Here is a 111,208-nt window from a genome sequence, read left to right on the forward strand (position 1 = left end):
GGATTGGCACAAGGCAGCCACACAATCGGCCAATGAGTGGTCGAGTGATCGGCAAGCATTTGGGGTGCTTGGCCGAGAAAAGCAAGGATCGGCTTGATTCAAGTGGGAACGGTGATCGATATTTACTTGTGGCTGGCACGGGCGTTGCTCGGCAGCAAAGTCGGACAAGCGTGGGCAGTAATCGGCATGCGGCCGATAATGTGGGCAAACGAACGTTCGAGGGAAATCGACCACGACTTGACAAGTGTGGGAAAAATTGGCAAGGCAAGCAAGGCAGCCCGATGAGCGGGCGTGCCGATGACCGTGTGGGCAAAGACTGGCAAGTAATCGGTAAAGGAAGGCAAACGTGCGGAAAAGGCAAGGCAGATGGGCTGCCTAGCAACCGACCGGGCTGTTTGGGCCGTTTGGCGCGCGTTCGCGGGCTCGATCAAGTTGGGCTTCGGAAATCAGCCTTGGGGGCGGATTTGAGGAAGTTACGGAGCGGTTGAGGCCTGAAAATGCAAGAAAACTGCCCCTTTATACTTGTAATAGTTGGCCAAGTGTCATGTTTGTATGCTGCCATGTGTCCTTAGGTAGTTTTGTGTGAAAACTACCTTTTCCTTGTATTTATTTGGCTATGAGTGCACAAATCCGAGGTATCTAGCATATGAGAGTTCAGATTGCAATTGTTGGGCAATTCTGAGTGAGGATTTTGTGTGTGCACCTTAGTCTCCTTTGTATTCGTTGTGGGAATTAATATAAAGGTTGGGCATTGCCCGTAAACGTGCTTGTGTGTTTGTTTTCCGCTGCATACTCTTGTATTCGTTTACGTGGCTGAAAAGACTTGTGTTTGTGCGTGTTTGTGCGAAGAAAATCGTGTGGAAGGCTGACTGGTTTGGTGGGCAAATCAGGCCGTACAAGGGAAAATTTCGGTGATAAATTAACCCCTGTAACACTAACCATGGTGCATTGGGTAAACCGACTTTCGTATAATAATTTCCAAATCATACTGAGGATGTAAACCGCAGTAGACTAACCATGTTTGACAAGCTTGACATAACGACCATTCACAAGGAAATTTAAACTTGAATTATTTGTGACAAACTCCCTTGCGAGACTCATTCAATTTAACATGTATTTTGGGGATAAAAATGATAATTTCTTGACACACGTGATAAATGAAGTTATTTTGATATTTTTTTATTTATCTATTATAATTATTAGTAATAGTCAATAGATAAAATTAAAATAAATTCTTATCAACCATTTTTGAAATAAATTAAAATAATTGAACTCATCCTTGAACTTTAAACAAATATATTCATCCGCTTTTCACCAATTAGAATATATATATTATTATTTGGTGGAATATATTTATGTATATGACACACATATATATTTATAGATACACACATCATAATATTCGATCTATTTTAATTAACATTGAACATAATAACTCTTTTTTTATAATATTAATATTATTACGTATTTTGTAACTGAAAAATTCAAATTTCGACTTTTACCAATTTCGATCAGAAATTTTCAGATTTTTTTCAATTATTTTTCAATTTCATATTTTCAAAAAATGTTAATTTCAATAGATTTCGTTTGATTTATGGCCATTTAATTTAATATATCTAATACTTTATTTATTTATTTAAAGAATAAAACATCCTTTCACCAACTCAATTGAGTCGAATGCAAGCAAAGCATAACTGAGTAATACCACGTGCCCTCCACGCTGGCGATCCAGACTTCCGCCCCCAGCTCCTGGGGCCTACAGCACACGTGTCAACACCGGGTGTTGACTTACACCTTAGGAACAATATTTCAATATTAAGGAAAAAAGAATAATTGTTTTCGAGAGATATTTGGGAAATTAATAGAATATTGTCCAAATATCCTGATTCAAAAATTAATAAACAAAAAAAGGAAATTTATTTAATTAATCAATTTTGAGAAAATAATATAATATATATAAATACGTCCCTCCTCCCTTAAGAATGGGAAAGACCAAAATAAAACGCATGCAGTGTTCTAGAGAGAGAGAGAAAGAGATAATTCTAGAGAGAGAAAGTGTGAGAGCGAGATTTTGAATCCGTAGTACAGAGAAAGAAAATGGAGTGTCCGACGTACAACGACGACGAATACCAGAAGCTTGTCACTCGAATGTCTACTCCGAGGTCGATTTCTCCTTCACTGTGTGTTTTCTGTGTGTGATTTTTTTTTTCTTTTCTGAAATTAACCTTTTTTTTCTGCTGTTCTTCCGTTTCAATTTTTCGATTTGGGGATTTGAGATTTGTTGAATGATTTTTGTTGTTGTTGCAAATTTTGAAATAATTTGATCTTTAATTTGGGGGAAATTAGTGAATTTTAACCTTTGATCGGATTTAATTAACTGATTGATCTCGCCGATTTCTTTCCTTTCAAGTTACGCTTGACTCTGTTTTTCCATCTTCTTCTTCTTCGTCTAGTCTTCCCCCAAAAAATAAATTAAAAAATAAATTAATTAATTAATAGAAAAAGACTTTCGTACGACTTGTGTAGAAAAATCTTTTGTGAATTTACGATATTGCCCTCTGACTGTTTCTCTTTCTACTTCTCGCAGGGTCCTGATCGACAACACGGGTTGTTCCAACGCGACCCGGCTCATGGTAACACCACCTTCCCGGATCCTTAATTCTTGACCCGTTCCTGAAAATACGGAACCGCTTAATTTAATTTAATTTAATTTAATTATTTTTTTATTTGCAGATTGATAGTGCGAGGAAACAAGGGATTCTTCTGGAAGCGATTCAAGTTTTGACTGATTTGAATCTTTCAATAAAAAAGGCCTACATTTGCTCCGACGGGCGGTGGTTCATGGACGGTGCGTAGCTCACACGCGCCGCCGTTTTTAATTTTTTTGTTTTTTTTTGCCGTTTCAATTAAAAAATTAACTCCTGCCGTTTCGTTTTTCCCATTTAAACAATTTGCAGTATTTCATGTGACCGACTTAAACGGAAACAAATTAACTGATGACAGCGCTGCTTTGGGCTACATTGAGAAGGTAATAAATATAATCAATTATACCTACATTAAATTTTATCATAAATAATTAATTCAAATAAATCACATTTTTTTCAAGATTTTTTTCTTTTAATAGTATTGGTATTTGAATTATGATACAAATTGCAGGCACTTGAGAAAGTTCATTACGGCAAACCGAAAACCGAAGAGGGCCCCACGGTTTTGGAACTCACCGGCACAGACAGAGTCGGCCTTCTATCTGAGGTTTTTGCGGTGCTGTCCGATTTAAACTGCAATGTGGTCAACTCAAAGGTGTGGACTCACAATGGAAGAATCGCATCACTAATCTATCTTAACGACAATAAATCGGACGCTCCGATTAAAGATATTCGAAAATTAGAAAAAATCGAGGCGATGTTGAGGAACGTGTTGAAGGGGGACAACGATATTCGAAGTGCTAAAACATCGATCGCTGAGGTCAGCACTCACACGGAGAGAAGGCTTCACCAGATGATGTTTGCCGACAGGGATTACGATCGAAAACCGATTATTGATATATTTGGCGAATCGCCAGTTGTTTTGGTGCAGAGTTATTTGGAGAAGGATTATTCGGTTGTGAATATTCATTGCAAGGATCGGAATAAGCTTCTGTTCGATGTTGTCTGCACTTTGACGGACATGCAGTACCTCATTTTTCATGCCACCGTTGACACGTCAGCAGACAGAGCATCCTTGGTATTTAAATATCCTTGCAACTATTTTTTTTTTTTTCTTTTTTTTTTTTATTTGGGATTGTGATTTTTGCTTAAGTCCTTGTTTGGATTATCCATGAAAAGATTATTAATCTCATGAGACGAAACCCCTAGAGCCCTTTTTTCCATAATTGTGGGACCAGTCTGAAAAAGTTATAAACATCAAATAAGGTCCGATTATTTAACTAATCTTGGCTAATCTTTTCTACGAAACGAGCCCTTAAGTTATTTCTATACATTATTTGATTTAGGAATTCTTCATTCGGCACATGGATGGAACACCGTTGAGTTCGGAAGCTGAAAAGGAGCGTGTGATTCTTTGTTTACGAGCTGCCATCGAAAGAAGGGCATCTCAGGTGTTTGTCCTTTTTCTTTTTTTTTTTTTAATAAAACTTTTTAGGACTATGTTAAAGAATCTTTTTTTCAACAAATGTAAATTTTATGAAATGTAATGAAATTTTTTCTTGTCTGAAAAACAGGGTGTAAGGCTTGAGCTATGTGCGGCGGACAGAAAAGGGTTATTAGCGGATGTAACGAGAACCTTCCGTGAAAACGGGCTAAACGTGACGAGGGCAGAGATAGCAACATTAGAGAATAAATCCCGAAATATATTCTATGTGACGGATTCGATCGGGAATCCGGCCGACCCAAAGATTATTCAGTCGGTTCGGGAGAAGATCGGTTTGAGTACTTTAAGGATTAAGGAATTACCGATTGTGTATCAAGAAAAGGTCGAAAGGGACGAGTCGAAAGGTGGGGCCATGCTTTTATCATTTGGAAGTATGATGAGGAGGAATCTATACAATTTGGGATTGATCAAATCTAATTCTTGATTTTATGAGCTTAGTCATAAAGTGCATTTGTGTTTGGTTGGCAATATTCTTTGCTTTGTGGATTTGTACATAGTAAATGGAATTTTACAGACATGGATTTGGTGAAAGGTAGTTGACTTTAGTTGGAGGGGCTTGGTTGTCTGGATGGTATAGGGGGGCCACCACCCCCACCCCCTACCGTTTGAAATTAAGAGAGGGAGATTAGGTGCTAGTAGTTAGAATAGGGAAATGGTTTCACATGGGATGTAGGTTTGTACATATTTCTTTTCACTATTTTATATATATATAACTATTTCCCATTTATAATGTTTTTTTAATTTGAGTTGATTCTTTTTTCACCATTGTTCTTTGACTTTCTCGTTGACTTGTGACCTTAGATTTGATACATTCAATGCTTGCACATTTACATAGGTCCACAATCTTTCTTTCTTTATTATTATTATTTTTTTCTTCTTATTTATTGAATTTGCAGTTGAATTTTTGTTGTAAAAAGTTGACACTTTCCAACAATCTTTAAGGTTGCCTGTGTTAGAGTTTATTGACTAATAAGTTTGAAAGTGACATTGTAGGAATTTAGGTGTTTTCATATGAAATGTTTGGAAAGAGAATCATTTCGAAATTGACCACATAACTTTTGTAATATTACCAAAAATACACCCTTCATTGAAACACATCATCAAATTAGGAAACAGTGGAGCTTTGAATCAGGAATTTGGTCATGTAAATATTCATTATTATAAGGACCAAAAAGTAAAAATGAAAAAAGAGTTGAATGCAAATTGGGTTAATAGTATTTGTTTTAGAAAAAATAGCAACTCATAATATAATTACATTTTATCACAACCAACCCTATAAAAATTGGTGGAAATCGGAATGGAATTTCCAAACTCCGTCAATTTCTATCCGAAAATATTCAATTTGGAACTGTAATTTTCATTCCGATTTCCGAATTTTTGATTTTGAAGTTCCGATTTCTTTCGAATTTATTTGGAACAGAATCGGAATGGTATATAAAATTTAAAGGAACTTCCGATTTTCGATCCGAATATTTCTATGATTTTTCGAAATATATAAAATAATTTTATGATATATTAATTTGTAATTCCATAATAGAACCTATGATATATTTTATATGAAAAATATAAATACCGAAGGGTCAATTAAATTAAAACCTTAGAAGATGTTAATTGGTATCATAAACTTTATATTACATTTTTTCTTATAAGAAAATCTATGTTTCAATTTGTTATTCTTACATGTGTTTTTACTTATCGCGTTTTGTCGAAGTCTCTTTTGAATTTTCTTGCATTTTTCTAAAAAATCTCACAAAAGATAGAAAAATGTTGTGAAATTTTTTCATATCCGAATTCGGAACAAAATATTATAAACTAATATAATTTCCGAAACTTTCGAAATTCCACCGATTCTAATGCATTCTAAAAGTGGAATGAATCTTGCATTCCGATTTGTTTGGAACATAATTTGAAACCAATTTTTTATTTTCGGAAAATTTTCCGAAAAAACTATTTTCGATCTATTTCATCTGATTTCCACCCTAGGTTAAAGTATCCCAATTTTATAATTTTTGAATTTTTCGCCCCATCGAAAAAGAAAAAAGAGAGAAAAATAAATAAAAATTGGTCTCTTGCGTTAATTACAGTTAAACCTCTATAAATTAATACAGTTGGGACCATCAAGATTTCATTAATTTAGCGAAATATTAACTTATCGATAAATTAATAATTATTAATTTATACATTAATTAATAACTTATTAATTTATGAAATTACTTTTATTATTATTTTCAATAAATACATTTTTTTTTTAAATTTTACGTATATATTATTCATTGTACCATTCGTTCAATGCACTATAGAGCCCGTTTCACGAATGGAAGCTCTTAAAACAGTAATGTTATAGAACGATTTATGTTGAGTTAAAAGAAAATTATACCGAAAGTTCTAACCATGTTAAGAAAAGTGAGGGACGAGATTGATGGTAATGTGAACTTCTACAAGAAACTAGTGAGAATTAAATTATATTATATTAAGTCTTCATAAATCTATAAAATATGCACTGTACCATGTAATTTAAGAATTTTTTTTTATGCATTATTAATTTATATATTATATGGGGCTTCTTAAAATTTTCGAATGTGTATTATCTTATAAATTTAGCGAATTATTAATTTAGCACGTTGTCCCCGAGTCGGGACCGGGAAAATTTATTATTTAAGCGAGGTTATTAATTTATCGGGTATTAATTTATCGAGGTTCTACTGTATTAAGATATTTTGTCTTATCGAATGTTCCACCTCCTAACCTTTCCATTCATAGACAAATTAACCTACACTTAATTATTTCATTCAATTAACAAATCGTTAATTACATACTTAAGGAAGGTCAAAGTTAGATTAGGCGGCTAATTGTTTTAATCGAGGAACGAATGTCGATAAGTTTAAAAACTAATTTTTGGTGCTGCTGCTGCTGCTTCGGTCCTTGGATTTATCGAACTATTTTTTAAAACAGTTTTTTTTTTTGGGTTTTATTAATTAATGAAATACTTAACTAATATAATTAAAATGATTAGTATATTATGTAGGATATAATTAAGTAATCTCTGACCAGAGATTTATCTCCATGCGATGTAGGCCTGCGTAATTATATTAATAAACGATTATTTTTTTAGTTTGAATTTGCAAGTTAAATATTTAGTGTTAATTATTTAGAAATAATAATCATTGATTTATAATTCTAATTTGAATTATGTAAAATTAAGGCTTTGTACTTGAACTACCTACGTTATAATAGGATAAATTATAAGTAATATTTTAGGTATGCTTAAATAACAAATATTTCCTCTTGACTAAAAAATGTAACTTGATATTATCTTAAAATATTATAATTAACTCCCTAACAAAATAAAAATATTATAAAAACACCATTGACTACTTTTATCGAAGAAAGATTGAAATAGTCGGATTAGTTTGGATCATATGAGAATTACATAATTTTTTACTGACTAACTAATTAATTATTTAGTTACGAACATGTTCGGTTCGTTACAGTAGTTCTCGTGTCAGATTAGTTAAATTCTGATATTATTGTGAATTTATCCATAAAATCTCTTACTTGTTAAAATAAATTATGATTTTAAGGATAAAACTGTTTTTTTTTCTTGTTTAGTCACCCCTTACAAAATTAATCGCATGGGAGATAGGTGCTACTAAATTAATGAAATAGTAGCATGCAGTAGCGGACTCTAGTTTTTGTTTGAGTTTTGAATAAGAACGAATCTTATCAACCGAACATGTTATTAGCCTACTATTTAGTCAGTAGTACCTAATAATGATAATCTAAACGAGCCCTTAATATTCTTATAGAATCGATATATATACTATGTTACTTTTGAATAATCTTTGATGTTGTAAGGAGAGATTGTTTGGCGGTGAGATAATTCAGGGGTTAAGGATAATTTTACAAACAAATGAAAGATAAGTTCAGAATCTCAGTAAATTAATACTCGATCGATGGATTAGAGAAGAAACACATAGACTGGAAATGCATGTGCATGGCCCGGAATAGCACCTCGTGGGATTTAGTACAAACTGAGCAACGTGGGCCGGCCGACAATCACGGCGGTCGAGGTGGGTTGCTGAGCTGGCTCCGCCGTGTGTGCTCACAAGATCAGTCAAACAAATAAATAATGTATAAGTTCAACTAGCTAGTGTCCAAATGGTAATATTCCAATGCACTTGTGCTCTTATTGTAATAATGTATATTGAAATATGGGGGTGAATAAATTATATTTAAATAAACTTAATAATAGCTATCATATAGTCAATATTCATTGAAATTAAATGTATCACTTATTGAATAAATACACAATTATTGGAATGAATGCTCTAGAGCCGAGCCCCGGCTATAGCCTTGTCTTTTAGTAATTTATAACGGGCTTTCTATAAATCATGAATGTATATTAAGTTCGGCCGTAGCCAGTATACAAACCTTTTCATTCTATTTAATTGGTAATCGTACGTGTCTGTTTTCAATTGGGGCTTCTATCAATTAATTGCATAATCGTATATGAAAATTAAAAACCTTTTTCACTACGTAGGGCATTTTTTTTCAAAACTCGTTTAGAGCTTAGAAATTTCAGGATCGACCGTGCTCCTCAAGAGGTTGTTGGATTAATTCAAATATTACAATCCAACGTTCTTAATGATGATTAATGTGCTTCATAAAATAATATTGAGAAGCCTATTAAGAGGTATCAAATAGTGTTTAATTAGATTAAGACTATGTTTGGTAGAATTAAGCGCTGAACACTGAATGCTGAATACATATATGAATGATTAAGACCAATATTTAAATACTGAATGGATTAATGTTTAAGACTGTTTGATAACTTAAAGCATTTTTACATCTAGATGTTATAATTTTACTATATTAGCCCTTGGAATTGTTATAACAAATGACTTTATGTACTAATTAATTATCAATAATATAATGTCTAAATAAAAAAAATGCTATGACTTTTTAATTGTTAATAATATACTTTTAATTAAAAAAAATGCAGCTTAGGTGATTCTTGTTCCATGTATTTGACATACACATATAAAACTATTATTATTTCAAAAAATTGAACCATGGAAAAGAAAAATTCAAATTTCAATTCACTTTAAATAATTATAGTGACAAACTTACATTCTCACATCCAAAACATATACAAATAGGTGAATAATCAAACTTAATATTATTTTAGTTTATATGACACTACATATGTAAATGTAAATGTGAGAATTTTAAAACTAATTAAAAACTGCACTATATAAAGTAAATTAATATATAATTCAACAAATTGCACGAAGATAGTTGGAATACCCAATTTATAAAATGAGAGATTTGTCACAATTTCGTTCAGGAGACTCTGACCGAATAAGTTCAACTTTTTGAACTGAATCGGTAAGAGGCAATTGAAGCTATTCAGATTGTCATACCAAATGCATGAATATCGGAAGATCTGACCGAATAAGAAATGGGTCTTATTAAAAGGTTATTAAGCACTATCAAGAGAAAAAATGGGGAAATTAAGATGGGGAAAATACCAATGTAACAAATAACTGGAAAATAATAAAATATAGTAGCTTGCCATAATTTAGATGATATGATGGTAAAATGAATATAGCTTGTAAGAAATAACTTAAGAAAAATACATTATAGGCTGCGGCTATATGCAAGACTAATTCCACTTGTGCAAGACCAAATTAAAATTTTTAATGTATAAATACTATAATACCCTTACTTATTAAAAAAAATAGAAAATTCCAAATGTGCAAGACCAAAAATTCAAAAACACAAAAAACCCTATCACAAGACCACAAAACCACAAGACAAACTCTCATCTTCTCCATCTTCCAAAACCCACAAGACCTTTCTCCTTCCTCCTCCATAAACCCACAAACCCTTGATATTCAAATCATCAAAACTCAACAAATCTTACAAAGATGACAAGTATGGAGTCAGAAGATATCAAAATAGAAGATTCTACGATAGAAGAACTCAAGAAGCTATGCATTTATCGGTTTTTTAGCTAGAATATCGATTTTCCAAAAAAAAATCCCGCGCAAACGAATTCGACATGTACAGGTCGAATTTTACAGGTAAAAATCGACATTTAGATGTCGATTATGAGGTATAAAATTCGATATTTGAATTTGTACTATAAATACGACATGTCAATGTCGATTTTTACCTATGCAATTCGACGCTTAAGTGCCGATTTGTAGCATAGTTTTTCGACACCTTGGTGTCGATTTTTACCAGTTTCAAATTTAATTTGTTTTTTCTCTTTTTTTGGGCAGATTTAGGTCACTCATGATTGTGCGTGGCGGGGCTTGCGGCGGCGGCGATCGGCGATGGAGCTTGGGCGGCGGAGCTTGAGCAGCGGAGAAGGTGGCCGTACGTAAGGTTGGGGGGGGGGGGGGGGGGGGGCTGTTTGTTTGTTTTTTTAATTCACGCTTCTATGTTTTCTTTTTTTGTTTTTTTCCTCATTATTTGTATTTGGTCTTGCATAAGAAAAAAAAAGCCAATTTAATTTATGGGCATATTTGTCATTCCATCTTAATAAAATAGAATCTTTTGGAATCTTTCTTTAATTTGGTCTTGCACAAGTGGAATGAGTATTGCATATAGCCGCAGCCTACATTATAATCCTCATGTAGTATTTGAATAAATACTTGACAGCCATCCGTGCAATGGAGAACCTAGAGTATAGGTTCAGAGGGGGTCATGATGGCCCCCAACAATTCTCGAATTTCTATGTTTTATGTAAAGATTAAAAATCGTGTATAATTAGCATTATCGACCCCGTCGTAATTTTTTTAATACATTCGAACCCGACAAACTTAAAATACTTCCGCTAGTGCACCTGTGGACGTAGGAGTTTAGTTCTCCGAACCACGTAAGTCTCGTGCCTCGTTTGGTTTCATATTTGTGTGTGTGTGTGCAGTGGCGAATCCAGGATTTTTGCCAAGGGTGTTCGGAATTAAAGTTAGTAAAAAATATAATGGTTGGGTAAAAGTTTACGGGGGTTCGGGGGCAGCGCCCCGATTTTTTTTAATACTATACACATTAAATAATAAAAATATGTAATATTTTCAAATTTAAAGGGATTATTTTACAAATTTTGGGCTAATTTATGAAATATTTAGACATAAAATTGGTGAAAATATTAAATGAGTGGTAAACATATTAAAGTTGCAAGTGACAAAATGTGTATTTCATTAGCATATTCTGAGTTTTCAAAATATAAAAAAAATACTCACAGACGTAAATTTAGAAAACAATTGAAATAATTTATATATATATATATATATATATATATATATATATATATATATATATATATATATATATATATATATATATATATATATATATATATATATATATATATATATATATATATATAACATTCAAAATTTTGGAATAATTTAGATAATATAAAATATTAAAGGAATTGTAAATAAATTAGAGTTGCAAATAGCAAAAAATACGTTTTATTAGGAGATTTTGATTTTTTGAAATATGAAAAAATACCCTCATGCATACTCAAAAAAATTGAAAACAATTGAAATATTGTATGTAATGGAAATTAAATCTTGCACGGGTAAAAAATTTCTACCAACAAACTACAAACCAATTTTGAAAGTTAAATTTTAAATAATATACAGAAAAATTAGAATTTAAAAAGAAATATATACAGAAAACTCAGAAATAAAAAAACAACTAAATAGAGTAATATACAGAAAATTTAGAAATAAAGAAAAATTAGAAATAAAGAAAAATGAGAAATAAAGAAAAATTAGAAAAAAAAAAAATAGAAATAAAAAAACAACTAAATGGGAGGAGACTGTCACCAGAAGGACTCGAACTCCGGACCCCCTTGGAATTGAAGGAAGAACTCTACCAACTCAGCTACAGCTTAACATATTCAAATTACAGATTTACAGTTATATAAAGGTACATATATAGGAAATATTTTTTTTTTAAAATCAAGGGTGTGCAGCTGCACACCCTTGGACCACACTAGATACGCCACTGTGTGTGTGTGTGTGTGAATTCTCGTTTTTGTTTTCGCTTCCGCATTGCGGAACTTTATCCAACTCTACAATTTAACAATTGAAATCGGATAACTATTTCTGAAAACATATTATATAAGGCTATAAGCCTTTTTTTCTCTTGGAAGTATTAATTATATTTTATCCTTTATATAAGCACAAAAGTAGACTACATGCAGATAGTAATTTGAAACAAAAATATGTAGAAAGTAGTTATCTAGTTGTATAGAGATTTTCAAGAACTCACTAGAAAACGATCCATTAATTGTGATTAGTTTTCTAGAATGCACTAATAACGTTCATGGGATTACTCTTACCAGATGTAGGATTAAATCAATTTTCACCATCCATTGCAAAATAGAGTTTTATTAATAGGAGTACCCAGATTCATCATTTTCAAATTAGTTAATGTGCAATGTAAATAAAATAAAATAAATTAAAGTAATCAATAAAATATTTATTTAATCATATATTCATTTATTTATCTAATAGTAAATCGTGTTGGACAGAATCTGGCCAACAAGAAAAAATGAATTTACTAATATATCCTTCAATTATAATTTGACATTTCAATTTGAATTTATTAATTTGGCAAAATGAGTTTTTTAGTCCTGTATGTTTAGGGATTGAGAGATTTAGTCCACCATGTTTTAAATTCAGAATTTTAGTCCTATAAGTTACAAAATCTGAGAATTTTAGTCCTTTAACCTCCTATAATAGGTACTTCAATAATTTCTTAAATGACTTGGCATTTTATTTATAAAAATAAATAAATTAAATATAAAGTAGATGATGTGGATGATGAGTTGGATAATTTTGAAGCCAAATGCAATTCTAAATTTCAAAATGGGAGAAAATTAACATTTTCATTTATATATCTATTTTATGTTTAAACTTTTTCTTTCTTAACCCATTCAAGACCCCATCACAAACCCTGGTTCGTAACCCCTTCACCCCCCGTTCACATTTTTTATTTCACAATATTGATTGAATTTTGAATACTAAATTTTCCCATATTTCTTATACAGAATCTAAATGTGTTATCCACTTCAATAATCCAAACATTGTACTGCTTGGGTAGAAGCAAGCAAGGTTCACTATATCTGTCTCTGAAAATGAACTAATAATAATTAACAAATTTGTTACTAAGCAAATGCTTATTTCCTTTATACAATAAAAATAAAATTGTTCGTATATTTTATTTTATGGAACGTTAATTTTCCCGAGATTTTCTTAATTTTCCCCCTTTTTGACATGTAGAATTGAATTTGCCTCCAAAATTATTCAACTCATCATCCACATCATCTACTTTATATTTAATTTATTTATTTTTATAAATTAAATGCCAAGTCATTGAATCAACTACTGAATTACATGCTATAGCATGTCAGAGGACTAAAATCCTCATAGTTTGTAAGTTAAAGGATTAAAATTCTGAATTTAAAACATGAAGGACTAAATATCTCGACTGCTAAATTTACAGGACTAAAAAATTCATTTTGCCTATTAATTTTCACTTTTTACAGCCCGATCACATTTTATGTAATCTATAAAATTAATATGTTTAGGGGATTGAGGAGCCACCCTATTATTTCCACGTAGAAGCAACCAAAATTCAATTGTGGTCATAGAAAAGTACCGAAAGTTAAAACTACACATGATGTTTATTTATAAGAAAAAAAAAAAGAAAAAGATTATAACTCATTTCAATTAATTTGAAATGACTAACCTCAATTATTGGTAAGAACATAGTAAAATTATTGATTATTTTATTATAGAATAATTATTGATAAAATCATATTAATATTCAAATTATTAATTTTTTTATTATAGGACAATTATTGACAAAAACATATTTATAAATAAAAAATATAGATGATGTTTATTTTAACAACAATGAAGATTATAACTCATTCGAATTAATTTTCGTACTTTAAAATAAAATATAGATTATGAGTAGAATCAAAATATTATATTGTGATTTTCTTTTAATACTTGGTTTAATAGTATTTTAAAGGGAGATATTATAGACAAGAACATATTAACCGAATTGACTATTTATGATTAAATTATAATATCTTTTTAATTCAATTTTATCATAAAAATAATAAAATATAATTCGTTAAAATCATAAGAATAAATATGTTAATCGTAAAATTTGCATCGGTTAAGATCAAGTTCTTTCAATTCGTAAGCTTTATTCAAAGATTTAAATTAATTATGCTCAACTATTGATAATGACGTATAAATCAAATTAACTATATTTAATAATAATGAATATGCTGATTAATAATCCATTTAACATTATTTATTACAATCATTTTACACGGTTAGTTCTGTTATATGAAAGTCTTGCTAGTGATATAACGAAGATTTGTTGTGTCTCAGTCGTTGGGGTAACACTTTGTTTTCGAGCAATCTGAGTTCGACCCCCAACCACAACTTATTTAAGATTAAAAATTAGAAATCCGCCCCTTACCCTGACCGAACCCATCAGGGCCCGCCCCCGCCCGGATTCACCTCCCCGCGGATCGATTTCGGGCCCCCAAAAACTCGGTCCCGCCATTAAATTTGGAACCAACATCATTTCAGAATTTGTTTCAGATTAGAGAATTACAATTATTATGTTATATCCAATTGTCACAATCAAGTCTTATTTCTGATATGTAATGAATAATGCATTTTTTTAGCTCGAACCCCTAAAGGTTTTATCTATCCTACACCCGGTGAAGGTTACACCGGGTGATTTTTTACCGTTGATCTACACATACGAATGTGGATGTGTGTGTGTTTGTGTGTATATGAATGGTAAAGATCCACCCGGTGTATTTCACCCGGTGTAGGATCTCAAAAGCCAATCCCTAAATGATGAGTTTTGAAGGGGACATTATTAAAACAAATGCGAAAATTTTCAGCTTATATAGCATATGAGTTTTTTTTCAACAATTAGTCTAAAAATGTAGGTGTTAAATTAATGTAATAAATCCAATTTTGAAATTAATGTAATAAATCCAAAATGACAATAAACATTCTTGAGTTTAATTTTCTTTCGTATCAGGACATTTCTATTTTTCTATTGCTTACCGTCATTTTAGTCAAATTAAATGGAGAGCTTAAACTGAAATATGACATTTTAGACGGAAAACTTAGATTGACAACTCTTCAACATAATCATTAATGTAAGATATCCGTCCAAACAGCTTATTTCCAGTCTATGCTATTTATTTTCGGTAAATTGTCCGAAGATTTAAACAAATTCAAAATATCTGTCAATACTTTATTTAAGCTATAGAAAATATTTTGATTTTTATTTCAAAATTATCAATACACGTTACGATGGTAGTAGAATAGTAATTTTATTTGGTATTAAATATATAAAAAAATAAAAAAGTGTCTTCTTCTTTTTTTTTTTTTTTTTTTTTGAGCAAATATATATTTTATATAAAAAAGTGTATTTTTATTTCCCATATACGTATTTGATTATATATCATTCTATGGGCCGTTTTGATTACCCGATTTCTTATCCACATTTTATTTGATTATGTGTTCAGCCCATTTAGGTAAGATCCTATAACCCGACAACCCATTGTTGAAACTCTTTTTTCTTTTTTTTGTTAATCCACGCTAATATCATGGGTGAATTGCGGTTTGCACCCCATAATTAACAGTAATTGGCTTTTTGTGCCTTAACATTTTAAAATTGACAAAATGTTAATATAATCAAGGGTAAATAGTACATAAACCCCTTGTGGTTACCAACTTTTACAAATGACCCCCTTGTGCTCGTAATATCAGCACATAACCCGCTTGTAGTTTATGAGGGGAAGTTTCCGTTAGTTTTTCCGTCAAACTTAACCGCGTGTGTCAAACTTCAAGGCGGTCATCGGCAAAAATGAAAGGGAAAAAAAAGCACAAGAGGGTCATCAGCAAAAAAACGACTTTGCTGTTTGACACATGCGATTAAGTTTGACGGGAAAACTAACGGAAGCTACTCCGACAACCACAATGGGGTTATGTGCTGATATTACAAACAAAAGAAAGTCATTTGTAAAAGTATGTAACTACATGGGGTTAAGTGCTATTTACACTATAATCAAATACTTCATATAAAATAGGAAAAAAAAATTCCTTCATTTTTAAAATAGGAAAAACCTTTTTCATTTTTTTCTTTTGAATACTTTGGTTGCCACTCTAGTATAATACTTTGGATTAATAAAGAATAAAATCGATAAATGAAAGGCTGTCATTGATTTATTATGAAGCTTCATAATAGTATTATTAATTGTAAAAGAAGGCCTTGTTCTTATCTAAAACCTACTATATTTATTATATGTTTATTTAATATTATATATATATATATATATATATATATATATATATATATATATTTTTTTTTTTCTTTTTCTTTTTGTGTTTTTGATGGTAACTTTATGTTTAAGAATAATAATTATTTCTATATGTGTCAGCATATTCATGGACTTGCATATGGGTTGCATTTGGTTTGTGTTATTAGTCAATGCTTCTGGTCCACATGCAAAAAAATATTAATTTTAATTAAATAATCTTTGCTTTGTAGGGTTTTTTCTATTTTTTAATCATAAATTTCACAAAATTCCACATATATATATTTTTTGCTGAATTCTTCTTTGTCTTGTTTGGTGGGAAAAGTATATATGTTAAAAAATAAATAATAATAATAATAATAATAATAATAATAATAAATAAATAAATAATAGAAAATAAAATAAATAAATGGAGATAACCAAATATTTACAATAAGAGCAGCATGCCCTAGGAAAGCATGACTGAGATCTCGAGGACAATAAAGGGGTTCAAAATATATTATATTACATTTATTTATATATTACATATTATATACAATTATAAGAGCAAATAGGAGGAAAAATAATATTTTGATATTCAATTTGAAATACATAATTAAACTTTATTTGAATTATGTTCTTGACAAAATAGATGAAACTTGAATGCAATTTTACTTTGGAAAAATTCAAAACTCGGAGTTGAGCTCTATTGTACGATATATAAATCGAAAAATATATGTTTTAATAGAAATTTAAGTTACTTGTACTCGCTTTGTGTTTAATTAAAGTCGAAATCTCGATCACTCTCAATAAGCCGTAGCTAAAATATTAATTATTTGTGTTTAGTATTCATTAGTTAAATTTAGAATGTTTTTAATTCGAGATATTTGTATATTCATTTCAAAATAACTTGTATGGATAATTCTTGTGTAGATTACTACCATTCTTTTTTAAAATTTCAAATGTTCATTACCAATTTTGAGAAGTTTATTGCAAATTTTCAAATGTCTACTATCTTATTTTGTTAAAAATACACAATTTCAGAAGTTCAACTTCAATTTCTTGTCAATTTACAAAAAAATATTGTCAATTTTTATAAGTTCACTCCGAAATTCAGTATTTCACTATTCAACTTTAGGAGGTCGCTGCCAATTTTTATAATCAAATTAATAACTTTTTATAAGTTCAATATTATATCGTTTGGTGAAATATGAAAAAAGAAAAGAAAAACTGGAAATTTAATCCTAGGTAAAACTGTATGGTCTAACAAAATCGAAACACACTAGACAAAAAAAATACATCAATGATAAATTCTAGTTGAACTTCGACCTTTGACTGACTGTTGACCATTGTTGATCGATGTTGATCGACAGAAAAATTATATATTTTTATTTATCTTAAACTTAGTATTGAACCGACGGTAATATTACATATTTTTACTACTTATTATGTTTCGACCATAACTCATGGATTTGAACTCCTGTTGTACTAATTCAAGTTACAAGAACGACAAATTCTACAACTTTCATAGTTTGTGTTTTCTTAGTTTTATATGAACCGTGGTATAAAAAATTGCATTTAATCTTGTCGTCTTAGTCTTACACCGACAGTAAAAAATGCATTTAGTGGATAGTTATTTATGTAGATCAAACAGTTTAAAATCAAACAGTTTAAAATCACATGATGTATTTACATTATATAAGTATAGTGTAAATGTTTAACTTATTTCCTTTTGCAATATAGTCTATTATATTTATTTATTAAAAGAATATGTAATATTTTTGTTTTTCTATTTATATGTGAAGGTGAAAAGTCTGTGGATCAGAAGACATTAATTACTATGAGACAAATTTATTAACTAACAATAACTTCTTTAGCCTAGATCACAATTATGAAAAGAAAAATGATTTTTTAATTTTTTATATTGGTACATTAAAAAATTGTGTATTATTGTTCCCATAAATTGTACGAGCTTATGTTGACAAGTAAATGGAGTTAATTACACACACACCAATCACCCCCTCCCCCCACCCCCCCCACACACACACACACGTTAAATTACCAAAATATCTCTGGTTTGAATAATTACAATCGTTCTCTCAATTACGAATTTTCTTACATGTCTGTCTTATGGTGTTAAATTCAACATATTTTTCTAGTTTTTGTAGAATGTTTTATACTTTATACTCGTTTTGTATAAAAATATAATTTCTGATGGGATAAAAGAGTAAAAACTAAAGAATATTCTACAAAATTTAAAAAATTCCACTAAATTTGACACCGCAACGATAAATATATAAGAAGATTCATAATTGAATGGTGGTTGTAATTAATAATTATCCAAATAAAAAGAATTTTTTCATAATTTGAATTTACCTAGCACTTTAATTTACCCTAATATATATATATATGAGATAATTTCACTTTTCCCAACTACATTATTGTCTTTTAAGTAAAAATGTACATTGTCTGGTTACTGTTTTCTCCTCCGGATTCCAACCATTTCTATTAACCAAAATACATAAAATTTCTTGTTTTGAAATGATTAACAATTAATTAATTAATCTATAATTAAATATTTTCTGAAGACATTTAAATCTCTATAATTAAATATAGATTTAATAAATCTATATTTAAATTTCTCTCTCTTCCTCATACTTTCTGATTAAAATATTCATTTTATTTGCCAAAAAGAAAAATAAAGAAAAATAAAGGAGGAGAAAATGAACAGCCCCATTTTCCTCTCACTTTGATCTTATTACAGTACTTTTTTTTTTTTTCTTTTTTTTTTCAGCTCTGTCAAAACTAAAAATTGGATCTTGTTAACTTCTTGCAACTGGGTTTTTGATTTTGTGGTTTTAGAAAAAAAAAAAAAAAAAAAGAAATTAAAATTAGAAAAGCAAATTTTAATTTGGTTTTCTTGAAATTTGAAGTATGGAAGGTACTAATAATAATACCTTGAGTACAATTAGTGGAGTAACAGTGGTGGGATCAGATGCTCCGTCGGACTACCATATGGCTCCTAGGACCGCCGTCGAGAACCCACCTCCGATCACCGTACCGCCGTCGTTAGCTCTGACTGTAACTCCGGCGCCGTCGGATATAGCCGGATTTGGTGGGGCCGCCGCCGCCGTGGTCAAGAAGAAAAGGGGAAGGCCGAGGAAGTACGGCCCTGATGGCCCGGTGGCTAGGGCTCTGTCACCTAAGCCGATTTCCTCCGCCGCCCCACCTCCGGTCATCGACTTCTCCGCCGTCGGAAAGAAGGGAAAAGTCCGGTCGGTCGGCTCTTCCGCCAAGCTGCAGCACCAGAACCACCAGAATCAGCATAAGCAGCTCCGAACGGACAATGAGGGTTTGGGTAACTAATTCTGCTCTTTCTTTTTTCAAATTTTTATGTTTTATGTTTTATGTGTGTGCGTGTGTGTGTGTGTGTGTGTGTGTGTGTGTGCATTCCGATGATGTTTTGCATCTGTCTTATGTTGTATGAAAAGTATGAAGAAATATGATGTTTGAAGAGAAGTGGGACCTGGGAATAGATTTGGCAATCGCAAGATCTAACAGAACTCCGGTTTCGAGAATCTTGAAATTATGGACCTCATTCAGTACCCTTTCCTTTTCAATACACGGGTCGGGTCGGGTTATGTCGGGTCGGGGGTGGGTTGCATTCTTGTAATGGTGTCACTTTCTTGGGAAAGTGACTTAAGGTTCTTGTTGAGCTATGACTTTTGTCAGTTCAATCGACAAACGTTTCCATTCTTGATTAGTTTGATTCTTGAAATACCTCGATAAAGTGTGATTATGAGTATTTTGTTACTGATTTGATCTAACCAGAAAAAGTCCGAATGACTATAATTCGTCTATAGTTTTTTGCCCGTCTCGCGGAATGTGTTTCCCATTTTCAGTTGAAGTAATTCATCTTTAAGCTTTTATGCATCAAAACTTATTTTATACATATTTTTTTTTGGCAGGTGACTCGGTTTCGTGTTCCGCTGGCGCAAGTTTTACACCACATATAATCACAGTCAATGCTGGAGAGGTGAATTATCGATAAGTTTTTCGAATTTTCTGATACATAGATTACTAGTGTATCTCCTACTTTGCTCTTCACTTAAGTTAATTCCGATAAAGTTCCGTTTTTTTTTTCTTTTTTGATAAATAATCCCGATAAAGTTCTCGGATGAAGACACTATCTAGTATCTGCGGTTGGCTTGTATTTCATTTGTTCTTACATTTTAATTAGGAAGTGATCTTATTTATTTATTTAATTAATTAATTAATTTTATTTTATTTAGGATGTGACGATGAAGGTTATATCTTTCTCTCAACAAGGCCCGCGAGCAATATGCATTCTCTCAGCAAACGGTGTAGTATCAAGTGTAACACTCCGTCAACCTGATTCGTCTGGTGGTACATTGACATACGAGGTTTTTTTTTTTTTTTTTTTTTTTTTTTAAATTTAATTTCTCCTTTTACCGATTCAACTAATGCCATCGTATCTCTCTATTTATTTGTCCACCTTATTGATTTAATTAAATATTATTTGAAAATTATTTAATTAGGGTCGGTTTGAGATACTGTCGTTGACCGGGTCGTTTATGCCGAGTGATACGGGTGGAATGAGAAATAGGACAGGTGGCATGAGCGTTTCATTGGCTAGTCCAGATGGTCGTGTTGTCGGTGGTGGAGTTGCAGGTTTGTTAGTAGCTGCAAGTCCGGTGCAGGTAATCGTTTCCCGCTTTTATTCTTAATAATCAATTTTTTTTATACAGATATGATTGGGAAAATTACGGCCACCCCCTGAGTTATGGTCAAATTACGAAAACAACCCTCATGTTTGGGTAACTACAACCACCCCGTCAACTATTTATTATCCTACGAAAAGACCCCTCCAGAGGTGGTAAATTTAGGGATGTTAATTCGGTAAAACCGAACCGAAATTTTGGTTCGCCAACATTTCATACCGTTTACCGAACGCGATTTAGTTCGGTAAATAACCGAATTACATAAATTTTATGTAAAAATATTTACAAGGAGGGGTGGCCGTAATTACCCAAACAAGAGGGGGTTTTTCGTAATTTGGCCATGCTCAGGGTGGCCATAATTTGCCCAATATGATTTGACTATATATATATATATATATAGACACACACACACACATACATATATTTGATTTCTTCAACATGTTAATGTGTTTTCTTGTGAACTACTAGATTGTGGTGGGAAGTTTTCTAGCGGGTAACCAACACGAGCAAAAAACGAAGAAACACAAATCCGATTTAGTGACAGCTGTACAAGCGGCTTCGATCCCGATTTCCAATGCTGCGATGGAAGATAATAATAATAATAACAATACATATCATACTTCGTCTTCTTTCCGTGGAGATAGCTGGTCTCCGATGCCACTCGATATGAGGAATAATAACAAGTCCAATAATGACATTAATTTAACTTTACCTTGATAGTGAGAGAATCCGATTTTTCGGAAACTTCTAGAAAACCTATTTTCTAGGAAATTTACGTCTTTGTGTTCATTGCCTGTAAACCCGAGTAGCCAATTGCAGGTGAAAATCGTGTAGTAATTTAGTTCATTATGTCGCCTTTTTTTCTTTTTAAATTATTTTTTTCCGCCTCTTCGTTATGATAGTAGAATGATTTAATTAGATGTGTAATATGTACTATTGAAGTTCGAATTTGAATATCAGTTTTCGATTTGTAATTTTGTCGATGTAGAATTTTTTTTCGAGAGGTTGATTGAAGAATTTGCATTTGCTGTTTATAGATGAATATAGTTTTGATATACATATGGTTAGAGTTGAATGATTGTGTTTGGTTCAATTTGAGTATTTCATAGTGATATGAGTTTAATTTGTAATGGTTACTCTTTGTAATTATTAGAAAATTAAATTCATTCATTGGTGAAGTGTGTTGATATAGTCACATTCAATTTTAAGGGTGGAAATTGAATGAAAATTTTGAATTATGTCGATTTAGATTAGGCAATTTTCGATTTTGGTGCAAATGAATCTAGCCGAATGCATAGTTGTTCAAACTTGTATCATTTTTTTTTCAATTGTAAAGTTTGGTTTGATAAATAACCGGACCAGTTCGACTTTGACCGTGACCTGGCGATAAGGTGGTCCAATCTGACCTTTAAAAACGAAAACATTGAAAACTGGGGTCAAATAACAAAAATCTGGTTCGACTGGATAAAACCCGAGAACCACGAACCGGTCAAGGAACCTAGTTTTCGGTCAAAACAACTCAAACCACTTGAAATTGGTTATTTGAGGCTAGATTTAAGTGAACCTTCACGAACTTAGTTGTGGGTGGCCAGATCTAGTCATGGGTGGTCGAAGAGGTGTCGCGGATTGCCACATATGGTCATGCGTGATCAAATATGGGTGGCCGATTGCCGGATTCGGAGAATAAATAACGGGAAAATATAAAGTGTAAGCAAAAGAAATACCCTAAAAAAATAGAGTGAGGTAGATAAAAGTCAAATAATAGGTGGGGGAATAAAAAGGGTAAATTACAACCACCCATGAGATATGGTCAAATTACGAAAAATCCTCTCTTGTTTGGATAACATCTACCCCTCAACTATGAATCTTCTTACACCTCCACCCTTATGGTTTCAAATTTAACATAATCATCAAGATTTCGTGGAATGTGTTCTACTTTGTACTCGTTTTCTCTAAAAATACAGTTTCTGATGCACCACAATCTGCTATATACAAACCAAAATACACATCTTATAATCATCTTGCTTCAAAATATGGAGCTCGAATGGGATAAAATTGGTACAAAAGTGATAATATTCCATATAATCAAGAAGATTCCACTAAATTTGAAACCGCAAGGGTGGACATGTAAGAAAATTTATAGTTGAGGGGTTGTTGTAATTACCCAAACATGAGGGGATTTTCGTAATTTTATTATACCTCAGGGGTAGTTGTAATTTACCCTAAAAAATATAAAGAAAATAGTATTTTTAAAATATTAAAATGAATAAAATGATAAAAAAGAAAATAAAAAAATTCGAAAAACCGGGTTGAACCGATTCAACCCTATAGAAGAACTATGACCCAAACGGTTGTCCAATTCCATAGCCGGTCCGGTTCTGATAACAGACTTGTTCATCTGATTACTTAAACATTTTGAAGAGGCTAAAAAAGTAAAAAACATTTATTCTGGTTTAAAGGATTTATCTAAATTAAATCTCAAGGTTTATGTAATATTTGGAGAATTAGAGGGTTAAGTGTAATTAGACATATCTTAGGTGAGTTATGTGTAATTTATTCAAAACTTTAAACTCTTCTCTATAAATAGCGCAAAGCCCCATCGGTTTACCGGCCACCGTCGTAGCAACCGAAAGAAGCCCAACTCAATTTCTCTCTCTGACATCTCGATACAAACATCAATCACTGCGCAGGTTGATCAATTTTTTATTTTTATTTTTTATATTTAATTTGTTGTATTCGTTTTTTCAATTGAATTTGAGATCTTCACGAGTTCTAGTTGTGGAAAGATTGATGAATATTAATTTAATAAATTTCCGGCGGGGATTCCGTGGCGGTTCTTTTAGGGTTTTGATCGGAACCGTCGGTTACAATTCGAAAGATTAATTTCATGTGAATAAAACCCCAAATAATTCTAGGTTTACGGATTTCTAGAAGCGATTCGATGTTGTATTCTAGGTTTACCTCTAATTATTATATAATGCATAAATTGTATTTATGAATTATCTATTTGCTGTGTTTTTCGCGTGGTACTAATGTAATTTTTTTCGTTCAGAAATAGCCTTAGATTATGTTAAAACTTTTAGCTCGAATTACAATACGACGCGGATATTAATTACGTGTTCTTTGTCGGTTTAAGTGCGTGTGCACACCGAAGTTCTCTGTATTATCGGTTTTTGAATATCGGTTTTTGAATAATGGATTCGGTAATTTAAGGCCGACGCCAATTCGGTTTGGTTGCAATGGACATGAATTTTGTTCTTTGATAATCAAGGTTGTTAATGCTGAAATTGATCACGATTATCTTCCATATGGCCTGTGAAATTTTTGTCGTATGCGTAATCCATTCTCATAATTTTTTTTTCTCGAGGACAGTGGTCATGGTGTCGAATCCAGTCAAAGGATTGTACATTTCATGGTAAAATTCCGTTTTGTCTTAATAACGATAGAGTTTTGCCACATAGTTCATATATGTCGTGTAAGATAATGTCTTGTTTGGTTATGTGCAGCGACATTCCGATGACGCAGTTCATAATCAACATGAACGCATCGCTGCCTCAGTCGCAGAAGTTCATAATCCATGTATTGGATAACACCCATCTGTTTGTTCGATCGGATATGGGTGGTATGATAAAGAGTGCCATTGCAACTTTCAGAGAGGCTAACACTTACGAAAAGCCGTCTTGAATCTTGTTTTCCTATCGATGGTTGAACGGGCATATTTTATAATGTACCAAGTTTGTGTGGTTTTTTAGGGTTATCCTCTATAGATGTTATAGATCTTAAACTGGTTTCAAATTTGTCATATACACTTTGTTCGGTCAGAATCGAGTAATTGTTGCTTCAAATCGATTTTTTGGATTTTGCAAGTAACTCCGTGTTTAAAAAAAAGAAGCAATTATTTAAGCTTTATTAAGGCGAAGGCGATGTTTGCAAAGGCTTATAAAACAAATTATGAGTTTTTCTTGCTTCACAATTTAGTTTTAGAGTTTGCGAAAGTAGTTTATGTTTAGCTTAGTTTAAAGTAAATTATAACCTCGAAAGCATATCGACAACATCTTTGTTTGTGTTTTTGTTTTTGGGATTAAAGACGTGCTAGATTTTTCGACTCTTAATATTTTTTATAATCTAAAAAATTCAATTTATAACGACATTAGACATGATCCGTCCGCCAAGCACAAATGAGAGGATGATACTTCTTTTGGGAGTTCGATTGGAAAAAAGTGTTCCTCTCACTTGACCTGGAAAAGAAGAATATCTAGACTGATACCGGAGTTAGTATTCCGACGGTCAAGTCAATTGATACCTATGTACACTGGTTGAATGATTTGTGAAGAAAATGTATTGAGCATATGAGTTATGAAAAATCTTGCTCTTATTTATACTTACCTGATACCTCTTATCGTATTCCAAATCTTCCTCCAAAACTAGATTGAATTGAGTCATCACCGCTCCCGTCAACTCGCCCCACGTTGCATGGTAATTCGGGCAATCATCATCATTAGACTGGCCGGTTAGTACCCGTCACACCTGTAGGTCTGTCTTTAGGTGAAGCCTTTTGGTACGGAGTTATGGCATCTCCCGCTTTCCGCTGACGGCCACCCCACCATTAAATGCTAGTGTCAATGTAATAAATGCATTGGTCGGTTCGTTAAATGCATCCTCCAAGGTGCCGACCCCTGTACTCGACATTACTTTCCAATCTCGACGTCGGGATGAAAGGCAAGCGCTTCAGTTGGGCTTGCCGCCTCAGGCCTGATGGGTTTGGGGCCAACTATTTGAGCTTTCTATAGGTATATGATATTCTGAGTCCGAATCAAGACATTTTATATTAAATCAAAGTGAAAGTTAAAGTTAAAAGTTTATTTTTTAAATACATCAATTTATAAATTGGTCATTAAATTTTTGTTTTTTGAAATAAATAAGCATGTTAAACTTCCCTCATAATCCACCTCTACTTTTTTTTACAAACACCAAATCATCAATTTCCACTTTTACGAAAATAAATAAATTAAAACACTTCAAATCTTTACAAGAATGATTTCTGTAATTTATGTATAATTTTTCATAGTTCCCTATGGTTTTAATCATAAAAACACTGTGTAAACATTTTATTTTTTAAACTTAGAAGTTAGAACCCATTGAATAAATAATACGGGTCCGGGTCTCTGATCTTTTTTGTTCCTTGATAAATCGGGTCTGTGAATTAAACCCACCCGCTTCTCTCTCCTCCATATCCAAAAATCATCGTCTCTCTCTCTCTCTCCTCACAACAATGGCAGTCGCTCCAACCTCGTATCTACACTCTAAAATTGACTCTGCGCAGTATTCTCTCAGGTTATTTTTTTTGCTTTTCTTCTTCAATTTCTCTCGAAAATCAAAGCTATAATTTTTCTAATTCCAATTTCTCAATTATTCCTAATTGCAGCTGTGCCAGCAAAGTATTTGTGGGTTTAAGAGCTCAATCTCCAAGTACGTGTGCTCTAATCTTCACTCCTTTATTATTCAAATTCCTGTAATTTTGAATTCAATTTTTTTTTTATTTTCTGAAAATGCACAGATTGTTATGGAGTAGGAAAACCCAATTTGAATGTGGAATTCCATGCCAGAGTTCACAAGAGTATGGAGTCCAGGTAAATTTCTTTCTAGGGCACAATTTCCCATCTCGAATTTATTAATTTGAGACAGTATTTTTTGTTTCTTCGTTTTTAACTTCAGTTATATTTTATTTGCAAGTACATGATTTTCTTCAACGATTTTTACAGTTGCATTCCGTAAAATTACAGCATGGTTCACCAATCACGAGTTTATTCTCAGTGTTGACTCGTTTACTTGATCTTAAATATGTATGGAATTTCGTTTTTGAGTTAACTCGGTTTTTTTTTTTTGGCTTGCAATGTGTATGTATCATACTTGGATGAGCATACGGACCAGTTTATTCTGTGTATATAGATATATATAGTACTTTTAGGCATCGTTTGGTTGGGGAAACTAGCCGTGATTAACTAAATAATTGGAATTTTTTCGATGTTTGGTATACCCAAGAACTTCTCGGGTCGACCCGCAAATATTATGTTATCAGGGCTTATCTAACCTTGCCTTTTAGGGAGCTTCCATGATCAAATAAAGGTTTTCACTAGATTATTTAATCTTTATCTTGGCTAATCCTGTCTTGGCAACCAAACGAGGCCTTAGTATATTATAATCCTTTTGCTCACGAGCACCATCAAACCTATTTGCGGAGTTTTTTTTTTCTTGAATAAGATCATATTATACAATATCCATAACTGTGAAATTTTTTGAATTTTCTCTTTCTATTTGCTCGTTTTATCCAATTGCAGATCTAGTAATAGGAAACCAACAAGGGGCCGTGTTTCAATGATGCCTATTGGAACACCTAGAGTGCCTTATAGAAACCCCACAGAGGGAACTTGGCAGTGGGTTGATTTGTGGAATGCTCTCGTAAGTCTTTTTTTCGCTTCTTCATTGCTAAAAAATCAAATACACAACTCATCGTTATATTATGGCTTTACCTAAATTTCCTTTATTTTGTTCACCAAATTATAAATCCGAATATCAATCGACCTAGTTCATCATTTTCTTTGAAACTTGTTTGATAGAAGTTTTCTTGAATTCTTCGACACTGCAGTACCGTGAACGTGTTATTTTTATTGGGCAACACATAGATGAAGAGTTCAGTAACCAGATACTTGCAACCATGTTGTACCTTGATAGCATCGAGGATTCAAAGAAGCTTTATATGTACATTAATGGCCCAGGTGGAGATGTGAGTTCTTCAGTCTTTTAGCAGTATATTTCGGTTTTTTTTTTTCTTCATAAATTTTACGATAAATATCATTTTCAATGGCAGCTTACTCCTAGCATGGCTATTTATGATACAATGCAAAGCCTGAAAAGTGCTGTGGGTACTCACTGTGTGGGCTATGCCTATAATCTGGCAGGTTTTCTACTTGCTGCAGGCGAAAAGGTATATCTTTCTTAATAATGACAAGTGATATTAATTCGATGTAGTTATACAATTATTAAAGCAAGGTTTGGATATATTCATATGTTTTAAGTAAACATATTGTGATTTTTTGCTCTTTCTGTTGGGTTCCCAATATTATTTTTGGTGGAAATAACAAATGGGCTTTACCCTTACGCTACCGTTTGATATGATTGATTAGCCATGATATAGTTGACTATAATCAAGCAATTTGTTCGAATAGATCAAACCAAAAAAGACTTGATATGGTATGCACCATAAAGAGTGCTTCTTATGTTACAAATAGAATGACAAATGCACCCTTCTATTTGGTATCGTTAATAGTTATGCACGGACATAGTTGTGATACATGATTATTATGCATTATAGTCTCTGTTCAAGTGATGGATTGCATCCTTATCAGATTCATCGACTTAAGTTGAAATTGTTTTCATCTGGTATAGCCATGTATCTCGTTAACAATTTCTTTTTTTTTGTGAAGGGTAATCGCTTTGCAATGCCTCTTTCAAGAATTGCATTGCAGTCCCCGGCTGGAGCTGCTCGTGGCCAGGTCTCTCTCTCTCTCTCTCTCTCTCTCTCTCTCTCTCTCACACACACACACACACACACACACACACACACACAAGTTTACACTCGTCTTGTGAACCTATTTTGGCAGGCTGATGACATTCAAAACGAGGCGGATGAGCTGCTGAGGATAAGGGACTATCTATTCAAGGAATTGGCTGAGAAAACTGGCCAGCCCGTTGACAAGGTAATTAATTGCTTATTACGTAATCTTGAATTCATTTCTATGATTGTTCTCTTTGTTGTTTTGAAATTTTACGATGTCGATTATGCAGATACATAAAGACCTAGGTAGGGTGAAGCGTTTCAATGCTCAAGAAGCACTCGAATACGGTCTCATTGATCGTATCGTTAGGCCGCACCGTATAAAGGCCGATGCACCAAGAAAGGATTCCACTGCAGGTCTTGGTTAATTATTCATTCCAATTATTGTAATCAAATATGCCATTGGCTGTTATATAGTTTTACAAATAGCAATTTGTTCTGTAGTTGATTGCCGATTTCTATTTTTAGCCTTCTTTTTATCTTTCGATGCGTACTTTTGATGGAAAGCTTGAAGCTGGTTTCTTGTACTCTTTAATATATCGAAAGTTTCGATTTTACGGAGATATTCGCTAGCTAACAGTACATGCCAATTGCTTCAATCAAATCTTAGACGGTTAGACCCCTGTCTAGTGTATTAGATTGATGGCTCGTTCGGTTATTGCTATAAGGTTCTACTGATTGAATAGTAGGGGCTAGTAACGTGTTCGATTGGTTTTTAATTCAAAACGCATACTTTTAATGAATGCGTCGCTAGCCCCTAAAGATGTCCACGCATACATTCAGATTTTCTCGCATATGCTCTACTCAAGGCAGTCAAATACAACCCCGTTCACATCGACACCTAAATATGAAAATCAAAAGATTATCCGAACGAAATTTTTGAATCCCGTTGATTTAGGTATTAATATTTTTTATTTTGGAACAATATTTTTCATTCCTAATTTTTTTTTTAAATTACACTCATAATAAAAACATTATTATGTATATTATATTATAGGTGATGACAATTTCAATTCTGAATTAAGATTCAATTCGATTTTTTGGAATTTCGATTTTCGATACTTTTTGGAATGAAATTTAAAATTTATCTTTTCACTTCTGAAAAGTAATTAATTTTTTATTTTTAAATTTGCTAATTCTAATATAATATGTCTCAATTGTCTACACAATAATAAAAAATAAAGTCAATATAGAAATTTATTCAATGTAAAATAACTAATAATAATAAAAAAGAAAGAAAGTTAAATATGATGTATAAATATGATTCGATTTGATTTATTGCCAGAACCCCTGAAGAAAAATTCTCCGATTCAAACCCTAGGGTTTGGGATTTCACATCGAAATTTTTGCAAGGGCTAATCATGTACAACGGGACGGGGTTACAGACACCTCGTGGTTCCGGCACCACCGGCCACGTGCAGTCCAACAGATTCTCCGTGAGGCCGCCGGCGAACAATTCCGGCGCCGACCCGACTAAGGGCTTAGTAACCGCCGGAAAACCCAATAAGGAGATTTTGGAGCACGATCGCAAACGTCAGATTCAACTCAAGCTTCTTGTGCTGGAGGAGAAACTGATCGATCAGGGATATTCCGATGCCGAGATCGCGGCCAAGCTCGACGAGGCGAAGGAACACGAAGACTCTGCGAGTAATGCACTTCTTATTTCTGGAAAGTACGTATTCGTTCGATTTCCCCCTTTTTTCGGTTTTTAACCCTAAAAAATGTGTTTGGATTCTTGCAAGAGATAAAGTTGAATGTGCAATATCACTTTGAATTGGTTAACATTGTATAGTTTTTCAAGTGTCAGTGCTAATTGATTTGGATCGTCTCGATTTTATTTCTGTGTCTTGCTACTTTGCGATTGAAAAGAATGGAATAGAGTGTTTACGATAGTGTGTTCAGATCAAGATTAAATTCTGTTCTGTGGGGCCGGGAATTGAGAAATGCCACGAATAAGGTTGTCCGTGAATAGATAGCCGAGTTCAAAGAAGACCTTGGATAAAACAATAGTTAAGAAATAGATTCGTAGGCCTTTTGGAACATTCAATATATTTTTTTTAATTTTCACAAGATTTGATTGGAATGTACTTGAATGACATATGTATAATTTCTTGATGATGCAATCGTAAATTGACGAAAATCGATTAGACAAGTGAATTGTTGATGTATTGTGGTGCTGAATATGTGTTTGTGTACATGACCAGGTTTTCGGCCCACGAGAAAGCTGCGTTGAAGGAAAGGCAGATGGAAACACTAAAATCTGCTCTTGGAATCGCCGAGACCTCAGATACGTGTTTATGATCTTTCCTTTTACTATCGAGCAGCAGATTTTAGACAAGTGAATCTTCATATTCTGTTCAAGAAAGTAGAAGTATCAACCAAAATTCTCCGTGTAGTTAGTTTTTTTTTTGGTGATCAGCAAATTTTGCTTGTAAATTAATACAGTCGAGACTAGGGAAATTCTATTAATTTAGCGAATTGTTAAATTATCGAGTTAATAATTAAACACGTTTTCATTGAGTCGGGACCGAGAGAAACTATTATTTAATCGAGGTTATTAGTTTATCGAGGTTCTACTGTAGTAGTTTGTGTTAGACAAACTAGTTAGGATCATCCAACAAGTATTTGATGCATACCGAAACCTGAATCTGAGCCCACTTTTTTAATTTATAGTTTTAAGGAGTTTTAACTATCATTAAAAATTCAACTTACTTTGTGTCTATATCAATTTATCAGTGTTCATCTTATGTATTTTACTTGAGTGTGGAAATCAGATGAATTAGTAAACAATTTTGAATTTTGTTTCATTAAAGACCAATTTCTAACTCTAAATATTTTTTGGGAGCTTTGAAAATTCATAAGATTTCGAAAACTAATTTTATACGAACGGCTTCTAACAACTTCCTCACGGAACTGTTTTGCTTTTGCATCATCATAACAAACGAGTAACGACTACCCGGAAATTAGAAATTAAGAGAAAATAGTTGCCACTTGCGTGAGGGGGAACAATTATCATCGAAATTAGCATTTTTTGAAGAATTTTTTTCCGAAAAGTAAAAAATTAATTATATTTACATTAAAAAAAAATCCGATTGAAGACGGTAAAAATCAAATAATCCTAATTTTTTCATTCATTTGTAATATAAATAATTCCGATCCGATCAAAAACAATTTGAATTCCGATCCAAAGTGAAAATTAGTTCGAATTGCAAAAAAAAAAGAAAAATTGAAAACTAAAATCTGATTTTTCACATATATTTCAATTGCGATCCAAAATTAACAATTCGAGATAAAAAATTAACACAAAAAATTACAAGTCTTGTATATATTTTATAACTCCGATCCAAAACCATTCGAGCCACATTGAAAATATGAAACTTTTGAGAATTGAAACAAAAACATATTGCTCTAGAATCGAAATCAACACAAGTTCAGAAATTTCGTTCCAATTTTCAATCATATCCGATTTTAGTATCGTGCTTATTCATGATTCCTTGCTGGATTTCCATTTTCTCATATTTGTGATAGAAACAATTAAATTGGAATCCTACACAACAATCTTTTTCCATAAAAGTGGGTTCTATTATTTAAATATCATGAGTGCAAATCATCAATCTCTTAATTATTAAAACGAAATATTATCTATAATTCTTGCACTCAAATAATATTATCTTGATGTGGACATAAACTATACACCACTAAGAAAAATTAAGATTGTCTTAACATCCTATCATACTTCTTGTGCACAATTTCAAATACTTCAATTTGGTGCCTCTTTGATTTAGGTAAAGAAAACATTTAAAAATAAAATAAAAATTGTAACATTAATATCAATCAATGTGAAATAGAGAAGTATGAAACTAACTATATGCATAAAAAAAATACAATTCAAACAAAAATCAAGAACTTATCTCATAATACAATCATTAATGGATTGAACTTGTTGTGATCTTTTTCACTAACAACTTCTTCTTCCTCTTCCTTAGAAGAAGAGTTGGTGAATAATTTAGCCTTGTGAGATTCATCACTCCAATTAATCCTCAAAACAAACACCAAAACAATCACCAAACAAACCACAACTCCACCCAAAAACCCTAACAACAAACCCTCAATCCCCATACCTAATTTGAACCCCAAAACCACACCCAAAGGCAAAGCCAACAAATAGAACCCAATCATGTTAGCATACATCCCGACCCACGGCCTCGCCGTCCCCCTCACTATGCCGCCGCACACCGCCAGCGGAAAGTTAAAAACCTCCACCGCCGCCATCACCACCATCGCCTTCCTGACGCTCCCAACAATCCCAGCGTCACGGCTATACAACGGCCCCCACACCCCTCTCGACCCAACCATCACCGCCCCGCCCGCAAGGCCCATCAACCCGCCAAGACCGAGCGAGAAACGGGCCGACCCGGCCGCCAATTCGGGCCGGGCCGCGCCCAGCTCGTTGGACACGCGCACTGACGCGCACGTGGCCAACGACAGCATGACGGAGTAGAGCAAGTAGTCGAAGTTCAAAACGATGGCTAGGGTTCCGACGGCCCGTTTAGGGTTCCGGAGGCGGCCGGTCAGGAGGACTAGTATCTCGTAGCACCACCACTCGAGGCAAGTGGTGACACAACACGGCCCGCTTAGCTTGAGAAGATTTATCCAATCGGATCTATCTTGGGCCCACCACCCCCCTTCCTTCCAACAACCCCCTTTCCTTTTCTCCACCACTAAAACGTACAATCCGAGCACTACAACCACCGCGAAATCGGTTATCCACACGGCCATTGCAATTCCTTCGAGCCCTTTCGCCCTAGAGAGAAACAAGTTCGCCGGAATGTGTAGAGCCACCGCCATGGTGGAGGCGAACATGATCGGGAGAGTTACGTTCTGCGTGCTCAAGTAAGCTTTGAGGGGGCATAGAAACGAGGTCACAACTAAATCCGGCATGAAATAGATTAAATAATTCTTGGCCACGATCGATATATCTCTCTGTTGGCCGAAGCTTACGAGAATCTTTTCAACGTTGAGCCAGAGAAAGGCGATGGGGATCGATGCCAAGAGGAGGAGAGAGGTGGCCATAACCAGTGTTTTGTGGAGGAGCTTGTAGTTTTTGGCGCCAAATGCCTGGCCGCAGATGGGCTCCATGGCGGCGCAGAGGCCGTTGAGGACGGAGAATCCGGTGACGTTGGCGAAGGTGAAGCCGAGGGTGCCTCCGGCGAGGGGCAGCGGGCCAAGGCGGCCGAGGAAGGCGGTGGTGATGGCGAGTTTGGCGAACCACGTGAAGTTCATTGCGATTAGAGGGATTGTGATTCGCCATTGGGTTTTGAGCTCTGCGTAAAGGGGTGAGCTGTGATTGGTTGATTCCGATGATGTTTTTTCCATGGATTCTTGCAAGATTTTGGTCGGCTTTTTTTTTTTTTTTTTCTTTTTCCTCTTTTTTTCTCTCTGATTCTGATTTGTTGGGAGATAATTTTGCTTATGTAATTAGTAGAGTAGTGCAAGCTTCGTCATATATATATATATCTATATATATATATATATATATATATATATATATATATATATATATATATATATATATATATATATATATATATATATATATATATATATACATGTATGGTGCGTGATGAGAATGCAAAAGATGGACAAAGCATATAGCATATATAGTGTGATAAAAAGATACATTTGAAAAAAAAAATGTTCCAAATTCATATTCGAACAAAAAAATAAATAAAAAATCAGATTCTATCCAAAGGGAAAACTAGATTAGTTAAAAGTGATAAAACGAAATTGCCAATTAGTTAAAATACCTCATATTAACAAGGAGACACAAAATTTTCGATAAGCTAAAAGTTTCTCATACGCCATAATTTTTTTTTTTCAAAATATCGGAACATTTTTATTAGCTTAGCGTCTAGTGGAATTAAGCAAACGCTTATGTAATTAGTACGAGATGCGTTCGTGAACAGTGGAGGATGTGTCTTGCAGTACTTAAAGTGTATTGTCGGAAGTTCACTATCGGTTTTTCATAAATTCGCTACCGATATTTCTAAAATTCAAAAGTTCACTGCCGAAATTCGACCATATTTCAGAAGTTAACCGTCCATTTCTGGAAGTTAAGTGACAATTTTTTGAAGTTCACTACCAATTTTTAGTTAATTTTGGGAAGTTCATTGCCATGCTTTAGAAGAAATTATATGCCAATTGCATAAGTTTACCATCATAGTTTTTTAAATACTAAATTTTCATAAATTTATCATCATATTTTGTTAAAATACATATTTTCATTAGTTCATTGTAATATTGTTTGGCAAAAAAATAGAAGCTTAAAGTTGATCCTAATAAAAAACTAAAGTCCTATTACTAGTGAAAAAAACTACAAAAATACGAAAAATAGCCTAAATGGGAATAATATACTTAAAGCATAATTCTAATGAACTTAAAATTACTAGAAAGTAGACTAAAGAAAATTGTAGCTCTAAACGACGACGACGAATCGAAAAAACATTTTTTAGTTCCAAATTGTTTGCTAAATTAGGATTTAATCCTTTAATTTTCACTTTTCTCAATATTTGTCCTTTGAAAAAGAATTAATTAATTGAGAAATAAGTAAGGGTATTTTTATTAGTTGCTATATTTTTATTTTAATTTTAATTTTATTATAATACATGCATATTTATTGTGTTCCTAACACGCACGAAAAAATCGAAAGTGGCAAATATCTTGACAAGGGATGGAGTTAACCTATTTTTTCATCATTATTTATAGAAAACAAATTGAATAAAATTTAATATTTTTTTATTTAATTTACGAGATGAAAATTTAAATATTTAATGGGAAATTAAAATTGCTTGTTTAAACCAAACCACACATGAAAAATATTAAAAGTGAAGTGATACTTTATAGAACAAAGACAAGGAAATAAAGGAGCAAATTATCTATACCTCCAAGTGTTGATTGGTGGGGCACTTGAAAATAAAATACCTGAATAATAAATTATAAATATAAATGATTTCCCAACAAAAGATATAAAATAAAAATTGGTGGATATCTATCTGATTTTAAAAGAAAGAATGCAATAATACTTGTGGTCCTTCAATTTTAAATTTTAATATTCGATTTTGCAAAGATATTTAAAAAAAAATGAATACTACAAATAATAAAAAACTGAGAAATACAAATATATAATAATGCTTAATTTTTTTAAAATTAAATTTGATCTTTGCAAATTTGGCGGTGAGTTCGAGCTTTAAAGTTACGATTCGAGTTCTTGAACTCGTATCAATTTTCTATAGTTCGACTCATTTCGCCTCTGATTTAGTTTTAACAATATATTCATCACACTTTTTTTTTTTTATCTAGAAGGGTTCCATTAATAATCAATTTAATATTTTGAATACAAATTAAATTGATTAAGATGTGTATTGAAAATTGGATAATATTTATCATATGATCCTGGGTGAATTTGATGGATGAATGATTCTAACATCTTAATTTTTTATATATAAAATAGAAATATTTATTTATACCTTTTTTGGTTGGCTTATAAAAACTAAAATAAAATAATTTCAAACAAAAAACAATTGGTGCAAAGGCCAGACATGTCTTTTCAATTTATGTATGAAACCCAACATTTTTGTCAATTTCAAAGCATTTGAAGTTGTTTAGAAATTAAGTAACTTTTTTTATTTTAAAAAGAAAGCCAAATGATCCACAATAATTAGTTGCCTTTTAGCTATTGTGGTCATTTTGTATTCCACTTGGATTTGTTGCCCATTCCAAAAACAAATATATATATATATATATATATATATATATTGGCATAAAAAATCTGCAGCCAATCATATAGATGCATTGGTAAATTTATACTTCTGTCTTCTATATAATATAGAACAGCTTGTAAATCATACAGTTCAGTGCCTCTCGCCAAATTTGTGAATATTCTCCGCAAAATTGTATTTGTCATTATCCTGTACGCATATGCCCACACACGAATATGTGAAATTCGATATATTTAATTTCTACTAATATTCAATTCAAATTATCTCTTACATAATTTTTTTTTAAATTATATATTTTATTAACATATTTGCTAGACCTCGATAAACCTTTGCTAGTATTTATTTCTCTAATCGAATTAGCAAAATTATTCAGTTTTTCATTTTGAAAAAAATGTCTAATGAATTTATTCGTAAAATTAATTAGTAAGTTTTTATTGTTTTTTAGTTAGTGGCAATCCGTATCAGATGGATTGTTTTTAGTTAATCAGTGATTATATATAATAAGTGAGCAAAGTAGTATCTACATGTCAAAAAGTTCCACTATCTTGTGTTTTAATTTATTTTTCTAATAAGTGTTTTAAATAATTTGTTGCCTAAGGAGTTCTTTTATTGGAATAATTAGCTATGAATAAGTAAATTGTGGGAAAATGAATTCTAAACTTAATTTATTTAGGATTTTGTACGATTATTTAATCTTATCCATCAACTAAAAAAAAACCTCTAATAGCTAGGTTAAGGAATAAATGTATAGGGATAGGTATAATAATCATCTTGAAAGTGGATGCTAAAATCTAAATTATATAGAAAAATCGAAAATATATGATGAACATTCTAAGAATAAAATTAGGTCGAAAATGAAATGAAATGTCACCTTCTGTACTTGCAGGTTTGGAAGGGAGATACCTTTTTAATATCTTCGAATCAAGATCTAGGAAGTACGAATCCATAAATTAAAGCAATAGTATAGAATATGAGAATACGAGGGGCGTTAAAGTAAACTAATTATGTAAGAACGTCTGAACGTGCGTTGGGCATAAGGATGAAAATAGAACAGGTCAAATAAGAGGTGAAAATTAGACGAAATTGATCGGAAATGGCTTCTTCGGAAATTTTTCAATTTTTTTTTTCCGGAAATTAAAAAATGTGTTACAATCTCCATTCCAAAAAAAATAGTCAAAAATCCATTCCAATTTCAGAATGTCACGGAATCGGTGGAATTTTGATTTTTTTTTTAAATTAATTCATAATTTCTTGTTCCTAAGGATCGGAGTTGTTTGATTGGCATAATTATTTATGACTAACTAAATAACTAAACCTTGTTTATTATTTTGTTAGTCCTCTAAATTGTCAGCAATTATGGAAAAATGAGTTTTTAACTTAATTTAAACATTCTTTAGTCCAATTATTAATTATACAATTGGAATTTTGTAAAATTATTTAATCTTATCTAACAACAAAAAAAGGCCGATATAGATTAAGAAATAGATGTATAGGGATAGAGAGAATAATTAATGATCTTGAAAGTGGATGTAAAATCTAACTCATATAGAGAAATGGAGAAGATCGACGAACATTCTTAGAATTTTTTCGAGAATAAAATTAGGTCCAAGAATGATATGAAATGTCGTCTTTTTACTTGCAGGTTTTCAAGGGATCTAGGAAGTAGGGATTGATAAATTAAAGCAATATTACAGAATACGAGAATATGAGGGGCTTTAAAGTAAACATAAAGCTAATTAGGTAAGAATATTTGAATGTGCATTGGATATAGGGATGAAAATCGAACAAACCAGATTGAAATTAGCAAATTCCGAAAATTTCTAATTTATTGGTAACTAAATACTTCTAATTGTGTCCCAGAAAAATGAAAATGAAAATTTCAAAAAAAATTGAAAAATCGTTCTAGAATTGAAAATTATGAGATCGAAATCGGCAACCAAAATTAAAAATTCCATTTCAATATTAACTTATAATAGAATATACATAATATTAATAGTATTGATTTTGGGCTTAATTCCATATTGCCCCCTTCAAATGTGTTATTTTAGCACTTTGAACACTCAAAAAAGTTTATCAGCCCCTTACATCAGTGAAACAAAATAAATCATTCACAGCGCACCATAAATTGATTATTATAAGTTAATGATGATAGTTTATTCTATTCACTAGAAATCTTTCAAGTGTGCAAAAAAATCAAATTTAGATTTTTATTTTCCTCAACCTCCCAACCCAAATTTTAAGCTAAAAATGCTAAAAAAAAAAGAAAAAAAAATCAAAAAGAAAAGAACCGGAGTCCGAATGTTTTGTTGTGAATCTTGACTATTGTAGCCAAAAATGACACGTGGCCCAAGGCCTTCATATCCCGAACCCATCAGCCCACCAGACCCACGAAATCAGTACGAACATCACTAACATAATTTATTTCATTAAAAATAAATAAAAAATAATAATAATTTAGAAAAACTCGTACAGTATTGATTACAGGTTAAGAATCAAACCTGCAGATTATAGGAGCCTACTTTGAATACTTAACCATTTGAGATGTAAATTACGACAACCACAGCTGGCCCAATTACGAGCAGAAAGCTACAACGAATGCTCGTCTTCTTCGAGTGCTTTGTAAATCATCCTACACCAAGCAGATTAATTGTCAATAAGGATGTTATTATTTATTATTTTAAGACCCTGAACTTGTTAAAAGGCGAAAAATAAAAAAAAAATAAAAAAACGTGTCGCACGATTTTGCTTACCAGAACAAGCACATGAAGATAAGAAGTATGGTATAACCAAGTTTGAAAAGTCTTTGCTTCTTTTCCCAATTGAGCATATTAAATATCTCCGTTACATCCATTAGGTGCTCTCGTCGAAGGTACCTTATTCAATAAAATAACAACTCAACTGAATACACATTTTATATTGTATGAGAATCGAGAAGAATTATACACCGCCTTTAGTTGTAAGCCCAATTGCTCTTTCACTCAAAGAGTTAACCCTTTTTCACAAGAAACGAAGGGGTACGAAATAAATATGTTGCCAAATTAAATGGATAAGAATTATCCATCGTCTCTTCTTGGATGAAATTCGATCAAAATTAAATATAAATTGTTAAAAAAATGATTTATGCTATATTTTTCCATGCTAATTACCAGCTTGACCTTACGTGCAAGATGACATTTGAAAGGCGAAATACGCACAAAATGTAGTTTTTTTCCTTTTAAAATTTAAAGGGATCGTCTCGATATGTATACATAAAAGAGTGAATTCAAGAAATGTTGAGTTGCGATATCAATCATGCTGATTAGGCACAAACGCCGAAATTTTGTTTGAGACAAATTCAAGTGAAATTTTGACGCACGAGCAAAAAGAGAGAGATCTTACAATCGCACATTGTAGTAGAGGTACGGAGCGCAGAACAGCGACATAACCCAATGCCCCGTTACAAGGAAGAGGAGACATAGAACTCCTTGCGTGATGAATTCTGGTAACACCGTATTGTTTATTCGAGATGCCGTGTCGTAAGGATTAATGTAATCGAACTCAAGATCCGCCAAACACATGAGCTGCACAATACGTCAATTAGTGTTATCCCGATAAGATGCAATTTACATAAAACGGAACCCTTTTTTTCGTTTTTTTTTTTAAGGCTTTGATTAGAAGCACCGAAACACCATGTACTGTAATATGTCGGAAAACTAACATGATTACAATTGCACATTCGATTTATATTTTGTACCATCATCATCGAAATCAGAATCAACGCCTGCCGAAAGTTATGTATCGATTGGTACACTTAAAGAGGTCAACTTTACCAAACTGCCACAGATAATTAGATAAATATTTTCTCAAATCGAACAATTTTTAATTACTAAATTAATATTTAAATAGCTCAGCTTCATATAATAAGCAAGGGAACTAATTACAGCACAAATAAACTCAATTTCTGCAGATGAATCATACTAAGATTCTCATCTAATCAACCCAAGCAATCAAATTTCCCAAGGCAAATTCATCAGCATTCAATGAAAAAACAAAATGAATTAATTAAATTAAAAATCCGAAATAAAGTACAAATCTTTGCGCAAACAAACAGCAGATAACAATTAACGATAATAACCTGGAAAACGATGATAATGAGAATAGCAATAAGTGTGAAGAAGAACAGTAGCCAAAGCAACACATCCGCCATATCCTTCTCTTCTTCCTTTTTCCTTCGTCAATTAATTCTTTTGTTGGGGGGAATAATTCAATTTTCAATGTTATACTTTTCGAGGATGACGAGGTAAAGGTAGATGCTGATTGAATTGGCAAGAAAGGAATCAGAGATTATCGGAATTGAAACCCTAATTATTGGAAATTGGGGATGGGGGACGAAGTAGAACACGAAGAAGAGTGTTTCAGGTGTTTTTGGCTTTTATCAAAAGATTCTAAATTGCCAAATGGGGCTCTAACTTGATCATAACTCATAAGTGGTGTACACAATTTAAATACATTTATAGTATTTTTCAATTTTTGTTGGGTGAAATTTTTAATATTTTTTAATTAGAAATTTATATACTTTTTTTTAATTAAATTTAAATTATAAGGTAGGGGAAATTTAAATTTAATCCAAATTGTGTGGAAAGTAAGAGACTATGTAGCACGGACATGAAAACGACGTTAAGAAGAATGGAAAGACTGACACGGGAAACGGCATGTCCAAAATATGGGGACACGAGATTTTGGAAGAAATATGTAAATATTAAAAATATAAGGTTATATTTATAAATATGCTATATAAACGTATATAAGATTTTATTTATTTATAAGTTATTTTTATACATTTCCATACAAGTATATTTAAAAAATATATATATTATTATTAACTATTAATTTTTCATTAATCATTAAATCATGTAAATAATTAGAGAAGTAAAAGAAGAAGAGTTGGAAATTTGCTATTCAAAATATTTCTAACTTAAAAAAATAGCAAAATGGCTCATAATGTGCCCGGCAAGTGTTTTCGAGTATCGGACACGAAACGTGTTCGAAATAATGATTCAGTAAAAAGTTGAAGTTTCCGTGCTACATAGGTAAGAGTAGGGATTAATTACAATTAGGGTGGTTAAGTTTTATTCAATTATTTATTTATTTATTATTGCATAATCTATTTCTAAGCATATACAGTTAATTCTCTATAAATTAATACAATTGGGACCATCAAAATTCCATTAATTTAGTGAAATATTAACTTATTAATTTATGAAATTATGAAATTATTTTTATTATTATTTTCAATAAATACATTTAAAAAAAATTACATGTATGTTATTCGTTGTATCATTAGTTCAATGCACTATAGAGCCCGTTTCATGAACCGAAGCTCTTAAAGCAATAATGATATTGAACAATTTTCTGTTGAATTATGAGAAAACTATACCAAAAGTTCTAGCCATATTAAGAAAAGTGAGGGATGAGATTGATGGTAACGTGAACTTCATCGAGAAACAAGCGACAATTAAAATATATTTTATTGAGCCTTCATAGATTTATAAAATATGTATTATATCATGTAATTTAAGAATTATTTGTATGCAATATTAATTAATATATTATATGGGCCTTCTTCAAATTCCAGAATGTGTATTATCTTATAAATTTAGCGAATTATTATTTTAGCACGTTGTCCCCGAGTTGGGACCGGGAAAATGTATTATTTAAGCGAGATTTTTAATTTATCGAGGTTCTACTGTAGTTGAATTATGTAGTTGAATTAGTGTTGCATTTGAAAAGAACTTGAGCTAAAATTTCAATTTTATCATTTAAAAAAAATCATTGAACTAATTTGGATGAAATTTTCATGTGACAATGAATTTAAATCATTAACTTTCAATTTGGATTAACATTTGAGTTATTATTCATTGTGTGGAAATTTTTGAGATGTTTTTGTTTTTAAATTAGTCAATTTCTCTTTTTAAATATCTAAAAATTCTTTTATCCAAATAATGTACCTATCACGCGGAAAAATGATCCAACGAATATGAAAGAATCGAACGAAGAGTGGTACAATGTGAAAATCTCATCTCCGTTTCTATAGAGTGGAAAGTACATATAAAACAAAATCAGAATCAGAATTAATAGGGTAAATTTCACTTTCCCCTTGTAGTTTGGCTCGATATCACTTTGTCATTTTCTACTTTCGATTGCATCGATTTGCCCCCATGTACTTGAAAATTGTCGCAATTTGGTCTTCGCTGTTAGTTGTCAGACATTTGACCTTAACACCGTTTGATCTAAGTTCTGAAATTACAAAAATGTCACATCTCCCAGTTTAAATAATTATTAAAAAACAAAAAAATAATAATAAAAAAATTAAAGACAACGAGAAAACATAGTCCACTACGCCAGCCACAATTTTTTTTATTTCTATTTAATAATTATTTGAACTGGGAGGGGTGACTTTTTTGTAATTTTCAAACGGTGTTAAGGTCAACTGTCTGAAAACTAACCGCAATGGTCACATTGAGACAATTTTTCAAGTACATGGAAGCAAATCGATGCAATTGAAAATAAAATGAGGTAAAGTGATACCGAACCAAAGTACAAATGGTGAAAATGGAATTTACCCTAATTAATATAATGGTATATTAATAGAAGATATACATAATTAAAATAAGGGTTTATTAGGGATAACCCCCTTGTTCATATTTTCTAATGAGGTAGATCCAATTAATTTTTCCCTTTTATAGATACACCCAAATTTGCCAACTTGGCAAAATATATTATATAATTTCCCTTTAATACCCCTGTTTTATTTTTGAACGGCATTTATTTCCTTAACTACGTGATATGAGATTTGCTGATACGTTGCCTAAAATCACGGAATAAATTTACGTGAGTTTATTGGTTGTTTCTATCAAATCGTGTACAATCTGTTTTGAAGATTTTCTCCAGCGTTTCATCGTTTTTCTATCGTCTTTGAAGATTTTTTCACCGGCGTGGAAATAGGATCGGATTTGAGCGTTCATTGTTGTACGTTGTTAAGCGGGTATGAATGCATTTTTTTCGTTTTTTTATTTTCGCTGTATGTCCAGGGTTGTCGTGTACGGTGGTTAGACATTTTTAAGAGTTGTGTTGATACTTGATTCTATTAAGTAGAACGTTTTTTAACAAAATTACGTCGTCACATATACATCGTTATTTTTGGCTGATGATGTTTGTTTGGAAGAGGATTCACAGAGTTATAAGAGGATGGTTCACGCAGTCGGACCAGAGTTGTTTTATTTGAGCGTCGTAGTTGGTTTAAGCAATAATCGAAATAAATGTCTGCTGTGGTCGAGTTCATGAGTTTGATCCATATTGATAGTTGGTTTATTTATTTACAACAATCGATTTTTGTGTGCTCGGTAGTACATTAAAATATATTTTGTAGTCTTTTTTAATTTAGCGTATGGATTTTGCATTTTAAGTTTATTTTTGATGATATTAATGTATTGTCATTCAAATGTATTTGCAGTCTATTTAATTATTTTTTAGTATTCTGCATTTTTAATTTTGTTTCATGATTTTAGGTTTTTTCGATGGCGAATTTCGTATGGATTTTGTTGAGGTTTGGTGGGTTGGTTGCTATAAAGAGGTGTTTACGATGTAATGGCTCGGTAACTTCGGTTAAGTGTTAAACCGTTGTAATACAGTAGTATACTATTATGAATACCGTATGATACTACCATTATCATTTTATTATACTAATATGAGATTATTAATGTACTAGAGTTTTTTAATTCGACATATTGGTTTGATTGTGTTATGATGTGTTTTATGTATTTTATCAAAACACTAGATTGAAATTATGAGATTTTTAATGTACTATTTTATTGGTTATGTTGGAATACTTTACGTTGGTTTTGTTCTCAATGTTCTTGTCATTTCAGTGGTATATTGTTTGTAACACAATTTCATATCACTACTATAACCGTAATATACTATCATAGCAGATTAATGTACTATATTGAAATTATTAATATACTATGTGGTTGAATAATACGGAATCCATAGTCGATTAACGAGATCCATAGTCGAATTAGATCAATAAGATAGTCTATTACATGATATAAGGAAAATTACCCTAATTGGTTAGTATTTCAAACAAACATATTATTCAGTTTCCATATATATTATTATTTTTTCATATATATTATTATTTACCCTAATCGTTTTCATATAATAAGGAAAATTATCCTAATTGATTAGTATTTCAAACAAACATATTATTCAGTTTGATATTATTTTAAAAGGTAAAGTAACGGGATTTGTGGGATTTGATTGAGGGTACTAATGTAATTTAGAAAAGTTTGGGTTTTTATCAAAATGGCAAATTTAAGTTTGGATCTACCCCTATTATTTAAATGTTTAAGGGGATTATATCTAATAAACCCTTAAAATAAAACGAAATTTACAAATAATATAGCAAGTAAATGATTAGAAGATATACATAATTAATATTAATTCACTTCATCACAATTTTTGGACATAAAAAGAAATTGCGGGAGCCCAAGTCTATCAATTTTTCTTCTGCCTTCAAACCTGCATTAGTTAATATATTTCAGAAGGTTTAATCTCATTTTGCACTCTTAGGCCCATTTGGTTGGTAAGATAAGATTAGTTAAAATAAGATTAAATAATCTAATGAAATCCAATTATTTTATTGGAGCTTGCAACGTCAAAAAAAAAACTTATTAGAAGGCAAGATAAGCCATGATTATATAATTTTAGCGGATCGACCCGACAATTTATTGGGATACCAAACATGAAATTAAGTCCAACTATTTAGTTAAACATAGCTTATCTTGGTAACCAAACGGGGCCTTATTATATAACTTTTTTGGCACTTTGCACCCTTAAAAAATATTAATAGCACTTTGGACACTTTAAAAGTCGAAACACAATGAATTATGCATAATGCATCTCGAATGAATTTTTAAAGTTAATAAAAGTAATGAAAAAATTTAGTAGTATTTTTTAGGATAACAAATGTCAAATCTTTTTTTCCTTTAATATTCATTAATTCTTTTGAAACTATAACGCGCAAAAAATAAAAAACATCTCAGCTATATATTTTAAAAAATTACAAAAAAATATTTAAAAATAAAAAATAAAAAATATTTCAGCTATTTTGTTATCAAGTTATTTGAAAATTATATTTTCTTCCAAAGATTTCTACCAAATATTTTCACTAATTACAATAAAAGATCCATTAATCGAATATTTTAGTGATATTTTCTTTTTAGAAATTGTAGTTTTTTTTCAGAAACTCATTGTTGATTTTTTTTTTCTCTCCATTTTACGCTCGAATTTATGGTGAAGGTAGAAGAAAATAACAATTTATTTTGCACCCTGAAAATAAAAAAAACCAATAAAATTTGAAACTATCCTTATTAAGTTTAAAATATACTATATATGGTGCATCGTGAATGACTTATTGTGTTTCAAGGGTATAAAATGTTATTAACTATTTTGAAGGATGCAAAGTGCTAAAATAATAAATTTCAAGGGTACAAAGTGGAATTAAGCTTATTTCAGTATAATAAATATTTTTTATATATGTTTACATGTTTTTTGAGAACAATTGAATATTTCGACCCATTTATTTATTTGCTTAATTTGTTACATAGTCCTTTTTGTTTGTTAAATGTGGAAGTATGCCCATCGTACATAAAATTACTCCCTCCAAAGTCCAATATATATATATATATATATATATATATATATATATATATATATATATATATATATATATATATATATATATATATATATATATATATATATATATATATATTGATATGCCTAATTGGGCCTAAATCGCGCATCATCCAATGCTCCTACAACTTCGCTCAAGACCACTCCCACGATGAGCCAACTCCCTTGGGTCTACGAAACCATAGCGAGATAACTCCCACGAGGAGACTACTCGCTCCGTTCTATATCCCGTTGTGGGACAACTCCCACGAGGAGCTAACCCTCTCTGGTCTCAAAACCACAACGAGATAATCCCCACGAGGAGATCATTCGCTCCGTCCTATAGCCCGTTGTGGGACAACTCCCACGAGGAGCTAACCCTCTCTAATCTCAAAACTAAAGCGAGATAACTCCCACGAGGAGTCCACTCGCTCAATCCTACAACCCGTTGCGAGGCAACTCCCATGAGGAGACAACTCGCCCGAAATTCAATATATAATCGCAAGCTCAAGATAGCACGATTACGACCCTAGAAACACTTAGAAATATTATGGGAATCTACATAGCCTGGCCAGCTTGATTACTCAAATTTATCTACTTGTTTTCGATGGGTCCTTCATTAAAACGTGGCCACGGTCCAAACATACTTACGACCCACGAGGTCTAACAAAGGGCACGATCCCCATATAAAAATCTTGAGAGCCTGATCCCCTCCTCAAGTACATCACGCAGAAGGCTATATGTAAACACATACAAGCAACGCGTCAAAACATTGAAAATGTCGAAAAATAACAACTCCCACGAGGAGAATACTAGCTCCGTGCTACTACATTATCGCGAGACAACTCCCACGAGGAGATAACTCGATCAACACTATTACCCCGCGACAAGACAACTCCCACGAGGAGATAAATCGCTACTACATCGTCGCGGGACAAAACCGACGACTCAACTAACTTATATCGCGGCAACTTTGTCGCGCTATGCGCCAACGCGCATTCACACCCCTCCGACACACGCTCCAACGCGTTTTCGCATACCATCAGGCCATACGCCAACGATCAACTTCTACAATTTTTACTCTCGACACGATCTGAGACCCATCACAACATGGCCCCCACATCGACTCGAGAGTGGGGGGCTTAATGATATGCCTAATTGGGCCAACCCAATGGGCCTACAATTTCTTTACCTACTGGGCTACGAGCCCAATATCGAAGACCAATATCGCCGAGGCCCAAACACATTCAAGTAAGGCTTGGGCCCAACAAAGCAAACCAAACCCAATAAACGACATATAAATAGAGGTTTTACTCATTTTATTAAGGTACGTCCTATTATCTGAGCAATACTACTAATGGTATTCTCTGGACTATTTCTATGATCAGCACGTCTGACTTGAGCGTCGGAGGGGTTTCCGCCGGATCAACCCCCGGCTTAGCTTATGTGTTCTATGATCGCAGGTACCTCAGGATCATCAAGTTGTCAAGCTACTGATCTGCTTTGCTCTCCCAGTTCGTTTTCTACACCACCCTAGGTGAGCTAGTAATTAGCATCATCATATATATATATATATATATATATATATATATATATATATATATATATATATATATATATATATATATATATATATATATATATATATATATATATATATATATATATATATATATATATATGATTAAATTATTAATTACAAAAAGCAAATTGTTGTTTAATTAGAAGTAATATTTGAAAACTTACTTTGGAGGCTAAATTGGGAATAATGAAGCTCGAAGCACACCGGATCACTACTCCCCATCAACGGTCGCCGCTTCTCCTTCACGTGAATGTCAACAGCCGCCTTCATCAGCTCCGCCACCGTGTTCTCCGGCAGCAACATGACCTGTACCGGCCCTAAACTGTTCTGGATATGTACATTGAACAACACTTTTGTCAACCGCCGCCGCTCCTCTCCTTCTCCTCCTCCTCCTCCTCCACCACCACCACCACCTCTGCCGTTATTTAGCGTTGACTCCGAAGAAGCTCCTCTTCCCACACCGTAATTTTGACGTTTTAGTGGGGATAATGAGTCCATGATACATAGGACGACCAAAATTAAAGAAAGAAAATATAATGAAAAACAATTATAATTTCAATTTAAATATTTCAAGGACGTCGCCCTCAAACTTCTGAAAATTTAAATCCACCTTGTGAAATAATTGACGTAATCAAAAGAGTTTGAGATAAGGAAAGTTCGGCGAAGTTGATCGGATTTTGTCTTTGTCCGAGTAAAAGGGAATGGAACATTACAACTCATGATTAATAATTTAGAAACAATAACCTTGTTATTGCATGCCAACAATTATTGATCAAATTATTGCAATATACTCCCTCCGTTCCTAAATAGGTGTCGTTTTTCACCTAGGCACAAATCTTAAGAATCTCAATAAATATGTCTTGATTTTAGGAAAATAGATATTGATGAACCAAAATACCCTTGTTTATTAATTAATGCATGAAGAGTGTTATAGAGTTAACAAGGGTAAAATTGAAAAATAACCAATTAATGCAGCATTGGAATTGTAAAGTGACAGATAATATGGAACAAAAAAAATTCTCAAAAGAGACAGATATTATGGAACAGATGGAGTAATAATTAACAGTATATTATTTAACCTCTTAATTAATTTCAGGACATGATATTATAATAATGTCAGGAATCAACAAAGTTTAGGTTTGAACTAATTAAACAAAGAATTAAGGTTGGCCTGGGGTAGTTGCAATTAGTCACAAATATAATCCTAGCTAATTAATTAATTTGTGGGTGGACTACAAAGTTGGTATTTTTAATTAATTGGTAGAAACTCCAAAGAATAACTTGTTGGCGGAAAACACATACGCAAATTGCACATCTAATTTATAAAGATTTCTTATGATTATATTACTCACATTAAAGATATGTAAGTCACATTAAAGAAGTATCAACAATTTGGAGAGAACCCGCAAGGGTGGCCTAGCGGTTGGAGCAAGGGAGCTTGGGTCAATTGACCCAAGTTCGAATCCCCTTGTCAACGGTCGCTAGGTCGAGCTTGTCACACATGGTTAGCCTAGTGTGGTTTACATCTCTCGTATGGTTTGCAAGCTATTATACGAGAGTGTAGGTTTACCCAGTGCACCTATATGGTTGGCTGCGGGTTCCTGCATTACCAAAAAAAAAAAAAAAAAAAAAAAAAAAAAAAAAAAAAAAAAAACAATTTGGAGAGTAATTAATAGGAAAATGTAGATTACATGTATCAATGAATTGTAATTGTGAACTTATCTTTAATATTTTACTTAATTAGAGAAATATATGAAAGTTTAATAATAAATTAGCTGGAATAGCTCAGTTGGTTAGAGCGTGTGGCTGTTAACCACAAGGTCGGAGGTTCGACCCCTCCTTCTAGCGATTTTTATTCTTTTAATCGGCCCTAATGAACCTAGGCCATTTTCAGCAACCACTAAGTGAATTTCTATTATATTTATTATTATTATTATTATTATTATTATTATTATTTCATTCGAACAATAATCGTGGAGCATATAACCATCAATGAAGAAATGTGACATCTTGAACAAAAAGAATCAATGTCTTTGAAAAATATGTGACAAACATAAAGAAAAAGTAAAGGACTTTTGCAATTTCCATAGTCTACATTTCAAATCATTAGAATCCATCATGATCATATACCACCACCTTCATACATATCACTCTTCACTTATCTTCACATGACAATTTTTGATGTCTTTTGCCTTACAAAATGATTGGAGATTTCCCTTTTTTAAATTTGAAAAAAAAGAGAGAAACAAATGTGTTATATATATATAAGTAGAAAAATAGAATAGTGGTAAAAATTCAATAACGGCTAAGATTGAGTATCAATTCTCCTAAAATGAGTCAGGATTCTGAAGAGATACATGGATTTAAACACTATCATGATAATGGGCGAACAACATTCACAAATTTTGCGGCGTGTGAATCCGAAAACTTACATTTTTAGATAATTATCGTGTGTGTGTATGTATATATAGTAAATGACCATATAATATGTATAGCTAAAGTCTATGTGTTAAAACTTTTATTATGACAACTTTGGGGGAATAATCAAGTGATTGATTGACCTATATGATCCTAATATAATTAGTGCATATATTTGAGATGCATTGCCAAAGGGCAACTATGTCTTTGTCATTGAATGTTTGATTGACTTCCCAATTGTGACTTTCACTTCTATATATTGAATTAGTGATTTTATTATATAGCATTATATATTAAGCCCTTACTTACCTAGTCCATTAATTAAAGTTCTAGCCATATTAAGAAAAGTGAGGGATGATATTGATGGTAATGTGAACTCGAGAAACAAGCGACAATTAAAATATATTTTATTGAGCCTTCATAGATTTATAAAATATGTATTATACCGTGTAACTTAAGAATTATTTGTATGCATTATTAATTTATATATTATATGGGCCTTCTTCAAATTTCAGAATGTGTATCATCTTATAAATTTAGCGAATTATTATTTTAGCACGTTGTTCCCGAGTAGGGACTGGAAAAATGTATTATTTAAGCGAGATTATTAATTTATCAAATATTAATTTATCGAGGTTCTACTGTAATTGAATTAGTGTTGCATTTGAAAAGAACTTGAGCTGAAAATTTCAATTTTATAATTTAAAAAAATTATTGAACTAATTTGGATGAAATTTTCATGTGACAATGAATTTAAATCATTAAGTCTCAATTTGGATTAACATTCGAGTTATTATTCATTGTGCGGAATTTTTTGAGATGTTTTTTTTTCTAAATTAGTCAATTTTTCTTTTTAAATATCTAAAAATTCTTTTATCCAAATAATGTACCTATCACGCGGAAAAATGATCCAACGAATATGAAAGAATCGAACGAAGAGTGGTACAAGGTGAAAATCTCATCTCCGTTTCTATAGAGTGGAAAGTACATATAAAACAAAATCAGAATCAGAATTAATAGGGTAAATTTCACTTTCCCCCTTGTACTTTGGCTCGATATCACTTTACCCTCTTCTATTTTCGATTGTATCGACTTGACCCCATGTACTTGAAAAATTATCGCAATTTGGCCCTCGCTGTAAGTTGTCAGACATTTGACCTTAACACCGTTTGGTCTAAGCTCTGAAATTACAAAAATGTCACATCTCCCAGTTTAAATAATTATTAAAAAACAAAAAAAAATTAAAAAAATAATAAAAAAAAATTAAAGACAACGAGAAAAAATAGTTCACGACGTCAGCCACAATTTTTTTTAATATGTTTTTTTAATAATTATTTGAACTGGGAGGGGTGACTTTGTTGTAATTTTCAAACGGTGTTAAGGTCAACTGTCTGAAAACTAACAACGATGGCCACATTGAGACAATTTTTCAAGTACATGGAGGCAAATCGATGCAATCGAAAGTAAAAAGAGGTAAAATGATACCGAACCAAAGTACAAAGGGTGAAAGTGAAATTTACCCTAATTAATATAATGGTATATTAATACAAGATATACATAATTAAAATAAAAAGAAATTTACAAGTAATATAGCAAGTAAATGATTAGAAGATATACATAATTAATATTAATTCGCTTCATCACAATTTTTGGGCATAAAAAGAAATTGCGGGAGCCCAAGTCTATCAATTTTTCTTCTGGCTTCAAACCTGCATTATAACTACAGTTAATATATTTAAGAAGGTTTAATCTCACTTTGCACTCTTATTGTATAACTTTTTTGGCACTTTGCACTCTTAAAAAATATTAATAGTACTTTGGACACCTTAAAAGTCGAAACACAATGAATTATGCATAATGCATCTCAAATGAATTTTTAAAGTTACTGAAATATTTTTAGTAGTATATTTTAGGATGCCAAATGTCAAATCTTTTTTTCTTTAATATTCATTAATTCTTTTGAAACTATAACATGCAAATAATAAAAAACATCTCATTAATATATTTTAAAAAATTAAAAAAAAAAATATTTTACAAAAAAAAAGTAAAAAATCTTTCAGCTATTTTGTTATCAAGTTATTTGAAAATTATATTTTCTTCCAAAGATTTCTACTAAATATTTTCAATGATTACAATAAAATATCCATTAATTGAAAATTTTAGTGATATTTGCTTTTTAGAAATTATAGTTTTTTTCGGTAGCTCATTGTGGATTTTTTTTCTCTCTACTTTACGCTCGAATTTATGACGGAGGTAGAAGAAAATAAAAATTTATTTTGCACCATGGAGTAAAAAAACCAATAAAATTTGAAATTATCCTCATTAAGTTTAAAATATACTATCTATGGTGCATTGTGAATGACTTATTGTGTTTCAATGGTGTAAAGTGCTACTAATTCTTTTGAAGGATGCAAAGTGCTAAAATACTAAATTTCAAGTTGGGATTAAGCCTATTTCAGTACAAAAAATATTTTTTATATATGTATGTATATACATGTATCTTGAGAATAATTGAATATTACGACCCGTTTCTTTATTTGCTTAATTTGTTACAAAGTCCTTTTTTTTTTTTTTTTGTTAAATGTGGAAATATTCCCATCATACATAAAATTACTCCCTCCAAAGCCCAAACAAAAAATATAGAGTAAATTACACCCACTCCTAAGGTATCGTCAAATTACAAAAAATTATGTCCTGTTTGGATAATTACAATCATTCCTTGAACTATAAATCTTTTTACATATCCATTCTTGCGGTTTCAAATTTAGTGGAATATTCGAGATTATATGGAATATTATCACTTTTGTATCCATTGTATCCAATTCGAACTCCACATTTTGAAGCAAGATGATCATATTATGTGTTTTTTGTCTTGTAAATATTAGATTGTGGTGCATCATAAATTATATTTTTACACAAAACGAGTACAAACTAGAGCACATTCCATGAAATCTAGATGATTATGTTGAATTTGATACCATAAGGGTGGATGTGTAAGAAAAAATCATAGTTGAGAGGATAGATGTAATTATCAAAACAAGAGAAGTTTTTTCGTAAGTTGATCACACCTCAGGGGTGGTTGTAATTTACCAAAAAATATATGATTAAATTACGAATTACAAAAAGCAAATTGAAAACTTACTTTGGAGGCTAAATTGGGAATAATGAAGCTCGTAGCACACCGGATCACTACTCCCCATCAACGGCCGCCGCTTCTCCTTCACGTGAACGTTTATCGCCGCCTTCATCAGCTCCGCCACCGTGTTCTCCGGAAGCATCATGACCTGTACCGGCCCTAAACTGTTCTGGATATATACATTGAACAACACTTTTGTCAACCGCCGCCGCTCCTCTCCTCCTCCACCACCACCACCACCTCCGCCGTTATTCAGCCCTGATGACTCCGAAGAAGCTCCTCTTCCCACGCTGTAATTTTGGCGTTTTGGTGGGGATAATGAGTCCATGATACATAGATGGACTCAACTCCACCATTAATTTATAATTTATCCCTTATATTATACTTCTGTATTTATTTAATCCACCCAATTTTTATTAATTAATTCTTCCAAAATATATATAAATTAATGCAAAACCCCCTAATTTTTATTAATTACTCTGCCCAAAATCGAAATTAATGCAGAAGGCACCCTTAATTTTTTTTCTTTTCCTATTTTATGTTTTTGTCAAAAAACAAAATTCACGGGTGTCGCCCCCAAACCTCGAATTTAAGTCCATCCCGTGACAAATTCCTGGACTCGCGACTACGCATGTGAATCTTTGGATTTTGACGTAATCAAAAGAGTTTGAGATAAGGAAAGTTCTGCGAAGTTGATCGGGTTTTGTCTTTGTCGAGTAAAATATAGGAATATGACATTACAATTCATGACTAATAATTTAGAAACAAGAACCTTGTTATATTGCATACGAACAATTATTGATCAAATTATTGCAATATATTTAACACCTTAATTAATTTCAGGACATGATATTATAATCATGTCAGGAATCAACAAATAAAATTTAGGTTTGAACTAATTAAACAAAGAATTAAGGTTGGCCTGGGGTGGTGGCAATTAGGCAAAAATATAATCCTAGCTAATTAATTAATTTGTGGGGGACTACAAAGTTCGTATCTTTTAATTAATTTAATTGGGTAGGTAATTGAAGACGGTAGAAACCGAAAGAAACAAGTAGTAAAGTGGATTCAAATAATTCGGATGTCGGACTCACATGGCATATATAAATTATATTCGTCACATTTAACACGTCATCTGTTACGATTTTTTTTTTTAATTTTTTTGAAACATTCAAATCTTGTTACAAATCAAATATTAGAATCTACTCTAACAGTAAAGACTAGATAACAACGCACCTAGTCACAACAGCAGTCATCTATATTTCTTGATTAGACTTTAGAAAAAAACCTAAAAAATATTAGGAAATATTATTCCGATAATTCTGTATTTTTTTCCGAAATAATTATTTTCTAAAGCAAAATGATTACGAAAAAGGTAAAATTTAATTGCACTTGCAACAGTTTTGCATGTATTACCCAATAACGATGAATTTATCCACTCTCTCCAACTAAACCAAACAACCTGAGTTTTTGCTTAATAATTAAGTTCTTTTAGGGTCCATTTGGATGGAGGGATTTGGGGAGGGATTTGATTTGGGGAATAGATTTGAAATGACTCCAATTTTGGAGTCATTTGAAATCCATCACTATTGCTCCAAAATCAACTAAAAAGGAGGGGTGGGGATTTGAAATCCATCTCCAAATCTCTCAATCCAAACAAGTCCGTGGGATTTGTTATTATGGATTTGAAATCCCTCCTCCAAATCCCTCCATCCAAATGCACCCTTAGCGCTATGTTAATACGACGAACAATTGCAAGAAACCAAAAAATAGAAGAATCGTGTTAAACGATTTGAATAAGAATATCCATTGAATGAATAGGGAGAAAACGAGTTTCTATTGATTATAGAACGAGACAAGCAAGGGCGGAATCAGAATTTTCCGATTTTATGAGCCGAAATTTCTTAACTTGAAAACAATCTTCATACCTTATATTATGATTATATTACTCACATTAAAGATATGTAAGTCACATTAAAGAGATAAATTAAGAGAAAATAGTAGATACATAACTAGGCACACAATACTTCACATATGTCATTTTATTGATTTTCTTTAATTTATGTATAATTTCCTTAACTGTGATGGAAACTAGAAAATGAATCGAAAGAATTAGAGAATGAAATAATTTAGCATCATGACACTTTCTTTATGGCCTACTTCCACTTTGCACCCTTGAAATATACCATTTTAACACTTTGCACTCTCAAAACAAATTATTAGTACTATGCACCCGAAACACAATATATCATGTATAATGCACCCTAAATGAGTTTTTAAAGCTAATAAAGGTAATTTAATATTTTTAGTGGTATTTAAAAATTATAATTTTTATCATGAAAAAATATTATACGACAAAGAAATTTGTCCAGCTATTTCGTTATAAAGTTATCTGAAAATCATATTTTCTTCCAAATATTTCTACCTAATATTTCCACCAATTACAATAACATATCTATCAATCGAATATTTTTTTAATAAAAGTTTATTTGATTTTGATTTTGTAAGAATTTTTTTTTTAATTATCCGATGTGATTTTTATTTTTTAACACTTTGAGCGTTCGAAATTAGATTGGAGGTTGAATAAAATAATAATTTAATTTGTTATTTTGCACCCGCGGAAAAAAAAAAGCAATAAAAATTGAATTATCATTTATTATTCAATTAAGGGTCCACTGTGAATGATTTATTGTGTTTTGAGGATGCAAAGTGTTATTATTATTTTTTAAGGGTGCAAAGTACCAAAAGGCTCCATTTCAAATGTGCAAAGTGGGATTAAGCCCTTTCTTTATTAGGAAATATCAACAACTTGGAGAGTAATTAATAGGAAAATGTAAATCATATCAATAAATTGTAATTGTGAATTTATCTTTAATATTTTACTTAATTAGAGAAATATATGGAAAATTAATAATAAATTAGCTGGAATACTCAGTTGGTTAGAGCGTGTGGCTGTTAACCACAAGGTCGAAGGTTCGACCCCTCCTTCTAGCGCCATTTCACAAATTTTTGAAACGTGAAACGTTAATCGGCCCAAACGAAATGTGGCCATTTTTAGCAACCAGAGTGATTTTCTTTTTTCTCTTTTTTTTTTTTTTTTGATTTTTCCTTTTTCCAATCCAACAATAATCGTGGAGCATATAACCATCAACGAAGAAATGTGACATCTTGAACAAAAAGAATCAATGTCTTTGAAAAATATGTGACAAACATAAAGAAAAAGTAAAGGACTTTTGCAAATTCCATAGTCTGCATTTCAAATCATTAGCATCCATCATGATCATATACCACCACATTCATCCATATCACTCTTCACTTATCTTCACATGACATTTTTTGATGTCTTTTGCCCTACAAAATGATTGGAGATATATATCCCTTTTAAAAGCTATACAAAAAAAGAAAAGGAAAAATAAATGTGTTGTGTATAAAATAGAAAAATAGAATAGTGGTAGAATTTGAATAACGGCTAAGATTAAGTACCAATTCTCCTAAAATGAGTCGGGGCTCGGGAGAGATATATGGATTTAAACTAGGGGTGGAAATCGGACAGAATGGATCGGAAATACCTTTTTCGGAATTTTTCAATTTTTTTCGGAAGTTAAAAATAGGTTTCAATTTTCGTTCCAAAAAAATCGGAATTTCAAATAATTTTATATGTAATTCCAATTCTGTTCCAAAAATAATCGAAAAAATCGGAAGTCGGAATATTGAAATTGGAATGAAAAAAAGTGTTCCAAATTCGGATATTATCGGATTGGAATTGGAACGGAATTGAATTGGCGGAATTCGGAAATTCCGTTCCAATTTTCACCCCCAATTTAAACACTATCATGAGAATGGACGAATAACATTCACATTTTTGTGGCGTTTGAATCCGAAATTTTACATGTTTAGATAATTATCGTGTGTGTGTGTGTGTGTGTGTGTGTGTAGAGAGTAAATGATCATATAATATGTATAGCTAAAGTCTATGTGTTAAAACTTTTATTATGAAAACTTTGGGGGAATTATCAAATGATTGACCTATATGATCCTAATATAATTAGTGCATATATTTGAGATGCATTGCCAAAGTGCAACTATGTCTTTGTCATTGAATCTTTGATTGACTTCCCAATTGTGACTTTCACTTATAAATATTGAATTAGTGATGGGATTATATAGCATTGTCTATTAAGCCCTTACTTACCTAGTCCATTAATTAAATTCCTTAGAAATATATATATATATATATATATATATATATATATATATATATATATATATATATATATATATATTATTTAAAAAATAGAGCATGGCATAGTGGTAAAGCATAATTGAATTCATATTCAAAAGTATAATTGAGGAATAAGTAACTATTCTCTTTCTTTAATATATATATATATATATATATATATATATATATATATATATATATATATATATATATATATATATATATACCACAACCATCAACTTTCATAATCTTATAAGAGAAGACATTAAATTTAAAATGAAAACATTAAATTAAATTATATAAAAATTTGTATATACTTATGATTTTACTTTTGTAAGTGACATGTGATTCATCATTTGGTGCTATTTGTTCAGTCACAATATCTATATGTAGTGGGAAACGTATTCACTATTTTTCTATTTGAAAAGGGGTAATCATAATTTCATAGTGCAGTCAATTAATGAAAGCTGCATCGGTAAATTGATATTTCATCTTTTTTTTTTCCCCCTCTTTGAGCTCAATGTTATGTCATCATGAATTTGGCTATTTATTTATTTATTTATTTTATTTTATGGTGGAATTAATAATAATTTCTTTTATTATTATGGGCATAATATAACCTGATATTCCAATTTAAGATTTTATTTTGAGTTCAAGTCGTTTCTTGGTTGTTAGGTTCAGAAATTGATTTATTTTTTTAAGGACAAAAAAAGGAATTTTTATTTCTAGAAATAATAACGACTTGAGATCTATGTAGTACGGAAAATTCAAGTTCTTAACGTTTTCGTGTTGCGTGTATCGTATACGTTTTGTGTCCGACACCTGAGGACACGTGCAGAACATCTTATGGGTCATTTTGCAATTTCTTACAAGTTAGAAACATATTCGACTACTAAATTTTCAACTATTTTTTTTTTATTCTCTAATTATTTACATGATTTAATGATCAATTGCAAATTGCAAATTGATAGTTAATAATAATATTTATTTTAAATATGTTAGTATGAAAATACATAAAAAGAGTTTATATATAAATAAAAACGTATATGTGTTTATAGAGCATATTTATGAATATACTCCTATACTTTTAAAATTTACATGTTCTCTCAAAATTCTCATGTCTTCGTGTTTAGGACATGTCATTTCCCGTTTTTTAGTATCGCCGTTTTCGTATTCGTGCTCCATAGCTTGAGACTGATATCTTAACATGACTTTATTCCTTCTCTAATAATTACAATAGAAACTCGATAAATTAATATTTGATAAATCAATAATCTCACTTAAGTTATAATTTATCAGGATTCCTACTCGATGAGAACGTGCTAAATTATAAATTTGAATTTTTTGAAAATACATTATTTTCGAACTATAAAATTGAAAAAAAACATAAGATATAGCAAAACTTTGTAGTTAATTTTTATTGTTATTTTGGACTTTGGAGTGATGCATTTAATTTATATACTTTGGTACTCGTGGATATCAAATTTTCAAAACAGTTGCTATTTCCAAGACATTATTGCTCTCAATTTTTTGCTTTCGAATGTTACATTGTTTATGAACTGTATCCACATTCGAAAATTTATTTACATAAAAGAATAAAAGACGAAAATTAATTCAGATCCACTCTCCATGTTGTATGTACACTTCACTTGGAATATTCTATTTATAAAAATTTGTCCCATTTTGTATTTGATACAACTTTTCAAGTTTGTCGTAATATAATCTAAATAGTCAGGTTTAAGTTGGCCTACGTCAAGAGACTTGGCTTAAATTTATGAGAATATATTTTTCTATATAAATATTTATAATCGTCGCAATAAAAGGTACGCAATTCAGTCTCTTGAATTTTTTTATCATATAGAGTTGACTTGAGCACAAAAGGGTGTACATCGAGACTGCAAGCTTCGACGCCCTAATAACTTTTTTATGCGCAAGTATTATCCATGCGAGAAATTAGAAGTGTTATGGAGAAACTGCAAGACGTGACGTGGAATCAAACAACACTAAACATATATATTTTATGGAAATTACAAATACTTGGGATATATTACCAAAATGTTTGGTAGTCTATCCCAAGTTCGCTAAATATTGCACCAGTATTTTTAAGTCTCAATTTTTGTTGCCAATATTTTCTAAATTAAACTCGCCGCACTTTTTATTTGGTAATTCCAAAGTTTAAAAAACTCAGAAGTCGGTGATCAATAAATTAAATGAAAATAAAGTGGTGTTTGCAAAAGCCTTTGATAAGTGATTCTAAGTTTACTTTCTTGTCAGAATAATATTTGAAGTGTTCGCAAATCAGCTTTTGCTTCTTTATTTCTCTGAAAATAAGTTGTTTTAATCTATAATTTAAAAAACAATCCATGAGAAACTTCTCATAAAATAAGTTGCTTAAATTATTTTTTCAACTTTTAGAAGTAAGGTGGAGTTTGCAAATGATTATTTAAAAGCAGAAGTTAGTTATAGTGAGTTCAGTCAATTTTAAGTGATTATTTCTAAAAGTAGGAGGTGTTTGCAAATTTTTCCGGAAAATGAACTTAAATAGAAAAAGTACGATTAGTGGTGCTTTTAAAAAAACAACTTAAAGCATATTATTTTAAGAGAAGCAAAAGCAAAAGTTGATTTTGCAAACACCTGAAAACAGATTATGAGCAAAAAAAAGCTCATAATCACTTTCAAAAAGCGTTTGCAAACACCACCTAAGTCTTATCACTAGCTTAACTTATTATCATCAACTTCAGTTTTTTTAAAAGCTTTTGCAAGCACTACCTAAGTGTTTTACTTCTAAAAGCTTGGAGTGTTTTCAACTCCCATGAAAAATTAAGCTTTAATAACTTATTTTAAGAGAAGTTGTTGCGAGGGCACTTTTTTTATTTTAGTTTAAAATAACTTATTTAGAAAAATAGAAGGGAAAAAACTGGTATTGCAAGAACTTCAAAAGTGATTGTGGTGTTAAAAAAAAAAAAAAAAAAGGTCGTTAAAAAACTATAGTGTGATTATAACAAGACTTGTCCTCCACCAACGCCACCATCAAGACGCAGCAGTTTTGAATATTCCCCACCCCTTCTTATTTCCCGCATATATTTATATACACATACATACATTATACATATATATATATATATATTTTTTTTTTTTTATATATATATATATATACACATAAAATAACAAACCATCTGACAGAGTGGTACACAAAAACCCACACACACACACACACACTGAATCAACCACACACACACACACACTGAATCAACCACACACACACACACACACACTACACACACAGAACCAACCCCAACTTTCTTCTGTTCTACTGACTCCCCCCCACCACCGGCAATGTTGCCTTACGCCACCGTCGAAGAGGCGGAATCCGTCATCGGCAGATCCCTCACGGCGGCGGAAACCCTATGGTTCAATTACTCCGCCACCAAATCGGACTACCTCCTCTACTGCCACAACATCGTCTTCCTCTTCATCCTCTTCTCCGTCGTCCCCTTCTTCTTCCTCTTCCTCGAATTCTTCTTCGAGAAATCCGTCTCCCCTTACAAGATTCAGCCCAAGGTCAAGCTCTCCTTCTCCGAAACCCTCCACTGCTACAAATCCGTCATGCGCATGTTCTTCCTCGTCGTCGGCCCCCTTCAGCTCGTCTCCTACCCCTCGATCAAGGTACAAATCGAACTCATTTCCGTCAATTTGCTTTTCCATTCGTCGAATTGAAAGATGAATTTCATGTTTTAATTTTTTTAATTTTTTTTTTGTTGTGCAAAAAAATTGATTCAATGTGGAATAATTACCATTTGTTGAATTAAATTAGGTTTTGATTCAATTTAGATCTGTTTGTTTATTTTTATTTTTTTTGTGAAGTTCATTGGGATAAGAACAAGCTTACCTTTGCCTCCACTGTGGGAAATCCTATTGCAACTATGCACATATTTCATCGTTGAGGATTACGGGAACTATTGGATCCACAGATTTCTGCATTGCAAATGGGGGTACGATAAAATCCACCGGGTGCACCACGAGTACACCGCCCCGATCGGTTTTGCAGCGCCTTACGCTCACTGGGCGGAGATTTTGATACTCGGAATTCCGTCCTTTTTGGGGCCCGCGATCGTGCCGGGTCATATGATTACGTTCTGGTTTTGGATTGCTTTGAGGCAGCTCGAGGCTATCGAGACTCACAGTGGGTAATGCATCATCCCCCTTTTGGCATGCTTGAAAATGCTCGAGTTTTTTTGATTGATTTAACTGTCGTTTCTATCTTGTTTGCTTTATTTGTTTTGGCTAATTTTGACCGAATGATGGGTTAATTGTGGTGCTAATTCGCTTTCTTTTTTACCGTTTGCTTTTGGGATTCTGATTGATCTGCTGGAAAGTTAATTAATTGGTGGGGATTAGGTTAATAATAGTGGATTAACTTTTGTGCACGAGGAGAAGGATTAGGAGGGCTTTCTTTCTTCTTTCTTTTCCATATGCCTTTTCGTTTTCTTTTTCTATTTGTTATTCTTCTCTTTATTTCTTTAATTCTTAAAGGGGATCATTTATTTTAAAAATTGTGTTGTACTTTAGTAAAGTTAAGTCTAGTTAGTGATTCCTTCTTGTGAGATTTACACGACCTCCTATTTTTCCCAACGTATTTCTTTTCTAAAGACAGTATTAGTAAAGTATTCACGATACACATTCCCCAGAAAACATATTCTGGTGTACAATTTCATCTTGTACCATCTATCTTTGTCGAGGTCGGTTTGAAATGGTGATAAGTTGAAGATGAAGACTTAGATCATCGATCTCTGTAGGAGGGTTTTTTCTCTACATATATAAATCTTTAGTTTCTTGGGACTATTTGATCAAGTACCGTTTGGACAAGTTTTTACGTTTGAAACATTTGACACATAATAACTAAAGATGAAATATGTAATGAGCAATTATGGATTTGTTGCTCATCAGGCATATCGAACAATTTTACCTTAACCACTGGTTCATGATACTGTAACTACTGGTTTCTGATCACCATTTAAGACTATTTGCAGTATTATAAACATATTAGCTAGCAACTTACGTCATATCAAATCCATATATTGCTTCATTCTATATGATAAGGTGAAAGGATAGAACTTACTAAAAGACTATCCATATTTCGTTAAAAATCATTGTTGAGTCGGAATTTAAAATTATATGTTCGTCTACTTCTATGCAATCCTACTAGAGGCAGTATTTAGGACATCGGACCGAGAAAGTGCTGATTAGTGTTGAAAGACCAAGAGTGCTTTGTGATCTCTAATGCATGTTAGGATGATTTTGTCTTGTTTTTTATTTGAATTTTTCGATGTTGTAGCTTTGTTAAAGATAGTTTCATTATCTTTATTTGGATAATGCCCACTTATTAGTGATTTGAGAAATGCTTGTATCGGAATGGAGAAAAGCTTTCACCTAGAAGTTGTTTGTGTCATACGAATCTCTCAATTATCGACCTATCTTCCCTTTTTCTAAAAAAAATCTCAGAAGTATTAATGTTGTTTGTTTAATGTGTATGTATGTAGTCACTTATTGGCATATTTATATAGAAACAGTATCTGGGAAATTGTCATATTCCGTTGAATTAAGAGTGTGCTTACCGTTGGGTTAAGTATGAAGGCTTTTATTTATCACCTCCATTTTCTTCTTCTGTATATATAATTTTTCTTTTCAATTTGTAATTGTAAAATTTCTGCAGGTACGATTTCCCTTGGACACTAACAAAGTATATTCCTTTTTACGGTGGTTCGGATTACCATGATTACCACCATTACGTCGGTGGACAGAGTCAAAGTAATTTTGCATCAGTATTCACTTACTGTGATTACCTTTACGGCACCGACAAGGTCATCACTAAACCATTTTATTTTCTTTTAGAACGGTATATTTTCCGCTTCAAAATATTGTGTTTTTTCACAATTTTTATTTTGTTTTGGGTTTATTCTTGCAGGGTTACCGCTATCAAAAGAAGGTCCTTCAGCAGGTACATAATCGTCATTTGGTTACTCTTCTATACGTTTTTAACTCTGCCTTTTCTAACAAAAGAATATATTTTTATCTGGTCCAGTTCCGAGAAGGCTTAAATAACAACGTCGAGCAGAATAATAAAGTCGATTAAATATTGGGATTATAAAGAGCCTTCTCAAGGTAAATATGCCTTTTACCACAATGCTCGTGTCTTTCTTCTAAGTCGATCAATGTAGAGGAAAACCTTTGTCTTGGTTCTGGTGGGGGTTTTTCGAAATTTGATGTTGTTATATGTTGTCTCAAGGAAGACATACTGCTCTAGTTTGTATTTTCTTGTACTGTATTGATGATGTTCTAGTTTTAATCCAGTGGTTTGTAACTTTTAGTTCTTTAATTAGTGAATTTGTTACATGATTGGCTTGTTTTGCATTATTAGTGTGGCATGAAAAATGGAATAATTTGAATGATTAAGACGTCGTTTGGTTATCAATATTAAGTTCGGTAATAGGGGCTAGTAAGACGAGATTCGTATTTACTTAATCCCGCTGTAAAAAGCAAGTCCCGCAATAAATGTTACTATTTCAGTAAGACGTTCGGTTGACGAGATTCGTATTTATTCAATCCCGCTATTAACAGCGAAGTTCCACAATAAAAGTTGCTATTTCATTAAATTAGTAGCAATCTAGCCATGTGATTAATTTTGTAGAGCGTCTAAAAAGTGAAAAGATAATTTTATCCTCAATTATATCTTAATTTTTTTAAATTATGATAAATCTTTTAGATATATCTCATATAATACCATAATTTAATACAATATTTAATACAAGGTACTAGGGGTGAACAAGTCGGATTCATCAACCAGTTGAAATGTTAAATTCGGCAAAAACCCGTCCCGTTGGACCGGACTGATAGAACCATCAATACGATTGGCAGGGGCGGACCCAAGCTTTGCTTTTGGGGGTTGCCTCCCCTACAAGAAATTTATTTTTGCCTCTTTTTAGTTGTTTTTTTATATTTATTTATAAATTATAGTACATTTCGCCCCCCTAAAAAAATATAGGGCAAATTACGGCCACCCCCTCAGGTATGGTCAAATTACGAAAAAACCCCTTTTGTTTGGGTAATTACAGCCACCCCCTCCTTTTAAATATTTTTACGTAAAATTTATGTAATTCGGTTATTTATCGAACCAAATCGTATATTTAGTTCGGTAAACGGTATGAAATGTTGGCGTACCGAAATTTTGGTTCGGTTTTACCGAATTAACATCCCTAAATTTACCTCTTGAGGGGTCTTTTCGTAAGATAAATATATAGTTGAGGGGGTGGCTGTAATTACCCAAACAGGAGGGGGGGTTTCGTAATTTCACCATAGCTCAGGGGGTGGCCGTAATTTGCCCAAAAATAAAATTCTAATAATGATAATATATTTTAGATTATACTTATTTTCAATTAAAATAATTTGAAATCTTACCTTCTTATGTTGATGTTTGCAAGATATCTAAAAGAAAGAATTTGGCGGTGTTGCCCTCGAACCCCCGTAATTTCATAGTACTTTTTCCCCCAAATCACCCTCCCCCACAATCCAACCACTGAAACGACATTAGATCCGCTCTTGAGGATTGAGTTCTGAAATGAAGAAGCTCTGTGATTTGGGTTTAAGACTGGTTCAAATAAATTAATACCTATGAAGCATGTCCACCCGACGTTTTTTTGTTTACGTTATGTAGAATATACATTTTTAGATTACACCGATTGTTTTTTTATCGTTGATCTATATACACACCAATGTGGATGTTTGTGTATTTGTGTGTATAAATGATAAAGATTTATCCGATGTAGCGTAGAATAGAACTGCTAATTATATTAATTTAGAGGTTGGGGTTGCTGAACCATGTCTATTTCGACAATTATTACTTAGATTACATCACACACACACACACATATATATATATATATATATATATATATATATATATATATGTATATATATATATATCACAATTCAACGTAATGATATGCCTAATTGGCCCAACCCAATGGGCCTACAAATTATTTACCTACAGGGCCACGAGCCCAATATCAAAGACCACTATCACGAGGCCCAATCACCTTCAAGCAAGGTTTGGGCCCGACAATCTCAACTAAGCTATAAATAAAGGTTTGAACTCATTCCTTAAGGTCGTCCTATTAACTGTATTCTCTGGACTATTTCTATGATCAGCACGTCTAACTTGAGCGTCGGAGGGGTTTCCGCCGGATCAACCCCCGGCTTAGCTTACGTGTTCTATGATCGCAGGTATCTCAAGGTCATCAAGCTCGTGAGCCAGTGATACACTATGCTCTTCCAACTCATCATAATTCAACTCTCTAAGGTGATCTAACTTTAGCATCATCATTTTGGCGCCGTCTGTGGGAAGGCAAACACAATCACGTAGCGCACATGGTGGCCTTGAGACATCTGCTCAGGGGAGTGTGACACTGCTAACAACCTCCCACCTCGTGGAGGCTCTGGCTTGCCACTTCCTCCTCCTCATACTCGGGATCCACCACGAGACCCTCCTCGTGATGTCCCACTAGATCCTCAACAGGATCCCCTTCTTCCCGCCCCTCGATCGGTTCAGAGAACCGAGGAGGCCATTCAATGCTAGCAAGGGTTATCGACTCCCTGGGGGCTTACATCTGCCCCCAAAATATTTCGTTCGCCAAGGGTTATCGACTCCCTAGGGGTTTACAGTGCCCCCAAAACATTTCGCTCGCCAAGGGTTATCGACTCCCTGGGGGTTTACAGTGCCCCCAAAACATTTCGCTCGCCAAGGGTTATCGACTCCCTGGGGGTATACAGTGCCCCCAAAACATTTCGCTCGCCAAGGGCTATCGACTCCCTGTGGGCTTACATCTGCCCCCAAAATATTTCGTTCGCCAAGGGTTATCGACTCCCTGGGGGTTTATAGTGCCCCCAAAATATTTCGTTCGCCAAGGGTTATCGATTCCCTAGGGGTTTACAATGCCCCCAAAACATTTCGTTTGCCATGGGTTATCGACTCCATGGGAGCCTACCTCTACCCCCTCTCGAACGGTTCAGATAACCGAAGAGGACCTTCAGCGTAGGATCGCCAAACCTTCAACAAGATCAACTTTTACTTGTTCCTCTAACGGTTCAGATAACCGATAAGGACCTTCAGCGTACGACCGCGAAAGTTTCAACTCGTGTTGCCACTGAAGCAATGGCACAACCGTGCGCACTTGCCTCAGACCATGGGTCTCGAGCGCCTGTTCTAAAGTAGGGGGTTATCCCATCCCAAGGTGGGCATCACCCTTACCTTTCAACCCCAAGTGGGTGCACATCCCATCTCAAGAGACGAGTATACTCTCCCTACTCAAAAAATAAAACATCCTCATCCCAATGTGGGCATCACCTCTACCTTTCAACCTCAAGTGGGTGCACATCACATCTCAAGAGACGAGTATAATCTCCCTACTCAAAAAATAGAACATCCCCAAAGGGGTGAACATCAACCACCTAAAAACAAAAAAAAAATAAAAAGATAAAAAGAAGAAGAAAAAAGAAGAAGAAGAAGATGAAGAAAAAAGAAACAAGAAAAAAAGAAGAAGAAAAAAGAAGAAGAAGAAGATGAAGAAAAAGAAACAAGAAAAAAAGAAGAAGAAAAAAGAAGAAGAAGAAGATGAAGAAAAAAGAAACAAGAAAAAAAGAAGTAGAAAAAAGAAGAAGTTGAAGAAAAAAGAAACAAGAAAAAAAAAATAAGAAAAAATAAGAAGAAGAAGATGAAGAAAAAAGAAACAAGAAAAAACGAAGTAGAAAAAAGAAGAAGTTGAAGAAAAAAGAAACAAGAAAAAAAAAACGAAGAAAAAAGAAGAATTGAAGAAAAAAGAAACAAGAAAAAGAAAAAAGAAGAAAAAAGAAGAAGATGAAAAAACAGAAGAAGAAGAAGAAGAAGAAAAAAGAAGAAGATGAAGATAAAAAAAAATAAAAATATATGCAGCCAAGCCGCGCACGAGCCAAGCCACTCGCGAGCCGCGCGCGCGCCTCCATTAAAAAAAAAAAAAAAAAAAAGGCGGCCAAGCCGCGCGCGCGGCTCCATTCAAAAAAAAAAAAAAAAAAAAAAAAAAAGAACAAGAGAAGACACGCGCGTGTCTGAAAAAAAAAATGAGAGAAGACACGCGCGCGCACAGCACGCGCGCGTGTCGCACACGCGCCTGACGCGCGCGTTATTAGCTGGAAAAAAAAAATAATAAATGATATAGAGGAGCGCGCACGCGCGCGCGCATTCCCAAGGTCACCTTGGAGCGCGCGCTCCCATCAGATTGCGCGCAACTTTATCACGCTCTACCCAATTGTGCGCGGATTTCACCTCGCTTCACTAAATCGCGCGAAAATTTCAACACGCTTCACCAAATTGCGCGAGCTCTTCAGCGCGCCTCACCAAATCGCGCACGCTCTCACACAGAATTTTTTTTTTATTATTTCTCCACACCACCCCAACAATTAACGGTACATCACCACACCGATCTACTCTCGACACGATCCAGTATCCTTTTCGACTTGGCTCCCACATTGACTCGAGAGTGGGGGGCTTGCGAGACAACTCCCACGAGGAGCCAACTCCCTTGGATCTACGAAACCACAGCGAGATAACTCCCACGAGGAGACCACTCGCTCCGTCCTACAACCCGCAGCGAGACAACTCCCACGAGGAACCAACTCGCTCAGTACTACGAACCCGCAGAGAGACAACTCCCACGAGGAGCCAACTCGCTCGGTACCACAACCCGCAGCGAGACAACTCCCACGAGGAGCCAACTCGCTCGGTCCTACAAACCTGTTACGAAGCAACTCCCACGAGGAGCCAACTCCCACGAGGAGCCAACTCCCACGAGGAGACAAATCGCTCAGAGCGACCTCAATCCGCACGCTTCTCAGTCGCGCGTCATCCAATGCTCCTACAACTTCACTGCGAGACAACTCCCATGAGAAGACAACTCGCCCGAAATTCACTATATAATTGCAAGCTCAAGTTAGCACGATTACAACCCTAGAAACACTTAGAGATATTATGGGAATCTATATAGCCTGGCCAGCTTGATTACTCAAATTTATCTACTTGTTTTCGATGGGTCATTCATTAAAACGTGGCCACGGTCCAAACACACTTACGACCCACGAGGTCTAACAAGGGGCACGATCCCCAATTAAAAATTTTGAGAGCCTGATCCCCTCCTCAAGTACATCACGCACAAGGCTATATGTAAACACATACAAGCAACGCGTCACAACATTGACAATGTCGATAAATAACAACTCCCACGAGGAGAATACTCGCTCTGTGCTACTACATTATCGCGAGACAACTCCCACGAGGAGATAACTCGATCAACTCTATTACCCCGTGACGAGACAACTCCCACGAGGAGATAACTTGATCCGAGCTATTATATCGTCGCAGGACAACACCGACGACTCAAGTAACTTACATCGCGACAACTTGGTTACGCTACGCGCCAACGCGCCTTCACGCCCCTCCGACACACGCTCCAACGCGTTTTCGCACACCATCGACTACTACAATTTTTACTCTCGACACGATCTGTCACCCATTTCAACATGGCCCCCACATCGACTCGAGAGTGGGGGGCTTAATGATATGCCTAATTGGCCCAACCCAATGGGCCTACAAATTATTTACCTACAGGGCCACGGGCCCAATATCAAAGACCACTATCACCGAGGCCCAATCACCTTCAAGCAAGGTTTGGGCCCGACAATCTCAAGTAAGCTATAAATAAAAGTTTGAACTCATTCCTTAAGGTACGTCCTATTAACTGAGCAATACTATTAACTGTATTCTCTGGACTATTTCTATGATCAGCACGTCTGACTTGAGCGTCGGAGGGGTTTCCGCCGGATCAACCCCCGGCTTAGCTTACGTGTTCTATGATCGCAGGTATCTCAAGGTCATCAAGCTCGTGAGCCAGTGATACACTATGCTCTTCCAGCTTATCATAATTCAACTCTCTAAGGTGATTTAACTTTAACATCATCGTGTACTACTTTGTGTATATGACTATAAAATGAATATTTAAAATAAAACAATCCATTATTGGTTATGTACAAACAAGTTGCATGCATTTATATATCGGCTTGCTGTCATCACCCCAAAATGCACAAGCAATAGAAAAGGAATTTTCAACCCTTTATTATTTTGTACATGTAAATATGGTCTTCTATAATTGAAATCATTAATGAATGGCAAATTATATTCTCTTATTTGTCTATTGACCTATATATATATATATATATATATATATATATATATATATATATATATATATATATATATATATATATATATATATATATATATATATATATATATATATAACCTTTTTTTTGGTACTAATAAAAACAAGTCACCATGGGCATGGCATATATACCGAAACAATATGGAGAGTGTAAATCAGAATATCGGGAGAATTGGAGAACCAGTAATTATTCTTTGTAATAAAAAAAAACTACAAAATTGTGCATCGCTATTTGCAGAATAATTAGAGAAACGATAATTGTCACAAAACGTGGACATTTGAATTAAAAAGAAGAGAAAAAAAAAACTCCAAATTAATTTTGCAGGAATCACATTCTGTTTGCATATATGAAATAGTAGTAGTTGATAAAATGTTCGATTGACAAGATTCAAACTAATTCAGGCCCGCGATAAAGCCAAAGCAACAATTGAATATTACTATTTAATAAAATTAGTAGCTATTCTACTCTGGTAATTAGTTTAGTAGGTAGCCACTTAGGCAATCCCCTTTTGCATAGAGCATTTTGTCTTCGACCCATAACTATCGTGTCTTTCCTTGCTCGGCTAATTCAAGTAACTGTTTAGCCAAAACGGCCAAGCTCGATATAAACTCAACTCGTTTACACCCTTATATGTAGGGTTGTGCGTTGGTTGGGTTGGTTAAAAACCAGTCATAAAACCAACCCAACTCATCCAACCAACTTTGGTAAATATTGAAAACTGTTATCGACCCAATTTACATGGAATGGGTGGTGGTTGATAACCAATTTAGTGGGTCAGTTAATGGTTTGGTTGATGAGTCATCCATCGAAATATTTTTTTATATTTTATTAGTTGTTACAACACTATTTTTTTTACAATTAAATATGATTAGTTCAACAATATTCGAATACAAAATTCAAAACATTACGGGCCATATGTCTTGCAATTAAACATAAATAATTCAGCAATTAATAATCATCCAAATAGTTTAGGCTATATATCTTAAAATTAAAATAGTTCAAATTAGATAATTATGTTAGATTTATTGCTTTTAGGATTTTGGTCAATATTAGACAATTTAATAAATGTGTTATAAAATAGAATTTTGAAATAAAAAATATTAAACACTTTAAATAAAATTAATAAATAATAAATTAATAAATAAAGTTGGTTGGCCGATATTACCCGACTAACCAATTTTTTATCATATTAGAAACCATTATCGACCCAACTACACATGCGTTGGTTGACATTATCGACCCAATTTAGATGGGTCGGTTGGCGGTTGATTATCCATCACAAAATATGGGTCGAAAATGGGTTGGTTGGTGGTTAAAACCGATCCATGCACAACCCTACTTATATGTAACCGAACGAGGCCATACTTTATATTGTGATGGTGGACTCGCAATTAGCAAACAATTGATTGATAATTGTTATGTAGGCCCATTAGTCTATGTTCTCCAAATATCCAACCAACTTAATGGAACTATAATGCTAAAAAAAGTTAAGTTGGCTTAATTCTTCCTATAATTACTCATAATCATCATAATTACTATTTATTATTGGTATACATGATTTATCTATCCAGAAATTGCTATCAAATTCTTTGGATTGTTGTGAAGACTCAATTTTGTAAAAATTAATAATAATAAATAAATAAAGATTCTTTTTTTAAGTGAGTAGAGACATCATCCACAAATCACATGCTTTAGGCACAAACACTACTACACATGATTACATCAATTTGTAAGAGTAAAACATAAGTTTGTGAATTTAATAAGATCACCATATTTACCATGTTTTCAACATGCACATGACAATAAATATAGACTAATTGAGTTGTTTAATAACTTTCATCATGGTTATTGTTACGAAACTCTTACCATTTACGATTCGATTTAAAATTTCAATTATATTTTGACTTTTCAATTTGAGTCTTGAATGAAATTCGATTTGACATAATTCCATCACTTTTTATGATTTTATTTTTACTATTCAGTCATTTTTTAACGATTCAAAATATATCTTATTTTTTATGTTAAAAATAAAATTTACCATTTCTTTGAAATAAAACCAATTAAATAAAAATGATTGTAAATATAATTACATAATTTATTTGAAGTGTTACGACTTTTTTAGAAGAAATTATATTCTTACGATTCACCATTCATACGATTTACGATTTCTAAAGTTAGGAAAACGATTTACAATTTGATTTGCGATTTAACAACAACGACTCACATCGCTCGATGAATTGGTCAAGTCTATGTTACATTTTTTGCAGTGTACATCAATTTATCGATGTTTGTTAGATAAGCATGACAAATCGAACTTTTTGAATTTGATTGTGAGTTGAAATATATCCAATTTAGGCTAAAGTTAATTAAGACAAGTTTGTTTTTTTCGTTATTTTTCATGTAGCGGATTTTGAATTCAGACGAGCCCGACCCATAATCGACCCATATATTATCATTCGTAAATCGTAATGCTCAATCCGTGGCAGCTTTTACAAAAAAAGGGATTAATTATTTATGAGACTTTCTCATTATTGCATATAGACTTTATAGATTTCTTTTTCAGAGCATCTTTAGTCGAATTATTGTAATCTAAATCTAAGCCACATACTTAATTACCTAGAATACCCCCCACCAAAAAAAAATCCATTACCTTTTTTTTTTTTTTTTTTCTAATAATCCCTTAACTATTTTGATTTAATCTATTTACACCCAATTGATAATTCGAACCATAATTTTACCCCAAATCTCATCAATCGACTCATCGCTGTTTTTTTTTTTTGAGAGTCCAAAATAAACTTTATTTATAAAGCCAATTCGGCAGAAATAGTAGAACGGTATTATCTAGAAATAATAGAACATATACTATCTGGTAATACTAGCATATCATAAGTTTCCTTTCTCGATAATCTTGCTATTTCGTGCGCCGCCTTATTGCCTTCCCGAGCAATATGCTGGGCTCTGAACACCATTAGCGTAGAACCTATTCGGATAATATCGCTAACAATCGTACCGTAGTCTGTGTTGCAATTTGATTCTCCGACAGCGGCGATGACAACAGTTGAGTCCCCTTCAAGGACAATCCTCTGTCAATTGTTATCTCAAGCCAGTTCAATCGCCATTAAAGTTGCTTTAGCTTCAGCCGCGATTGGGTCAAGATGTTGTGTAATACATTTTGTACGCCAACCAACACACTCTCCGGACTCCGAACGAGCTATCACTCCAAGACCACACACTCTATCGACTCATCACTGTTGATCAGTCTTTTTTCTATCGTTGACCTCCATTAAGAAGCATTGATCGATCAACGCCGGCATTGATTAATTTGTATTTATTTATTTTTCAGCGCTTTTGACCGTCGATCAATTTTGTTTTTTTGTCACCTCGACCATCCAAGTGCCCCATCAAACATATTGTAATAGCGATCAACAAAGTGAAATAGCATCAAAATAGGATAATAATATCAACACAATACAATACCGGCCAATATAATACAAAAAAAAAAAAAAAAAAAAAAAAGAACATTGGTCGACACACTGAAATAACCGAAAAACAATTATGATTGGTCAAACACAATAATATAACTGTCAAACATAGCTTTCAACATAGTTATATATATATATATCGGTCAACACAGTAAAATAATCACTATCGGTGAACATTGACACAAACAACAACAAAAAAGAGGAGAAAAATAGTCAACGTTGTTCAATGATCAATGAGTGAAAATAAAGAAATTAAGATTAGATTAATGTTTCAAAATTTTGAAATGGATGTGTTGAAAGGATATATAAATGTAATTTTGTTACAAAAGTTTAACTTACCTTTACTAATAATAATTGGGAGAAATTAAAAAAACTTTGGTCTATAGAAATTCTGATGTTATTGTAAAGAACCCCTAACTAATTTATCTTTTCTTCTTACAAATAAAAAGTGAAAAGTTATAGAAGATAGAAAAACATATTTATAAGATTTAATGTAAATTAAAGAAAGCAACATCACATTAACTATTTTATATTGAAGCACAAAAATAAGTTTTATATAGAATATAAAATATTATGGTTCAACTTTTTCATCCATTTAAATAAAATCTATGAATATTTACTTATATCTGTATTTTTTTTTTTTTTTTTTTGTGAATAATTCTAAAAAAACTCAGGGACGATGCCACTCAAAACTTTTAAATATCATAGCTCCGTCTCTGTGACCACTTGTGTGATTTTTTTTTTTTTATTTAAGCTTACATACACACGAGACGTAAGCAAATTTGATTTATAAAAAAATGAGCGCAGTAGTTAGAAACGAACCAAACGACCCATTGTTTGACCGGCGATCGACCTAGTGTGTCATATTTATTTCATGTGAAAACAAACATTGGTGTTTGTTGAAAGAATTTATTACCATTGAATGAAACAATGGGGAAAATGAGGCAAAAATAGATAGGATATATATACTTGGCCACAATTTATAATATATATATATACTTTTTCCCGTGTGTTGATCATGATATCTGTATCTAAGATTTTATATGTGTATCTAATGCTTGTGAAATGACAAAATTGCCCTTGCATGTAATTGATCACAATCAATTGTACGTCACCAACTCTTGGAAGGTTTTGAAAGAAAATGGATTTGGTGAGCTTTTTCTTGCAGGGGTATATTTTCTTTGATATATATATATATATATATATATATATATAATTATATTTGTTTTGGTCAACACTGGTGCTGTCTTAGGACAAAAAAGAGAAACCAGGTGCATAATTCATTGAATTCCTAGGTTGCCCCCCCTTTCAAATACCCATTTTTGGCTGTTTCCATTGCCACAGCCAATATTTTATATATATATATATATATATATATATATATATATATATATATATATATATATATATATATATATATATATATATATATATATATATTCACGGGAAGAAATATAAATAATTGAGATTTTTGACTACCAAAAGAGTTGGGAAATTGTTCAAAAAAGTCCCTTCAAAATATTTTGTATAGTTACAAGTTTGTTCGGATATTTTAAATTTGCTAAAAGTTTCTCGATCAACAGATAATTAGATGGGGGTTTTGATTATTACGAATAGGTAGAGGTGTTTTTTATTATTTAACCTAAGTGTAGGGGATTTTCGTAATTTACCCTTTAAAAAAATAGCTCAATCTATATAAATATATATTTATATGTATGTATATGATGCAAAAGATATTCAGAAATTAGAGAGATATCAAAAAGAAGTTGTAAGGTGGAAAAGAAGTAGGAAAACAAACAAACAACAAAAGGACTATTATGACCCACAAAAAGAAGCATAACAAAGGAGAGAAAAGACCAAGAATAATAATGTTGTATCAATGGCATCAATTCTCGGTGTATGAGATGTTACACTCATACAATGAGTTATTTTAAATCGTACATTTATACAAATAATTATTTGCTAAGTATATATATATATATATATATATATATATATATATATATATATATATATATATATATATATATATATATATATATATATATATATATATATATATATATATATATATATATATATATATATATATGTGAGTGTGCGTGTTATTATTTTTGGATCTATGCTTTAAGATCGCCCGATATATTTCACCAATTATAGCATCCATAAAAAAAAAAAAAAAAAAAAAGATGCTACACTCATACACTGTGATTTTAAATTGTAGAGTTATCAAATAATTATTTGTTAAGCACATATATACATGAGCGTGCGTGTTATTACTTGTGGGTCTATGGTTTAAGATCACCCGATATATTTAACTGATTATAGCATCCATAAAACCTCAATTCTCGAGATCGCGTGAGTATAACATACAAGTTGTATACATAATTAAAAATATCCCAACCGCGAAGCTTAAGTTAAAAAAGAAGAAGACAATATTGCAATTTAATAGAAAAGTACTAAAAATAAATGTTAAATTTTGACACTGAAAATTGAATTTAGAGTTTCTATATTAATTTGGTGTTAAATATTTCAAATCTATTAACGAAAACAAGAAATTATTTGAATTTGTTAGGATGAATGATTTTAGAAATGAATTGTAAACTAATTACTAATTAGTGTATACAGTTTACATCTCGAATATAAATTATAAATATACGAGAGTGTAATAGGTGTATGCATATGGTTGGCTGCGAGTTCATTTTAAAAAAAAAAAAATATATATATATATATATATATATATATATATATATATATATATATATATATATATATATATAAGTAAATAGGATTTAAGTAGTGTAAATTAGGGTAAGAAATTGATGAAAGTAGAGAACACTAGTGTAATAATAATAACTCAACTACACTGTACCTTATTCTTTCTCTCTCTCTTCCTTTCTCTTTCGCCATTCCTCTCTCTCTCTCTCTCTGCAGACTGAAGCTAATTATAATAAATTCCAAATACCCAAAATACCCAGCTGAATTTCCCGGCAATCACGCCTGACCCTTTTTATATATTCCACCCCGGCGGCGCCACCCCTTTCCCAAGGATTCGCCGCCGGCGTCACCCATGGACCACCGTCTCCCTCCGCCGGAACTTAGGAAGACAATTATACTAGTGCCGCATTAACATTGACCTTGTTTTTTCAACGTTCAATTCCCTTTGTTCCGCAATATTTAATGGCCCCGACAAACGCCGACGCGTCGGCGGTGGTGGAGTATTCCTCCTCCGGCGCATCCTCCGACGAGCTCGCCGCGAAGGCGGTCCACAAGAGGTTCGAGGGGTTGGTGTTGGTGCGGAACAAGGCGATCAAGGGCAAAGGCGCGTGGTACTGGGCCCACCTCGAGCCGGTCCTCGTCCACAATCCCGACACCGGCTTGCCCAAATCAGTCAAGCTCCGGTGCTCCTTCTGCGCCGCCGTTTTCTCCGCCTCCAATCCTTCCAGAACCGCCTCCGAGCATCTCAAGAAAGGCACCTGCCCCAGTTTCACCTCCGCCCCCAAACCCATTTCCTCGGTTCCCTCGCCTTCTTCCATTTCCCCTGCAACCACCACCACCGCCTCCCCTTCATCCCAGCCGCCCCACAACCACCGCAAGCGCACCTCCGGCAGCCGCGCCGGCGGCGCAAATCCCGTCGCCTCCGTTCCACCATTGGCCATTGTCGACCCTTCTAGATTCACCGTCGATTTGTCTTACCCACCAGCCGTTTCAATCGCTAGCACTAGTTCCGCCGCCGCCGCCGGAGGCGGCGGCAGCGGCGGCTTATACAGCCGCCACCCCCACCACCAACAACACCACCACCACCACCACCAACACCAGCAGCAGCTGGTTCTATCAGGTGGAAAAGAAGATTTGGGAGCACTAGCAATGCTGGAAGACAGCGTGAAAAGACTAAAAAGTCCGAAATCATCGCCGCCGGCGCCGGCGTTGAACAAAGCCCAAGCCGATTCGGCGCTGGATTTCCTCGCCGATTGGGTTTACGAATGCTGCGGTTCTTCAGCATCGTTCTCAACCCTCGACCACCCCAAATTCAAAGCGTTCCTCCACCAAATCGGGCTCCCCTCAATTTCAAGAAAAGAAATCGCCGGCCCCAGATTGGACACCAGGTACGAGGAGGCCAAAGCCGAGTCCGAGGCCAAAATCCGCGAAGCCATGTTCTTCCAAATCGCCGCCGCCGGCTGGAAGCCGAACACCTCAGCCGGCCCCACTCCCGCCGGAGACGAGAACAACCTCGTCCACGTGGCGGTCAACCTCCCGAACGGGACCCACGTTTACCGGAGGGCCGTCTTCACCACCGGCGACTACGTCCCGCCGAAATACGCGGAGGAGATTCTATGGGAAACAATCACCGATATTTGCGGGGAATCAGTGCACCAGTGCGTGGGCATAGTCTCCGACAGGTTCAAGTCAACGGCGTTGCGCAATCTAGAGAACCAGCACCGCTGGATGGTCAACATCTCCTGTCAGTACAAAGGGTTCAACTCTCTGGTCAACGACTTCGGCAAAGATCTCCCCTGCTTCAAGAACGCCGCCGCTAACTGCCTCAAGCTCGCGAATTTCATCAACAACAACTCGCCGATACGACGTAGTTTCCACAAATATCAGACGCAGGAATACGGCCACGCCATTTTGCTTAAAACCCCGTTGCTCGGGTACAAAAGATCCGATTTTGATCCGGTTTATACCATGTTAGAGGACGTACTAAACTCCGCCAGAGCTCTTCAGCTACTAATTTCAGATGAATCGTACAAGACCGCGCTAGCGGAGGAGCCAATCGCTCGAGAAATCGAAGAAATGACGCGGGACCCGCATTTCTGGAACGAATTAGAAGCGGTGCATTCTTTGGTTAAGTTGATACGATCAATGGCTGAAGAAATCGAAGCGGAGAAGCCGCGAGTAGGGCAGTGCCTCCCGCTCTGGGAGGAGCTCAGGTCGAAGGTGAAGGAGTGGTGCTCGAAGTTTCACGTGCCCTTCAGACACGTAGAGAAGGTGTTCGACAAAAGGCTCGAGAGAAACTACCACCCTTCTTGGGCGGCCGCTTTCATACTCGACCCGTTCTATTTGATTAAGGATGCTAGTGGGAAGTATTTGCCGCCCTTCAAATGCTTAACGCACGAGCAAGAGAAGGATGTGGACAAGCTCGTGACGCGGCTCGTCTCGAAAGAGGAGGCTCACATTGCGGTTATGGAGCTTATGAAGTGGCGGACGGAAGGGTTGGACCCCGTTTACGCTCGGGCGGTGCAGTTGAAGGAGAGGGATTCTATTACGGGGAAAATGAGGATCGCCAATCCGCAGAGTAGCCGGCTCGTTTGGGAGACGTATCTTAACGAGTTTAAGGTTTTGGGAAAAGTGGCGGTTAGGTTGATTTTTCTGCAAGCAACGTCGTGCGGCTTGAAGCGCAGCAATTGGGGTTTGAGGAAATGGGCTAGTGCGGATTCCCGTTCGAGGGCCCAAAAGTTGATATTTATCTCGGCTTGTTCGAAGATGGAGAAACGGGAGTTTTGTTCGAATGGTGAAGATGGCGATGACGTGGAGCTTTTCGGATTGGAAAACGGCGACGATGATGTCATGAATGATGTGTTTGTCGATACACCCTAGCTTCGTGTAAGGTTTCTCGTTTTTTTTTTCTCTGCCTCGTTTGTTTCTAAATATAGGTTACTTTAATTTAGTTTCTCTATCGATTTTTTGTGAACGAGATTGATCTTACTTGGACTATAATTTCTTGTTTGTAACATAATGCTCGAGTTTATTGTACGCACTATGGTTCTTCGAGAATTCGAACGAGTGAGAATATAGGACAAGGTTTTTTTTATTTTCGACATTTATTCTAACTAGTTTAGACATTAGTTTGATAATTAAAGAGGCTGTTTTTTAACTCTTATTTGCATTTTGGTTGATGTAATTCTCTTCTTTTATTTTACTAATCGATCGATTTTTCGGTGGTACAACTCGCTCCCTTTTAACTCGTTTTCGGGAGTACAAAATAGCATAATATAATTTACTTGAATATTAATTAACGGCGAATTCGATTTTTTGTTAATTGACAGGAGCATATGATGCAGGCATCGTTCGAACGACGAAACCACCATGAAAAAAAAGGTTGGATTATTACATCAAAAAATTTCAAGATTCTCTCAAAAAAGGGCCTCCGTATTTCGAGTCGAAACGAGGCAGTAAAGAGACAATGTTTAACGACCTTAATGAAGCAACCCCGGAATTACTTACGACCTTAATTAAGCTAAAGAAACCACTTCATAACGTTTCTATTTCCGTCTCTACACCTTTCGATTGTGCAACATCTACCCTTGATGGCACACACCCGCATGGGTGTGTGCGTGTGCGATCCGAGGGTTAGTCACACATGCGTACAATGCAGGTATTATCGTGTTCTTGATGGATTGCGGAGGCGTATTCTTGATTAACGGGTAATTAATAGTCGTAAGTATTTTGTTATATAATGTGTTTATAGTTTAGAGAGTATTGTAAAGCTTTTCACTTTCGAATTAATATTTTGCTAAATTAATAAAATTTTGCTAGTACAGACGGTATTAATTTATAGAGGTTTAACTTTAACCGTATTATGCTTCATTGGCTTTATTTATGCCATCTAATTAATTAATTGTTTGGTGGAGAGACATAAATTCTTGTCGGCAACGGATTATTATTTACATACCTACAAATTACAATTGTTTGTCTAATCAAATTGAAACAAAAAATGATTAGTATTGTAATATTGACTGCTCAACTACTCCAATTTTTAATAATAGAGTATATGAATAACCCTAGAATTAATTTTTTTTTTTAACTCATATCAAAATTTATCTTACTTGTGCAAAAAAACACAGTAAAAATCACGCAACGCAGGCGCTGCGAGTGTGCTTCCTGCTCGCAAGAAAAGAAGAGCCACAAGGTTCGGTTAAAAGTATCGATCATGTCTTTTAAAATGCCGAGTAACTTTCAAATCGAATATATTCGGGGGTGGAAATTTGATGGATTAGATCAAAATTAGTATTTTCGGAAAAATTACGATTATTTTCAGGAAGTGAAAATTAATTCCCAATTCCATTCAAAAAGAAAATAAGAAAAACGATAAATCAGAATTTCGGGGATTGGAATGAAAAATAAAAATAAAATAAAAAATCGTTCCAAAATCGAGAATTTTCGGATCGAAAAAAAAAATAGTTCAGATTATTCTACTTATATTTTGCTATTGTGTCATTATTCAAAAATTTTACCGGTATGATTATATGATTGATTAGAATTTATACTCCACTTACTAATATTGTAAAGAAAAGATAAAAGGGGGTGTAATGATTAATGCAGGAAGACAAAAACAGTATCTTTTTTTTTGGCAAGAATCTTTCTCCACTACAATGCTAGTGAAATATTTTGATTAGCAATGATTTAAGTATGTATAGTGTATTTATCTATTTACATGTATTTAATGGGTAATTGGCATTTTGCACCCCCAAATTAGATGCCATTGGCACATTGCACCCTTAAATTGAAAAAATAGCAGAATGCACCCTCAAATTATAAATTGCTTGGCAAAGTGCACCCTAGTTCAATTTGCTACAAAAATGTGACTGGCTACCTGCTTGTGAGATTGAAGAGGGACGCATATATATATATATATATACTAGTGAGGAGCACCGCGCAAGGCGCGGTGCCGGTGCTCGGATCGGCGGTGCTGATTAACAGGAACATTCCATGCTAGGTTACAGAATTTCATTCTATGCTAGGTTACGCAATTTCTTGATGATTGCATCGACCTGAGCAAAAGGAATCTCCATAACTGTTGCTTTCTTAACCAAGTACTAAGACTGAAGAATGTTCTTGTAAATTACGGTCAATAACAAGTATGCTTTAGGCATATAAGCAGTGATTTCAAATGCTAATGTTAATCATACTGTCAACAACTCTAAACAACTCTACAGATAAGTCACCCTTACTGCCGTGCCACTTTACAGAACTGTACATGAGCTGTGGAGCAATAATAAATGACAAGTAAAACATCTATTGGAAACAATAACCCAATATAGTTGAATGAAAAAGAGTGGGACCATTACAGTTTAACCATTCTCCGTCTTCATTGACACCTACAATAACATTTATACAAGCAACAAAAAAACGATGAGCCTGTCCTACCAGTACTGAAAAAAATAATTCAAGAATTTGTCGTGCCGATACGCGAAAAAAAAAACTATAGATATTTGCTAACAATGAAAACTGAATACCTACATCTACAATCACCACTCACTAGACACGATTATGCACCAAAAACAAGTGCAACTGGAAGGAACAACATAATTATAACAAGCGAGACGATAAGCACGCATACAATGCTAATCCGAATGCTAGAGCGATTAGGTAATATATGGTAAACCTGTTTTACTCTGTAAAGAAGATTCTAAAAGTTCAGCAAAATTCTAGAGGATAAAACAAACCTGCTTTCGAGATTTCGCATCCGAAAACATAAATGAAACATGGCATGCCGGCTTAAATGCTCCAACTAAAAAAATATGAGAATAAAAATCGACATGTTCTTCAATGACAAAACAGGAACAAGAACAATAATATTTAAGAATGTCGAGCAAGGGTTGAAACTTTACCATTGCCGAAAATTAACTCAAAATTAAATCAAATCGCCAGCAGAAGCACCTGCAACAAAATTATTTCAGAATTCAAGACCATAAATTATATCAGAATTATAACTGGATATGAAACAAATCCACAAAAGATCACATCCAAAGAGTATAAAGACTGCTCAATAATTCGTGAATAACATAAGCGCAAACTCTCTAAATGAGCCGACGACAACACTGACCTCAGCGACTGCCATAAAATAGACGCGGCGACGCCGGCCTGCCTCATCTTGTTCAAAATCCTGTTAATCGAGTCGTTCAATTTATCGATGCCGGTCTCGACTTCCGAATATCAATTTCCATTTCGCGCAGTGCTCTGAAACGGGGCATCAATGGAGGGTAGGACGGTGCAGGGGGGGAGAGAGGGAGGAAAGTAGCTGTTAGGGGGAGGGGGGCAGCTGGGAATTCTTGAGATGGTGGACGGATCCGAAAGGAATACCGGAATTTCTGGATGTGGAGGAGGAGGCGCGGCGGAGCAGGTGGGGGAAAGATGTGGTGGGAAGCGATGCGGGCGGTGACCGGGGCGGCGAGCGAGGAGGCGGCGGCGGCGGGCGTGGAAGTGGGCGGGAGTCAACGATTGCAGGCCTCCCGTCCCATGGCTGTGTGGAACAAAAGGGAAACCTGCTGTGAGAATTGGGCGGCAGAGGAAATCGAAATGAAGGAAGAAAAAGGCAGGGCTCTGAGTGGAGAAGAAGAGGGGCGGAGCGGCGGTCAACATTTGCGGCGGCAAAAGGGAGAGAAGAGAAAAGGGGGAAATTAATTAAATGGAAAAGAAAAAGCAGGTCGATCGTGCATTTTCGGGAAGAAAAGGAAAAAGAAAAGAAAGCTGCACGGTGATTGGTGGATTGAAACGAAACGGCGCCGTTTCAGATTAAAAGAGGCCAAAAATAAAGCGTAGAAAAATAGGGGGGCGAGAATTGGGGGTTATGAACATATATATATACTTAATATATATATATATATATATATATATATATATATATATATATATATATATATATATATATATATATAATTTTTATTTTCTTTCATTATTCAACCCGAAAATTCTCTTATTATCCTCATTCTTCTATTCACCCCATTTTTTTTCCAGGAAAAGAAACCTTAACTACAGATTTATTCTCTTCTTTTTTTTTACTTTTATTGTTCATGCCTAGAAGAAAATTCATCACTGCACAGCAATTCACTGTGAAGGAACAACTTTTTTTTTTCTTTTTCTCAAATATTAATCTACATTCATTCCCCTTTCGTTTATGGTCTTTCACAAACGTTGCTACAAATATTAAGCTCATCAAATCATTTGCCAAAAAAGATTAAAATTTGAAACTTCTAACAGGTCAAAATAAATAAACTAGTCTTCAACTTAAGTAGCAAATGCAAAATACAGCAAAAATGACAATGGATATATCACAACATCTAGAGAGCTGAAAAGGTCTATCACACGCTCTTGTACATAACAAACTTTTTCGAGATTCTTGACATTCTTTGAGGAAAGAGTGAAGCAGATCTTGTGGATCACATCATCCAAACCTTGCTTCGTCGGCGGAGATGAGAAAACTGAACAACTTCGATGACTTAGGCCATTGTTAAGGAACATGTTACTGATTCCACCTTTCATCAACTAATTCTTTATACTATACGGACAAATTAGTAAAAAGAATATTTCCATTGAAGTAGTAAATTATATGGTTAGTCTAAATTGTGTACCAATTAATACTAATACCAGTTTGACAAATGTGTTTTCTTGATTAGTTAGTTAGATGAAATCGTTGAATGAAATAGGATATCAATTGATATAGGATAAAGGAAGCATCATAAGAATTAATATCTCCCAAGAAACCAAATTAAATCATATATTCTTACTGAAAGCATACTACGGCCATGGCCATATATTCTTTCACATTCCTCCCCAATATGGCAAAAATGACCAACTTCAAGAAATTCACATCTGTTATATTCCTAAACCCGTCATCGCAGAGATGCTCCGACAGCCTCGAATTCCTGCACGTCAGCACCAAATTACTCAGATTCTCCAGCGGCGGCAGGAAGTCCGCGCACCACTCGAAAAAATCATAGTTGCCTTTTATGGTGATATAAAAAAGTCCCAACTCTCCCCCTGCATTTGTTGTGCTGAGTAATGAGAGAAGAAAAATCAGCCCCTCTTCAATCTCACAAGTAGGTAGCCGGTCACAATTTTAGCCAAAAATTGAACCAGGGTGCACTTTGCCAAGTAATTTCTAATTGGAGGGTGTATTCTGCTATTTTTGCAATTTAAGGGTGCAATGTGACAATGACATCTAATTTGAGGGTGCAAAATGCCAATTACCCTGTATTTAATATATATATATGTCTCAAGAACATTTATATATATATATATATATATATATATATATATATATATATATATATATTGTTCGCGCAGGGGTGCCCGCGGTCAAGTTTCTAGTGACAGCGATCTCTTTAGACTGGTGGAAAAAGTCTCTACAAGAGATGTATTCATCGGAATTAAGGTTTGAGGAAGATAGTTTTTTTTTTTTTTTTAAGAAAAGAAGATATTATTAGGCACCCAAGGCCAAATAAGTAGAACAAGGAAGAGAGTTCCCTTCTAAAACATTCAAGACATTAAGAGAAGCTAAATAATGAGCAAGATTGTTCCATTGCCTCTTAATAAAGGAAAATGAGCAAGAATTGAAATGCCTAGCCGGAAAAAGACAGTCTTCAACTATGGCACCAAAGGGTTCGAGGGACTGATCTCCTCGTTTGAGGGCCTCAAAAACCGGGAGGCAATCTCCCTCGACAATAATAGCGGTCCAGTAAAGACGTTGAGCTGTATTGATCGCATGCCGCACTGCTTGAGCTTCCCTTTCCGCTGGTGAAACTCGACCTAGTATTCTCTCGACACGCCACCACACGCATCCACCATCTGCATTTCGAGCCACCATGGACACATTAAAGTGGTCTGCATTTGCGGGGAAAGCCGCGTCCACATTGATTTTAAGTGTTCCAGCCGGAGGCGGAGTCCATGCATGCCACTGGGTGAATCGTCTTTGTGATGGTAAGCTGACCGAATTGTATATCTCTAAACTCGTCCAAGAACGCTTGGCACCATGGAATAATATCTCCAAGCTTCATCCCTTCCTCACCATGTAGTAGCCGGTTTCTCCGCTCCAATATTTTCCAACAGACAATAACGGCTAGGTGGAAAAGCTCTTTCACTAACGAATTACGTAGAAGCTCAATCCAACTCCAGAAAGTGAGATGCTCGTCCCCGTTCTTAATTCGGAACGGATCAGCTGCCCAACACTCTTTCAAGCCGCTACACCCATAAACTACGTGCACCATTGTCTCCGCCAGCTTGCCGCACAAAGGGCAGAATGGTTCCGTAACTATTTTGCGGCGATATAACTCTGCCTTGCATGGGAGAATGTCTGCACAAGCTCGCCAAGCAAAAACCTTAATTTTCGGGGGAATTGGCAAATGCCAAAGTAGTTTCCAATCTCGGCCCGCTGCCCCGCTTGGTTCACCAGCGCTCAGCCTTCCCGTCCGATCTGTGTGATAGCTAGAGACGCTCCATGATATGGTGATAGCAAGTTTTCACCGTAAAACTTCCAGTACGTGACATAAAATTTGTACTATTGTTATTTATTGTATTGCATGATTCTCACCTTCATCAATCCTCGATTATCGGGAAACTGCTTCATTCATCAATCCTCCGACGCTCAAGTTAAAAAGAATAGGAGAACGAGAAGAATAAAGACATGCGTTCCTCGTGTGTCTCGACCGTGTAAAGCTATTCAATCGTATAAACTTTTTTTGTGGAGAATAATTTGTAAGTATTCTAGAAATTTGACGTAAATTCATTTTGCTTCCGTGTAAAAAATTTATCGAGTAATCCATCGTGGACCGGAGTTAAAAAAAAAAAAAAAATTGACGAATACAAATATCTGGACTGCCAAATCTACCCCATCATATGTAATGATTGTAATGTAAAATTTTGATAATTTATGAAATTATGGTAATCTCACTAGGAGCAATCATGCTAATAGGGACAATGGAATGTACAAAGTTACATTATTAAATTAATAATAAGGTCAATTATAGTGAGTGAAAATCCTATTGATTTAGAAGTGTCTTGTTTTGATAGAAAAGTTTATTTACAGATAAAGGCCTTTTAAGAGATTTATTAAATTAATATTCTTGAGAGGTCTTCTAATTTTAATGTTGAAAAAGTTTTAAGTTTAATTATTATTTCCCGCCTTGTATTTCCAAAATTTAAAGTAGGGTTATAAAAATGTATGGATGATTTTAATTGTTATTTTTTGTAACTTAGATTTTATACAACCCTATTTATTTGTTGAAGAAAAATAAGTTATAAGAAATTTGGTAATTTGTGTGCGTACTCGATGTCAACTCGATGAAGTTATATATTTATCACTCATCGTCATATACGATATGTGCTATTGCGTGTTCAGAAAATTCCAAGGGTATAATTGAGAATTAAAAGTATAAGATTTGGGAATCGGTCTCGTCACTTAAAATTTCATTAATTGGAAAGAGAGGGAAAAACGCGATTTCGAGAAAAAAAATCCGTACTTTCGAAGAATACCACCAACAGTTTTCTAATCCACAAGTACACATGAAAAGAATCGATGTTAAGGATTATAAATCATTATTATTTCAAGACCAATATTTTTTGCACTAGTGAGTTGTGTGACATATTCTAAAAAATATATTTTGAGTTATGGTTACTCATTACTTAAAATCTGCGCACATCGAATAATCATCCAATAATTATTTACGAATAAATAAATTAAATGACATTTTCCCCTGAACTGTATTCGCTTAATTAATTATTATTTCTTTAATAATACTACGGGCCCGTTTGATTGCTCTTAATGAGCCTTTTAATGACAACATTGCTGATTCGGTAAGCATTTGCACCATTCAGGGCATTTGATTGTGATAGCTGAATGGTTCCAAAATAATCTGAGCTATCCAGCCGGAAAATCAACGCTGAGTGAATAAGTGCATAAATGAATGAAAATTATACCACCACTATCCAATATTTTCATATTTTATTTTCAATGTGTTCTTCACTTTTGAGTAGATTAATTAATTATAGGGTAAATTACAAACACCCCCCTGAGGTATTGTCAAATTACAAAAACACCCCTCTTGTTTGAATAATTACAACCACCCCCTCAACTCATCAAATTTAGTGGAATCTTCGAGATTATATGGAATATTATCACTTTTGTACCCGTTTTATCCCATTCAAACTCTACATTATGAAGCAAGATGATCATAATATGTGATTTTTAGCTTGTGTATATCTGTTTGTGGTGCATCGAAAACTGTATTTTTTACACAAAAAGAATACAAACTAGATCACATTTCACGGAATCTAGATGACTATGTTGAATTTGGCACCATAAAGGTGGAGGTCTAAGAAAAAATCATAGTTGAGGGGGGTAGATGTAATTATCCAAACAAGAGGGGGGTTTTTGTAATTTGACCATACCTCAGGGGGGTGTTTGTAATTTACCCTTAATTATATGATGTACATCTAAGGTATAATTCTTCTTCTTCTTCTTTTTTTCTTTTTTTTTTTGCCCTTATCTATTTATCAATTGGTCTTTTAAATATTAAAATAAATTTCTAGTGTACTTTAAAAATATTCTTTCATTTATTTTTACAAAATCCGTATGTAAATTTCAGCATTTGTCTTAAAAAAAATCGAATATGCATTAATTGTTTTTGTAAAAGTCCTCATGGAGGTTTTAAAAAAAAAAACTCAAATACTTTTATTTTTGTTCATGAAATTTCTTTTGAGAGATGTAGAATAATTTATGAGGAATATTTTTCAATTTAATTAATTAAGTAAATCATGCTAAAAAAATTATATTTATACATATATTTCGACAATAATTCAATTAACAAATATATTAGTATTTAACCAAGGTTAAAACAGTAACATGCTACTATTCAGATATTATTGATCTTAAACTATCAAACAAGTTTAATGGTTCAGCAATCAGTATTCAGAAACAACTCGTAACCATTCAGTTAAGAATTCAGCATTCAGCATTCAATGCTTAATCGTATCAAACACATACATTAAAATTAAGGGTTAAATACAATTTGAACCCCTGAAGTATAGCCTATGCAACACTTACCCCCTTAAAGTACTATACGTAACACTTGCCCCCCTCAACATCATTTATTTTATATTTTAAAATTTAAAACATAATAAACATAACAATCTAATAACTATTGGATCATATAAAATTGAAAAGTAACTAAAATTAAATTATTAGAAAATATTTAAAAAGTAATTTTTTTTTTATAAAAATGAATGAAAATATATTTTAAGAAATTAATGAACTAAAATAAGTTTAAATACTTAAGCGTTATATATTGATTTTTTTTTAATTTATCGATATGAATATATTCAATTAATTGGTCCAAAATAATTAGATGTTATTTATAATAAATAAGTACCCAACGCAAGATAATATTTTTAAATTTTAAAATATTGGATTTTTGAACAGAGATTTTTAGTTGTATAATTTAATTATTCTTTTAGTTATTTCTTTCAAAAAATTTTTTTTAAGATATTAGAATTCAAAATACGAATTAAATTGTACTTGGGGGTAAGTGTTACAAATGATACTTTAAATGGTAAGTGTTACTGAGTTTATATTTTAGGGTTCTAAACTGTATTTAGAAGAGAACAAATTCTTGAAAAAAAAAAAAAGAAAAAAAAACTGACGGACAAGAATAATCTTACGTGTCCAGTTTTGGACCACAACCGTTAACCGTTTCAATTTCCCTCCAACAAAACCCTCTCTGCAAATTCGCCGCATTTTCTCACTAGAACGAATATCCATGTCGTCTTCCTCGATCCCCGCCGTCCAACCGGGCAGGATCCGGGTCCTGAAACAATCCCCGGATCCGAAGCCGTCGGGTCCGGTTGTGTACTGGATGTTCAGGGATCAACGGCTGAGGGACAACTGGGCTTTGATCCACGCCGTCCATCAGGCCCACCGGTTGGAAGTGCCCGTCGCCATAGCTTTCAATTTGTTCCATCAATTCAAGGGCGCGAAAGCTCGGCATTTAGGGTTTATGCTCAGAGGGCTCAAGAAATTGCACTCCGATCTTCAATCCACTCTAGACATACCATTTTTCTTGTTCCAGGCGAGTCGCGTTTTACCATAAATTTTCCTTATTTATCGGATTTTTTATTATTGTTTTTCTTTTTTTAATTTTATGATGGGGTAATCCTTTTACTGCTTTGGGGGAAATTTTTATTGACTTGTAAGTGTTTGTAGAAATGACTGAAAGAATATTAGATCTTAGTATTGAGCATTTACTTTGCTATCCATGTAGATGTTAAGTTTGTTTCAACACTTGCTCAATAGATTAGTGCTGCTAATGCCTAATAGCGAACCGAACTAAGCTCGAACGGGTTTTCTCTACGGATACTTGATTGTGATTATAATTTTTCTAGATTTTTTGTAATCTTGGAATTTTGCAATTTTGTGACGGAAAACAGTCGCTTGTCCGTGTTCGTTAAATGTTTTCGTTAAACTGAATTATTAGGGTGAAGCTGTGGACACTATTCCGACATTTCTGAAAGAATGTGGAGCTTCGCTTTTGGTGACGGACTTCTCACCGTTGCGTGAAGTTCGAAAATGGAAAGACGAAATCTGCAAGAGTGTGAATGAATCAGTATCTATTCATGAAGTTGATGCGCACAATGTGGTGCCTCTTTGGGTGGCATCGGACAAACTGGAATACGGCGCCAGGACTATAAGGGGCAAAATTAACAAAAAACTCCCCGAATATTTAATCGATTTTCCTGATCTCGCTACCCCTAAAAGAAAATGGGCTTCCTCGATTAACACTATAGATTGGGATTACCTCATTGAAGATGTTGTAAGGTGAGTTACGAAAAAACTTGTTTCTGAATTAATATTTCGACTGTGCTCTATCTAATCCTATGACCAGGCAATGTGCAGAAGTTCCGGAACTCGAGTGGTGTGAGCCAGGCGAAGGAGCTGCATTAGACGTACTAACGGGTGTTAAAAACGGGTTCTTGAAAACGAGATTGAAGAATTATTCTTCGGAGAGGAATAATCCGTTGAAACCGAAATCGCTTTCTGGGCTTTCGCCGTATTTGCACTTTGGGCAGATATCTGCACAGAGATGTGCTTTGGAGGCAGGAAAAGTTCGTAAACTCTATCCCGAGGTGTGTAGTGTAAATTTTCTCTCATCATTTATTCAATTTGAGTTCCCTGTTATATTATTGGAGTCGAATCGTTGAATTTTGATTTTGTTTGCGACTATTTTGAAGGCTATTGATGGATTCTTAGAGGAATTGGTTGTGAGGAGAGAACTTGCTGATAACTTCTGCTTCTACCAGCAGCATTACGATTCGATACAGGGTGCTTGGGAGTGGGCCCGTAAGACTTTGATGGACCATGCCTCTGATAAACGTGAACATATATACACGTGAGTTGTTTTAATTTTCTTCGATTTGATTTATAACGGTTGCTTAAGCCGCAAAAGATTGATTTTTTGTTTGTAGGAGAGAGCAGTTGGAGAAAGCGCAAACTGCCGATCAAGTATGTAATCTCTGTCGTGTAAATATTTTATAAATAAAAGTGGACATTGCATACGTAATCTGTTCGTGTTGTTATTTTTCTCTAACAGTTTTGATCCGCCGCCCGTTTTCTTTCAGCTATGGAATGCTTCTCAGTTAGAAATGGTTCATCACGGAAAAATGCATGGTTTTATGAGGCAAGTAGCTCTCTCGTGAATGTTTTTTTTTTCTTCGTATTCCTGTATCTGTTGTATTTTTATTCGATTACTATGTTAGTCGTAATAACTTAAATTATATAACATTCAGAATGTACTGGGCAAAAAAGATTCTTGAATGGACTAATGGACCAGAGGAAGCTCTTGCAACGTCAATATACTTAAACGATAAGGTAATCCGACGTACTATAATATTTATATAGAATATATATATTCATATCAATGATCCGATTCGGATTTAATTTTTCTCGTTTATTTCAACTGCAGTATCATATAGACGGCAGAGATCCAAATGGTTACGTTGGATGCATGTGGTCTATATGTGGAGTGCATGACCAGGTCGGTTTTGAAATTTCTCGTTTCTAAAGAGATTACCGTATTATTGATCCTATTTTTTCACGATTTATTTGAAATATAATCGTGAGGTTTGACTGGTTGGTCGACTATATAGGGGTGGAAAGAGCGACCCGTTTTTGGAAAAATACGTTACATGAATTACGCGGGGTGCAAGAGAAAATTTGACGTGGATGGATATATTGCATACGTAAAGAAGATGGTCGGTGAAACTAAGAAGAGGAAAGCGGAAACTCTTCTTAACGGCAAAGCTAAAGAACTGCGTAGTTAATCGTTGGTTGGCTTTTGCTTCTTAATCTATAGTCATTAGTACCCCTTAATCTTTTTATTCTAGTAATTATGTTTCCATTAACTTAGACGACATATTATCGTGTAATTTAAATGTCGACAACGGATTCTCTTAACAGCGATTTCTCTCGAAGGGGAGAGGTTTAATGGTGTTCGTAGGATAATTGTTTTGTAGTAAATTTGTACCCCCATGGAGCTGGATTGAGTTTGTTGCAAAATTGAGATGATGAAATGAAAATTTTGTAACTTTACGAGCTTTTTTTGTTCGTAACATAGATATTGGGAAAACTACAGTTTCAGACCTTCAAGTTTGCACCGATTTTATATTTGATCCTCAAATTTCAACAATTTAATATTTTCTTGTCATTTTCGTCAATTTACCGTTACTCTATTAGTTAAGGTACTGATGGACGCATGCTTGATTTTGTTAGGTACTAACAAAAAAATGACGGAAAGGACAAAATTATTGATTTTTTTTTTTAAGATGTGGGACTGAATATGAAGTTGATGTAAACTTAAGGGACAAAAATTGTATTTTTAGACCAAGATTTCTCCTTCTGGCTTAAGGAAAACAGTTTTCTCAATTACTCCCTCTTTTCCATAATAACTGTCTCTTTTTTAAAATATTTTATTCAAATTATCTGTCACTTTATATTTTCAATATTGCATTAAATGCATTTTTTTTTCTTATTTTAACCTAATTAATTCAACTTGAAATATTAATTATCTCTTATCAGTTTTCTCAATTACTCTATCTTTTCCATAATAACTGTCTCTTTTTAAAAATATTTTATTCATATTATCTGTCACTTTATATTTTCAATATTGCATTAAATGCATTTTTTTTTTCTTATTTTAACCTAAGTAATTCCACTTGAAATATTAATTATCTCTTATCACAAAATATTTTATTCATATTATCTGTCACTTTATATTTTCAATATTGCATTAAATGCATTTTTTTTTTCTTATTTTAACCTAAGTAATTCCACTTGAAATATTAATTATCTCTTATCACGCCATCAAATGATTAAGATTATTTTAGTTCTTTCTATTGTGTTTTCCCTAAAATCAAGACAAATTTATTAAAATTCTTAATACTTGTGCAAAACTAAAAACCACAATTAATAAAAAAACGTAGGAAGTAGGTTTTAATTGCAACATAACATGTTAGAAATCCATTTATTTTCATCTTTTGCAAAAAAAAGATGTTATCTTTAGCAAAGTAAAAGACTATTCACTTTTAAAAAGATGTTATCTTGAATCATCCATTTTGGTAAAGCTTCCACTCTTTATTCAATTAACCTCAATGAAAAAAGAAGTGGGCTCGAGCCAGCTCGTCAGATTAACGAGCTTGAGTTTATATATGTTTGTCGAGCCGACTCGACTCATTTACAACTATACTCCAAATGAAACGTTACATAATTTTACAAACATCAAGAAATACTTTTCAAACGTAAACATTATTTAACTTTTATTAAATGTATGCCAATGAACAAATTGAAGATATCGACTAGTCCACATCTCTTTATTGGATGGCAACAATTCATCAACAAGTCAATTAACTCTTTCCCCTAGTAATAAGTTGTACTATATTGGCCTCATTCAAAAAGTTAATTAAATAATAAATCAATTGAATTAAAAGAGAAAAAAATTTAATTAAAAAAAAAAATTCCAAAAGTCTGCATGCATTAGATTCCATGAACAAAGAAACAAATAAACAAATCTTATTGGAAGTACAAACCCCAAAAGTGAACAACCAAGATTTTTGACAACTCAAAGATGAATATTATAATTACATGCAAAAACTTTTGTCTTAACCTCAAAAAAGACACACAATCCAATCTCCCCATTGACCATAGTCAAAAGTCAAATCAACATGCTAAACAACAACTAGTCAACAAGTCAAACATCCTAATTGTCCAAACCCCACTTTTCTTTTTTAATCAAGATTCACTAAATTAATATAACAAAATACCATTAATATAAAATAATTAATAATTATAACAATTTTAGAAATACATTTAAAAAAAAACCCTTAAAAAAAAGAAGCTAAGAAGGAGATGGAGTAAACCCCTTATCATATAAATCATTAACATTGCCACCATTGTAATACCTGCAAAGAACCTTGCATTTGACGACGTTGTCGTAAACGTAGAACCCGGGTGTAACCATGATCCTAACCATGGTCGGGACGAGCTTCTTCGCCCGATCCCCGCCCATATCCTCCATATAAACCGGGTCGAACCCGGCCCCTTTATCCACCCTAAATACGGGTAGGGCCGGGTGGACCGAATTCGCCAGAAGGTGAACCAACCAAACCGCCTTCGAAGCTCCGAAGAACGCCTGCAGGAGCGGCTCGGGCCATGCCTTGTTCCAACCCAACATCGCGACGATTTCGCTCATTTTTCTGTCGCAGAATTTGCTGAATTCGTCGCTAAAATGACGAGTACCTTTGTTTAGTACCTCGTCCCAAGTCAACCCGTTTAGCCGACTGAACATTGCGAAATTGGATTCGCAGCGGTCCAACGGGTTGAGGATCGGGTTCGGGCCGCCCTTTTGGAACCCGATGGATTCGAAATCGTCGAAGAAGGCTTTATTTAGCAACGCCTCGAGGTAGAAGAGTAGGCCTTTAGGGTTTCTTGAAAACGAGATCTTGATATCGTAGGCTTGTAAAAGTGACGAGATCCGATCGAACACTTTGCCCCCCATTTGACGTAATTGACCCGCTAAAGCCCGGCTTAGAAAACGGACCGAAGATCTCGAATCGGAGACTAAAATCAAGAAATGCTCGATCACTCTTTCTTGATCTCCGATTTTTACGAGGTGGTAGTTCATGTTACGAGACGGGGATTTGTGCTGCTTTTGGTGCTGAAAATTATTATTATTATTTTTATTATGGCAAACTTCGAGGCCCGATTTCAAGGTGTGGCAATAGATTTCGAGCTTGTTGAGCTTCTTCTCGAGCTCGGACATGGAGTACTTGAGCTTGGAAGCTTCTAGAATGGCCTCGTCTCTCTTTCTCGAAGCCTGAATCAGCTTGCCGGAGAGCTCCGCCACCACAATTTTCCAGTGCTCCTCCCTAGAGGCGGCGGCGGAAGAGGGGGCCGCGGCCCCCTCCGACGACGATTTCGGGCTTTTCTTGAGGGCCAAAGAAGATAAGATGGATTTGAAGATGACGTTCGGAGAGGCCATCGAGAGCCTGTGGACAACACTTCCTCCGCCGCCGCCTCCTCCGCCGCTGCCGCCGCCGTTGTTCTCCAGTGGGACGACGGAGATTTTCTCCCTGCTGCTGGGCCTGCACTTGTTGCACGAAACGCCGACCGAGACGTCGTTCTGGTGGTGATGCCGGGCCGCCGTCTTCGACGACCCTTTGCTCCGGCGATTCTCGGAAGTCGCCGGCGTGTGGTGGCGCGTGGAACCACTCTCCGTTTTGGTGTCCGTGTATTCGCTCAGGGGAGTTGCCCTGAAACTGCTTCTCCCCTGTGAGAATTCCTCTTCCTCATTACCTTCTTCAATCTAAAACAAACACACACACACACACACACACACAAAAAGAACCCACAAAATTCGATTCAGAAAAAATCAAGAAACCATTAAAAAATGAATCTTGATGTGGGTTTCTTCTGATCAGTTCAAGAAACCCACAAACAAAAACACACACACAAACACACACTAATATGCATATACGCATATAGATACAGATTGGTGGTGGACTTACCGGAGTGAAATGGGGAGGGTGGAGCGGAGAGAGGGTGGTTTTGGTGGAAGAAGATGAATTCGCCGCCATTGATTTCATTCTCTCTCTAAAAAAAAACCTCTTTCGCAAATCCAATTAACGAACTACACAAAAAAGATTGATTTTTGCATGGCTAGGTTAGATTATTCATACTCTGTTTAAGGTTGTCTTCTTCTTCCTTGGATTTTATGAACGAATTTGTAATTTCTTTTCGCCCAAAAATTATATTTGCAGGTTTGTTTTTGTGAGAGTGATACCAAAAAAAAAAAAAAAAAAAAACACGAATAATTAATTATAATAAATTGGAAGTATATTCAATGTTCATCTACCCCCAAACGCCAGAGCAGGACAGTCACTAAATGCAGCGGGGTCAGATGTCACGCGCCGCTGAACCCAACATTTACCTCTGTTTTTCAATTTTTTTCTTTTGTTGGGTATTTGAATTATAATCGGCGCGTGAGGTGCACGCGACACGAATGTAATTTTATTTATTGCATGGGCTTTTGACTGGATTATATGTGAAAGGGTAAATTACAAAACCCCCTAAACTTATATTAAATTACAAAACCTACCTCCACCTATTCGTATTTATCAAAAACCCCTGAAATTTGTTTCCGTCTTACACCAACCCCGTACAGTGTGACTTTTCACGGATTTTTTTTTAATTCCAGGGAATATATAGAATTTACACCATTTCAATATTTTCTTTTATTTATCTTCTATTTAACATAAGGTATAGTAGACTTAGACTGTACACATTTTCTTTTAAAAAACTCGATCAACAGTTAATTAGAAGGGGATTTTGGTTATTACGGTTAGATGTTGATATTTTTCGTTATTTAGATTAAGTTGAGGGGGTTTTTCGTAATGTACCCGTGAAAATGGTGTTGACGGGCTGTTCCAAAATTTAAAGGAATTTGGTGGAAGAGTTATTTATTTATAATTTTATAGAGAATTATAGAATTTATGGTAATTAAATCAGTTATTATGTACATATTTTTTTTGTACTTTGTAATATGATTGGTGGATTTACTACAAAATAATTGATTTGGTGGAATTTGGTAATAGATTTTTTTATTTATACAATTGTACAATTTAAGGTAATTAAATAAGTTATTACGTCCATTTTATTGTGTACCTTAATGTCCATTTTTATTGTGTACCTTGCTCCAAAAGGCGAAATCCCTCGCCCACAGGGCCCCCATCCCTTGGCCCGACAAGGATTGATGGAGGAATGTAAATCATGGTAACTCAACGGGCCGTTAAGGTAGCGGACCCGGACCTGGTGCCCACAAGAAACCAATCTCATTGGAGTTGAAATTCCCACACTGCAGCTGCCAGGATTCGTCCATTTTTATTGTGTACCTTGTAATATGATTGGTGGTTAATGCAATTTGTGAATGTTAATGTAATTTAGTTTAGGGGAATTTGTTCAAGTCTATCATATATAATTTCATTAGTAATAACGAACATCAAAATATTTTTTGTTTCGATAAAAAAATATTCCTTGTTTGTTATACCAAAAAAAAAAATGTTTTTGTATTTGTTAGGTATAATGTCGAGGTCCACCGACAATTTTTTATAACTTACTCCTTCCGTTTTTTTTTCAGGTATCGTTTTAGCTATAATTTTATTTTTCATATTAACTAACATGTTAGAATTTTGAGATGGGACAATATTTTTTTTTTTCAATTTTACCCTATAAATAATGAGAGATTCATAAACTGATAAAGAGAGATTTAAAACCACAAAAGGGTTCATTTTGTCAAATACAAATTATATTTCTTAAGATCAAAACTATTTATTAACTTTCTTAATTGGTGTGCATTAACCTTAAACAAAACTTATTTTAAAACGGTAGGGAGAAATTGGTAGTTTTCAAATAGTTGCTATAAATTAATTAAAAAATTTAAAGTCACTCTCAATTCTCACTATACATTTCATGACTAAAGCATGAACAAAATATCTATATATAATCTACAATCACAGTATAACAAAAATCGAAATGAATTCAAGCATTCGAAAGTGAAATCGAAAAAAAATAAAAATCATTGCTTATCTTTCGATTAAGAGTTGTAACACTCGAAATGCAATTTAACCTTACAAAATCAATATTTTAAAATATCAATAAAAACCTAAAAATTTTGGATAAACCTAATAAGATTCAATATTATACAAATCGAAAAATACCGTTTGAATTGTAAAACTCGTGTATATATAATCTCATATATGTGCTTCATAACTCTAAAATGATCTTAACATTTTGAGATGTATAACCAAGATATGTTTGTTTTGTAAAAGAATCTAAAATAAAATTATTTTAAAGTTTGAATTACACTTTTCACGCTACGAAGCGTTGATCTCTCATTGTACATTCAACCTTTGTCGTGTGGAAGTGCAATGAGAGCTACCTTCGAGCTTTATTGCACGAATATAATGTACATTGAGAGTTTCTGGACTCGTAACACAAAGTATACATCCTTCGTAAAATATAATTTGATGACATTTTTTTTTCTTTTCCAATGTGATCCGGTCTATCAAAACGATGCAATGCGGACTATCAAAACTTGATATTGCATATGATATATATATTAGTTATTAAGTATTTTTTTTATTCCACAATATCTGTTACTTTTGAAAAAAATTATGTTTCATATTATTTGTCACTTTAAATTTCCAACGCTGCACTAATACAAATTTTACCTACATTTAACCCTAATAATAAACTTTATTGGCCAAACTTGCCGTGCTAGACCTAATGAGAAAAGACTTAGCCAAATAAATTCAATACTCCAAACTAGCCTAAGAAATTAAGAGGAAGAAGAAAAAAAAATTGAAATTATGCCTTAGCCATAAATATTGACAGCAATAGCAGTTGCAGGTTGTACCTTGTGCATTGTAGATAGGTCCCATCACATTAACTACCATTCATCCTCCCCTTTTCACAAGGAATCTTCATTTTGGATTAGCTACTCAATAGCAATCACAATGTGTGGATTTTACCTAAATTGTTAATACTATATACTTTGTAAAATTTCTCTCTTTTAATTCTCTTTTTGTCTGATTTTATGAAAAAAAAAATTACTATTTATATTTGTGAAAATTATAGGAACATTTTTAGGCTCAATTTTACTTCATCAGATGCACCTACGGGTGTGAACAAGCCGAGCTCGAGCCGAGCTCGCCTCTTTTGGCTGGCTCGAGCTCGAGCTCGAGTCTATTAATTTTGTCCAGCTCGAGCTCGAGCTTGTCGAGTTCTTCTTTTCTTGGCTCGAGCTCGAGCTCATGTCAATTTTGTCGAGCTCGAGCTCGAGCCCAATCTCTCTCTTTTTTTTTTAATATTTTTTTAATTATTATTTTATTATTAAAAATTATTTAAAAAAAAATAGAAAATAAAAACTAAATTGTAATTATATATATTTTTAATATTTGTATTTATTTCTATAATATTTTATATTATTATACATTATTTAAATAAAAATAACATATAAAAAAAAATAATAATAATAATAATAATTCCGACTCGCGAGCTCATGAACAACTAAAAACCGACTCGAGCTCGGCTCGTTAGAAAGCTCGAGCTCGAGCTCGAGCTCGAAAACCTCGAGTCTGAGTTCGAGCTTTTTACGAGCCGGCTCATCGAGCTCACGAGTCGGCTTGGCTCGTTTACCACCCCTAGATGCACCATTATTTATTTTTGTTACCACTAAAGTTTCGAATGATTACCGAAAAAAGGAAATATAACCTATCACTATTTTTGTTTTAAACTTCAAAATTTTTGGCATTCGGCCATATAACCCGATCTATCGTATAATGTAAATAAAAGGGTAAATTACTACCATCCCTCATGTATGGTCAATTTGCAAAAAAGAAAAAAACCTTTTTGTTTGAATGATTATATCTACTTCAATCAATTATAAATTTTCTTACACATCCACCTTTATGGTGTCAAATTCAACATAATAATCTAGATTCCGTGGAATGTTCTCTAGTTTGTACTCGTTTCGTGCAAAATACACTTTATGATGCACCACAATCTGATATTTACTAGCCAAAAAACACATCTTATGATATCTTGCTTCAAAATGTGGAGCTCGAATGAGATAGAAAGGAAACAAAATTGAGAATATTCCATATAATCTAGAAGATTCCTCTAAATTTGAAACCGCAAGGGCGGACGGGTAAGACAATTTATAATTGAGGGGTAGTTGTAATTACCCAAACAAGAGGGGGTTTTTCGTAATTTGACCATACCTCAGGGGTGGTTGTAATTTACCCATAAATTATATTCCAATATTGATGATAATACTTATGGTATTCCGATTAAACTTTGAAGGTTAAATTACACACACAACCCCGATGTATGTTTAAATAACTTGAAGGTCCTTGTGGGATCGATAATTACCCTCACCCCATGAAACATAGTTAGAAACTTTAATGGGATAATACATTGGATACGTTATTCCGATAGGATTCTAACGGAATATTACTTTTAGCTAGTGGTGGAGACAACATAGAGTTATGGGGTGACATGGATCCCTGAACATTTCTTAAATCCAGGGCCGGTCCGGCGTATTTGGGGGCCCGGGGCGAGAATATAATTGTTCGGTAATTCGGGGGCAACGTCCGGATTTTTTTTCCGCATTAATAAATAATATAAAAAATAAAAAAATAATAAGAGTAAAAAAAATTGAAAAAAACTAGAAGAATAATTTTTTTTAACAATAAAACATTTTTTGCACATAAAAATATATAATATATATAATAAAAAACTGAAAATTTGGGCCCCTATGAAATTGGGCCCTGGGCGTGGGCCCTGCTCGCCCCACCCCAGGGCCGGCCCTGCTTAAATCACACATAACTCTTTGTTGTCTCCATCATTTCTTAGAACTAATATTCGGTTAGAACTCTATCAGAATAACGTATATAATGCATTATCCCATTAGAGTTTCTAAATATGTTTCAGGGGGTGAGTGTAATTATCGATACTATAGGGACCTTAAAATTATTTTAGCATACCACAGGGATGTTGGTGTAATTTACCCAACTTTTAAATAATTCTGATTCTAGATACATTAAATAGTAACAAATAACAATTTCGAAATTCATTTTTTTACCCGGAATATAATGTAATTGCTCCGTTGACATCCATACAGGTGAAAGATAGAAGTTTAATTTGTATTTGTGTTCTTAAAAGAGGCACATGGCAATTCTTGTAATTTAGTGTTTGTGTTACATCATCAATTTCAGATTTTATTCTGGCGGGTCAATTTTTTTTTTTTTTTTTGATGTCAATAGTTATCAACTTTCAATATGCAAAATCCAAACCTTATTGCATAAGAAATTGGGAATCGACAAAAGGAACCCCGTAATACGTTTGTCTCTATGTACATATTTTACGCTCGTATGGTTCACGTACTATGATTATTTTTTTGTTCTTTTGTTTTTATTTTTTTGAATACCAAGTATTCAATTTTATTTAATATTTGATAGGATATTATTTTGTTTGAATTCAAATGTACCCAAAAATTTATATATATATATATATATATATATATATATATATATATATACATATATATATATATTCAGTTTTGTCAAAAGAATACTACCTATCCCAAGACCCAAATTAAGGTTTTATGATTTCATGCTTCATCACATGACATTCACATCATTGCCTCGTACAAGAACTCCCTCGGTCTTAAATTATTTGTCTTTTCGGAGTAATTTTTCCTTTTGTTTTAATTTATTTATCACTTTAAAATTTTAATAATGCATTAACTGTAAATTTATTTTTTTCCTCTTTATCGCTCTTAATTAATTGAAAGACAATTAGTTGAGAAACTGTTAATGACAAGTGTATTTTAGTAATTTTTATGTATTTTGTTTTTACCTTTAGTTCACGTATATATTTATCGATTTTCACAATCGCAGATGACATATATTGCGTGACGGAGAGAGTATCACATGACAATTACATCATTTCCTTGATCGAAAAGTAAAATAAACCCATCTAAATTAGACAAATATTAAGTTGGTTTATGCACTCAATTTTCAAGAGAATGAGTTTGTGACGGTTGGAAATTATATACCCTATCTTTTATCTATGTAATTAAATTACATATCTATCAAAAGAGATGAGCTATAAGAAAGATTGATTCACAATCACGGATTTTCACTCAAAGAGGAAATAATTTATTTTCTTTGGAACTCAAGATATTGTATAGTTACGAAGATGTCGATGTCTGAGCGAAGATACACTGGTACGACTCTATAACGTGTAGGATATGAGCGAATGTCACACATGGTTAGTATAGTATGGTTTACATCTTTCGTATGGTTTGCAAGCTATTATACAAGACTGTATATTTATTCAGTGCACTTGTATAGTTGGTGGTTGCGGGTTCCTTCATTATAAATAAAAAATAAAAAATGAGCCAATGTATGTATGAGATGTGTTTCTTATATTTAAAAATGTTTTCTAATTAGTTTTATCCGAATACTATTAACCATGGTTGTTCAATCGTAAATCGAATCGAAAATCGATTTTTCAAATATTCAAATCGTAGATCGAATCGAATCGTAAATCCTAAGATTTGTAATTCTTTCAAAAATAATATAGATAACAATTATATATAAATATTTATATATACAGTAGAACCTCGATAAATTAATACTCGATAAATTAATAATCTCGCTTAAATAATAAATTTTCCCGGTCCCGACTCGGGGACAACGTGCTAAATTAATAATTCGCTAAATTTATAAGATAATACACATTCGAAAATTTTAAGAAGCCCCATATAATATATAAATTAATAATTCATAAAAATAATTCTTAAATTACATGGTGCAATACATATTTTATAGATCTATGAAGGTTTAATAAAATATAATTTCATTGCCCTTTGTTTTTGTTGAAGTTCACATTACCACCAATCTCGTGTCTCACTTTTTTTTAACATGGTTAGAACCTCTATTATAGCTTTCGCATAAATCAACATGAAATTGTTCAATAACATCGCTGCTTTAAGAGCTTCCGCTCGTGAAGCGGGCTCTATAGTGCGTTGAACTAATGGTACTATGAATAATATACGCGTAAAAAATTAAAAAAAATTATATTTATTGAAAATAATAATAAAAATAATTTCATAAATTAATAAATTATTAATTAATGTATAAATTAATAATTATTAATTTATCGATAAGTTAATATTTCGCTAAATTAATGAAATTTTGATGGTCCCAACTTTATTAATTTATAGAGGTTTAACTGTAGTTATAACAAATCTATGTCTTTTAAAATTTATGAAGTCAAACTATAAAAGTTGTATCTTGAAGATTATAAAGAATTGATCGAATTAAATATAAATAAATAAATGACATAATACAAGCTCACTTATACTATTAAAATCGGTGGCATGCATGGTTCGCCGGAACGGAACAGTGCATTGTCGCGGACACTGTCGTTCCAGTTCCATTGAACTGCAACGTCGCGGCTGCGTCGCGGCCGGAACGGACACATTTTAATTAAATTGTTAAAAAAATACAATATATTTCAAATATGTTTTTAATAACAATATTACAATTCAATAATATGCAAAATATTATTACAAATTAAAAAATAAATATTACAAAGAATATTATGCAAATATAAGCAATATTAATACCAAGTAGAACATCGAGCTAGAATTGTGTAGGATATAATTGAAGAGTGAGGCCAAAGATCTGTGATTCAGGGGAATCTTCATTATCTAACGTGGCCACCTCCATCATATTATTTATTTATTTTTTCTTTTATGTTTTTTTTCCTTATTTTTTTTAGTTAAATTTGTTTTTTTTTTCTTTCCAAATTCTTTTTCACTGTTCCGGCACCGTTCCGGTGCCGTTCCGGCCGCGTCGGGGCCATTCCGTGGCTCCGTCTCGCCCATCCCACCGATTTCTCGGCGTTCCGACGAGTCACGGTGCAACTACCGTTCTGGTTACGGATTCCGGAACGGAGGGCACAGTTCCCGTTCCGGAACGGCCGTTCCGACGCCGTTCCGGCGAACCATGGTGGCATGTGAGAATTTCGAGCAAAAATACAAATGTCTTTTGAGAACTAATTAAAATAAAGTAATATTTATTTTTAAAAAATAGAATTGAACTCATTCCAATAGATTTTTCTACTTTATAGTGCACCAATAGATGAGGAATAGAAACAAAAATAATACTATATTGTGATTTTCTTTTTATATATACTTTGATTTAATAGTATTTCGGGGGATAAAACATTAACAATAACGTAATAATTACATTAACTATTTCTAGTTATAGTCTAATGTATTTTTAATTCAAATTTATTATAAATAATATAATAAATTAACATTTACTTAAATCGTAAATCGTAAGAATCGAATCGTAAATTATAAGATTTGATCTATTTTTTGACATTTAAGATTCAATATATAGCACATAGTTCGTCGTGTTCCAAAAATTATTGTGCTACTTTATTGCAATTGAAATAATCGTTGTATTTTACTATTTTAGAGATAATTGCTGCAAACCGAGAGTACTGCAACGAGTAAATTTGTAGTCTCTATAGTCTTAAAAAAAAATCATTTTTCTATTGGGTAAAAAAAATTGCTATAGAATTGATTGTTCACATGATCATTGTTAGATAAAATGAGGTGGTGCACAAGTGTTGTTGCATCATTTATGGCTCCTTAGCCGATTAACTCAACAACCATATTTATTTCATTTATGATCTTTCACCAACCCAACAACATGATTGAAATTAATGGTTCCTTTTGCTTTTATGGTATGAATTCGTAGTGATTTGTGTTTCTGTATGTTTCGACTTTGATATGATATCTGGCTGATATTAATTAAGAATAGATATATCGTCTGTAAATTAAATTAATATATTTAGAACCGACACGTTTTTATTAATTTAACGAAATATTAAATAATTGATGATTTAATAAGTTGTTAGTAGTAAGTAATAATTTATTAATTTACATGTATTAAATTAAATGTCTAGATAATGTTTTTTGTTAATTAGCCGTGTTAAAAAGATGGGGTCTTAGGATATAAGTTCCTGGTGACAAACCTTATTAGAACTAAATGACAAGCCTAATTAAAATTTGGTTCACATCCTTTATCAAAATTTATTCTAAAAATGCCCCTTCACTCACAAATTCGAAATTACATCAAATTGTAAATATTCTATGATGTACTATGGTATTATTTAATATTTTTAATTTGCATCTAGCATTTTTGTTATTTTATTTGTTACGTGGACTACGTATATCTTTTTGTTTTTTTTCATTACTATAAGAATCAATTTTTTTTCTACATAATATTGAAAATTATGATTTTTTTAATTTTTTTTTCCGGTCGTAGTCATCTACAAACACCCGTAGTTTCGTTTTTATAATACATAAGATTTTAAAAAATACTATGGTATGCTATGACGTGAGAAGTGATGGAGAGGGAGAGCGAGAGAAAGAGAGACGAGAGAAAGAGAGACGAGAGAGGGAGAACGTGAGAGATGGAGAGAAAGAAGAGAAAGAAAGACGTGAGAGGGAGAACGTGAGAGATGGAGAGAAAGAAGAGAAAGAAAGACGTGAGAGAGGGAGCCGAGAGAGGGAGAACGTGAGAGATGGAGAGAAAGAAGAGAAAGAGAGACGTCACAGAGGGAGAACGTGAGAGGCGGAGAACGAGAGAGGGAGAACGTGAGAGAAGATGGAAGAAAATAAGAAAAAATAAATCTGGGAGAAATGTGTAGAATTTATGGATTTAAGTTGAGGACAAATTTGAGATAAAAAAAGGTAAATGATGTGGGTCATATTTATTTTTGTAAAAAGGATTTAGTTAAGAAAAAAACATTAGACTTGTATTCTATATCTAATTATGTTTCCAACTAGGGACCTCTGGCATATTAACCCTAGAAAGAATGAGAACAATATACATACTCCATCAAATATGTCCGGCTCGGGGAGCAGGAGCAAGAGATTTCGCATTTGGTATAAGAATGAGAACACAATAAGGGCGTAATCTTAAGGCACGAGAGATATAAATAAAACAAGATTGGAATAAATCGAATTAACTCTCTAGTTACTGTCTAAGTATTTAGTTAATAAGATATTCGGTTCATTGTATTAGATCTAGTATTAATATTGCTAAAATATGGTATTAAATATGATTTCAGCTTTATAGCAACACCAACCTAGCCATAATCATATCCTAATTTATACTATTTTATGGATACAATTATTTTTCCTATTTAGCAACTATTGATAAAATTAATCATAGGGGTACGACATCTACTAATTATATTTGATAAAATAGTATTTAACTAGTAATTCACCCGTGCGATACACGGGATCAATTTTACAGAAAAATTTATCGAAAACTTTGAACAATTGAAAAGAAAGAAATTGATTAAGAAAATTTATCGAAAACTTTGAATAATTGATATATAATACAATATAAATAAAAAAACACACAAAAAAACAATTTCCATTATATAAACAAAATGTCCCGCGTGGGTATAACTCAACTTGTTCTTATATGGTAAGTTGGTGCAAGGTCTTCGAATCGAATCATAACAACCGCAGTGTAGGAATCTCAATTCCAATGAGGGTTGGTTTCTTGTGGGACCAGTTCCAAGCCGGCTACCCTATCGGGCCGTTGAGTCTCCATGAATTTGCATTCTTCCACCAAATACTTGTCGGACCAAGAGATGGAGACCCTGTGGGCTAGATATTTCGTCTTTTGGTGCAAATAAAATAAATGATAATAAAATAAAATAAGAAAATTGTGACATAAAAAATAAGATAAATCATTTGACTTAGAATGTTACAACTATCTTTTTCAATATTTCACTCGAATCTTAAAATAAAAGTGGTGTTTTATAGAACATGCATTGACATCATCTATAACACATAATACCTTGAGAGTAAACATTACACATTTTTTATTGTTCATATGCAATCATAGATACACATTACAAAAACATAAATTATCTAAAATTGTAAAGGAAGACAATACAATTTGTACTGAAATACCTTGGATAAACAAAAACTTCATTGAAGTCGCTAGTAAAATTAGCATAAAGAGCGAACAAAATGTAAATATTGCAAACTAAATATACACTAAAAAAACAAATGTGTATCAAAATACACAATTTTTTGTATTTACCTTCATATTCGCTGAATTTCTTTCGTGCACACAACATTGCTAGTAATATTAGTTATATCGATCGATTCTGAGTTGATAAACATATTTATTTCATATTTACTTTTAACTCTCAATTTGCGGCATATAATTGACTATTTCACCCTAATATTAACACTAATACGACACTAATAACTACTATTATTACTAATACTAAAACCAACACTGAAAGTACAAATACCAATTCTCATATTAATATTAAAACCATCACTAATAATACTACTACCAATAGTAATAATAATACAAATACTAATAGTAATACTATTACTAATACTAATGTTAATATTAATTCTAATACTAATACTAATGCTAATACTAATAATAATGCTAATATTAATACTTATACTAATATTAATACTAATTCTAATACTAATACTAATACTAATTATAATATTAATACTAATACTAATACTAATACTAATACTAATACTAATACTAATACTAATACTAATTATAATATTAATACTAATACTAATACTAATACTAATACTAATACTAATACTAATATTAATACTAATTATAATATTAATACTAATACTAATACTAATAGTAATACCAATAATACTAATACTAATACTAATACTAATACTAATACTAATACTAATACTAATACTAATACTAATACTAATACTAATACTAATACTAATACTAATACTAATACTAATACTAATACTAATACTAATACTAATACTAATATTAATACTGATACTAATACTAATACTAATACTAATAGGCCAGTACTACTACGAATACAAATACTAATACTAATACGCCAATTATAATATGAATACCAATATTAATACTAATACTCCAATACTAATATGATTACTAATACTAATACTAATATTAATAGGCCAATTCTAATACAAATATTTAATGCTAATAATAATACATCAATACTAATACAAATACTAATAGTAATAGTAATACTAATATGAATGTCAATACTAATACTATTACCAATTATAATACTAATATTAATACTCATACTGATACTAATACTAATACTAATATTAATGTCAATACTAATACTATTACCAATTATAATACTAATATTAATACTAATATTGATACTAATACTAATATTAATAAGTCAATACGAATACGAATGATTTATTCCTTTATAATATGATAATGCATTAATAAAATAAAATTAATGTAAAATTATAAAATAATATTATTATATTGTTTAATTTATTTTTTTAATATTATTATAAAAGAAAACTAAATTTGAAAATATATTATTATAAAAATTTGAGTGTTCTAAATTTATTTAAAACGTGAGATTTAAAATATTTTGAATATTATTTAAAAAAGTACTAAATTCAAAAATATATAGGTATAATAATAATAAAAAAAAAGAGTATTCATACTAAATTCAAAAAATATATTTCAGAAAATTAAACTATAAAAAATATAATATTTTCAAATTTATAGAATATTGAATGCATGAAATATAATATATATGTGGTAATTATTTAGTGATTATGCAAATGTGAAATAGGAAAGAACTTAAAAACATACCTAAATAAAAATGCCAACTAATCAATTGATGAATCCACATCATCAATTGAACTCCAACTAAGCAATTTGGAGATATGACATCATCATTTGCCACATGTCAATCATTGAGGGCATAGATCCTCTTTTTATATTATATATATAGATAAAGATTATTTCTAGTTTTTATTTATTTTTTAAGTTTCTTTTATAGTTATACCATATATACCTTTAATTTTTTTTTGCTCTAAGTTCTTCCTAATTTCCCTCCCTATTTATCTCATTATCTGTTATTACCTCGAGTTACAACCCTAAAAAATAGTAACCAATCATTCTACAATCTACACGCTTTCTCACAGTCTAAAAAATATAATCAATGGCGTTATTTCTTTTCACGTATATTTTATTATTATTATTATTATTATTATTATTATTATTATTATTATTATTATTATTATTATTATTATTATTATTATTATTATTATTATACATATATTGCTTCACTAATGGGTGGAGTAATGACGTCAGTCATATATCCGGGTGATTGGCAATTAATCCGTACAATCATATATGTATATTGATAGGTCTTGTTGATGCACATTAATATATATGTATATTATTAATTATAAATAATGTTTCTCGAGAATATTAATTGCTTGAAGTTATAATAAATAATTGATAATACAGTTGGAACAATCTATAAACACAAAACAAATATATATAGATGTATCAAAAATTAATAAAAATATATATTATCGCACCAAAATCAAAATATTTATATTTAGGATACTCCATAAAGATATGAATACATAGAAAATAAAAATATTAGAATAACTAACAAACATAATTGCAAAATGTAATAAACTATTCTATGTTCGTAACTTTTATTATATTTCTTATGGGGTCGAACGATAACGAATATGTATTGCCAATAATAAAATGATTCGATGTACAAAACGAACTCCAACCAATTGTGAGGTATATCCCGCGTGATTTATTTTTTGCTTCATACAAACTAATTTTATTCAACGAACCCTCTTCGTATTCAACATGGATATATTTCTTGGCAACCAATCCAGCAGTCTCGGTGAAAGTTTTGCGCAGATACTACAACGTAATTAAAATGAAAATTGTTAATAAAAGTACAATCACATTAAAACGCATCTTTTGAATAAGAAAAATATATATAATAAATAACGTACCAGTTTTTGCATATCATAACGTGTAAATATTTTTGTAAAATAACATATCGAGCAATTATCCACCGCTTCAACATCATCAAAATTGAGATTATCACATATTAAATAACCAATCACATGAATCACACCTCCATGTGGACTCATTGGTCCAACACTGATTTGTAGGAATACATCGTTCATGTATAAAAGCTTCATCGTATAACCCACAACAAAAGAAAGATTTGAAATCTTCCATTTCAGTCATCCCACATACAATGCAAGATCCAGAGCGTGGAACAACTTTGATTGATTCCCTACATGAGACGCACATACATGGATCGAAATTATGATCAAAATACGCGTTGCAAAGAACACATTGTTTGGACTGAGCGCGAACAATTTTTTTTATCTTCATAAAGTACGCACGACTTTATTTAATAAACTGCATGAAAAAAAAAGTATATTAAAATTAAAACCCAAGAGAAAGAAATACAAATAGTACTAATATGTATATATAAAAATAATTATGAATATAAAAGTATGCATATATAATTATAATAATTAATAAGAAATGATAAAAAAAATGTAATATGAAACTGTATAAAACGAACATTGTGAATTTGTAATCGAATGGTGGTAGAAAAAAATGAAATGAACATTGAGGGGTTTATATAGTATTGAAAATGAACTTAATTCTATGGAAAAATTAAAAATTCAAAAGATTTAGTAAATGAAATCAAATCAAACAAATATTGGAAACAACCAAAAAAAAAAAAAAACTTGTGGAAAAAAAATCTTGCAATATAAGAACATTAAATATAAAGATACGATTTTTATTTTTTACCATTCAATTTTGAATTAAAGTATAAATTAAATCAATCAAAGATGATATGAAGGAATCTTGGAATATTAATGATTACTTTATATTAGTGATTTAATATTTCATTAGGTAAAGTTTAAATAAATAACCCAGCCGAATGTGGGGGGTTTACATCCGCTTCGTTCGTGCAGGGTTGTAGTTGTATGTATGTGTATCTGTATCTAATATGTATATTGTTGATGTAGTATGAATAAGATCTATTTATGGACTTGTGATCGTATTTATGTTTCCATATTAATAAATATAATATATAATTCGTTCTATAATTCGGATGATATTATTATATATTAAATAGTGTTTTCCAAATATACAACCAACTAATGCATTTAGAATTAATTCACCGTGCATTGCATATTTATTAAATAATATAATTATTTTTAATTTGAAATACGGTATAATAAAAATTATATAAAAAAATAGTGTATATTTATTAAATACTTCAATTAAAAACTAAAATATTTTTTCATTATTATTTTTAATGGAATGGATATTCGAATATTCTAAAATATTGAAAATTAAAAATAAAATAAAACAACATATTGCTCTATTTTAATATTTTAGTATTTAAACAAATATTTTTTTTATGAAAATTATTTGAATATTCGTAAAAAAATTGAGTTTCATGAATTTATTTGAATAAATATATTTTGAAATACTGAAAATATAAATAAGATTTATTTATTTCGAATTTATATAATATTAACTTTGGAAATAATATATATACATGTGGTAATTATTAAATGATTGTGTAAATGTAAAATAGGAAAAAACTTAAAAACATCCATAAATAAAAATGCCACCTAATCAATTGAAGAATCCACCTAATCAATTGAACTCCAACTAAGCAATTTTGACAAATGACATCATAATTTGCCACATGTCAATCATTGAGGGCATAGATTCTCTTTTTATATTATATATAGATTGTGAGTTTTAAGTGATACAACATGCTTATGAAAACTCCTGCTGCATAAAAAACGACTTAATTGGTGGAATAAGAGAGTGTGATATCATTTAACACAAGTTCAATATATATATATATATATATATATATATATATATATAAATATAAAACA

General features: G+C 32.9%; 12 protein-coding genes, 3 long non-coding RNA genes and 1 other non-coding gene across 16 annotated transcripts; 9 read left to right on the forward strand and 7 right to left on the reverse strand.

Moving 5' to 3' along the window:
- The first annotated feature begins 1,835 nt into the window (after positions 1–1,835).
- LOC105967326 (ACT domain-containing protein ACR8) lies at positions 1,836–4,911 on the forward strand. The gene is made up of 7 exons (XM_012991925.2): positions 1,836–2,162; positions 2,588–2,633; positions 2,734–2,848; positions 2,958–3,028; positions 3,157–3,723; positions 3,992–4,096; positions 4,220–4,911. The coding sequence occupies exons 1-7, from the start codon at positions 2,098–2,100 to the stop codon at positions 4,571–4,573; spliced, it is 1,323 nt and encodes a 440-aa protein (XP_012847379.2). The 5' UTR covers positions 1,836–2,097; the 3' UTR covers positions 4,574–4,911.
- Positions 4,912–18,951: 14,040 nt separating this feature from the next.
- LOC105976080 (AT-hook motif nuclear-localized protein 1) lies at positions 18,952–22,232 on the forward strand. The gene is made up of 5 exons (XM_088818492.1): positions 18,952–19,874; positions 20,485–20,552; positions 20,809–20,940; positions 21,076–21,237; positions 21,727–22,232. The coding sequence occupies exons 1-5, from the start codon at positions 19,451–19,453 to the stop codon at positions 21,973–21,975; spliced, it is 1,035 nt and encodes a 344-aa protein (XP_088674618.1). The 5' UTR covers positions 18,952–19,450; the 3' UTR covers positions 21,976–22,232.
- A 1,616-nt stretch (positions 22,233–23,848) lies between these two features.
- On the forward strand, positions 23,849–25,171 carry LOC105965677 (Nucleotide excision repair, TFIIH, subunit TTDA). Its single transcript, XM_012990245.2, has 3 exons — positions 23,849–23,948; positions 24,631–24,673; positions 24,765–25,171. Exons 2-3 carry the CDS (start codon positions 24,636–24,638, stop codon positions 24,940–24,942), a joined length of 216 nt encoding a protein of 71 aa, XP_012845699.1. The 5' UTR covers positions 23,849–23,948; positions 24,631–24,635; the 3' UTR covers positions 24,943–25,171.
- A 1,243-nt stretch (positions 25,172–26,414) lies between these two features.
- Positions 26,415–29,436, forward strand: CLP2 (CLP protease proteolytic subunit 2). The gene is made up of 9 exons (XM_088818494.1): positions 26,415–26,592; positions 26,684–26,727; positions 26,816–26,888; positions 27,597–27,717; positions 27,905–28,042; positions 28,127–28,243; positions 28,743–28,811; positions 28,920–29,015; positions 29,104–29,436. Exons 1-9 carry the CDS (start codon positions 26,531–26,533, stop codon positions 29,239–29,241), a joined length of 858 nt encoding a protein of 285 aa, XP_088674620.1. The 5' UTR covers positions 26,415–26,530; the 3' UTR covers positions 29,242–29,436.
- Positions 29,437–30,146: 710 nt separating this feature from the next.
- LOC105965678 (pre-mRNA-splicing factor CWC21) lies at positions 30,147–31,393 on the forward strand. The gene is made up of 2 exons (XM_012990246.2): positions 30,147–30,545; positions 31,078–31,393. The coding sequence occupies exons 1-2, from the start codon at positions 30,235–30,237 to the stop codon at positions 31,172–31,174; spliced, it is 408 nt and encodes a 135-aa protein (XP_012845700.2). The 5' UTR covers positions 30,147–30,234; the 3' UTR covers positions 31,175–31,393.
- Positions 31,394–32,670: 1,277 nt separating this feature from the next.
- LOC105965672 (MATE efflux family protein) lies at positions 32,671–34,372 on the reverse strand. The gene has a single exon (XM_088818502.1). The coding sequence runs from the start codon at positions 34,247–34,249 to the stop codon at positions 32,786–32,788; it is 1,464 nt and encodes a 487-aa protein (XP_088674628.1). The 5' UTR covers positions 34,250–34,372; the 3' UTR covers positions 32,671–32,785.
- A 4,680-nt stretch (positions 34,373–39,052) lies between these two features.
- On the reverse strand, positions 39,053–41,078 carry LOC105965674 (protein cornichon homolog 4). The gene is made up of 4 exons (XM_012990243.2): positions 40,766–41,078; positions 40,030–40,211; positions 39,402–39,524; positions 39,053–39,280 (listed from the first exon to the last, which is right to left on the reverse strand). The coding sequence occupies exons 1-4, from the start codon at positions 40,835–40,837 to the stop codon at positions 39,238–39,240; spliced, it is 420 nt and encodes a 139-aa protein (XP_012845697.1). The 5' UTR covers positions 40,838–41,078; the 3' UTR covers positions 39,053–39,237.
- Positions 41,079–45,121: 4,043 nt separating this feature from the next.
- Positions 45,122–48,622, reverse strand: LOC105965679 (uncharacterized protein At4g22758). The gene is made up of 2 exons (XM_088821071.1): positions 48,112–48,622; positions 45,122–45,210 (listed from the first exon to the last, which is right to left on the reverse strand). The coding sequence occupies exons 1-2, from the start codon at positions 48,443–48,445 to the stop codon at positions 45,134–45,136; spliced, it is 411 nt and encodes a 136-aa protein (XP_088677197.1). The 5' UTR covers positions 48,446–48,622; the 3' UTR covers positions 45,122–45,133.
- Positions 48,623–49,721: 1,099 nt separating this feature from the next.
- On the forward strand, positions 49,722–49,795 carry TRNAN-GUU (transfer RNA asparagine (anticodon GUU)). Its single transcript has one exon. It is a non-coding gene; the product is annotated as a tRNA-Asn (tRNA).
- A 2,074-nt stretch (positions 49,796–51,869) lies between these two features.
- Positions 51,870–53,720, reverse strand: LOC148772666 (uncharacterized). The gene is made up of 2 exons (XR_016032341.1): positions 53,508–53,720; positions 51,870–52,074 (listed from the first exon to the last, which is right to left on the reverse strand). It is a non-coding gene; the product is annotated as an uncharacterized LOC148772666 (long non-coding RNA).
- A 7,154-nt stretch (positions 53,721–60,874) lies between these two features.
- On the forward strand, positions 60,875–64,119 carry LOC105965684 (methylsterol monooxygenase 1-2). The gene is made up of 5 exons (XM_012990253.2): positions 60,875–61,389; positions 61,588–61,910; positions 63,437–63,584; positions 63,689–63,721; positions 63,806–64,119. The coding sequence occupies exons 1-5, from the start codon at positions 61,060–61,062 to the stop codon at positions 63,854–63,856; spliced, it is 885 nt and encodes a 294-aa protein (XP_012845707.2). The 5' UTR covers positions 60,875–61,059; the 3' UTR covers positions 63,857–64,119.
- A 12,210-nt stretch (positions 64,120–76,329) lies between these two features.
- Positions 76,330–80,048, forward strand: LOC105965682 (uncharacterized). Its single transcript, XM_012990252.2, has 2 exons — positions 76,330–79,112; positions 79,556–80,048. The coding sequence occupies exon 1, from the start codon at positions 76,689–76,691 to the stop codon at positions 79,104–79,106; it is 2,418 nt and encodes an 805-aa protein (XP_012845706.2). The 5' UTR covers positions 76,330–76,688; the 3' UTR covers positions 79,107–79,112; positions 79,556–80,048.
- A 1,573-nt stretch (positions 80,049–81,621) lies between these two features.
- On the reverse strand, positions 81,622–83,071 carry LOC148772667 (uncharacterized). Its single transcript, XR_016031356.1, has 3 exons — positions 82,336–83,071; positions 82,121–82,169; positions 81,622–82,020 (listed from the first exon to the last, which is right to left on the reverse strand). It is a non-coding gene; the product is annotated as an uncharacterized LOC148772667 (long non-coding RNA).
- Positions 83,072–88,975: 5,904 nt separating this feature from the next.
- Positions 88,976–91,866, forward strand: PHR1 (photolyase 1). The gene is made up of 9 exons (XM_012990265.2): positions 88,976–89,350; positions 89,756–90,096; positions 90,164–90,404; positions 90,510–90,667; positions 90,744–90,780; positions 90,897–90,955; positions 91,065–91,146; positions 91,241–91,312; positions 91,425–91,866. Exons 1-9 carry the CDS (start codon positions 89,042–89,044, stop codon positions 91,596–91,598), a joined length of 1,473 nt encoding a protein of 490 aa, XP_012845719.2. The 5' UTR covers positions 88,976–89,041; the 3' UTR covers positions 91,599–91,866.
- Positions 91,867–93,318: 1,452 nt separating this feature from the next.
- On the reverse strand, positions 93,319–95,762 carry LOC105965687 (cyclin-dependent kinase-like protein). Its single transcript, XM_012990257.2, has 2 exons — positions 95,337–95,762; positions 93,319–95,134 (listed from the first exon to the last, which is right to left on the reverse strand). The coding sequence occupies exons 1-2, from the start codon at positions 95,412–95,414 to the stop codon at positions 93,668–93,670; spliced, it is 1,545 nt and encodes a 514-aa protein (XP_012845711.2). The 5' UTR covers positions 95,415–95,762; the 3' UTR covers positions 93,319–93,667.
- Positions 95,763–105,760: 9,998 nt separating this feature from the next.
- LOC148772668 (uncharacterized) lies at positions 105,761–108,399 on the reverse strand. Its single transcript, XR_016032347.1, has 2 exons — positions 108,099–108,399; positions 105,761–106,109 (listed from the first exon to the last, which is right to left on the reverse strand). It is a non-coding gene; the product is annotated as an uncharacterized LOC148772668 (long non-coding RNA).
- Between the last annotated feature and the right edge of the window lie 2,809 nt (positions 108,400–111,208).

The sequence above is a fragment of the Erythranthe guttata genome, chromosome 1, assembly GCF_056151865.1.
Source record: "Erythranthe guttata isolate IM_541 chromosome 1, IM_541, whole genome shotgun sequence".
In the NCBI taxonomy this organism is placed as follows: domain Eukaryota; kingdom Viridiplantae; phylum Streptophyta; class Magnoliopsida; order Lamiales; family Phrymaceae; genus Erythranthe; species Erythranthe guttata.

Excerpts from the sequence above, each read along its gene's own strand:
- LOC105967326 (XM_012991925.2), top strand. The coding sequence starts at position 2,098 with ATGGAGTGTCCGACGTACAACGACGACGAATACCAGAAGCTTGTCACT. Across the intron at positions 2,634-2,733 it reads CCAACGCGACCCGGCTCATG|ATTGATAGTGCGAGGAAACA; the intron begins GTAACACCACCT and ends TTTTATTTGCAG. Across the intron at positions 4,097-4,219 it reads TCGAAAGAAGGGCATCTCAG|GGTGTAAGGCTTGAGCTATG; the intron begins GTGTTTGTCCTT and ends TCTGAAAAACAG.
- LOC105976080 (XM_088818492.1), top strand. The coding sequence starts at position 19,451 with ATGGAAGGTACTAATAATAATACCTTGAGTACAATTAGTGGAGTAACA. Across the intron at positions 20,553-20,808 it reads TCACAGTCAATGCTGGAGAG|GATGTGACGATGAAGGTTAT; the intron begins GTGAATTATCGA and ends TATTTTATTTAG. Across the intron at positions 20,941-21,075 it reads GTGGTACATTGACATACGAG|GGTCGGTTTGAGATACTGTC; the intron begins GTTTTTTTTTTT and ends TTATTTAATTAG.
- LOC105965677 (XM_012990245.2), top strand. The coding sequence starts at position 24,636 with ATGGTGTCGAATCCAGTCAAAGGATTGTACATTTCATG. Across the intron at positions 24,674-24,764 it reads AAAGGATTGTACATTTCATG|CGACATTCCGATGACGCAGT; the intron begins GTAAAATTCCGT and ends GGTTATGTGCAG.
- CLP2 (XM_088818494.1), top strand. The coding sequence starts at position 26,531 with ATGGCAGTCGCTCCAACCTCGTATCTACACTCTAAAATTGACTCTGCG. Across the intron at positions 28,043-28,126 it reads TTAATGGCCCAGGTGGAGAT|CTTACTCCTAGCATGGCTAT; the intron begins GTGAGTTCTTCA and ends TTTCAATGGCAG. Across the intron at positions 29,016-29,103 it reads CTGGCCAGCCCGTTGACAAG|ATACATAAAGACCTAGGTAG; the intron begins GTAATTAATTGC and ends TCGATTATGCAG.
- LOC105965678 (XM_012990246.2), top strand. The coding sequence starts at position 30,235 with ATGTACAACGGGACGGGGTTACAGACACCTCGTGGTTCCGGCACCACC. Across the intron at positions 30,546-31,077 it reads GCACTTCTTATTTCTGGAAA|GTTTTCGGCCCACGAGAAAG; the intron begins GTACGTATTCGT and ends GTACATGACCAG.
- LOC105965672 (XM_088818502.1), bottom strand. The coding sequence starts at position 34,249 with ATGGAAAAAACATCATCGGAATCAACCAATCACAGCTCACCCCTTTAC.
- LOC105965674 (XM_012990243.2), bottom strand. The coding sequence starts at position 40,837 with ATGGCGGATGTGTTGCTTTGGCTACTGTTCTTCTTCACACTTATTGCT. Across the intron at positions 40,212-40,765 it reads TCATTATCATCGTTTTCCAG|CTCATGTGTTTGGCGGATCT; the intron begins GTTATTATCGTT and ends CGTATTGTGCAG. Across the intron at positions 39,281-39,401 it reads ATCTTCATGTGCTTGTTCTG|GATGATTTACAAAGCACTCG; the intron begins GTAAGCAAAATC and ends TGCTTGGTGTAG.
- LOC105965679 (XM_088821071.1), bottom strand. The coding sequence starts at position 48,445 with ATGGACTCATTATCCCCACTAAAACGTCAAAATTACGGTGTGGGAAGA. Across the intron at positions 45,211-48,111 it reads TTCCCAATTTAGCCTCCAAA|GTTTGAAGGCAGAAGAAAAA; the intron begins GTAAGTTTTCAA and ends TAACTAATGCAG.
- LOC105965684 (XM_012990253.2), top strand. The coding sequence starts at position 61,060 with ATGTTGCCTTACGCCACCGTCGAAGAGGCGGAATCCGTCATCGGCAGA. Across the intron at positions 61,390-61,587 it reads TCTCCTACCCCTCGATCAAG|TTCATTGGGATAAGAACAAG; the intron begins GTACAAATCGAA and ends TTTTTTGTGAAG. Across the intron at positions 63,585-63,688 it reads ACCTTTACGGCACCGACAAG|GGTTACCGCTATCAAAAGAA; the intron begins GTCATCACTAAA and ends TTATTCTTGCAG.
- LOC105965682 (XM_012990252.2), top strand. The coding sequence starts at position 76,689 with ATGGCCCCGACAAACGCCGACGCGTCGGCGGTGGTGGAGTATTCCTCC.
- PHR1 (XM_012990265.2), top strand. The coding sequence starts at position 89,042 with ATGTCGTCTTCCTCGATCCCCGCCGTCCAACCGGGCAGGATCCGGGTC. Across the intron at positions 90,956-91,064 it reads AAAATGCATGGTTTTATGAG|AATGTACTGGGCAAAAAAGA; the intron begins GCAAGTAGCTCT and ends TATAACATTCAG. Across the intron at positions 91,147-91,240 it reads CAATATACTTAAACGATAAG|TATCATATAGACGGCAGAGA; the intron begins GTAATCCGACGT and ends TTTCAACTGCAG.
- LOC105965687 (XM_012990257.2), bottom strand. The coding sequence starts at position 95,414 with ATGAAATCAATGGCGGCGAATTCATCTTCTTCCACCAAAACCACCCTC. Across the intron at positions 95,135-95,336 it reads ACCCTCCCCATTTCACTCCG|ATTGAAGAAGGTAATGAGGA; the intron begins GTAAGTCCACCA and ends TGTTTGTTTTAG.